The sequence below is a fragment of the Capricornis sumatraensis genome, chromosome 20 (assembly GCF_032405125.1).
Source record: "Capricornis sumatraensis isolate serow.1 chromosome 20, serow.2, whole genome shotgun sequence".
In the NCBI taxonomy this organism is placed as follows: Eukaryota; Metazoa; Chordata; class Mammalia; order Artiodactyla; family Bovidae; genus Capricornis; species Capricornis sumatraensis.
The window spans coordinates 13,159,160-13,279,104 of NC_091088.1; the positions used below are offsets into that span (position 1 = coordinate 13,159,160).

The window sequence follows — 119,945 nt, forward strand, 5'->3', positions numbered from 1 at the left end:
GTGTGCTAGTCAAACCAGCACAGTTTCATCATCTGTAAAATGGGCTGATACGGCCCATCAGAGGGCCATGATACTGTGTGTAAACACCTTTGAACCATGCCCAGCACATCGAGGACCTCAACAAACAGTAGCTATGAGTGTGATTGCTTCTAGTGAATTTTAAATTCAGAGCCACAGAGGTGCTGATTTTTTGCAGGGAAATGGGGCCTTGTGGAGCGAGTATGGAGGGAAGGGGATGGGCATTGAGTGGGTGAAGGGAATTGATTCCTGGGGCTGCCAGAACTCTTTACTAAGTCCCCTGTGCATGGCTTCCTTTGGGGAAAGCCTCTTATTTTGTTTACTGGTGATGGTAGCAAAATGTAACAATTCTCTGTCTCACCAAATGCCCAAATAAATAACGTTCCAAGCAGGACTAAGCAGGTCCAGAGAAGCAGGCTGAGGTGAGGGCAGGGGAACTTCCCTGCAGTTTGTAAGGTCACCTGGCTTTGAACCTCACCCACCCTGGCCTTCTCTCTGATGGAGGGGAAGAGAACTGACGCTTCATAACCTGTTGTGTGCAAGTGCTTTTGACATAGCTCTTCCAGTTTTCCCACAAGTCCCTATGAAGTTGTGGCATACACATTTCACAGTTGGGGAAACTGAGGCCCAGGGAGGTTTATTAATTTTCTCAAAGTTGCACAGCTGAAAACTGGAGATCTGAGCCCTGACTCTAATGCTGGTGACTTCAACCACCTTATCTTAAGCCCATTGAGCTTAGGCAGGATGGCGGCAAGACTGAGGAGTCCGCCAGGAGCCTCCCTCTGGCTCGTCTCCCCATCCCACTGGTGCGTGCTGGCCACAGTGACCACAGGCTCCAAGCCTGAGACCAGCCTCCTTATCTGGAAAGATTAATGTACTCAGAGGCCACATGGGGACTGAGAATCAGGACCTTCTAGGACAGCACCAAGAGAACTTTTAGCAATGAGGCACTCAATGGTCAATGCCTGCATATCCAATATGGTAGCCACCAGCCACAAGTGATGGGAGGGGACCACCATAACTATGGAACTCAATTTAACATTTTATTTTATTTTATTTTAAATAATGTGACTTTTAAAATTTAGTCACTAGTGGCTTCCATATTGGTTGGACAGAGCAGGAGAAACAGAATCCTCAGCTTCTGAGCATTTTTGCCAACACTGTGCTTCTCAGAGCACCCTTCCACGGGAATTTCAGGTTTAAGATCCACTAGCCCTCAACTGCTGGAGAAGGCAATGGCACCCCACTCCAGTACTCTTGCCTGGAAAATGCCGTGGATGGAAGAGCCTGGTGGGCTGCAGTCCATGGGGTCACGAATAGTCCGACACGACTGAGAGACTTCACTTTCACTTTTCACTTTCATGCACTGGAGAAGGAAACGGCAGCCCACTCCAGTGTTCTTGCCTGGAGAATCCCAGGGACGGGGGAGCCTGGTGGGCTGCCGTCTATGGGTTCACTCAGAGTCGGATACGAACAGCAGCCCTCCACTGCTCTGGGCACATGGGTGAGAAACCTCTCGGATGAGCTGAGCTCATGAAGGGTCATCTCATTCATGCTTCCAATCCACAGACACGTGCTGAGATCCTACCGCTCGTACGGGCACCATCCCCATCTGAGAGCAGCTCCAGAGCTGACAGACACAGTCAGGAATAACGATGCTGACTGTCATCATAGAGATGCTGATGAGGATCGCGACGACGGCAGTGGTGATGGTGATGAGGGTGGTGCCATGTTGATGGCAGTGAGCAGTGTGATGGTGATGAGGGTGGAGAGGATACTGATGGTGATAGCGGTGATGGAGAATGATAGTGATGGTGAGTGACGACGGAGATGATGGACGATGATGCTAACGATGACAAAGGCAGTACATACGAGGTAAGAGTATGGGCTCGGAGTCTCTCTGGATTCAAACCCACGTTCATCCATTTACTAGCTATGAGACCACGGGCAGGTCATTCGGACTCTTTCACCCTCAGATCTTTTGAAAACTGAGGTTAATAAAGTATGTCTTCCTAAGATGGTTGAGAGCATTAAATAAAAAATATAATGTGCCCAGAATAGCCTAACACATAGGGAGGACCAACTGAATTAACATTTTATTATTATTACAATTATTCATTATCACTGATTCAGGGCACACTATTTCCCAAGTGGTTTGACACAGTCTCAGTTGGGCCTCACACTGACTCTGCTCTTCTTCCCATTTGACAGGTAAGATAACTGAGGCTCAGATAAGTTTAAAGGATTTGAGGATTCTTAGAGCAAGTGGCAGGGCTGTGATTTGAGCCCCGGTCTACATGTCTTTGGGCTTCCCAGATGGTGCAGTGGTAAAGAATCCACCCGCAATGCAGGAGATGGGAGTTCAATCCCTAGACTGGGACGATCCCCGGAGGAGGAAATGGCAACCCACTCCAGTGTTCTTGTCTGGAGAATCCCATGGACAGAGGAGCCTGGCGGGCTGCAGTCCATTGGGTCGCAAAGAGTCAGACACGACAGCATGCACACACACACACACATGCACTACACTATGTCTTCAAAATGTTTTAACTGCCCAGGATGCTATTAAATACAAATTAGATGATAGGGGTTCTCAACATGGTGCTTGTGGAAAGAAAGAAAGTGAAGTGAGACTTGGGTCAGTCCCATCACTCCTCAGATCCTCAGGTGCCTCAGCCATGAAACACTCCACAGATGTTAAAGGATCACATGGGTGAATAAATAAGACAGTCCACATAAAAACAGCTGCATGGAGCTTTCACACCTAGAACACTCATTATCAGCTCACGTTTTCAACCAGCATTAAATCCCCGGGCATAAGCCTGGCACACAGTCTACAAATGCCCCAGGCCCAACCTTGTCTTTGCGCCCCCACCCTTATAATGACACAGCACGAACCTCCAAATGGTTTTATCTGAATGGGACAAAGGAAAGTGTCATTTCCCCACAAGGCTTTTGACTGCCTCGCAAGGCACAGGGAGGAGGGAGGCAGCACCGGGACACATCCACTGGAGCCTCTGCCGCAGACCCTCCCCAGGGCTGGGGGCGACCCGCCACCCCGGATCCTCATCCCAGTGAACTGAAGCACAGAGGCTCCATGAGAAACCCTGGAATCACTGACAATCGGCCAGGGAAGAGAGAGGGTATTTATAAACCTGGCGCCTGTGCCTGAGCCCTCAGGAACCTGAGAGGGCGGCAGCTTCCCCACCCCAATGGGGAACCCAAAGAGGAAAAACACCAACACTCTCTGAGCTTGGGCACCAGTCAAAAGCCACAAAGGGCGCATCCAAGTCCCCTTCTAAATTTAGAACATTCAGCCAAACCAGTTCTCCGGCTTACCCCGCACCTCTCATCCGGGCTGGACCAAGGCGTTCTTCTGAGAGCCAGCCACACGGATGGGAGCCTGGATCCCAACCCGCTTTGTCTCCATGCTCATCCCCATGAGCACAGCCAGCCAGGACCCCGGGGGCCTCTCATACCTGAGACAGCAGTGCCAGAGGAAGGGATCTGAAGTCGGAGGTGGGAGTTCCTGTGTTTGCGCTGGCTGCTGACGCCAACCAGTTGGAGATCTTAGACAAGCATCTCCAGCCTCCTACTGTCTACTCTGACAGTCTCATACTCATCTGGACCACGAGCAAACCTAACCCGGCAGCATAGCATGGGCATCCCACCCCTGCGGCTGAACCAAGATGGAAACTGGAGCCTAAAAGTCCCTGTTCTGAGTCTCTCTCTCCTTCTCTTTGACTGAGTTCAACACATTTATCTCAATATTACCCATGAGTTCCAGGCTCCATTTTTAGTCCAGGGATCAAAAACAGGCATGATGGTAATTATAATCAAAATATATTTCTCCATCTTTAAAGTCCTCCTGCTATTCTAGAACCATCATCTCCATTGATAATCATCATCATAAAAATAACAGAAGCAACTAGCAGCTGTACGTAGCACTTACTACATACAGACATTGGTAATTCATATAATTTAATTAAGTTATTAATAGTACATTGTTGTTCAGTCACTAAGTTGTATCTGACTCTTTGTGACACCATGGACTGCAGCACGTCAGCCTTCCCTGTCCTTCACCATCTTCCTGACTTTGCTCAAACTCATGTCCATGGAGTCAGTGATGCTGTCCAACCATCTCATCCTCTGTCATCCCCTTTTTCTCCTGCCCTCACTCTTTCCAAGCATCAGGGTCTTTTCCAATGAGTTAGCTCTTCGCATCAGGTGGCCATAGTATCGGAGCTTCAGCTTCAGCATCAGTCCTTCCAATGAATATTCAGGGTTGATTTCCTTTAGGATGGACTGGTTTGATCTCCTTGCTGTCCAGGAACTCTCAAGAGCCTTCTCCAGCACCACAGTCCAAAAGCGTCAATTATTCGGTGCTCAGCCTTCTCTATGGCCCAGCTCTGGGGTCTTCCCAGGTGGCCCAGTGGTAAAGAACCCACCTGCCAATGAGGAAGACTCAAGAGTTGCAGATTCGATCCTTGAGTCGGGAAGATTCCCCTGGAGCAGGAAGTGGCAACTCACTCCAGTATTCTTGCCTGGAAAATTCCATGGACAAAAGGAGTCTGGCAGGCTACAGATCATGGGGTCACGAAGAGTTGGACACGACTGAGCCCACATGCATGCGTGTATATGTGTGCGTGTATATATGTATGTGTGTGTGTGTGTGTTAGTCGCTCAGGCATGTCTGACTCTTGTAACTCCATGGACTGGAGCCCACCAGGTTCCTCTGTCTATATGTATATATCTCAGAACCGAGGTTTATTTGACATAACAATTAAAATTATGAAACAGCAATAACAACACCAATGCTTTTCTTATTCTCTCACTTAATTCTCATGTTTACCCTATGACATGTCACATTACCTCAGCTCCCTGCTTGAGTACACAGGGGGTGCCATGCATAAACCCAAGGACATGCCTCTCTTGGATACCCCATGTAACCTGTCTGTCCTATGGCCCTCCCAGCCAGCTCCGGCTCCATTTCTCTACGGGAGGGTCACTGTTGTCCCCAAAGTCCCACTGCCCAGCATGAGACCCTCCAGCATGACCTCATTCTGTGCTCCAACAGCCACGCCAACTGTGAGAGTGCCCATCCCCATTTGTGCTCCATCCTGTTTCCCTGGTTACAGAGCACCACAGCCGTGGGCTCTCGACGCCTTCCCAAGTTTGGATAGATAACAGGCTTCTGATTTTATGCTCAGGCTTTATGGCAGGTCCTCACATGCCCCTGTTCCTGGTCAGAAGCCAGGAACATTTCTTCCCTCAGAACGTTTCTTTCCAGAAGCCTTGGGCAAATAACCCCACGAGGCCACCCCATCATCGCTTAGACTTGCTGGACTTTGCTGCCTCCCGAGTGAACACGAGAGTTGGTGCTGTCCGGCCGGGACTGAGCTGCTGAACAGCCCTGCCTTTCAGTTGTCTTCTCAGTCCTGGGCTGGCTCCATCCCGACTCGTCCGCAGTCTCCCTCCGCTGTTGTGAGAAACCCTGTGCATTGCAGAGATAGCTGCTTGGCAGCACGAGTGCTTCTCAGTTCGTGGTGAGCGCTCAGTGATTTGGGCCCAGCCTCCTTCCTGTCTCCTTGCACTCATCTCATCAGGAAAGTAAAGGGTTCATGGGAGGTCAGACCCATCACTTCACCCCTTCAAGTCCACGTCCCGACCCCATGGGCTAATCGTAAGAAAGATGAGGTTCTGAGCTGTCAACCGGAAATTCCAAAGCAAGATGTGCTCACTGAACTCCATGCATGTTTGGAATGAAGAAGCACCCCCAAATGTGGAAGGACCACCATCAACTCTGAGGACAGCCCAGCCCACGTGGTAGTGCCAAGATGGCAGCTGGCTTATAAAACGTCCTTGAAGAAATAGCCCCGGCCCCATGGCTCCCAGCCTGTGAGTCAGCAGCCTCCACTGCCGCTCGCTGCTCACCACGGAACTGCGTGTGTCTGCAAAGTTGATGACATCTGGAGTTTCGGTCTCAATCAGGCTGCTTTTGGCAAATACCTTTCCTGCCATGGAGCTGATTCTGGGTATTTTTCAAATTTGTTCCTAGGGACTTCCATGAAAAAACCCCTAAACTGCATCCCACGAAAGCCACAGCCTGAGATTCCTCGACTGCTCATTTGTCACACGGTTCAATGTATGTCCACACCAAGAAAGGCTGACCAGACTGTAAAGGCGCGGCAACAAGCTGCACCCAGACAGACTTGCCTACATCTCCTGGCTTCAGGCCCAGCTCTGCCATGTCCCAGGTGTGAAGCTGACAAAGGGCTTCCAGGGGTTCCTCTAACTTTGTCTAAAAAAAAATGGAGGAAGTGAGATAAGTAAAGCACTTAGAAGTTAACTGCACATGTTTTAAATGGAAGAACATTTTTAAAATAATTTGATTGATTTACTATTGATGTTGGCTGTGCTCGGTGGGCTTTATGAGGGCTCTTCAGCTGCAGCGAGCTGGGGCCACTCTGGAGTTGCAGGGCCAGGGCTTCTCATCATGGTGGCTTCTGCTGTTGCAGAGCACAAGCTCTGGGGGACACGGGCTTCAGTATTCGCAGCTCCTGGGCTCAGCACTTGTGGCTCCTGAGCTCCGGAGCTTAGGCTCCACAGCTGTGCTGCACAGGTTTAGCTGCTCTGCGGCATGTGGGATCTTTCTGGATCAGGGATCGAACCTGTGTCTCCTGCATTGGCAGGTGGATTCTTTACCACTGAACCATCAAGGAAGTCCAGAAGAACATTTTTAAAAAGGCTAACTACAGTCAGTATCCTATAAAAAAAAAACTACCAGCAATTCCTCAATATTATTCACACATACACAGGCACACAGGTTTTTTTGTTCAAATCAAGATCTGATATAATCTACATATGATGTTTGGCACATATGTCTCTCCTAGGTTCCCTTCTCCCATTGATATTTTCTCCTTTGAAAGTCATCTGGTAAAGGAATCAAATGCTGAAATAGTTTTTTTCCTGCATTCTAGATTTGACTAATTGCATTGATAGAGTCTGCTTAACATATTCTCTCGCATATAGTTCCTGGACATTGCAAGGCCAGTTTAGAGACAGGTGGTATTATGTCTTTCCTTGAGGAGAAAAATAATGTCCAGTTGACTCCCTTTTGGTGAAATTACTAGGAATGGCAGTCATTAATTACCTAAATGTAATAACTCATGAGAGGCTGCAGCCCAATCTCTTTTAAGAAAAAGAGAGGTGCCTAAGACCAAGAAGAATGAGGGCCATCAGCAGAGAGTAAAGGTCACAAAGCTTAAAACAATACCACTCCACATTCCAAACCCAGAAGTTGCCATTACTAGCTGGGACTAATTGTGACTTGGAAAAGTGACTTAATGACTTTGGGCTCATTTCCTTCATCTGTAAAAAAAGAAGATCATAATATTACCCAACCAACTGGTTTGTTGTAAGGGTTAAACAGCAGATATGAACGGCAGTGCATGAGAAGTTGAGGAAACACATGCCCTGAGCTCAGACTAAACTACAAAGTGACAATAATGAAAACAGTATGGTACTGGCCAAAAATAGAAACAGAAATCAGTGGAAGAAGACAGGGAGCCCAGCATTAAGCCCACGCACTTACGGTCAATTAATCCATAACATGGGAGGCAAGAGTATACAATAGAGAAAAGACAGTCTCTTCAATAAGCAGTGCTGGGAAAACTAGGGAACTACGTGGAAAATAATAAAATTATATTCTATACTACCATATACAAAAATAATTTGAAAATGGATTAAACACTTAAATGTAAGACTATATATTATAAAACGCCTAGGAGAAAACATAGACAAAACACTCTTTGACATAAATCACAGCAATGTTTTCGGATCCATCTCCTAAACTAAATAAAAGCAAAGAGAAACAAAAGGGGCTCATACAACTTCCAAGGTTTTGCACAGCAAAGGAAACCACTGACAAAATGAAAAGACTGAATGGGAGAAAATACTTATTTGCAAATGATATGACTGATAAGGGGTTAAAAGCCAACATAAGTAAGCAACTCATACAAACATCAGAAAAACGAACAACTCTACTTAAGAATGGGCAGAAGAACTGAACCGACACTTCTTCAAAATGGAAATGCATATGATCAACAGGCACATGAAAAGATGTCAACGTCAGTAATTATTAGGGAAATGCTGATCAAAACCACAGTGAGATGTCACCTCATACCTGGCAGAATGTCTACTATCAAAAAGAACACAAATAGCACATGTTTGCAAGGATGTGGAGAAGACAGAACCCTTATACACTGTTGGTGGAAATGTAAATTTGTGCAGCCAGTGGGAAACTGTATGGAGTTTCCTCAAGAACCTAAAACTGGAGCAGCTATATGACTCAGCAATGCCACTCCTGGGTATACATCCAGAACAACCCCAAACTCCTCACTTGAAAAGATACATGCACCCCAATGTTCAGAGCAGCATTATTTACTACAGTCAAGATGGGGCAGCCTACCCATCCATCGACAGACGAGTGCATAAAGATGTGGTACACATATACACAATGGAATGCTACTCACAAACAAGAATGAATTGTTGCCATCTGCAGCAACATGGACGGACTTGGGGGAATTATGTTAAGAGAAGGGAGTCAGACAGAGAAAGACAAACACTGTGTGATGTCACTAATGTGTGGCACCTAAAAAAATATGGCAAACTAGTGCATAGAACAAGGAAGAAGCAGACTCTCAGATACAGAGAATAAACTAGTGGTCATCAGTGGAGGGAGAGGGTAAAAAGGAGGGGGGTACAAACTGCTGGGTGTAAGGATCTATTGTACAACATGGGGAAAATATTTTGTAAATGGAAAGTAACCTTAAAAATTGTATTTAAAAAAAATTTTAAGGCAATGTATGGTACCTGGTGTATGGAAAGTAATCAATAATTATCCCCCTCCCTTGATAATCTAATCTACAAGCTGATAGGGAAAACCATTCTGAGTGAGACCCAAGGAAAATGGCAGACTGAAGAGAGAAACAGAAACCACCCTCACCTCTTCCGAGGTACAGGAACCACCCCATGCTGTGACCTCCAGAAGAAATAATCTGGGTTTATGACTCAGAGGTTAAAGCGTCGCCTGGAATGTGGGAGACCTGGGTTCAATCCCTGGGTCGGGAAGATCCCCTGGAGAAAGAAATGGCAACCCACTCCAGTACTCTTGCCTGGAGAATCCCATGGAGGGAGGAGCCTGGTAAGCTACAGTCCATGGGATTGCAAAGAGTCGGACACGACTGAGCGACTTCACTTCCACTTTCATTTCCATGACTCAACTAGAGCTAGGTTCGAAGTATGATTCTGCCATTTCCTGACCATGTGATTCTTAGAGCCTCAAGTTGATTCAGCAGTAAAAGAAAAAAATCAGCTGTCAAGTCACAAAGAAGCCATGGAGGAAACTTAAGTGAAATTAGCCCATTTGAAAAAGCTACATACTGCGCAACTCCAACTATGTGACATTCAGAAAAGGCCAAACTATTGCTGTGTTCAGTTCAGTCCAGTTCAGTCGCTCAGTCGTGTCCGACTCTTTGCGACCCCATGAATCGCAGCATGTCAGGCCTCCCTGGCCATCACCAACTCCCAAAGTTCACTCAGACTCACGTCCATCGAGTCAGTGATGCCATCCAGCCATCTATCTCATCCTCTGTCGTCCCCTTCTCCTCCTGCCCCCAATCCCTCCCAGCATCAGAGTCTTTTCCAGTGAGTCAACTCTTCCCAGGAGGTGGCCAAAGTACTGGAGTTTCAGCTTTAGCATCATTCCTTCCAAAGAAATCCCAGGGCTGATCTCCTTCAGAATGGACTGGTTGGATCTCCTTGGAGTCCAAGGGACTCTCGAGAGTCTTCTCCAACACCACAGTTCAAAAGCATCAATTCTTTGGCGCTCAGCTTTCTTCACAGTCCAATTCTCACATCCATACATGACCACTGGAAAAACCATAGCCTTGACTAGATGGACCTTAGTCGGCAAAGTAATGTCTCTGCTTTTGAATATACTGTCTAGGTTGGTCATAACTTTTCTTCCAAGGAGTAAGCGTCTTTTAATTTCATGGCTGCAGTCACCATCTGCAGTGATTTTGGAGCCCAAAAAAATAAAGTCTGACACTGTTTCCATTGTTTCCCCATCTATTTCCCATGAAGTGATGGGACCGGATGCCATGATCTTTGTTTTCTGAATGTTGAGCTTTAAGCCAACTTTTTCACTCTCCACTTTCACTTTCATCTAGAGGCTTTTTAGCTCCTCTTCACTTTCTGCCATAAGGGTGGTGTCATCTGCATATCTGAGGTTATTGATATTTCTCCCGGCAATCTTGATTCCAGCTTGCTGTGTAATGTATCACAAACTTAGCCACTTACAACACAAATGTATCATCTCAGTTTCCATGGGTCTGGGAGTTGGGGCACAGTGTAGCTGAATTCTTTGCTCAAGGTCTCATGAGGCAAAATTAAGGTGTCAATGGGTTTGGGTCCTGTCTGAGGCCCAGGTCCCCTTCCAGTCTCGCTCAGGGTGTTGGTAGAATTCAGTGCCTTGTGTTTGTGGACTGAGGTCCCTGTTTCCTTGCTACAAGCTGCTGACTGGTGGCTGATCTCAGCTCCTAGAACCCTCCTGCCATTCCCTACCATGTGACTCTCTCCCTTTGGCCTCTCAAGTCTGAACCTCTGAATACTCCATCTCTGACCTCTAGTCTCCTGATGGTTCAACTGGTTAGAGCAGCCCCACCTCACTCAAGAACAGGGCTTATATCGGGTGGCAATCTTGAAGCCATCTCAGTATTCTGCCTACCACAGGCCCGAATCATTAACCAGCTTTCTTAAACTAAACAGTTACGGTCTCCATCTGTGGAAACACCACAAACAACCAAAGATAAGAAAATTATTTTTACACACCCAGAATCAAAGCAGAAATACCTTTGTTTAATAAAAAAGAGCTGTGAAAAAATAAACATTGTTCATTTTTTAAAATACAAAATAGATATTTCCCCCTTCTTCTTGTAAGTCAGGAAATTATCCACTTGGAAGTGTTAGTTTCATTCATTCATATTCAATTGAGTACCCACTGTTTGTAGGCAATATAGAAAGTAAAGGGATATAGAAGGTATATATTTCTGCCCTCAACCTGAACTTAGAATCCCATTCACTCATATGTTCATGATTTTATTTTCACTCAACAAACAGAATCTTGGCTTTCTCTCTGTGCAAGGCACAAAAGCGCCAAAGATTCAAAATTGGTTTTTGCCCTCAAGGAAACTCACAGTATAAAAGCAACATCTTGAGTTGCGGTATCATTTAATATTATTTTCAACTGCTTTAACGGCAGGATCAGTTCTGACAGCTTGAGTACAGTGTATAGAAATCAGATTGTTGGTAGCATGGTGCAGTCAAAAGAAGAGAAGCCTTGGAATCTAAACCCAAATGATCAAGTTGACATCATCAGTGAGGGAACAAAGGCCCCCGAAGCGATGCACTCAGACAGACATGACGTGGCTTCTGTGATCCTCCCCCCAAAATGCATAACCTGAATTTAATAATGGGGGAAGAGGAGACAAGCCCCAAACTGCAAAACGTAACTAGCTTCTTATATACTCTTTCAACTGTCAAGGTCAAGAAAATCTCAGAAAGGTGAAGGAACTGCTCCAGGTTAAAGAGGAATCAGGAGAACTATATGTGATGCATCACCTTGGATTGGATTCAGGACCAGAAGAAGGACAATCATGGGACAATCATGGGACAATCAGTAAAGTCTAAATAATTAGATCATAATATTGTTGTTAATGTTAATTTCCTATTTTTAAAACCATGCCATGTTTATACAAGACGTTATCATTTGGGGGATCTGGGTGAAGGGTATGTGTAATTGGAGGGTGTACAATTTTTGCCACTTTCTTGTAAGTCAAATTGTTTTAGAATGAAAGGACAGAAAGACAGTCTGGAATTCCCACTCACTGCTCACTACTGTGTGTCCTTGGGCAAGTTATTTCACCTCTCTTTGCCCCAGTTTTTCTCTCCTATTAGACTGAGGCAGGCAAAGAAGTTGGGTACAAAATGAGTACACATTTTTCAGTTGTATGTCTGCATATGGATTTCCCTGGTGGCTCAGATGGTAAAGCGTCTGTCTACAATATTTCTTAATTCTTAAAACAAACAAACAAAACCTAGAAGAGGTGCTGAAGGCGAAAGGAGCTGAGTCATCACACATGACATTACACCATGATGGAGGGAGAATGTGAACTCAGCTCCATTTGACGCCAAACGCCAGGCTCTCCCCGCTTCCTCTTGGCCATTGCTCTGATGATAATACTACAACCAATGCAAGACACGGGGAGGAGAAGGGGGAGGAAGAGACTCCGCAATCAAACAGGAAATGTGGCCAAGAGGAGATACAATCTTAAAGACACAACCACAAGACTTCTTAAAGAAAAAAAAATTGTCAACCACAGATCTCCTCTGCCAGGAACTGGCCCACAACGTCTGAGTTTTCTCTTCTTTTGTCAGTAACTGCTTGTTACCATCCAAATGGCTGTGAAAGCAGCCTGTGGGCCCCTGTTTGGAAGTGAAAGTGTAAACAAGTGTGTCTGCGCGAGACAAGGAGGCGTCTTGGGACACCGAGTGTGGCCTGAAGCTAGAACCCATCGGGCCCCCTGGCACCGCGAGACAGCTCATTTGCCATCTGTCATGGCAGAGCCCAGGGCTCCATGTTTGACAATAGATGGAAAATCCCAAGGATACGCGTCCCCCACCCCTGCCCCCCAGGCGAGTCCACAAGTGTTCTCTTAGCGTGTGTGTGTGTTCTGCACGTGGGGGCTAAGCCTGTGGACCCCAACTGTCCTACAGCCACAAACCATCGTTAAGGCCCTTAATCCAGGTGGTTAAGTTACACCCCACAAGTCACCATCTGGCTGGGGGTCCCACATGGGTGGGGTCTCCTGGCACCTCCTGAATGACACCAGCTTGAATGTCAGTCCCTGATGACTGACTTGTGGAGGCCCTTGCTGCCTCCCAGTCTGCCTCATCCGCTCCTCCCCTGGGCTCCAGACAGGTTTCCACTGCTTTAAAGACGGGGAAGGGGAGGAGGTAGGTGTCAGGCAATCACCATGCATAGGACACCTACTACGTGCCAGCTCTACTGCGGGCACGTTCTGCCTTCAGCTTGCCTGAGCATCACAATGCCCTGTAGTGAGAGCTATTGTGCCCATTGCACAGATTAGGAAATGAAGATTGCCATTCAATGAAGTCAGATCAGAGACTGAAATGCAAGATTTTCTGCCCGTGTAACAATCATATACATCATGCTCTCTCCATTGACATCGTTGCCGTTGATCTCTCCAGTCACTTCTCAGCAAGATCTCGCCACATTTCTCACAAACTGACAGCCTTGGAGGAGGAATTTTCACTGATTTACATACACATATTGGTGCTTCCTGTCTGCCTGGTGCCTGGACAGTCTCCTCCTGATCCCTGGACAAAACGGCAGTTGCCCTATAAAGTGTCCCCCACCCCCACTCTCTGCCCTGAACCTCCCAGTCGCTCCAGATCGGTGCCCCCATGAAGCCTGTCGGCTCCTGGACGTTGATTTCTCAACTTGCCTCGGTGCTCAAAGGGCTCTTGCCCTCACCCCCAGCTTAGGAAGGCTCCTGGACCATCCTCGGGCCCAGGCCTCTGCATCCGCATTTCCAGGAAGGGGTTTGGAGGATGGAGAAGTACAGACCTCACTGGAAACCTCAGAAGCCAAGAGCTTCTGACGGGGCCGCCTTAAGGAATCCCCAAGGAAAAGGGCATCAGGCCTCGCACACGTTCCCATCGAATCCTCCCAGTAACCTTAAGAGAGGCAGCAGCATGAGCTCCACATGCAGGAGGGCTCGGGGGCCAGCGAGGAAAAGGCTGTGCCACGGCGTCACGGCCAGGGGCCTTCTCTGGGGAAGCGGCCATCCAGCCACCAGCAGAGACTAGCTCTCACCTGGGAGAGCAGAGGGGCGTTACCTTTCCTACCCAACTTCTGCCTGAGCCCAGACCTGCGTTTGCCCCCATCTAACAGACGTACCCGAGTTCCCGACTGATGTAACCCAGTCTCTCGCCCCGGCCTTCACCAGCATAAGTGCTGATAAGGCTACTCTTGATTCAGTAGCAATGCTTTGCCAACAATGGTCCTTAAGATGAGAGTGTGTTTGTATATGTATGTAGGTAAGGACCTGCTTAATCTCACACTTTGAATAAATCATATATATATATATATAAACTCATGCATATATGTAAAGTTCATTTCATCACACAAGAGTGGCTATGCACATAGACAAGACATGGAAACAAAATATCCATCAACAGATGAATGGATATAGAAGAAAGAATATTACTCCGCCAAAAAAGGACAAAATAAGGCCCTATGCAGCAACATGGATGCAACTACAGCTTATCATCCTAAATGAAGTAAGTCAGAAAGAGAAAGACAAACACCATATGAGGCCACTTATAGGTGGAATCTAAGACACGACAAAAAGGAACTTACCTACGAAACAGAAACAGACTCATGGACATGGAGAACAGACTGGTGATTCCGGGAGGAGAGGCGATGGGGGAGGGACGGACTGGGAATCTGGGACTAGCGGATGCAGACCGGTATACATGGAACGCGTAAACAATAGAGTCCTACTGTAGAGCGCTGCTGCCGCTGCTGCTGAGTCGCTTCAGTCGTGTCCAACTCTGTGCGACCCCATAGATGGCAGCCCACCAGGCTCCGCTGTCCCTGGGATTCTCCAGGCAAGAACACTGGAGTGGGGTGCGATCGCCTTCCCCAATGCATGAAAGTGGAAAGCGAAAGTGAAGTCGCTCAGTCGTGTCCTACTCTCAGCCCACCAGGCTCCTCCATCCATGGGATTTTCCAGGCAAGAGCACTGGAGTGGGGTGCCATTGCCTTCTCCACGCAACTGAGCACAGGGAACTACATTCACTGTCCTGTGATAATGGAAAAGAATATTACAAAAGGCTGTCTATGTGCAACGGAGTCACTTTGCTGTACAGCATTAATTAACACTGTAATTCAACTACATTTCAATTGTAAAAAGTGACTATGTGCCAACAGCTGTTCCAAACATTTTGCACATAGATAAAACCTCATTTACATATGTATGTATGTGTGTGTGTATGCTAGCCACTCAGTCGTGTCTGACTCTTTGCGACTCCACGGACTGTAGCCCTCCAGGCTGCTCTGTCCCTGGGATCCTCCAGGCAAGAACACTGGAGTGGGTCGCCATCTGGATCTTCCCAACCAGGGACGGACACGACTGAAGCGACTTAGCAGCAGCAGCAACCAGGGATCAAACACAGGTCTCCCACATTGCAGGCGGATTCTTTACTATCTGAGCCCACATGTAATGATAATTATATATAATCTCTAAAATTTACATATGATACGTATATATAAATCTCATAATTTTGCATTTATAAGAAAATCTCACTTAACCATTAAATACGGACTATGTTAGCAACTGTTCTAGAGACTCTATATAATTATGCAAATCTCATTTAATCATTAAAAAAGACTTCATGCCAACTCTTATAAATATACCTAATCTAATTTTATATATTAGTGTCCTTTGTATATTTAAATAAATCTCACATATATAAACTCTCACATATTCATACATTCACATATATACGTATGTTTTTATAAATCTCATTTAATCATTTAAAAACTCCCTAGAAGGCGAGCACAGTTGTATTCCCCAAAGGCTAAGCAAGTTCAAACACCCTGTGCATGTGATACCAGGACTTAGCTGAGCTCCAAGCACCCCAACTCAGATCTGCCCGCCCTAAACCCCAGAGCTGTCCCTGCCTCACTTAGGGGCAACCCCAAATCCCAGGACCAAACTTGACTTGTTCTGTCTAAGTCTGCCTTCAAAATACACTCAGGATTTCATTCCTTCCTGTTACCTCAAGTGCCCCATCCCCACTTCAAGCTTTCATCAAGGGCAGACAACTACCAGAGTCTCCTTTGGGTCCCCTTGCCCTCAGCTCCCTTTTGCCCAAAACCACAGCAAATCTGCTAAAAGCACAAGTCAGTCCTGGCTCCTCCTTCCTAAGCCCTCCCACTTCCCTTAGAGTGGAAACTTGAATCCTCAGTCCAACCCACGAGGCTGTACAGCATGTGTCTCCCATACGAAGACCTGCCAGCACATTGAAACCACCACTCGCAAGAGCCTGAATCGTTTTGGGATGTAATGTATGAATCTAACGTCTACTAAGGAGGATTTGTAAGAATTTCTTTGGTGAGAACTATGCTACCTACCACCCCTTCTCACACACACACACACACACACACACATATACACACCCCGGAGTGAGCGAGAAGGCCTTTCATCTGAAGTCAAAGGAAATGAGGCTTTATCAATTTATATGTATCCCCTAAAACTTAGGTAACACAGTAGATTGGCGTCTGACTCGTGCCTGAGAAATTCAGTGAACGAGAGGCCAACTAGCTGACTAGTTAGCCCACCAGGGAGGCAGTTGCTGCTGTTTGGCATTCAGCCTGCAGTCCTTGACCTGTATGAACAGAGGTTGCATGAATGCTCCCCTGAGCCAGATGGGGTCAAGGCATGTGGGATCATCTTATCCTTCAGGGATAAACAGACCTGCACTGAAGAAGCTGGCAGTGGACCCCCGACTCCTAGGGACTCAGGAGGGAGTGATGTGCTGACGACACAGAGTTTACCGGCAACACTAAGAGACTGGCCAGCATCAGCTGAAGAAATCACCAAAAACCCAGATGGGTTCCCTGAGAGTCAGCATAAACATTTATGGGGCCCAGAGAAGGAAGCCCCCATGTGACAACAGCACCACTTGGTCCTTATAAAATCTTTCGAGCGCTCCCTAATCCAACCAGGAAAGGAAATGAGAGTCAGTAAGAATGAGTGAAGTCTTGACACTGAATGAAATTGGAAGCATTGATGCTTAAATGGAACATAACCATCTTTGACAACTGAACTGACATTGTGTTTGTGACATTGTATTATTTACTGAAAGACTGAAGGCAGGAGGAGATGACAGAGGAGGAGATGGTTGGATGGCATCACTGACTCGATGGACACTGAGTTTGAGCAAGCTTTGGGAGTTGGTGATGGACAGGGAAGCCTGCTGTGCTGCAGTCCATGGGGTTGCACGGAGTCAGACACAACTGAGTGACTGAACTGACAGCCTGTGTTTTCATCTAGGAGATGATTATCCAGTTAACCCACCTTAAAGAAACAGTGAGAGACAAAATTTGGGGATTACACCCCATCACTGTTCATTCAACATACTGGCGGTCCATTTAATTGTTGATGTGTCTGACCACGTGAGACCCTCAGCTCGGTTCTTCTCACTGCTGGGTGAGGTCTTCTTTTAGTATCACATCACATCAAAGGTAGCCTCGGAGAGACAGTCAAAAGAAGAAGGGTTAGTCTTACAGACGCCTCGCCCTGAAACATCTGAAAGGCTTCGTCCAGTCTTCTGGAAGGACCAGACACAGTCAGGAGCAAAGGAGTTTCCAGGTTTGACCTTGACTGCTCAGGATGGAGTCAGGACTTCAGAGAAAGGGCAGAGACGTACACAAGACAACGCTGATGCCACCAAGAACAAGAGAGAGGGAAGGGGACCGTCAGTGGGATGACCCTGGGCTCCCGGCCAGGCTGGCTGGCCCACGCCGCTGGATGCAGATTCGACGGAAAACTAACACCACCGCACCATCCTCTAGGTTCTGAGGGTGTTGGAGGTTATGTAAGCTCTTCTTTCCAGTACCACATTGTGCACAGTCTGGGAATTAAGGCAGGATGACATGTCTTTCTCACACTCCCGGGCCCCAAGATTCTGCATGACAGGGACGGTCTGAGTAATCTTTGCCTGTCGGCACTGGTGTGGCCTCAAGGCAGAGCTGGGGGCTCAACACCGCCGCTGGATGGACGGACAGGTAGTCCCTTCCACAGAGTTCCCTGCTGCCTCGAGCCCCTGACAGACTTCTTCTTCCTCTTTCCTGGGGCCTCCATGTCGTCTCCAGAGCCAGGCGTCCTCAGCAGCGTGCTCCTCCTGAGAGCCACTATGTGACGACCAAGGCAAAGAAACAGACTTCGTGTAATTCCATAGTGACAAACATGCTCGTGAGTCACATGTGCAGCTGGGACTGTGTAAAACCAAGCTCTGCAGAGGTTCATCTCCAGTGAGGAGGGATTGCTATCCAAAGAAACATGCTGGGTGGGCCAGGGAAGGTGTGGATGCTCCTACCAATTTCTGACAAATCCTACCTGCACCCCTCCTCATTTCCAGGTCCTCTGTTACCAACCCCCTGCCCCCCCACCCCCAGCGATCCACCAGCCTGAATTACTGAAGCTGGAGGTAAATGTGGGTGGGAGGTACTTTTGCTCCCTAGGAACCCAGCCACAACCTAGAAGCTTCAGGTGTTGCAACCCCCTGGAGACCTCAGAAACGTCTCTGTTTGGAAACCACAGAACTCGTCTGTGAACTTCACCTGCCAGGCTGCCAAAGGGAGGACACGAGTGAACGCAGACCAAGTTTCAACCTTTTTATTCAAAGCAGCTTCTCACGATGTATAAATACTGCATATTAGCACACATGAAAAATACAACTTCTAAGGCACCCAGAAATGTGTTCATACACGTTACAGGACCGTTCACAAAGAGAGTGTACAATTTGCTCTAGACAGTCAGCATTTGATAAATCAGAAGATTATTATCCCTCAGTACTGCACCCAGTCTCAGATAATATTTACAGCATGGTGAGAAAGGGGCGGTGTACCTGCTTTATAAGTCTATGAAGTACTCATACTTACAGATATTCAGAACTAGTTAAAGACTTTCCCATGATCACCTGGCGAAAGAAAACGAGTAGCCTAATTTGCAAAGGTCTCCTTGGATTTCGGTGTGTGTGCTAGATCCAGGATCAAATCTGAACACTCCCAGGGTGGGCCGGAGACATTTTTTGGTAGCCTGCTTCATTATCAGAGGTTTGGTAATAAGCCTTACCACTAGAATCCCACTGCTTCAGTGTCAGATCATTTCTCAGCCGGCTGACGGACGAATGGGTTCATTGTGGATGAGCATGGAGCATCTACCTAGTATGAGAAGTGAAGAGATTTCTTCTAGGGCTAAACAGGAAGCGGAATGGGTTGATGGAGAACAAAAAGGAGGTGGAAATTTGGCAACTGTAGGATCTGGCTGCTCAGTGTAGACACATCTGAAGAACACGCGCTGGAGGCATCTACACAGATGGACAAATCCTACACTGGTCAGGGACCCTGCAGAAGGCCAGACCTCCACTCTCTACGGTACTGACATGGACAAAGGCTGGGACCACACAGCAGAAACACCCGCCTGGGACAGTGCGTTTCAATCTGAGAAACTCGTCTTTCAGAGCCTTCGCAAGGGGACAACAAATCCCTCTGTAGGGCCAGCCAGGGGGAGCATGAGGCTGGTGGACGGGAGCAGCTTCTCTGCGCCATGAAGCATGCACACCTCTGCCTAAATGTGCCCACAATCTATGCAACTCGTGCTTTGCTGGAATAATGGAATTCTTTGGTCCTTGGTTTTATGAAAGGCAATATTTTCACAATCCTGTCAACATGGGCATCAGCAAATGACTTCAGGCTGGGACTAATGGCACAGGGACACATTAAATACTATATGGAAAATTCCACACCCTCCAAACTGCTCAGTCACCTTAATGAGCTCCAGAGCGAGGCCAGGTGTTGGGCCAATGAGGGAGGGTCAACCCACAGAGAGGTCAGAGCAGAGGCTAAAAACTAGATGTCAGCTTTTCTGATTGACACACACACACTGCAAATATCTGAAGCCAGTCTCCATCCTAGTGGGAGACAGGTTGGCTTTATGAACACGTATTTTGAGATGAACCGAATAACTTGACTTTAGCCATTCTATGGCCCTGGTCTCAATATCATCTTTGAAACCTTGATAAGGAGAACCAGGAGGTAACTACAGAAGCAGGGCCAATGAGAAAGAATCATCTTTTTAAGTTTAATTTTCAGAGTTTACTTGGTTTTATCAGACCCTGGTGGATGCCTGTCCAGTGAGCTCCACGACTTACGCACCATTCAAACAGCCCAGAGTGGGCTGAGACCGGCTCAGCTGACGCGTATGTTGCACACCTAGGTTGCCTCTGCCCTGCTACACTCAGGTTCAGTATGGCTTAACACACCTATTTCACTGACAAGACATTCAGCTCATGTGGGAATGCAGATGATGTAACTGAAATTGACTTCAGATTGTCTACACAGTAAGACTCACATGTAAACTTTGTTAACATCTCTCAAGGAGTGCTGACCGCAGCCAGACTGGACGTTCCCAGGTCACCTGCAAGGAACCTGGGGTCAACCACCAAGGTCCGCAGCAGGAAATGCCATTGGTTCAAAACAAACGATGGACCAGTGGCCCTCCCTGTGGCCGTGTCTACACCACATGAACAGCACACAGAGGGCTCCAGAACGCCTGTCTGGGGCCCCTTCCTATGGCCAAAGACAATCACCACGGTGTCTAACTGGTCCCTGCTGCTGCTGGCTCAACTGCACTCTCCACATTAGCCATGCTGTACAGACTGCACAGAGTCCATCCACATGGCTTACGCTGCTTAAAAAAAACAACCCGTATTACCTTTTTTTTTTTTTTTTTTTTGCAACAAGCTTAAGGCTCTGTTCACAAACTCCATCAACTGCCACACAGTGAGAATTTATGGGGAGATCCTCAACTACATACATAGTTGCAAAAGTTGGAAATTTTTACTGATCCTAATGGTAAGGCTTATTCACAAATTCAGTACATTTTTTCAAACTCAATTACTTTGAAAAAAAGAAAATTAACCGGCTCTCTAACAATTTAGGAGCACTCGATTCTAACGGGAAAAAAAAAAAATAGAAAACCATTGGCACCAAACCAGAATGCTATTTCTTGAAAGAACAAGTGATATTAATGGAAAAGATTGCCTAAAACGCAGATCCTAACTTACCACAGAAATATAAAAGTTTATATTCTGAAAATATATATACTGTATTAAAGTCTGTAAGCATTTCAACCAAAATTTGCAGAAATAACTAAGCAACACTTATCTACAACAAAAATATACATGCAAGACAACCCCCAAATGGTTTCCCTTAAATATCTACAAAAGCAAAGTGTAGATTTTTAAAGATCATACAAAACCATTTACAGAGAATAAAATAAAATACTTAAGAAATCTCATTTAGAGTCTTAAATACTGTGTATATTAGTGAGGATGTCTAAACTAATATATACAACAGATCTCAGTATCTGAATACAGAAACACAGAAGAGAAGCAATTCTGCATTTTAAATATTCACTTAGGAAGATCTGAAGGTGTTTCTATATTTTTCTTTGTTAAAAAAATTTCCACAGAAACTGGCTTGAAAAATTATATGAATGTGACTAAATTTCAAATTAAAAAAGTGTACAAAATTTTTTAAACCAACAGTTAATCATGGGAAATGCAATTCAGCATCCAGTGAAGGCTATTTTTCAACATGGATATCTGGAAATAGAGTTGCATTGGTCAAAGTCTAGTGTGATTATCATTTTTCCATCCTTATACTAAACTCCACATGGGAAAAACATATTTTCATGCTTCAGAGAGAACACTTCCCAGTTTACTTTATACCAAACAAGAGTAATATTTTAAATCAATTCTCTACTAGCTTCTTAGAGTTATCCAATTTCATTTCCTAGAGGGTCATTTTCTATGGTTTTCACCCAGACATTATTTCAAAGCAGGAAGGGATATATGGGTATATCCGCCTTAGGCTGAGCCATTCCAAATGGTGAGGAGCTCTGACCATTTTTGCAAAGCTCTCCAAAAAGCCCTCCTGAACCACGCTGTTAACTCAGATGCTTCCACTGCAAGGCCCTGGATGCCAATCACCAGGGGCTGGAGGAGAGGACAGTCCTTACTCATGCCTCACAGGATGGCACAGGGTGTACTGTCCAGAAGACTTCTTGACTAAAGAAGCACCCTCATCTTCCGCAAAGGCAACCCCAGGACGGGGCTGCCAAGACCAAGTACAATTCCTCTAAGACCTGCCCAGGCTCTGGGTCATGACCGACTGCGTGGGGAGGGGGTGAGGCAGAGTAGAGAGAGGGGAGAAGGATCGTATGGATGGAGAGAATGTTCTGGGGTAGAAGACAGGAAAGGAAAACCTGGGCCCCATCTCAAGAAGGCTATGGAGGACAAACCGTGACAGACACAGGTTTGGCGAAATTCAACCCATGTCGGCCGCAAGTCGACATCCCATGTCGGTTGGCCGTAAGTTACCTGGATCTCATCTCTGCATTATCAAAGCGACTATTCAGAAAGTGAAAAACTCAGTGGTTTGGTCTACCCTGTAGCCAACAGATTAAACTGGCTTTTGCCCAATTTGTGGAACATCCTTCTTGAACTGACTGTACGGAAACAGCCGAAACACAGACTGTCGGGTAAAACATCTCCTCTTATATGTGGAACCTGCCCAGGCATTCCACCTGAGTGATGGTTTCACGTTCCTACCTTATCATCAGAGATCCTGGAGGTATTTAGAAGCTTGGATTTGATGATCCAAAGCTATGTTTTAGTCCAAAGCTAAAACACTTCTGGTTTTTTCTGGCAGGGGACAAAGATGGGCACTGAGCCCAAGAAATTTCCAAACATTGTCTTCCATCTCCATCCAACAGGAATCCTAACTCTGCTTCTAGAGACGATGAAGTGGTTGTCCCTAGAAGGTAAACAGAAAGCACGGTGCTCTTTCTTTAGACAACTTAGTGATGGGAGAGAGATTACCTGCCAAGAACGAGGCTGTCCAGGGGCTTTGGCAGAGCACACGTTAGCTTTCTCAAAGGAGGAGATAAACCCAAATAGAGATGTGACCACAGGCATCTGGGCAAAGGGAGGTGCTTCCCTATAGTAACAGTTCCTACAGGATCCCACGTGGACCATGGTGGTGGGCAGGGGGTGGGGCTGGTGTACACAGGACTTCAACCCATCTTCCTGTGGATGGATTTAGCCAAGGCAGCTGTCTCCCCGCCGAAGGAAGAAGCAAGTGAGACGTGTGCTCTTCCCTGACTCTCTTGAGGTCACAGGAAAAGGAGTGGGGCTTTCTTCAGAGGGAGCCAAGAGAACCCAGGTTCAAGTGCAGAGACTCCATCCGTCCTCTGAAACACAAAGCTCAGCACCATGAGTCCTCTCCACCTGCCCGGCCCAGGGTGTCCACCTGCCTCCAGAGGAGGGAAGAGGACCGGAGAGGGAGAGGGAACTACAGCAATGACCCTCCCTCAGCCGCCCTCCCCTCGCTCAGCTGTGCCCAGCTCTCACCGCTCCCCTCCACGCTCTCCAAGGAAGGGCCGGGAGGGGCTGGGGACTGACAGAGGGCAGAGGGGAGGGGCAAGCGGTGGTCCTTGAGAACACTCGGGGGCTGGGGTGGAAATGGAAAGATCCTGCCACTCTGAGAACCAAACTTCCTCTGGTGTGAACCCCACGCAGAAGAACATGGCCCTGTAACCTCTCTGCTTGAACCCTGATGCTGACCTTCTCCTCTGCAACCAAAACCAAGGCCCCAAACCAAAACCTCTCCTCCCCCATGGCCGATCTGGGGACTTCGGGCTGCCAGCCCGAACACAAATGCTGGGGCCCCTCTGCGGCCCACGGGCAGAGGCCTAATCCCTGGTCACTGCTCCCTCATGGAAGGAAAGAGCCTGAAAACAGGACTTCTGGAGGCAGAAAGGCTTAGCCCTGCTGCTGACAGCCCCACAGAGCGGGGACTCTCCCCCACCTCTCTGGGAGGCCCCAACCAGATACCACTGCCCATGAGAAAGGGGCTCTGAAAGTCAAGCCCCCAAGGAAGAAGTGTCCCTCAGTAGTATGCAACCCCCAGGGGGCCCAGCCCCACCTGTTCCCGACATCCAGGGATTAGGGACTGGCTGTGTCTCAGGACCATTCAAGCGGGAGGCCCCTTTATCTCCTTAAGGGCAGCGGGGCAAAGAGAAGACCCTTCCATGACTTCTCCTAGAACAAGCATTCAGTGACCACAGAGCTGTTTCATATGCAGAGAGTCTGGTGCAGAGCCGTTCCTTCTAACCCTAGCAATCCCATTTCTACCTCTCTGAATTTTACATCTCCATGGTTCATTGCTAGAATGCACCGAACAGCTCGAACCCTGTATGGGATTCGGTCTAGGGCAGTATGAAAATAGTATCTGCGTGAACAACAGATACCGTAACGTATAAACAAAAATAAATAAATTAAATAAGTCTGATTAAAGGGGAAAAAACCCACTTTCCTAGTAGTTTGTGTGTTTTGCAAAACTAGCTTTACATATAATATACATAAATTATCAGAATTTCCACTTACATTGTTTTAAAAAATATATATTTAACAAAACGCTCCTAAGTGTACAATATCTGGGTTTTGTAAATCACTCGGTTGGGTTGTTAAGACCAAGCCCTAAAAGTCACACAGACATGCATCAGAGAGGAGACTGAGGCCGGCTCCACACAAGCGTTCTGCTCATTGCTCTGGAAAATCCCCTAAGACTGGTCGTCCCCGGTCACTGGATCTGCCCTCAGCCACAGAGAGCCACGGCAGCTGAGTCTCCACGTCAGAGGCACTGTGTCAGACACAGCCTGAGTCAGAGGGACTGGTGGGGTGAGGGGACTGGTCTTCCTTCCTGGACAAGGATGGTGCATCTCAGCAAGTGGGGCAGGACAAGGGCGCCTGGCAAAGGCCTGGGAAGAGATAGCCCTCGATGGCCCCCCAGCCAGTTGGGGTTTGAGGTGTGGACACGGGGCAGGAGGCCAAGCACACTGCGTTTCCCATCATTACACAAAACCAAACCAATGAGGAGCAACCAAAGGACACAAGGAAATGGACACAACCCTAGGGACAGAGAGACACCTGGACAGACTCCTCGGCCGAGCATACACTGGGCTCCGATCTCTGAAACACAGGGGCGGAGCTGGAAGTCAGGGGCCCTGCAGTGCTGGGCCCTCAGACTTCGTAAATTTTGTCCTGCAGGTAGCTGAAGAGGGAATCCAGGCCTTTGGAGGAGCTCCAGAGTTGCTTGAGCATGATGCATTCTTTCTCATTCACGTCTTCAAGCACCGACCTCAGGAAGCTCCGCACGAGGCATTTTGACTCCTCCAGCACCTGCAGGGAAATGCACGAGCCTCATCAGCCAGGCGCCAGGGACTCTGCTCCCAAGGGACGTACTTGGCCTGGGTAACCTTCTGATGTCCACAGCCAGAGGAGGCGCCTCCTGTGGTCCCGGGCTTCCCAGGCCGCTGCCCCTTGGCAACACCAGGAACAGGTTGCACATGTGCCCAGATGTCAAGCCCTCAGTCCCTGGGATGGATGAGTGGGACCTGTGTTAACCCCGACTGCAAGGACTTGGTCTTTTACCCACGGGTGACAGATACTCAGTATCACTTTCTATGGATGTCAGGAAAAAACTTGGGGAGATACTGCTTTAACCTCCGTGTGCTACCTAACTCAAGAATGGCTGGGATCACAAAGTAAGATAAGGAAATGAACTAAAGGGTTGCCAGAGTACCCACAGGACCCACCTCGACAGCAACGTCCCTTGTTCAGGCTTAGCAGTAAGAGCAGTGGTAATAAAAGTAGCGATCCTTGCAATAGCAAGTAATAACAATGGCAATAAATGGCAGTGACGAGCAATAATAGTGACAACAGTAATACTGTAGTATCATAGTTGTGATAACCGTAATGTTAGTGGTGGTAATAACGGTAACAGTAGTAACAGAACTATAGTATTACAGTAGCAATTATAGTATCGCCAGGGACAGTAATACGATAGTATTATATTGCAGCAGTATTAATGATTTGAATATTAGTAATACAGTAGCCAGCGTGGTAAAAATAGCAATAATAATCATGATCGTGAGTAAGAACCGTCGCAGCAATCACAGGACAGCAAAGCCACTACGACCACCATTAGCTGTCGGCTCTGTGACAGGCACTCTCCATGCAGTCGTTCATTTCCACCTCAAGTTCACTCCACAGACAGGCAGTATGTTTATCTCCACATGACAGATGAAGGACCCGAGCTCAGGGAAGTGGACGTGCCCATGGCTGCCTGGTGGACATGCCCTGCAAACCCCTGGCTGATTCTGTAGGCCCCCACGGCTGCCTCAGTCTGGCAGAGGCACAGCTGGCAGCAAAGAGTCCGAGCATCCTTCTACTCGCCTCCCCATTCTCTGCGGATGGGGGGACTTCAGTTCTCAGTCTCACCAAGTGCTTTCAAACAAAAAACAGCAAGACAAGAGCTCCCTTGCTCAAGCAGGCTGGAAGTGGGCAGTGACCCTATCCTTCAGCTTGGGCTGGAGGCTCACGGGTGGTAAGGAGGGGCTGGCTGATGAAGGACACCTCTTCCCTCCCCCAAATTTCTCCAAAGACCACCATCTCCGGGGGCATGGGGGAGATTCCTGTCTCAGGCGAATCACCCCGAAGCTCCTGAACTCCTGTCTATGGACAGGAGAGTCTTCCTTGCAGGAATTCTTCAAAAGCCGGTTTTGTCTGAGCACCCCCAGAGGTCAGACTTCTCAGGGGAGCTTTGGGGTCTTTGTCCTTCTGCCTTTTCAGCCTCATGGCCCCCCAAAATGCTGTGCGCCAGCTCACACCACCAGGAGCCACTGCCTGAACCCCCCGTGCCCTCACTCACACCGCTTACCCCACTGAGAGCATCTACCCACCCCTGCAGGCAGCGGCCCCTATGGCACCAACCACCCCTGTCTGCCTGGGCCATGCAGTTTCCTGGGACTTGAGATCTCCGGGGCTAAAACCACAGGAGAGAGTTCTGGGCAAAGAGTTGGCCGCCAGAGTCATCAGGAAGATTGAAAGAGAATCCACATAAAGAGCTGAGCAAAGGGCTTGGCCCATGACAAACGACCACCAAGATGGCAGGGCTGTCCCCACCCTGCCACCATCCCTGGGACCACAGGCTTCCTGGGCACTGAGGGTGTCTGTAAAGGCTGGCGGGGGCAATCAGGAGGTAAGTGACTGTGGGTGGGGACTCAGGGTAGACGGGGAGAAGGGGGAGGTGACCGCTCGGCCCCCACAGTCCAGCCCAGCTCCCCGTGACGCTAGAGCACAGAGAGCGTCCGGACCTTCTGCTCTCAGAGCGCCTCTTCTCCTGCCCTGCCCTTTTCCCCCCATCCCCGGGGTATTCCCACGCAGCGCTCAGAGCGACTTTCATGAGATAAAATCGACAGTTAAAACCCAGTGCCTCCACGGAGGTGTTATTCACTTATCCAGTTTTCAAGGAGTCTTCAGAGTTGAACTGTAGACTTTAAATGTGCCGCGTGCTGGGCGGGCAGGAGAAATGAGGTTCCAGGGCGGCAGGAACTGTTGTTTCTCATCTCTCAGCTGGCTCGTACCCTGCCCTTATTCGCTCTTGCTTCCCCTTCTTTGAAAACCGTAGATGATTTGTGTGTCTGTGCAAGTTTGGGAGCTTTAAGGCACCACTTCTGCCCCAGGCTATAAATCTCTTCTGAGGTTTTCGCACTGCACCTGACGTGGGAACACCTAACGGTGCTGACCGTCTCCCTCTGGATTTAAGCTCTCAGCACCGAGACTCGGCCTCTGTGAAATCACACAGGGCCTCCCATGTACTCCCTGTGTGACCTCTGGCAAGTCGGACACTCCCTTCCGGTCTCGCTGCCCCCACCTGCGAGAATAGCGCAGAGACGCAGAACTCACCACCGCGCTGCAGGAGGCCATCTCCTTGACCCGCAGCATGACCTCCTGGCTGAACGTGGTCGGCCAGAAGACCTGGGACACCAGGCCTCTGCTGCATGCCTCCTGGGCGGTGAGCTTCCGCCCACAGAAGAGCATCTCGTTGGCCTGAAAAAGCAAAGGCAGGAGAAAGCTGAGAGCCGGTATGCCTGTGAGCCTGTTAACAAGTCAGCATGCTGTGGGTGATGGTCCCAGCTCTCAGAGGCGGCATCCTTAACTGGGGACCAAAGATGCCGCGGGACCTATTTGCCAACGCTTGTGTCTGTATGCATCTTTCTGAGCAGAGGGCCCCCAGCTTCCGTTAAATTCCCAAAAGAAGTCATGTACCTATAGGAGCTTCGTCTGCCCAATACCCCTCCCCGTGTCTGGTGGCAGACCCCCCAGGAGGGACTTGGGACAGTTCAGAGTTGACACCCGGTCCTTGATGGCTGATATGGGAATAAACAGAAAAGCCACCCCAGGCATTAAAGCTCTCTGTGAGGTCCCCAAGCTGGAGAGGATGGGGAAGAATCTTCCTCCTTCTCTGGTGGCTTAAGCCACTCAGCCCAGGGCCACCCACTGCTGTGTCTGTCCCTGCTCCGTGGAGACGAGGAGCTGCAAAGACAGGACGGACGGAGAACAAGAGTCCTGCTGGCTCTGGGATGCCGGGGCCTGGCACCCCCAACAGGGGCTCTGCTGCTGGGCCTGCCAGTTACGGGGACCGGTAAACTCTCTGTCCCCCACACCATCCTTTAAGCCACCTCAGGGGTCTCCCTCACCGACTGCCCAAAAGGTCCTGAGTAACAACATGATCCCGACACAGAATGCATCCTTTCCAGGGGCCCAGGGCTGGCTGCAGGCGCTGCCCAGCAGCCAAGGGCAGAAACCCCTCCTGCCTTCCGCAGGGTCCTCTGCACTCTGCTCCCCGAAGAATTTCTCTCAGCTGTTATTCGTGTTCTGGGAGGAGCTACGCGGATAAGGTCCTAGGCAAAGGCGGGGCACAGTGCAACCACCACTGACACCCACGAGTGGCTCTCCCACTGACAATCAGGGCAAGACGGCCGTAGCCCCTCCCTCCTTCAGGACGAGTCCCTGCCTCCTTCCCACAGCGGACCATGCAAGCCCCTCCCTTACTGCTGTCGACCAGCCTCCCCTCCAGTCCCCTTCCTGGCATGCTTAGCTGCTCTTAGGCAGATGTTAAAATGCCAAGCTCTCCCAGCCTCTGGATCTGTGCACCCGCTTCCCCTCTGGGGGGGTCATGATGACCCAAAGGACAATCTTTCATGCCTGAGGAGTGAAATTTGTCAGGTCGGTAACAGGCTAATGGATGCATCTGGTTGGAGATTTGAAGACGAACACACGCTGTATGTATTTAGAGACAAGAGACACCATCTCAGGAAGGAGAAATGCGAGGAAGAAACCCAGTGGAAGAAGCCACACGGGACACAGTCAGTTGGCAAAAACAGGTCTCAATCGGGAACACTCTTGGAATTTCAGAAATGACTGAAATGAAAGAGACAAGGCTCTGCAATGTTAATATGTTTGTGACCATCAAGGCCGGGAGGAATGGGGCAGAGCACAGAGGCTGAGATCACAGGGGAAAGTGCCTGCCTCATCTGCCTGCCACTGCTGAGGCTGTGAGCCGCAAGAAAGTGGCCCCAGTTCCTGAGTCCAAACCACCTTGCAATCCACCTGCTGGGCAGGCTGTGTGGACACCGGCGGGCAGCAACCCCAGGGAGGCAGAAGCTGAGACGGCCTGCAGCCTGCACAGGGGGGAGCAGCCCTGGGCCTCTACCCACGTGAAGGGCTGCGCCCTAAACACCAGGACAGAGGAGGGGTGCTCTGGCACCCCAAATGTGCCGCAGAGACGAGGAGGCTTACCAGGGCGACGCCCAGGATCTGGGGGAAGGTGTAGGAGGAGCAGCCGGCGGGCGTGAGGCGGATGGTGGCGTACGGGGTCTGGAACCAGGCCTTCTCGCTGGCCCACACGATGTCACAGAGGGGCAGGATGGAGGCGCCCAGGCCCAGAGCAGGCCCGTTGATCGCCACGACGATGGGCTTCTTGAACTGAATAAAGGCCTTCACAAAGTCCCTGGGGAAAAGAGAGGACCCTCTTTAGCAGGTGAATGGATTCGCCAAGACCCACAGACAAGCTTGATTCTGTCGAGGTGGGAATAAGCCTTCCCAGGTGCTGGGAAGCACCCACGGGTCATTGGGGGACCTCCCAGATGGCGAGCCCTGGAGCCACAGGCACAGGCATGGCACAGTGCTTGGCATCAGATTTTCAGAGGAAAACTCACGGGGTGACCACGGTTTGCCCAGAAGATCCCAGGTCGAGCCCATGGTCCCAGCACTGCACCTAGCTACCCTGCCCTTCCACCTCCAAGACGGGAACGAAGAGCTAATGTCCTTAAGGAAGATACCCCTAGTGTTAGCGCTCAGAACGGAGCTAAGAGAGTCTTATAAGGAGGGGTATTTGAACTCAAGGAGAGAAGGAATGTTCTAAGGGCAGGGGTGGGGTGGAGTGGGTGCCTTTGGCGGCATGAACCTCTTGTTCCTGGAGGTACCCCGAGTCCGGCCTGATGATCACCCTGAGTGAGCTTTAGACCATGGGCACAGGTGGGGACTGATGACCTCTAAAGAGCTCCTTCAGTATCAGGACTATCTGATTCTGAATTACCTACAGGCATACCAGACTCACTGAATGTGGTTCTAGAATGCTGATGAAGGTCTGTATGTTTGAGTGGCTTTGGCCAAAATTGGGGAAAGATGCTGGGCTCCCCTGGGGGCATGAGGCATCGGTCTCCGTGGCTATGGATCAGGCAATGTCGCCTCCCTGTCCTGCACCGAGCAAGCTTACAACATGCATCTTGAATATTAAACACCTGTAGGGGCACCTACAACGACCTCCAGTCCTCTTCACCTTTCCCCTAGCTGCTTTATAAGGTCCATAAAACATTAATGTTCATCTGGACATGGAGGAAAAACCCAGGATGTCTAGTAAAGCCTGCATCCCTCATTATTTTCAGGTAGAAGATTGGAAACTAACAGGAACTTGCAAGAATAAAATCCAGACTCCAAACCGTGACCTTGGTCTGCCTCCGCTTCCCTCTCCAGACTCATCTCCTGTCTCTCTCACCTCTGCTCACTGTGCAGGGGCGGCCTGGGCCTTCTGAGAGTTCTTGGAAAACTCCGTGATCGGGATTTGCAATTATCCCAATTATCTGCTGCTTGCTTGAACTCTCCTCCTCTCCCAGTTCCTTAAGGAAACTCACAGGTCTGCCTCATGCCCTGCTTGGTCTCCAAGCACATCGGGATGAACACTTAGTAAATCGTCCCCCAGAAAGAGAGCAAGGCCGGTAGATGTGTGGTAGGGAGGCACCGGCTGGTCATCAGACCTGCTTTCCCTTCCCTCTTCTTCCTGGGGTTACTGTTGGAACATGGTCTCCCTGGCAGCTGGCTATGCCCAAGTAACCAGGTGCCGGCCGACATGAGCAGAAACCAGATACACACTCTGGGCCTGGTACAAGAAAATCTCCCCCCACATAGCCCTCCCAGCTTGACAGGCTCAGCAATCTTGGAACACATTTGTTGAATCACAAAATGGCAGGTGTTTGGGTTCCTGACTCAGCCCTTGGGGGACAGCCATGGGTTGATCAGTAATATCTACTCTGAGTTCACACACGCAAGAAGTAAATTTCTTTCACAGCTGAGCCATTATGTGTGTTGGCAGTTCATTTGTTACAGCAGCGAATACTTAACTTATACAAACATCAAGCTGATTTCTCTCTTCTCAATTGATACTATTTCCTTAAATTCATCTCAAAAAACCTGGGTATCACAGTGATATGCCAGGATTAGACTGAACTGTGAGAAGATAGCTTAACACTCCTGACGTGGGGGTTATCTTGGGACCTACATGTTGTCACAAAACATGCACCCAGGCTTGAGCCGTTGGATTTCCTGACTTCTGTGCGACTCTGTGAGTAGACTCTTTGGGATGCACCTCAGCCACTGTTGCCCAGCGCAGCTGACCCCAGAAGGACACTGCTGCACAGAGGGAGATGTGGCCCTATGGCCTTCTGAGTCCTGGGTTTCCAGTGGCCTGTTTCCTAGCTTGACTTCCTAACTTCATGGCCCCAGCCACTGGTTTTAACAGGAACTTTTTGCCAAATGCAATTTGGAATCTGCAGGGGAGAGTGGGGCTTCTTTGCAGGGTCCTTGGAACCACAGGGTTTGGGTTTGGGATTTTCAACAGATGTCCGATTCCTAAACTCCCTGGTACAACTCCAGGATCTTGGATCTCACAGTTGGGAAGGACGTTAAGAGAGAGGCAGGGAACCAGATCTTCCACTTGGCATAGAATCACCTCCTGAGGATGCATCACAGCCTCTGCTGCACACTCTCAGTAAAGGGGGCCCACCCCTATCGGGACGCCCCCCCTGCTGCGGCCCCTCTGATACTCCTATTCCCTCTGCTTCACCATCCACATGACAGTCCTCCCAGAAAGTCACGTGGGCACTCATGACTCTCCAGGAGCTTCCTCTTCCAGACCCCAGAAACTTTCATGCTGTTTTTTCCAACCTGAGCTCTGTGCACAGGCACCAAGGACCCCCGAGGAGGGAAGAGGGGCCCAAGCACGCTCAGCTCTGACCCTCTGACCCTTCGACCCATCCTCCCATTTCAGTCCAGCGTGCTAAGTGCTGTTGCTTCGGTTGTGTCCGACTCTTTGCAAACCCACGGACTACAGTCAACCAGGCTCCTCTGTCCATGGGACTTTCCAGGCAAGAGTTCTGAAATGGGTTGCCATTCCCTTCTCCGTTCAATCCAGCAGACTTGCAAATTCATTTCCTTGATATAAAACACGGTGAGCAGACCACACTCCCCTTCCTTTTCCTCTCACCTCGAGCAGGAGATCTCTATCGCGAGGGCCCGCTGGACGTGGAAGCCAGACAGCAAGCAGGATATTGCATTACAGACGCTACCGCTCAGATATCTGATCCTGGCCTGGGTGGCAGGGCAGTGCTGGGGAGATGGCTGGTGCGTCCCCCCATGTCAGAGTCCCTCAGGCTCACACCAGCCTCCACTCAACCTGAGCCCACGCCGGGAGCTGTAGGCTGGGCTGACGTGGCAGGAGGATCAGGAACTTTGGGGGCTGGAGGACTTGGCCTCCAGCTTCAACACTGCCCCTAACGAGTGGGGAGACCTGGGACAAGTCGCCTAGTCTCTGGAGCCTCATTTGGCTTCTCATAAAACGGGAAAGCCAGAGACTTCAATGTAAGTGTCCAGCCAGCACCAGCTCAGAGCCTGGCACACGCATCTCTGTCATCACAGTCAGCACATCAGCCGGGGAGGGCGGACACAGCTTTCACGCTGTTCCCAGTGGTCCGTGAGCTTCTCTCCTGGCCCACAGAAAGACTCGGAGCAAACTCCTGCATCGGGGGTGTCCAGAGTCCACCCGGAGCACTTGGCAACTGTGACCCTGCTGCCCGTTCCCTATAATGGGAGCCGTGGGGTGCAGCCCCCCACTGCCAAACTTCAGAGCCAAGTCGGCCAAGACAGGGCATGTGGGCACCAGGCACACACACAGTGACAGGCACCCTGGGCCCCCCACCAGAAGCCCGCTCCATCGTCAGATCCAGGCTTTTAGCTAGACCTCATGGCTGGAAGTAACGGGAAGAACAGTGAAAATCATTCTTTACACCAGTCCTAAGTACTCATTATGGGCCAGGAATGGACCGAGTACTGCACACAGGTAATCTGACTCCTTCTCGTCCCAGCATCCAGCCAGCAGGCCATGGTCTGCCCTGTGAGGGGTTCAGGTGAGGCCGGCCTCTCTGCGGGGATGGAGCACACAGCTTTGTTTGGGTCCTGGATAGAGGCTTCTGCGGAGTGAGTCATCCGAGCTCTTCCCACATCTGCTAGTTCATTCAGTGAACATCTGCAGAGGGCGGGCAGCTTCTCAGGCCAGGTGCAGGCGTGTTTTCTTCAGGAAACTATCAGGATGGGGAGGGACCGTGGCTGGGGTGCCACGGCCGGGTGTCTGGCCCGGATCCTGGGCTCAGCCCAGCCGACACTGTGCGTAAGAACTGCAAGGGACGCCAGCAGCTTACGAGGTTCTGTGGCCAAAATACGTATCGGTCTTGGTAGATTCTGAATGAAGTTCTTTTACAAGAGACCTCTCAGACTGTAAATTTCTTAACATGCCTGGAAAAGCCACAGAAGAGGGGACAGACCTCATCAGCAGGGTCCCTCATTCACGATGCTTCTCTGGAAAGCTGCAGAAAGTTTTCCAGGAAATGCTTGTCTAGAACACTGGTTCTAGAATTTCTGGTGCATGTGTGTTAAGTCGCTTTCAGTCATGGCTGACTCTTTGTGACCCTATGGATTTATAGGCCACCAGGATCCTCTGTCCATGGGATTCTCCAGGCAAGAATAATGGAGTGTGTTGCCATGCCCTCGTCCAGGGGACATTCCCGATTGCTGGTGCACTCAGTCAATGTGGAGAAGCCTCTTGGTTGGCACGCGGCAGGGGTTCCTGATCTTGCTTTCATATTAGAATCACCAAAGAAATTTTGAAACCCAAGACATGCTGCCCCAGCACTCCCCTCACTCATTAAGCCCAAAGCTCCTAGAGATGCTGCTGAGCCGCTGGGTTTTGGAAAAGCTCCCTGGGCTGAGAACCAGTGGTCCAGGGGACGTGTGGTCCCCAGACAAGTCATGGTTTGGTGGTGCGGCCTGGTCCCTGGAGAAGAAGCACTTAGTCCACATAAGGTGTAGCCGTGGGCGTGTGCCCTTCCCAGGGTGGAGGCACACCCTGAAGGGCAGCCTTGCTGCCCACTGAAGACAGCCTTGCTGGAAGTCACACTCACTTGCTTCTGACAAATCTGTAAAGAATGAGGTTGTAACCACACGTTGCTTTCCCAAAGGAGATACTGATCTATGGGAGTGGATGTCCTCCCCAGGATCCCAGCTTTTGCCCCAAAGACAACGCAAGAGGGGGAAATGCTCCCCACCCAAGGGTCTGCATATACAGAGCTGCCCACGTCCCTCCTCCTCCTCATGGCTGGGCCGTGTCAGCTCCATGAGGCTGGGACGCCCCGAAAAGCAAAGATTTCACCACCAGGCAGACGGTGGGATTAGTGTGTATAATTCTTGGGCATTACCAGAGGCTGGCTTTAACGTGAGGAAATAATATCTCTTTTTGATAAAAAATAAATAAATAAAGTGGGATATAACCTAGAGTGTAAAAGCATCTCTAATTTTGGCAGGAAAATATCGGACGTCCAATTAAACTCTGAATTTCAGACAAACATAAAACAATTTTCCAATAGTCATGTACAGATATGAGAATTGGACCATAAAGAAGGCTGAGCACCAAAGAACTGATGCTTTTGAATTGTGGTGCTGGAGAAGACTCTTGAGACACCCTTTGTACTGCTAGGAGATCGAGCCAGTCAATCCTAAAGGAGATCAATTCTGAATATTCATTGGAAGGACTGATGTTGAAGCTGAAGCTCCAATACTCTGGCCACCTGATGTGAAGAGCTGACTCAGTGGAAAAGACCTTGATGCTGGGAAAGATTGAAGACAAAAGGAGAAGAGGGTGGCAGAGAATGAGATAGTTGGAAGGCATCACTGACTCAGTGGACATGAGCTTGAGCAAACTCCAGGAGATAGAGGAGGACAGAGGAGGCTGGCGTGGTGTAGTCCATGGGGTCGCAAAGAACTGGACACGACTGAGCGACTGAACAATTTTTTAGTATAAGTGTATCCCAAGTGCTGCATAGGATGGGATATACTCATGCTTTTAAAAATGTTTCCTCGTTTGAAATTCAAATTTAACTAAGCAGCCTGTATTTTCACATGCTAAACCTAGGCACGCCCCCCGGCGTGTGCAGACTCACCTGATGGCCTCTGCGATCCGGGTGCTCTCCTTCCTCCGGTCGCTGGACAACCTGCCAATCAGGTAGGAGTAATCCAGGCCGCTGCAGAACACGCTGCCCACAGCGCTGAGGAGAAGCAGTTTGCTGTCGTCCGTGGCTGCGTTGCAGAGCGCGCGCCGCACTTCCTTCATGATCTGCGGGCAGAGATGGATTTGTGGGAATGGCGAGTGGTCCCTCTAAAAGCAGGGCGCCTCCAGGCCTGTGCAGAGCCCTGGGCGTAGAGGAGAGTGAATCTGCTCTGCCCGTGCAGGGAGCCTCCCCTGCAGACACGCCACACCCAGACCAAAGAAAGAAACCCAAACCCAACTCCCTGTCCCGTCTCCGAAGCAGCACAGAGCACCAAGGAGGTGCCAGTGGGGTCAGCGGCTGCAGGCTTGGAAGCCGGGTGTGGAGCTGTCTAAGCCTGCTAAATCTCAGCACGTCCTCCGCCCGCATTGCTTATTTGGCCCTTTCCAAGGTGTGGGAGAATATTCTTGTGCACAGCCCAGGCAAGGTATGTCAGCTGTTGCCAGAAGTCCCAGTTTAACTATGCTCCTGCTCATCCTTTTTTTTCTTTTTCCATAGCAGCAGTCATTTATTTGAGTATATACATATATTGGGCTTCCCTCTGGCTCAACTGGTAAAGAATCTGCCTGCAATGTGGGAGACCTAGGTTTGATCCCTGGGTTGGGAAGATCCCCTGGAGAAGGTAAAGGTTACCCACTCCAGTATTCTGGCCTGGAATATATAGTCTGTGGGGTAGCAAAGAGTCAGACACGACTGAGCGACTTTCAAATTCAAATTTCAAAAAAATACGTATCAGTGCTGCTGGGGATACAAAGTGCTAATACCATAGCATATACCCAAAACTCACACGCATTTATGTAAACATTGCTACCTAGGATCAGGTTGCATCTTTTGGTCCCAAGATGCAATCCTGTCCATCACAGTTCTCTTTTCCAGTTTAATATGTATTGAATTGAGCAGTTCCATATATCCAGTAACAACAACGCTATCTTGTTTATCCTTAATTCCGCTAAGATGCTCACATGGCTCAGAGGTCAAGTGGGAACTGGGCTTTGGCACCAGACCGACCTGTAACATTTTCCAGGTGCCAAGGAAAATAACCATTAAACACAAGTTCTATATCCAGCTAAACCATCATTCAGAGGCAAGGGTAAAGATCAGGCATTTTCAATCAGGGAAGGATGGGGAGAAAGGATGGTTAGGGAGTTTGGGATGGACATGTACACACCGCTGTATTTAAAATGGATAACGAACAAGGACCTACTACTGTATACTGCGGGGGACTCTGCTCAATGTTATGTAGGAGCCTGGATGGGAGAGGGGTCTGGGGGAGAATGCATACGTGTATATGTATGGCTGAGTCCCTTCACTGTTCACCTGAAACTATCACAACATTGTTAATTAGCTAAGCTCCAATATAAACTAAAAAGGTTAAAAAAAAATAAAAGATTAAGAATTTTCAGTAAAAGAATGCTTACTACCCTTAGGCCCTCGCTGGAAGAACTGAAAAGGGATGCACTTCAAGAAAAAGAAAACCGTATTCACAAAGAAAAACTGACTTGCAAGGAAAAGCAGCCAGCACAGAAAGGAGAAAATGTGTCAGTAAATCAGTGTAAGAATTGACTATAAAATCATCATCAAACGGATAGAGGCTGACTGAAGGCTGGAGTCTGCACAAGGTAGAACTATAGCTTTAGGCAATAATACTGGGTGGGAAGGCCAGAGCTGGGGCATGCCACGGCTCTGGAAATGGTGCAGAGGTCACTGTCACATTTAGGCTGATGCTTTTGAGCTGTGGTGTTGGAGAAGACTCTTGAGAGTCCCTTGGACTGCAAGGAGATGCAACCAGTCCACCCTAAAGGAGATCAGTCCTGGGTGGTCACTGGAAGGACTGATGCTGAAGCTGAAACTTCAATACTTTGTCCACCTCATGCAAAGAGTTGACACATTTGAAAAGACCCTGATGCTGGGAGGGATTGGGGGCAGGAGGAGAAGGGGATGACAGAGGATGAGATGGCTGGATGGCATCACCAACTTGATGGACATGAGTTTGAGTGAACTCCTGGAGTTGGTGATAGACAGGGAGGCCTGGTGTGCTGCGAAGAGTCGCAAAGAGTCGGACACGACTGAGCAACTGAACTGCACTGAACTGATGTGTACATAACGGGCTTCCCTGATAGCTCAGATGGTAAACAATCTGCCTGCAATATAAGAGACCCGGGTTCAATCCCTGGGTTGGGAAGATCTCCTGGAGAAGGGAATGGCTACCCACTCTAGGGTTCTTGCCTGGAGAATTCCATGGATAAAGGAGCCTGGCGGGGTCACAAAGAGTCAGATATCACTGAGCAACTAACACGTTAACTTTTTCCCTTTCATGTGGACACAACTTAAGGAAAACGTCTCAAAAGCACATGAGTTACAAAGAATGGCTGGGGGAGGGTGTAAAGTAAAAGCTCACCCAATCCAACAGAAGTTAGGGAGGCAGGAAAAGTAAGTGCAGAAAGTGCATGAAAAGAGAAAACAAGGCATGTGCTTGCCTGAGTGGAGCTGAGAGTCCAATAGGGGAGCCGGTAAAGGAACAGGCTTTTGAACGATTGTTATTAAATATTCAAAAGGCAGAATCGTAGGGTACAGTGGAGACACTTTACGAGACCACGGTTTTTTAGATTGTACTTTGAGTGACCATGCCCTTTTATTAAGCACAGAGGTGCCAGGATTGCATCCATGAATTTCCACATAATATTTGACCTGAAACGAAACTTCAGTGAGGGAGGGTGTGGTATCTCAATCTTGCAGATGAAGCAAGGAAGACTCAGAAAAAGAAAGTCAAGGTCACCAGCAAGAGGCAGAACCAGGATACAAACCTCACCTCCCTTCTCTGCCCACTACCGCACACTGGAGGGTGACTTAAACAAATGGGTGAGTCTTTGTGGAGAAAAAAACCCACATGCTGAGACATCAGTCTGAATCAGAACTGTTGGGGCTTGAGCTTCATGAGAAGGACGGGAGAAGTGCTTTCCATTCTAGCAGGGATAAGCCACAGACATTCATTTAAAACATCAGAAAAGCTAACAGGTCACTATCATGTGGGTCCTTTAATCCATCTGCCTCCAGAAATAGTCAGGCTCTCACCTATACATGAGCTCTGCTTCTCCGAGAGGCAAAGGAAAGAAAACCCTGCGCCGGGGACGTGAGTTGTAATTCTTCACATGACTCCCCACCTGAGGGCCTGCACGCTTGTCAACGAGTGGCAACAAAACCGAGCAGAATGGCCACCCCCTTTGTGAGTTAGATGGAAAGCAGGTTCGTGTTTTGTTCATGCGATGAAAGAACAAGCCAGTTTTAATTTTTAAAGTGTACATATCTTGGGGACTTCCCTGGTGGTCTACTGGTTAAGACTCTGCACTTTCAATGCAGGGGGTGCGGGTTTGATCCCAGGGAAACTAAGCTCCCACCTGCCTTGAGGTGTGGCCAAAAAAAAAATGAAAATGTATGTATCTAGTTAGTGTACTTTTCCTTGGCCTTTCTCGTGTTGATAATCCAACTTGGATGGAAGGCTGATGTTCCTGCTTCTTGAAGGACCCCCTACCGGTCATATACTGTAACTGAAGTGTGGTTCTAAAATTCCTACACACTCCTGTGTCTTCTAAAACAGAGCACACTGCGCCTGTCACTGCCCCTCCGTGTCACGTGCTAGCCTGTGATGGAGCAGTCCCCTCAGAGGCTCCCGGGCGCACCTCTGCTAACAAACAGAGCCGGAGCACTGTGCATGTGGAAATCCTGGGTCCCTTCTTGATGCCACTGCCCTGCTCTGCACTTGGTGGCCACCGCCTGCTCCTGTGTGAATGTCTGCTGGAAAAAACACACCTCTCCTCTGCTGCTTCTATCTTCTGAGCTGCCAAGGGCTGGAACCAGATAACCAAATCCATTAAAAGTGGGTATTAAAAGGGAGCAGACCAGGGTCCCTCTCTCTCCTTCATCTCTACTTGCTGAATCCAGTCACCCAGGGCCCATATCCACTGAGATCACCCTCATGAAGGCCTTCTCAAATATTCCCCCACGAAATGCCACCTCCTTCTTCTCCTGACACCCCAAGAGCTTCTATCCCCTCCTATGACACTTCTACCAACTCCCTGGCAGAACGTGTGGGTCCTTACTTTATCCTGCCCTCTCCCTAACTTAAATCCCTGGGACAGGCAGCCTCTAAGGTAGCTGGTATTCACACCTGCGTGCAGTCCCTAGTGACTCACTTCTAAGAAAATATGGTAAAGTCATGGGATGTTCCTTTCAAGAGGTGATTAAGACACAGGATGACTAAACTTGTCTCAGCTTTTCCTGGCCACAATCCAAGGCTTTCAGCATCTTAGTTCCCCAACCAGGGATCGAACCTGTGCCCTGGTAGTGAAAGCACCAAGTCCCTAAGCCAGGAAGTCCCCTCAGTCGTCCTCTTTCGCTCTCTCTCTCTTCCTTGGAGCTCTCAGTCTGGGGGAAGCAAGCTGCCACACTGTAAGCAGCCCTATGGAGACGCTATGCCATAGTCCACGGTGGGAAGCCAATGGCAAGAAACGGATGCCTTTGGCCGCCAGGGACCTAGGACCTGCCAACAGTCACTAGAAGGAGTGTGGAAGTGCAGCTTCCCCAACCGAGTCTCAGGTAAGACTGGAGGAGCCACTGATGTGTCTGAAGTATGTCAGGGTGTGTGTGTGTGAGGAGTGGCCTGATCATATTTGCTTTTCCAGCAGATCACTCTGCTTCTGACGAACAGCTAACAGGGCAGGACGTAAGTGTGTGTGTGTGTGTGTGAGGAGCGGCCTGATCATATTTGCTTTTCCAGCAGATCACTCTGCTTCTGACGAACAGCTAACGGGGCAGGAAACATAAATGTGGGCAGACTTGTTGGTGGGCTACGGCTGATACAATCGTGCAGACCAAACAGCTAGCAGTGTGGCCTCTCAGAGTTATGATGGAAATAGAAAGAAACATGACTGGCTTGAGGATGGTGTGGACACGGCAGATGCACCCCAGAGGGTGTGAAGATGCCTCCAGCGGGCCTGGGGGCCCCCGTGGAAGGTGATGGTCTGTGGACTGAGGCTGGGGGCTACAAACAAAACCCCAGAAACACAGTGAGGGCCTGAAGTCCTCTCCTAAGGAGAAAGTGGATGAGTTTTTAATCCCTAAGACTTTGGACCATCTATTTTGCTGACTCTTTCCTGCAGGGGCATTTCCATTATTTCCCTGGCTCTTTGCTAGATTCCAGACAAGGAGAAATATGGCAACACGTGTGCTAGCCTCAGAATCCGGTTAATACGCCCAGTAATGTATGAATTTCTGCCCATGGGGCCAATCCCGCCAACGTCACATACACAACTAGAAAAAGAATTCAGCTGTGATCCTGAAAGCGGCCTCCTTCCAGCCTCTCCCTGAACGAGCAGGGCTGGGTCTGCTGGCGGCCACTGTGACACCTCTGTTTCATCTTAACAACAAGAGGAACATTCACTGAATACTTCCTAGGTGTCAGGGACTCTGAGAGCCTCTTTTGCAGACATTATCTCTAACCCCACAGGGAATACGCTGTATGATTCCTATAAATGAGAACACTCAGAGAGGCAAAGTAATCCCAAGGTAGCAGAAAAGGAAAAGTGTTGGAGGCGGGATCTGATCCCAGTTCGGCCGGGAGGGGCAGGGCTCCGCTGCTAACTCTGTGCATGCTAAGTTGCTCAGCTGTGTCTGACTCACTGTGACCCCAGGGGCCGTAGCTCACCAGGCTCCTCTAACCATGGGATTCTCCAGGCAAGAATGCTGGAGGGGGTTGCCATGCCCTCCTCAGGGCACCTTCCCAACCCAGGCATCGAACACACGGATCTTCCGTTTCCTACGCTGGCAGGTGGGTTCCTCACCACTAGCGCCGCCTGGGGAGCTGTATGCCTTCACTAACATCACATCACATACTGTCACAGCTACTCTTCCCAGTTAGCCAATTTATCCACGGTGTCAATCCACTCTGGTTGCTGGGAGAGCTGAAAACACCAGATCAATAATTGTTTTTCCGTCTTCCTCCTGTTCTGTTACTGACAGACACCAATTAGGAGTAAACCTTGCTAATCAACCAAACCTGAGTCTCAGGAGGTGAGAACCCGGGCGCCTGAAATTAGTCAGATGCCACACGCTTCTGTGATGACAAGGCAAGAGTTAATACACAAAGCTGCTGCAAAGAGAGAGGATGAACTGGCAGGCTCCACATCTATTCGGTTTATCAAAGGAAAATACCGTGCCTTTTTCAAGCACGCTTTTTAAAAGTAGTGAAGTAGAAAAAATCTGAGACGAATTGGTCTCTTGGGAATGTTTTGTGAGGAGCTTAAAATAACAAGGTTTCCAGGTGTATCAACATGTGAATGGTGGCCTTTGGGATAAACCACAGGCCCTGGGCTCTGAGATCCATGCAGAGGTCTACACAGCAGAGAACCTAGAGGTGGTTCCGCTGAAGGTGGAGGAGGGAGTGACCCCAATACCTGCGCTTAGAAGAGGGGCGATGAGTCACCAGCAGCCCCCTACCGCCACAGCCCTGGCCACCCTCTTCCCTCACAGGCTGACAAACATTCCTGCCTGTTACCCACACAGTCCCCGAAAGGAACCACAGTCTATGTAAATCATAGTGACAAGGGATAAAAGGTAATAGAGAAAAAAAGATAAATTGGACTTCAAAGAATTTTGAATTGAATATCAAAGAGTCCTATCTAGAAAAGAAAAAGACACCCCACAGAATGGCAGTATCTTCAAATGACAGCTCTGACAAGGATCCGGGATCCAGAGCATTTAGGGAATGCTGGTGATTATAATAAGCTCAAGGACGCAGCACTGCCCGTCCCACCCACCTCCGGGCCCCCCAAGTTGCACTGGACACACCAGCAGTGCCAGACCATCTGCACCGCCCCCGCTGGGTGGGTCACCAGTGACACAGCCGCCCCCTGACTGTGTCCCCCACCCCAAACCCATCCCAGGGTTCACCCTCCAGGTCTGCACTGCTGCTGTGGACCGGGAGTGCAGTACCACGGGAACGGGAATGGGGGGTCTGCACTGAACTGTCTGCACTGGCCAGGCGCTGGGCTGAGCGCCCTGCCCTCTGAAGCTGCGGGACCCCAGCCCTATTCCACTCTCTAGGCCCACGCTGTCTCATCTGGAAGACGTGAATTGTAATAACCCTACACCAGAAGGTGGGATGAAATGGGGTAAGAAGGATGTAGTGTGCAGAGCCCTGCGAGCTGCTCGTCTTGGTCACTTACCACTCTATGCCCTGCCCGGGTTGGTCCAGCAGGAGAAGACTGCTTGGATGCGAGTCTTCTCACACTGGCACTATCAACAATCTCTTCGCTGCCATCTGCTAAGCACCCCCTCTTTTGAATGGTGTTGTCTATGTGAATGCATTATGTATTCACTGCTTCACTGTTCTGCTCATCTAGACATAAGTAGAATTAGCATTTTAAAAAGTATAGAGATGGAATCCCCTGGCGGTCCAGGGGTGAGGGCTTGGTACTCTCCCTGATGGGCCCTCAGGCTCAATCCCTGCTTGGGAAACTAGGATCCCGCAAGCCACCATGAGCCACAGTTGAAAAGAAAAAAGAAAGTCAGAGAGAAAAAAGATAAACTGGACGTCAAAAACTTTTGAATTGAATGTCAAAGAATGCTATCTAGAAAGGAAAAAGACAGCTCAGAATGGCAGTATTTTCAAATCATAGCTCTGACAAGGATGTGATATTCAGAACACACAGAGAATGCATAAAACTCAACTATAAAAAATTCCCAATTTTAAAATTAGGCAAAGGATTTGGACAGACATCTCTCTGAAAGACAGACAAATGGCCAACAGGCACCAGAGGGGACACCCAGCATCATCCATCATTAGGAAAATGCAAACCAGAACCACAATGAGATAGCGCCTCACAGCCACTAAAACGGCTGTAATAAAAAAAGACAGACAATAACAAGTGCTGGCGAGAAAACAAAAAAATGGGGACCATCATACACCACAGTTGGGGATGTAAAATGGAGCAACCACCGGGGAAAATAGTTTGGTACTTCCTCATAAGGTCAGATATGCAGTTACCATTGTTACTGTTGCTCAGCCGCTCAGCTGTCTGACTCTTTGCAACCCCATGGCCTGCAGCACACCAGGCTCCCCTGTCCTTCACTGTCTCCCAGAATTTCCTCAAACTCATGTCCATTGAGTCAGTGATGCCATCCCACCATCTTACCCTCTGCCATCCCTTTCTCCTCCTGCCTTCAATCTTTCCCAGTAAGAGGGTCTGTTCCAATGAGTTGGCTCTTTATGACCCAGCAATTCCATAATCAGGAATATAACCAAGAAAACCTTATGTTCACACAAAAACACATACACAAACGTTCATAGCAATATCATGCAAGATAGTCAAAAGTGGAAAGTGAAAGTGTTAGTCGGTCAGTCGTGCCCAACTCTTTGCGACCCTGTGGGGTGTAGCCCACCAGGCTCCTCTTTCCATGGGATCCTCCAGCCAAGAATACTGGAGTGGGTTGCCATTTCCTGCTCCAGAGGATCTTCCCGACCCAGGGATTGAACCCAGGTCTCCTCCATTGCAGGCGGATTCTTTACCATGTGAGCCACCAGGGAAGTCTGCACCCAAAGAGGAGCCAACCCAAACGTCCCTCAGTGGAGAGCTAATAGACAAAGTGTGGCCTACCCACACACGGAGGAGGGGCGAGGCCCTGATCGTGCTGCCACGTGGACAGACCCCTCAAATTCTGTGCTGAGCAAAATAAGCCAGCCACGGAAGGCCATGCATTGCACAGTTCTGCATCTATGAAATGCCCAGAAGAGGCAAATCCGTAGAGACAGGAAGGCCGTTCGTGGTTGCCAGGGACGTGGTGAGGGAGAATGGGGGTGACTGCTAACGGGCACAGGGTTTCCTTTGGGGGTGATGGAAATGTCCCAGGATTAACGCTGATGGTCGCACAGCTTTGTGAATACACTAAATACCACCGAACTGTACATTTTAAAAGGATAAAGTTTATGGTATGTGAATTATATCTCAATCAATAAAACTGTAAGTGAGCTGACTGAGTATGATTCCATCTCTATTAGACATGCTGACTACCATTCAGTTTTGCTGGAGAAGCCCAAGATGTCATGTTTGGTTTCTGGGGTCAATACTCACTAATTCTCTGACCACGATCAGCTTATTGAATCTGTTTCCCGGGGTCTTCATTTTCAAAATGGGATACTGTAGTCACGGATCATAAAGATCAGACAGATGACGGATGTAGTGAGATCAGCAAATTGGGTCCCCAGGCCAAGTCTGCCTGGGTGTGGGTGGTCTCCACCGACTCCAGAGGGCTCAGAGAGCCAGCACCCACCCGCTGTCCCGTCCCTCTCACCTCGGGGGTCAGCGCGTTGTTGTCCGAGGTCTGGCTGGACAGCAGGATGTGCGTGAAGCCCTCTTCCTTCCGCACGACAATGTCCCGAAACCGACAGTTGCTTTCGTTCTGGCGGACGCTGTACCTGAGCCTTTTGTCGAAGACGTAGTCCTTCTCAGCTTCCAGCTTTCTCTTCACCGGGCTGTGCAGGTTGAGGCCCCCGTTGGTCAGAGCAGAGCCTTCCAAAATCAGAACACAGAGTGAGAAGCTGACTGCAGAACAGCCACACAGGAGCGCGGCGGGAGAACACTCAGATTGTGCGGGAGAACACTCAGATTGTCGTGGGAAGGGTCGGGTGTGGCTGCAACCTCTGGGCAGCCTCTGTTCTGGGTGGTGAAAGGCTACATCTCCAAACATGGAAGAGCACAGACAGGACTCTTTGTGAAGGACCCCGCACGATCCTTGATTCCCTCTCCCACACATCCACCCGTGAGCGCCCAGGTTCTGCTTGGATGCCTTCAGCAATGACGGATCCAGGAACGGTCCCTAAATAAACCACAAACCAAAAATACTGCAGCTTTACTCATAATCAAAAATTGGAAGCAACCAATATGCCCTTGGGCTTTCCTGTGGCTCAGCTGGTAAAGAATCTGTCCGCAATGCAGGAGACCTTTTGATCCCTGGGTTGGGAAGATCCCCTGGAGAAGGAAAAGGCTACCCACTCCAGTATTCTGGCCTGGAGAATTCCATGGACTATATATGGGGTCACAAAAAGTCGGACACAACTGAGCGACTTTCACTTTCAACTCTGGTTAATTCACACAGTAGAATATTATTTTGCATAAAAAGAAGTCCACTATCAAGCCACAAGAATACATGAATGACTCTTCAATGTATATCACCAAGTGAAAGAAGCCCGTCTGAAAAAGCAACACATACCGCATGGTTCCAATCATATGACATCTCAGGAAAGGCGAAAGTGTAGGAAAAGTAAAAAGATCATTGGTGGCCAGGGGTTCAGGTGGAGTAAGAGGTGGGCAGAACTGGTGAAATGTAGGGGACTTTTCTAGGGCTGTGAAACTACCCTGCAAGATATTACGATGGAGAATATGAGACACTGAACATTTGCCAAAACCTGAGGAACTTTACAGCGTAGATGCCTTTGTCGCTGTCGTTCGGTCGTTAAGTCATGTCTGACTCTTTGCAACCCCATGAACTGCAGCATGCCAGGCTTCCCTGTCCTTCACTATCTCCCGGAGTTTGCTCAGATTCGTGTCCACCCAAGGATGGAACGCAGAATGTGATAAAAGGAATCTAACTGTATGACAAGCATATGAAACCATCTCCCTGAAGGAAGACGGGGAAAGGTCCTGACTGAAGTAATTTTAGGAATGAGTGGAGTCTGTAAAACTGAAAATAACCTGCATGGAAGCACTGGAGTCCAGGTGATAAAGTTGACTCCTACAGAGGTAAACTGTTGTTTAGTCACTAGGTCACGTCTGACTCTTTGCCACCCCATGGCCTGTAGCCCACAGCCTCCTCTGTCCACAGAACTTCCCAGGCAAGAATACTGGACTGGGTTGTCACTGCCTTCTCCAGGGGATCTTCCTGACCCAGGGATCGAACCCGCAACCTTCTGCACCGCAGGCAGATTCTTTACCACTAACCCACCTGGGCGTCCCTGGTGGCTCAGATGGTAAAGAATCTGCCTGCAATGGAGGAGACCTGGGTTTGACCCCTGAGTTGGGAAGATCCCCTGAGAAGGGAATGGCAATCCACTCCAGTATTCTAGCCTGAAGAATCCCATGGAAAGAGGAGCCTGGTGGACTACAGTCCATGGGGTGGCAAAAAGTTGGACACAACTGAGCCACTTTCACTTTCACCTTGGAAGTAAGTGGAGGTAAGTAGGAGTTAAGAATTCTGACATCATACACGAATGCTGGAGTTGAACAATTATGTAAATATATAGCAAGTGGGAGCGGAAGGTTCTCTGTTTGAGTGGGAGCTTATAGAGAAATAAAGGGAGGGAGCTAGAAGGATCCACGTGTTGATGGATGAACACTGAAGACATCAGTATGAGCTTAACACAGGTACAGATGGTTACATATAGAAATATTTCTAGATAAGCGCGTCTATGCAGGTTCATATACACAGTGCATTTCCTCGCTCTGTCGGCTGAGAAGGCCCAGAGTCTGGCATCCCAATAGCAGTGGGCACCCCAAGAGACCAGGTCTTGTTTTCTGATAACCATTCTCAACAGAAGGAACAGGGGCTCTCTGGAGAAATAGGTGATTCCAGGCCTGGGGCAGGAAACAGGCGAGATAAGCTTGTAGAGACTGAAAGGGAAGGAGTAGTGAAACCAAAGCCAAAACAAATAACAACCTTCACAATGACAACACATGTCAAAGGACACAGGCGGCGGCTGAAAGAGCGCTCAGTGGCCAAAGACGCGAGGATTTGAGCAACTAAAGTATTAAAAGTACATTCTGTGTTATAATTGAAAGTAAAAAATAAATATCCATGAGTCTAGACTGATATAATCAAATGACTGGACAATGGGGAGACAGGAGACACGAATCTGAGCAAACTCCAGGAGATAGTGAAGGACAGGGAAGCCTGCCGTGCTGCAGTCCATGAGGTCGCAAAGAGTCGGACATGACTTAGTGACTCAACAACAAGAGACAAAGCTTCCGTGGACAAGAATCCCAAACAGTTCATATAGACGCTCTGTTCTCAAAGAGGTAGAACATAGCTTCTTTAAGGGTGTGCTTCATACCTTCCAAACGGTGTAGAAAGTAGGGGAGGGGGCTTAGTGGGGGAAGAGAAACAGTGGAGAAACCTGACTGGGGCAGATGGAGAAGCCAAAGCCCCGTGATCAAGACCACCACCGACAGGGATAAGTCATGGCCTGGTGTGCTCTCCTGATACAATGTGAGGGAGAAGGCGCTGTACCTCTGGGGTCTTCCTCTCAGAAACCTACAACCCAAGTCTAATCATGAGAAACACACAGACAAATCCCAGTTGAGGGGCATTCTACAAAATACCTAATCACTGTACAGCAAGAATGTCAAGGTCATCAAAACACAGGAAAATCAGAGAAACTGTCCCAGGGCAGAGGATCCTAAGGAGACATGACAACGAAATTGGTGTGGGATCCTGGATAAGATCGTAGGCTAGATGGTAGGATAAGGTATGGACTTTAGTGATAATACTGTATGGATTAGCAGTTCATTGATTGCAACACATGGACCCTGCTAGTTTAAGATGTCATAAAAACAGGAGAGGCTGACTACAGGGTACACACAGGAACTCTCTGTATTTTCTTTCCAAATCCTGGAAATCTAAAACTATTTAGAAAATAAAGTTAACTTTTAAAAAAAGAAAACTACACCCCAATTGATTCTGACATGCAAGAGGGTTTGAGTCCCTAGACCAGTGGTTCTTACACTTGAGCAGACACCTAGAGCACCTGGAGAAGGTTCGACCAGCCAGGTGGGTGCACCCCAAGCTGTTGCCCCTGCCCCAGGGACCGGACTGTGAGAACCAGGCTCAGGACAACTGTCAAGGTGACTCAGATTCTTAATGAGCATGGGGGTGGGGGTGGGCCTTGGAATCGCAAGAAGCAAGCCAAAGGCAGAGACCAGAAATGCTGCCCTGGAGCCCTCTCCTACCCCACCAAGATAAGCGCCCAGCCCCAAAAGGGCACAGAAACACCAGCCTCTGTGTCATCAGACAGCCTCTGAGAAGCCTCCTCATTTTGTCCCTTTCCATTAGCCAAAGCGACAGGGCTTTGTCAAACACCACAATGCAGGTAAACGATTCAATGAACTCCGGAAAGCAAGCGTGAGCATTTAATTAAAAGGCTCAGGGAAAGGGAGCTATTTCTTCAGGGTCAAGCTCAAAACCTCCAGCTCCTGAGAAAGCCTTCCTAATTGGAGCCAGCAGATGCGTGCTGGGGACCTCCTGGCAGAGGTTAGCTCATCACGGGAGCTGCTCTCAGTGGCGGCCACCCGGCTCACCCGTGAGAAGTCAAAAGCTCAGGGCTCCAGAACAGCAGTGTTTTCCCTGGGGCTGGGAGAGGTCTGACTTCACCTCTCCTGGCCTGCAACCAAGTCAAGGTGCTGGTTTACTTTTACATCAAGGAGGACCTGAGGGTTACCTTTTCTGAGCAGCTCTGTAAGCTGCCTGTAAATTGCTCAACAGTCCTACAAAACTGCCCTTCTTGGTCCATTTTACAGATAGGAAAAGTGAGGCACTTGCGGGGAGCCAAAAAGGTTTTAAATGGCAGAGCCAGGATTAAAGGCAACTGCCCCTCCTCTTCATTCATTCAAAATCTAATGAGTTATCACCTCCTCTGGGTCAGCCATCACACTAGATGTTGGAGGTCCAACAAAAATCAGAGAAATAAGGCCCATGCCCTCCTGGAGCTTGCGTCATGCCCTCTCAGAGGGTGGGAGACAGAAAGAAAACAAATAAACTAATCACTAAAATAATGATAAATGGGAAAAGATAGGGTGACGTGATAAAGAATACTAGGGATTCTCGGTGAAGGAGCCCATGGTCCTTCTGTTAAAGCGTAAGAGGAAGCGGCCCCTAAGGGACCATCTGACCAAGTAATCCATATGCCTATTATTTACCAGGACACAGGGCTCACGTCATGAATGCTAACTTGGAGGACACACCATCTCTGGGCCAAGGAAGGCAAGAAGCCTCTGTGAGGGCCTGGATTCACTCACATACAGTAGCGTTAAGTCACCTTGAGCCCCACTCCGCTCTCCCACAGAGCTGCTCTCAAAGCTGCTACCCTTCTGGGGCACCATGCCTCCAGAGAGACAGGGGAGGCTGGTGGGGAAGGCACCATGGGGAACAGAATACACCGGAAGCAGGGAAGTTCGGGGCTTTACGGCCAGACAGCATGCGAATCCCAGCACTATGTCAGCTCATCGGGAGAAGCTGGAAGCCCACGAGCTCTCCAGCAGCATCTCCTTTGTTACAAGCTGGGGTCCGTGGTATGAGTTTTTGAGGGTTGTTCCATGTTAATTTAATTAAGGAACCGACATGGGATTAGCAAGGGCGTGGCTCGTTCTAGGTACTTTCAGAAATGTTAGCTGAAGGACACCAGGTCACTCCAAAGCTGAGGAATCAGTTGGTAAGTCTGTGTAGCCCCAGCTCTCCTGCTCCAAGCCCAGGACACGGGTCCAGGGGAGATGGGGTGTTCCAGGCGGAGAAGAACTGACCTCCTGATGAGGCAGAAGGCCAGAGTGAAACCCAGGGACGGACCAGCCTTCAAAGCCCACACCCCTCCTCTCAGGCTGGGGGCTCCCTACTCTCTCTGCACCCCCACTTTCCACACATGGAATGGAAGATGCCATCCCTGCCTCCCAGGATGATCAGGCTGGTTTCTTTCCTTCCACTCCCTTCAAGCCTTCTCATGTCCCTTCCTTCCAAGTACAAAGGAGTATTTCCCATTAAGAAGGCCCCACAGAATCTCACTCTCACACAGCCCCTCTGCTCCAGACATGCAGAAGTGAAGGACACAACGCCGGGCTCACAGACAAGATACGCATCTCTGTGTGACACAGGCAGAGCAGCACACAAAGCTCGCCGTGGGGGTGGGCGCCGGGAGCGGCGGGCAGGAAGGGGGCGTGGGGGCAGCAGGACACACGTCTCCCACGTGAGGTGGGAGGGCGGGGCCGGGGGTGGAAACCAGGGGACGGCGCGATGTCCTCCACCAAGACAGGACAGCGACAACAAAGCCACATGCTGCCCACAGCCAAGGCTTTACTGGGACCTCTGGGCCGGCTAGAGGGAGAGAGAGGAAGCAAAGAAAGACAAAAGCAACTTCCCTCTTGAAATGAGCCTGTCCACCAAAATTCCAAAACAGGAAGATATCTAATGCTTAGGATTCTAGCTGATAAAATCAACGCTGGTGACGTGGATGGCTCCAAATCAAATCAAATAAATATTATGAGACAGTATGACACAGACTTTAAAATAGGAACGCTTAGGATGCTCCAAGCAATAGATGTGAGGGAAACAGTCATTTAAAATAAATAAATTCTCAGACAAAAGCAGACAGAAAGGAAAAGAGCACAGGGGTAAGGTAAAGAACTAATTAAAAAGCAAATGACAAAAAGGAAAAAAAAATTGCATGCCATGGATAAAAGATCCCCAGACAAAAAGACCAAAATTCCTCCAGGGGGAGAAAAACAGACTGAAGATATGGACAGATAATCCACAAATATCACATAAAAACAGCTCTTATGTGTAAGAAGAGAATTCAACTTCATTTAAAAGAATAATATAACCTAAAATTCAGAACGAAAGAAATGAACATTGAAACTACACTGAGAAACCATTTCTTACCAATTCACTTGGCAAAAGTTTAGAATCTTGACAATATACTCTTCTAGAGAATATGTGTGGAGAAGGCAATGGCACTCCACTCCAGTACTCTTGCCTGGAAAATCCCATGGGCAGAAGAGCCTGGTGGGCTGCAGTCCATGGGGTCGCTAAGAGTCGGACACGATTGAGCGACTTCCCTTTCACTTTTCACTTTCACGCATTGGAGAAGGAAATGGCAACCCACTCCAGTGTTCTTGCCTGGAGAATCACAGGGACGGGGGAGCCTGCTGGGCTCCAGGCTTCAGTCTATGGGGCTGCACAGAGTCAGACACGACTGAAGCGACTTAGCAGCAGCAGCAGAGAAGATGTGGGAAGCCAGGCATTCCTTATTGGTGGGTGGAATGCAAACGGTAGAACTGCTTTGGAAGAGAATTTGGCAATCTGTGAGAAAACTGTTCATGCACTTACTCTCAACACAGCAATCCCACTTCTGGAAATATAACATAAAATATACACCTGTAAACATACATATACATGTATGTATAAGATGATTCCTTATAGCATTATTCACGCTTGCAAAACACCACAACTATCTAAACATCCAAGCACAGACTGGGGAGATTGAACTCTGGTGCATCCACACAATGGGATACTAACGCAACTGTAAAAAGAATGAAAACTATTTCTAGGAACTAATGAGTGATTTCCAAAGTGAAGACAGGCAAGGTATGAAAGTATTTTACCTCTAGTGTAAGAAAGAAGGGGAAATAGATAAACTTGCTTATTTTGCAAGAAGAGACAGAGAAAGAAAGAAGAGAAGAAAATTAGAAAATGATTAAACTGGTTGCCCACAATGGCTGGCAAAGAGAACAGAGCAGAAGGGATGGAGAAGGAGTATATTCAAATACCTGAATCACTTTGCCGCACACCTAAAACTAATACAACATTGTAAATTAACTATACTTCAATAAAAACAAACAAAACCCACAGAAAATAGTACTGGGTAAAGAGGCACGATGCATGCAATCTACACTTAAATGGTTCAGAAAAAGAAAAATAATTTGTATATAATCCGTATAATCATTTGTACATAAGTTCTAAGTGTGTATATATGTGTGAGTCTATGTAGTTACGTATACATGTACATACACACAGATATATACACAAAGAGAGAGCAAGCATGGTAAAATGCTCAGTTCAGTTCAGTTGCTCAGTCGTGTCCGACCCTTTGTGACCCCATGAACTGCAGCACGCCAGGACTCCCTGTCCATCACCAACTCCCAGAGTTCACCCAAACCCATGTCCATTGAAAACTAAAAGTTATATATGCTAAATATATATATGTGTGTGAGTGTATGTGTGTGCATATATATATATACACACACACATATATATACATTCTGAAAATAAGAATCAAATTAAAATTCCATACAAGGAATACCTCTAGGGAAGAAATATTTAAAGAAAAAATGGTTGAATGTTTTTAAGAACTTAAGAAAAAAGACAAATTCTTAGTTTGAAAGAGCACTCTGAATATGAAATAGGATAGCTCAGTTCAGTTCACTTCAGTCGCTCAGTTGTGTCCAGCTCTTTGCGATCCCATGAATCACAGCATGCCAGGCCTCCCTGTCCATCACCAACTCCCGGAGTTCACTCAGACTTGCGTCCATCGAGTCAGTGATGCCATCCAGCCATCTCATCCTCGGTCGTCCCCTTCTTCTCCTGCCCCCAATCCCTCCCAGCATCAAAGTCTTTTCCAAACAGACAAATAATAATGAAACTGCAGAATGTCTCAAAGAAAAAATCTTAAAATATAGCATGGAGAGAAAAAAACACATTCTCAAAAAGGAATATCCGATTGATAGCAAAAGCAGTAACAGAGGCCTGAAAAAAAAGAAGTTCCATCAAAATGCTGACAGAGACTAACTCTCAGCCAAGAATTTTATACCCAGCTAAAACCACATTTAAAGGACCAGTTAAATGGGCATTTTTAGATATCCCAAAACTAAAAGAGTTTATCACAGACTCTAAAATAATTATAAATAGAAACGTCAGCAAATCAAAAAGTTAATTTGTAGGAAGACAAGAGACATGAGAAACACAGCTGCTGGGTTTTAATTGAGTAAATGTAATTCCTGGCTGCAAAAATAACGAAAGCAATTTTTGCTGTTTAACAACACCGAGTGAGTGAACAAAACAAAACCATGAGGCTCCTTGAGAAGTCAAAACCAAGTAAGGTCCGCCTTGCTGCACCAATAGGAAGACAGCGCATCTGTTAGAAAAGATGTGTAGTTGAATATGCATGCTAAAATTTAAGAGCACAAGTATAGCCTATGGCTAGCATCCAAGTCAGCCCAGAGAAGAAATACATAAAATGTATCAGCTCAATTCGAAAGTACAAAAAGGACCCTGGATGGGGATGAGAGTTGGAGCAGAGAGACAGAGTTACAAAGTGAAAACGCAAAATAAATTAGAAGACAAGACACAAATGATGTTAACAGTCACATTAATTTGTCAGCAGGTTAGGCTTATATATTGGAAGACAGAGATGATCTGACTGGAGAAAAGAATCCAAAATCCAGATGTGAGGAAGACTCCCTAAGGACAGGCTCTTAAAGACAGAAAAAAAGCATCTTAACTCAGCTAGCGGGAGAAGGAAACCTATCCTGTCAACTGAGAAATAGTGGAGATACTCAAAAAGTGTCAAGAAATGGGGCATAGTTGTCACTGTGTGGCAGAAAGAGGTGTGTCAGGAAATGCATTGCCGTTTGTAAGATACACAAAGCCAAACGGAAAGCTGGTGTGTGAAAGGCAAGGGAGCAGCAGCCCTGGGACAAGTGAGGGCTAAGTTTTCAGGGAGGACAGAGGATAAAGGTCTAGGGGAAGCCACAGAGGACTGAATGGATGAGAGACAAACGGCAGGACACGACTGTGTGCAGCATCCGCCACTCTGGGCAGGGCTCGGCATCCATGTCCACGTTCTCCACCAGGAACATGGCAAACCCCAGCCCTAGAGAGCACCAAGCTCCCACCAGAGAGCAAGAAGGGAAGGAGCTCAGACAGGACACCAGAGGATGCCATCCCCAGGTGAGGGGTGCGTCTTCTGTGCTGGCCTCACACTTAGCTCTTACTTAGGGTCTAGGGCAGCTCTAGAGAGTCCCCTGACAGCAAGAAGATCAACCCTGAGTATTCACTGGAAGGACTGATGCTGGAGCTGAAGCTCCAATACTGGCCCACCTGATGCAAAGAGTCGACTCACTGGAAAAGACCCTGATGCTGGGAAAGACTGAAGGTAGGAAGAGAAGGGGATGACAGAGGACAAGATGGTTGACTGGCATCCAACTCAATGGACATGAGTTTGAGCAAACTCCGAGAGACAGAAAAGGACAGGGAAGTCACATCCCTCCCTGTAGTCCATGGGATCACAGAGTCAGACACGACTTGGTGACTGAACAGCAACAATAAGGGCGGTCCTTTGATTATCATGGGCAACTGGGCTCAGAGCCACCTACATCTGCCCGGAACAGTCTGAGAAGGTTCCTTCCACCATCAGTCCAGCATCAGCCTCAAAGTCCTTTCTCTCAATTGCCCACTGTTAACACAATCAAGTGAAGAGGAACTAAAAAGCCTCTTGATGAAAGTGAAAGTGGAGAGTGAAAAAGTTGGCCTAAAGCTCAACATTCAGAAAACGAAGATCATGGCATCCGGTCCCATCACTTCATGGGAAATAGATGGAGAAACAGTGGAAACAGTGTCAGACTTTACTTTCTTGGGCTCCAAAATCACTGCAGGTGGTGATTACAGCCATGAAATTAAAAGACACTTACTCCTTGGAAGAAAAAAGAGAGTTCCAGAAAAACATCTATTTCTACTTTATTGACTATGCCAAAGCCTTTGACTGTGTGGATCACAATAAACTGTGGAAAATTCTGAAAGAGACAGGAATACCAGACCACCTGACCTGCCTCTTGAGAGATCTGTATGCAGGCCAGGAAGCAACAGTTAGAACTGGACATGGAAAAACAGACTGGTTCCAAATAGGAAAAGGAGTACGTCAAGGCAGTATATTGTCACCCTGCTTATTTAACTTCTATGCAGAGTACATCATGAGAAACGCTGGACTGGAAGAAACACAAGCTGGAATCAAGATTGCCGGGAGAAATATCAATAACCTCAGATATGCAGATGACACCACCCTGATGGCAGACGTGAAGAGGAACTCAAAAGCCTCTTGATGAAAGTGAAAGTGGAGAGTGAAAAAGTTGGCTTAAAGCTCAACGTTTGGAAAACGAAGATCATGGCATCCAGTCCCATCACTCCATGGGAAATAGATGGAGAAACAGTGGAAACAGTATCAGACTTTACTTTTTTGGGCTCCCAAATCACTGCAGATGGTGACTGCAGCCATGAAATTAAAAGACGCTTACTCCTTGGAAGAAAAGTTATGACCAACCTAGACAGTATATTCAAAAGCAGAGACATTACTTTGCCGACTAAGGTCCGCCTAGTCAAGGCTATGGTTTTTCCTGTGGTCATGTATGGATGTGAGAGTTGGACTGTGAAGAAGGCTGAGCGCCGAAGAATTGATGCTTTTGAACTGTGGTGTTGGAGAAGACTCTTGAGAGTTCCTTGGACTGCAAGGAGACCCAACCAGTCCATTCTGAAGGAGATCAGCCGTGGGATTTCTTTGGAAGGAGTGATGCTAAAGCTGAAGCTCCAGTACTTTGGCCACCTCATGCGAAGAGTTGACTCATTGGAAAAGACTTTGATGCTGGGAGGGATTGGGGGCAGGAGGAGAAGGGGATGACAGAGGATGAGATGGCTGGATGGCATCACTGACTCGATGGATGTGAGTCTGAATGAACTCCGGGAGTTGGTGATGGACAGGGAGGCCTGGCATGCTGCGATTCATGGGGTCACAAAGAGTCGGACATGACTGAACTGAACTGAACACAATCATCCTATTTTGTTGAATGCTTATTATGTGATCCACAGAGCTTATGTTGCTTGATCCTGTAAGGCATCATTTCATCCACATTTCACAGGGGAGAAAAGAAAATCCCAAGGTCATGCCCCTGGGAAGGGCCAGAATACAGTTGAAACTCGGAACATCCTGACATCAAACATGATGCTTGACTCAAGCAACAAGACTCGGAAGCCTAAAAATGGTCCTGGGCCCTCCTGCTAGAGGCTGGCTCTGAGGGACCTTCTGCATGTGTTTCCCCCTGAGAGACCACTGAACAACATCAGAAGGAAAATCTGGGTGCTGCACCTGGCTCCAGTGTCCTGTGGAGCTGTTTCCAAGCTGAGCTCATCTCGCTGCGTCCTCATTGTCTCTACACCCACCTGATGCCTCCACCTGCCAGCAGGCTCTCCAGGGACAAGCCAGAGAGCCACTCACTTGCTCTGTGTCCGCAGGATGAAGCACGGTGCCTGGAAGGCAGCCGTGGTCATCAAGCAAACGGAGGAGTGAAAAACAAACCATGGAAACTAACCAGAGCAGCCTCCTTGCACCACATGCCAACCTCGTATTCAATGCTCTCAGTTTTGAGACACGTTCCACGTTCATTTCTTGACACGTTGGTCATACTTCCGAACCTTGGTATGAGTCTCATGCATGGAAAAAAACAATGGTTTCCTGAAACCAGGCTGCTGTCACACCTCAATGACTAACTTGTACTTACATCACACTTGGCCCTTCTGCTTCACGACAGCCGGGCGAGACCTCACCTCTCTGAGATGCCCGAGGAAAAGAATACGGTGTGAGTGCTATGAAGTTTCCTCCCCTTGCGAAGAAAATAGTAGCACCTTCTTGGGGTGCAAGCCATCAGGACACAGCAGGAAGGTGTCTCCAGACCAGAGACACTGTTTCCCAGAATGCCCTTTCCCCTGTGCCCTCCTGGTAAAGGTCTCATCCTTCTCAACGTGGCTCTTCTGGGATCTGCTCTCTAATTCTTCCAGAGCAGTTCATCCCTCGTCTAGAGGCTGCTGGCACATCCTTTTCCTTTCTTTTTTTTTTCTAACATTCTTTACTGCCCCTCCCTTCATTCAATCAGCATGCAAGTAAGGAATGTCCAGGACAAACCTGGCTCCTGGGATACACTGATGGGCAGAAACAGAGATGGAGCCTGCGCTTAAGAACTTAAAGTCTGGGGACTTCCCTGGTGGCCTAGTGGATAAGACTCTGCACTCCCAGTGTGGGGGGCCTGGGTTCGATCACTGGTCAGGGAACTAGATCCCACATGGCACAACTAAGAGTCTTCATGCTGCAACTACAGATCCCTCATGACGAGGCATAGCCAGATAAATAAATACATGTTAAATACGAACTCACAGTCCGACTCAATGCTGTCCAGAAGAACCCCCTGCGATGCTGGAAATGCTTGCTATCTGCACAGTCACACGCTGCCGCTGCTGCTAAGTTGCTTTAGTCGTGTCTGATTCTGGGTGACCCCAGAGACGGTAGCCCACCAGGTTCTGCCATCTCTGCGATTCTCCAGGCAGGAACATTGGAGTGGGTTGCCATTTCCTTCTCCAATACGTGAAAGTGAAAAGTGAAAGTGAAGTCACTCAGTTGTGTCCGACTCTTCGCAACCCCATGGACTGCAGCCTACCAGGCTCCTCCATCCATGGGATTCTCCAGGCAAGAATACTGGAGTGGGGTGCCATTGCCTTCTCTGGCACAGCCACATAGGGCTACTGAAACTTAAAAAAAAGAAAAACTGTCTAATTTTAATGAACTGAAATCTAACGTTAGCCACCTGAGGCTGGTAGTGCCATGTTGGACAGCGTAGGTAATCACGCTGCAGGAGAATCACCTTGTATGCCTTGTAAACCCTGACAGAGCACAGGCGCATCCGGCCCCCTCTTCACCCATACACAGATTCTCAAAGGCAAGGGCTGTGTCAGCCGTTCCTGTGTCTTTAGGCCACAGTGGTAAAGAATCCGCCTGCTGGTGAAGGAGATGCAAGAGGTGAGGGTTCGATCCCTGAGTCGGGAAGATCCCCTGGAGGAGGAGATGGCAACCTGCTCCAGTATGCTTGCCTGGAAAATCGCATGGACAGAGGAGCCTGGCGGGGCTACAGTCCATGGGGTCATAAAGAGTCAGACATGACTGAGCTTTAAAACCAGTGCAGCCGGCAGGCAGAAGTGGCTCAGTCATGCTGAACCAATGAATGAGTGCATAAATGAGTGCGTGCCACACACAGCGGAGGGCCTAGGGAAGTTTCTGTCTCCTGACCCAAACCGAGAGAGTGAGAGGCTGGAGAGCAGGACGAGAACACGGTGAGGGACCTGCCCCGGCCTCCCACACCACCACCCCCATGCAGGCGCGAGTGTGAGGCTTTTCCCCTGGCTCCTTTTCTCCCAGCATCCCGCTCACAATCACCATCTCCCGGGAAGCAGACTCCACTCACAGAGGCGAGGGAGGCGTGCAAGCAGCCGGAGGGCGCTGCACCCCAGAGCACCGTGGCCTGCAAGCTGTGGGGCGGGCTGGGCGAAGGGGAGGCTTGAAATAGGCAAGAGAGAAGACTCATCAGTTCCGCAGTTGAGGGAAACCGTCCTGTGTTGACGGCGGGGTGAGGGCTTTCCAGCTGCAGTTCTTAGAAGAGAAAGTGATCGTTCTTACACTTGAGAACCGTTTCCTGGTCTGTGGTTGACGCACCAAAGATCCCCAAAGTGTGGCCGGTCTGAGGGTGCGCTGGGAGGGGAAGTACAGGATGCAGAGCTGACACGCCCGGTCCTCTCCTGTCTCCGCCGGGGAGGAAGGGCTGCTGCCCACAGACTCCGCAGTGAGGGCAGCAGCTTCTTTCGGCAGAAGCGGGGCTGGGGGTCAGGTGTTTGGAGCTGGGCGGGGTATGGGAGTTGGCGGTGGTGCTGAAGTTGAAAACACCCTCCAATCACCCCATCCTCTCATATCGAAGAGTTCAAAGAGCCCAACATGCAGTCAATACTTGTACAGCGTTTCGCAGCTGGTCCTCGTCCAGCCCCTAACCGTCACTATGGACAGAATCCCTGATCTCAGGGCTGAATTCAACAGCAAAGCTCAAGTTTATAGGTACGTTCAAAAACAAGAATCTTCCTTTAGGCAGTATGCTAAGTGACACAAGTCAAAGATAGATACTGTATGATATTGTTTACCCTGTGAAAACAAAAAACATAAAATAAAACAGCAAAATAGAACAGACAACAACAACAAAAAACCCAGCAGACACACAGACAGAAAGAGCAACTTAACGGTTACCAGTGCAGAGGGCAGAGGCAGTATGGGGTGGGGGTGAGAGAGGTATAAAAATTATTGCATATAAGACAGGCTCTAGGGTGTATGGTACAACACGGGGAAAACAGCCAATATTCTGTAATAATTGTAAATGGACTGTAACATTTAAAATTGCATTAACAAATAAATAACCAAATTTAAAAAAAAATCTTCTTTAGCCTCGTTAGCCATCATCTGGCATGATATAATCATGCCTGATAAAATAAATACACTAGGAATTTCAAGAAAGCTTAAGGCTCCCAAGTTACTTCAAACCATTGAGAGTGATGGGCATATATCTTACGATATCTGTTGTCAGTTCTAAATGTTTTTAACAGCAGAGCATGAATTCAAAATGCAGAATAACCTGATGAAAACGAAATTGTTTCTAGAGGTGAAATCACATCTCTTGTGTTAAACACCCCATGGCCATGGTGATGCTCAAATATTTGACCAGAATCCTGGCACCCAGAGAAGGATACCCCATTCGGCTATACCCAACAGCTGAATTTGGTACCGAATTCAGCCCTACGGTCTCCAAAGCAGAAAATTACTCCACTGGAAAGCCACTTTCTCATCTGTTCTTGTCACCCCTCCGCTCACAGACTCTACCTTCTGGCCTCACTCCAGTTTCCAACCTCAGTTCCCACACCCGCCCCTCAAACACCCCAACCTCCAGGACGATGTCAAGTTTCCTGCTTCCGGGCCATCTTCAGCTGTCCCCCTGCCCCCAAATGCCACTTCCGTCCACCTTCACACCTGGAGTCACCTGAAATGCTTCCCTCCCAGGCAGCTGACTTCCTCCCAGAACAGCCACTCCCTTGGGGCCCCCATGGAGGCCTGTCTAGGCCCTTCCTGAGCGCTTGGCACACTCGGCTTTGTGGCTGGCCACTTGGGAGCATCTGATTCCTTAATTAATGAGTTCTTTGGAAGTCCAGGCTTGTCATCTCTAATCCCCAGCTCCCAGCACACAGTGGGCATAAAATAAACGTCTCTTTAACTGGGTTGTAGAAAAAATGATGGTATCGGAAGGCTAAGGGGATGGGTTTTCGACAAAGAAGTATTATCTGTGCTTACAGACAACCCCACCCCTCAGGAAGCTGAAGAGCCGAAGTTAAGAACATGGGTCTGGAACAAGAAAAACTAAAATATAAAATTTTACAGTTTTTAAAATAAACAGTAACACAAAATAACAAAAAGTATTTTTTAAAGAAAACAACAAAAAATTAACTTTAAAAATTAAAAATAAAAAAAAGAACATGGGTCTGGAGCCTGACCCACTGGATCTGAATCTCGGGGCAGCCACCTTCTGACGGATCAGTTGCTTCTCGACACACCTCAATTTCCTTATCTGTAAAGGATTCTTTACAAGCTGGGCCACCAGGGAAGCCCAATCTGTAAAAGGAGGAGAGAAACAGACCACCCCCCACCCCAGATTAAATTAGTCGCCACATATCATGCTGCTTAGAACTGGGCATGGTGCACGGCATGGGCTCAACAAATAAATATTAGGTATTTTTGGCATGGTATGGAAACTGACCCTGAAGCTGGGAAAGACTGAAGGCAAAAGGAGAACAGGGCGAGAAGGTTAGATAGCATCACCGACTCAATAGGCATGAACTTGAGCAAACTCTGGGAGACAGTGGAGGACAGGAAAGCCTGTCGTGCTACAGTCCAAGGGGTGGCAAAGAGTCGGACACGCTTTAGCGACTGAACAACAACGGAAACCATCAATTTGTCTTTTCCACATCAGGTTGCTTTCTTCCCTTAACTGTGAGCATCTTGCTCATCAATATACATGGAGAACAAGGCACGGAGTGACCCGCTCCTCGGTACACATGAGGGCTCTCAGCAATCACTAAATGTTGGATGAAGAAAGCATAGGTGAAGTTGACCGATGATGTCGGAGGTCACTGTTACCTATTTCCTAGAAATCTTCTCAATAAAATGCAGTTCCTACTTGTCCAGAACATTCTCCCTTCTCCCTTTTGCCTGACTACACTCTACAGGTCCTTCAGGTCTCAGATTCGATGCCCTACCACCTGGAAGACCTTCGTCTCGTCTCCTAACCCCGGCGGGCTCCTCACTCACTCGGAACACCCCCACATCCTATGAGCTGGCATGCTGAGCTGCTTCCTCAGGCTTTCCCACGAGAACGCGAGCTGGGTGAAGAGAGCAGCCATCTCACATACAGCCGTGGCCTTGGCACCCGATCCCACACCTGGCACACGCGGCTGCTCCTGCGGTCAGATGTTTCTGTCTCGCCACCAAGTGATGCTAGGAGCTACTGGTGGGAAGCCAGGGCAGTAGTAAGACGCCTTGCTTAGACTCCGGGGGCTCAGCACGGACCCACTTTCCTCCCACGTGCAGAAGCAGGCAGAGGGCGGGGAAACCACAGAGCGCTAGTGTGCTAGAGAAGGAAGGGCTTGGGATCACTGTCACCATGAGACAGGCAGGAGGGCTGACGCTGACTACCGACTACCAACTCTGAGGACACAAGCAGCGGGCCAGTCATCCCCCTCTCAGAAGTAGGGCCTCTTGAGTTTGCCTGCCAGCTGACATGAACGGAAGAGCCATGAAGATCCTAGCATCAGTGGGCGAGCAGCAGGGCACGTGGCGGCAGGGAGGAAAGCGGGCCTCCGAGCACAGGAAGAAACCCCATCAGAGGCCGTGCCGACTGGGAAAGGGCAGAAGAGAAATCAACACCCACGGCGCTGAGCGTGCGGCCACGGCGCTGAGCGTGCACCCACGGCGCTGAGCGTGCGGCCCCATCACCTAACCCTCTGCAGAGGGTTCTGTCATCGCCCGTGGACAGAGGGGAAGACCGCCAAGGCTCCAAAGCTCCGAGCACCGGCCTAGAGTCACTGGCTCAACGAGAGGCAGTTTGCGCTTGAACTCATGGACCCTGTGCCTCCAAAGCCCCTGCTCACTCTTTCTGGTCTCTTCCTCACCACTGCTGCCTCCAGAATTCACGGCAAGTTTAAAGGAGAAATCCCAAAGTCCTTTCTGGAAACAGGACTTCGATTAAGAAGTCTGCTTGCGTTTTCTCTGCCACAGCAAAGGACTTACAGTAAACACAGAACGTGTGACCCAAATACTGCGCTCTGCCATGAAAGACCATGCCGAGCCCTTGACGGAGGACGGGCAGGGTCTGAGCCCTGGGGCTTCAGTAAGAGCTGGGCGTCTATGTGAATAGTAAGGGTGGAGAAAGAAGTGCAGCCAGTAGGGCTGTTGGCGGGTGCTGATGTGAACAACTGTCAGGCAAGATGCTGAAAGGGAACCCTTCAGCTGATGAAGAGAGCCCACATCAGCGGTCCTCTGGGCCACGCTGCAGGAGCGTGATGTTGAGAAACGGGAGACAGCCCAGGATGGGAAGTGCCACTGAGACGAGGGATGGGGGAGCCTGACAGAGGATTCTACAGGGGCTCGGCCCACGGCTCCAAGCAGAAGAGGCTCTCTGCTTCTCTCTGCTCCGTTTGTCCACTCGCTCCCTCATTCGGCAGGCCTTTCTGAAGCACCTCCTAGGTGCTGAGCAGTGCTAGGTGTTGGATCTACAAGTGGGAGCAAAGCCAGAGCCCATCGGTGCTCTCTGGAGCCGACAACCCAGGGAGGGAGGCAGAGGCTATCTGAGAATTCGGGCTGTGACCGTGACAAGCCGAGGTCCGTGCGGTCCATGAGGAAACGCGGGTCTAGGTGTGCAAGCAGATGGGAAGCTCACCTACCCAGGGAGTCAGGGGGAGCTTCTGCATGAGGGCTGCTGTTGAGCAGAGCCACGAAGCATGAGCAGGTGGGTTAAACGCCCACCTGAGGGCTGGCGGGGAGGGTGCCAAGGCATACATGGCACACAGAGACCGCATGGGGAAGGAGGCAAGGCGGGCCTGACCGGGGAGGCTTTGCAGGCCTGCGGAGTGTGGGCTGCACAAAGGGATGCCTCAGTTCCTTCCAGAAAGTCTCCCAGACGCCCTCCCACTGCAGGCTCCAAGCAGCCCTGGAGCTTCAGCCTCCCCTGCAGGGTTGTCCAGAATTTTCTCTGTGATGTGGTGTGGTATACCCACACGCTGATCCTGGGCTTTATGCTTCTGGGGGTGCTGTCATCTTCTCCCACCAGCCCTGCCTTTGTCCTTGCTCATTCCACCTCATTCTATCAGACTCAGCTTGCGTGTCACCTCCTCCAAGAAGCCCTCTCCTAACTCCTTTCCCAGGCTGGCTTTGGCACCCCTGCTTGTAACTCCCTCAATATCTTTTGTGTCTCTCTCCATCATGCTATGAGGGACTGCCACTTGACAGTTCCTGGTATACAGCAGTCACTCAGTGAGTACAGCTGACTTAACAAATATAACAAGGGATTAGAGTATACAATATATAAATGCTCTAAAACAATAAAAGCTTCCCAGGTGGCTCAGTGGGTAAAGAATCCATCTGCAGTGCAAGAGACTTGGGTGCAATCCCTGGGTTGGGAAGATCCCCTGGAGGAGGGCATGGCAACCCACTCCAGTGTTCTGGCCTGAAGAATCCCACGGACAGAGGAGCCCGGAGGACTGCAGCCCATGGGGTTGCAAAGAGTCAGACACGACTGATGCGATTTAGCACGCACACACGCAGGAGAAATGGGCAGAGGACTGAAATAACATAGCTAATATTTATCAAATGTCTACCATGTGCCACCTAATATTCTAAAGGCTTTCTATGAATGAATTCCCTTATTCTTTACACAACCTCATGAGGCATGATTACATCTACATTTTATGAATGAAGCCTCTGGCCCAGAGAAGCTGAGAGATTTGCCTGCAGCCACGTGGCCGAATGCCTGGTCCACCCACCCTACTGAGCATCATCCCCTGCTCTGCTTGGCATGACGAGGCTCAGGCCCCTCCCAGGGGAGGAAGCACAAGTGTTGGGAACGTGAGAAGATGCTCACTCTCATTTGTAGACTAAAATCAGAACCGCAGAGCTTGGAAAAGCGTGACGAAGACTGGCAACGGCCAGAGCTGGCGAGGGTGTGTGTCTCGGGAAGCCGCCTGGATGCCCATCAGAGAGGCCAGCTAAGTCCCTGCAAGCCATGAAAGCCTGGGCAGCCAGAAAGGGGAGGCGCATCCACTCCCCTGACACAGATGGAGTTTCAGATTTAAAACACAGTGTTCTCACCACCTCCAGTCTCTACCCAGATGCCACCTTCTCAGTAAGGCCCCGGTTTCTTACATGTGCACACACCCACAGAGGTGGGACTATCCTCGTTCATCATGCCTTCAACAGATCTTTGAGCAAACAGAACGTCTTTACACGTGCAACATATAATGCGTAATAAATATAAATAAATATATAGACAAGTTGCATAAGCTGAGAGAGTAGTCCAGAATGACCCATAGGGAAATGTGAACATCAGTCATCTCTAAATAGAATTCAGGGGGAAAAAAGGAGGGAACTTGAATGTTTAAAAAGCTTACACTTTCCATAGTGTTTCAATTTTTTGAACTAAGTTACTTTTTAACTTTAAGAAGGAAGGGAGGGAAGGAGGGAGGGAGGAAAGAAGTCTCGGGGCGGGAAAGGGAGGGGACATTTTGGGGACGGCAGTTAGACAGGCCTCCATTCCAGGCCTCCATTCAGGGTGAAAACCACCCTGAAACAGCAGTGAAGGAATCAATTTTCTGAAAGGTATAAATACCCACAAGAAAAAGAGCAAGAAGGGACAAGAGTGGATACTGCTTTCTACCACGTGGACGGGAAACCGGACGAGGCAGGGCCAAGGTCATGCCCTAAAGTTTCCGCAAAGTACCTGAGAGGGGGTGGCCGAGATGGGGGCCACCCCCCCCCCACAAAGCCTTTACAGCTCAGGACTTGCAGGTGCCGAGGACCATGGAGAGTGGCCCTGCCCAGCCGTGGACACCAGAGGGTAGGGGGAGCCCAGAACCAAGTCAGAACTCCAGGAGGCCACCTGAGACTGGGCATCTGGGCTAAGTGCACTGGGGAGGATGCTGGGCTGGGCATCCAGAAGTGGACGCGTGACCCCAGTGGAGGGTGGTCTGCTGACATATAAGCCAGGAGGAGATTTTGCTATTTCGGTCTTTTCTGACAGTTCATCCATAATACAGGATCAGAAAGTCATCAGGAAACCCTAAATCAGAAAAGTAGGATCAGTCCTTCCATTCATGATTGCCGCCGCAAAGCAACTGGTCCTGTAACTATAACTAGGGTTGGGTCCCCAAGTATCCTGGCATCTCCTGCCCTGGCCCTGCCAGCCTTCAGAAGTCTCCCTGAGTCTTCCCCTCAACACAAGCCCACCTCCTCCCCAGCCTGCCACCCCTCTGTTCCTTCTCCCCAGGTTCAAAGACAAGAGCAGACAAGCCCAAAGACTCAATGAGCATGTGCAGAAAAGACTCAGCCTCAGTGATGAGTTAAGAAATGCAAATCAGAGAGACACTGAAGTTCCTCTTTCTGGTTCCCACAAATAATGCTGACAGTTCAGTTCAGTCGCTCAGTCGTGTCCGACTCTTTGCGACCCCACGAATTGCAGCACGCCAGGACTCCCTGTCCATCACCAACTCCATGAGTTCACTCAGACTCACGTCCATTGAGTCGGTGATGCCATCCAGCCATCTCATCCTCGGTCGTCCCCTTCTCCTCCTGCCCTCAATCCCTCCCAGCATCAGAGTCTTTTCCAATGAGTCAACTCTTCGCATCAGGTGGCCAAAGTACTGGAGTTTCAGCTTTAGCATCATTCCTTCCAAAGAACACCCAGGACCGATCTCCTTTAGAATGGACTGGTTGGATCATGGCAAAAGTAAAACTACCTCGTTGGTTACTTTGTTCGCTGGGGAGAAGGGCAAAATCACCAGTACAACCCTAGAACAAGTGCCTCTGGGAATTTATTCTAAGAAAACAATTCAGAAATAAAGCAAGAGAAAACCAAAGAAGTTTTCAGTTCAGTTGCTCAGTCATGTCTGACTCTTTGCGATTCCATGGAAGTTTAGACCCAATCTGTGTCTAACGACAGAAGTCTAGGTCAAATGTACATTTTCTTATATATATAAAATGGCATGACTACAATTATAAACATGAAGACCTGCCCAGTATGGAAATAGGTATATGCTATGTTGAGTAGAAAAATCAAGATGCAAATGCTGTCATATAAAATGCTTTCCATACACACAGACACAAACATAGACACACAGGGGTGTGTACCTGAATGCACACACACACACACACACACGAGCAGAACAGGCTTTTTCCCACTGTGTGATTAGGGTCTGGGAAGAAAGTTAGATATCACACAGCAAGACAGTGTGACAGAGAGGTTTTTAAAAGCCCCGAATCTCAAAAGTAAAAAGCTGGGTCAGGGGACTTCCCTAGTAGTCCAGTGACCAAGATCACACACTCCAAGGCAGGGGTCCCCAGCTCAGTCCCCCGTCAGGGAACTAGATCCCACATGCTGCAGCCAAGAGTTCACAGGCCACAGTTAAAAGACTCCGTGCAACGCAGCTAAAATCCAAAGCAGCCAAATAAATAAATGTTTTTTTTAAAAAAGCAGAAAGCGGGGGTCAGAATTCTGACTCTGGCATGTTACCCTCTGGGGAGTCCTAACTTCTTAAAGGCTCAGTTTCCTCACCTGTAAACTAGAGATGAAAAAGACAAGCTACTCCACAGAGTTGTCAGGACTGGCTGAACTATTGCCTACAGTCCTTAGCGCCACACCCAACCCCAGCAAAGACGTCTTAAGTGTCTGTTACTGATGCCACTGCTGTTATCGTTATCACTAGTAAGGCTCCAGCCTTTGGAGGGCTTGGGTCAGCTCCTCTCCAGTAAACGCAGATGCGAGGTGTGCCACGTGCAGAGGCATCGTGGAATTTGGAAAGTGCCTCCTATCCTGTGGGAGCCTCAGCTGGCCTTCCATCTCTAAAATCAACAAGGAAACTTAAGCCGAGTTCAATGCCCGCCGGTTGTTCACAAGTCCACACCAAGCAGATGATTCCATTTGCACGTACTGTCTAACCCAGAGGACAAAAGTCATGCTTCCTTGTTACCAGCTGGCTTCCGCCCATGCAGGAATATAAACCCATGTGTCTCGACTGTCTTCCCTCCAGACTCTCCTACATGCGAGTGGTCTGCTGGATAAAGCACCCCCCCAAAGATGTCCCCATCCTCACACCCAGAACCCCGGGATACGTGACCTGATGTCGCAAAAGGAGCTTTGTCAGAGGAGACCACCCTAGATCACACAGGACAGACCCGATATCACCACAAGGGTCCTTATGAGAGAGAGGCGGGAGAGGCAGAGAAGGACACGTGACAGCAGAAGCAGGGGGATGGGGGGCCAGGAGCCAAGGAGAGCGGGCGACCTCTGGAAACCGAAGAAGACAAGAAAACGAGAGCCCTCTAGGAGCACAGCCCTGCCAGTTCACTGTAGACTTCGGACGTCCAGGACTCCAAGAGTGTAAATGTGCGTTGCTTTAAACCACTCAGCATGTTACAGTAGCCACAGGAAAATCAGACGGGCTGTTGCTCCACCAAGAGCACCCGCCTTTCATAGATGGGACCTGGGCTCTGGGAGTCACGCTGTGGCTGCACTGCAGCTCACCTGGACGTGCCTGAGAAGTGTGCTTTAGCCCCAGTTTCCTGGGGCAGCAAAGGGGCATGTCTCTGCGGACAGCACTCAGGGCTCCCAGGCATGCGGTCAGCACTAGCTGTTTTGAGTCATCATTTACATACTATAAAATTCACCCGTCCACAGTATACAATTTAGTGATTCCTAAATTCACTTGCTGAGTTGCACAACCATCACTACAATCAAATTTGAGAATATGTGGATTGCCCCCAAAAGAAGCCCTGTACCCATCAGCAGGCATTTCCCCTTCCTTTCATTCCCTCAACCTCTGGCAACCACTAATTTGCTTTCTGTCTCTATAGATTTGCCTGTTCTGGACCTACCAAATAGAGAGTCCTACCGTAAGCCGCCTTCTGTGACTGGCTTCTCTCACTCAGCATCGTATTCTCAAGAGTCATCTACGTTGTAGCCTGCGTCAGCGCTTCATTCCCTTTTATGACTAAATAACATTTCATTGTCTGAATATAAGAAGTTTTGTTTACCCTTTCATCAGCTGATGGACACTGTTAACTTTCATTTTCTGCCAATTCTTCTAGCCCTGAAATGAACTTTGATAATTAAGGGAATTCCCTAGAAGAGCTGCGAATCTGTATGTGTGTGTCTTTTACTATAAAGAATAGAGGTTTAAAAAAAAAAAAAGACATAAATGAACTTATTTATAAAACAGAAACAGACTTATAGAGTTCAAAGACAACCTTATTGTTACCAAAGGGGAAATGTGGAGGGAAGGAATAAATTAGGAGCCTGGGATTAACAAACACACGTTACTATATATAAAACAGGGGGTTCAGGATGGGGAACACGTGTACACCCATGGCAGATTCATGTTGATGTATGGCAAAACCAATACAATATTGTAAAGTAATTAGCCTCCAATTAAAATAAATAAATTTATATTAAAAAATAAAAGAAATAAGCCAGTCACAAAATAAATAAATAAATAAAACAGATAACCAACAAGGACTTACTGTATAGCTCAGAGAACTCTATTGCATATTCTGTAACAACCTATATGGGAAAAGAACCTGAAAAAGAATGAATATATGTATAACTGAATCATTTGCTGTATACCTGATACTAACACAACATGGCAAATCAACTATACTCCAATAAATTAAAAAAAAAAATCAAGCCTAGTGGAAAATCCTCGTGCAGGACTGACAATTCCATCCCCCTGGAATGCTGAGCCAGCATCTTTGGAACCACTGAAGATGTCTCATAGGAAGGCCCAGGGATGCTGGCCAGAACATTGCCCTAGGACCCTGGGGAAGCCTGCTGGTTTGAACCTAAATCCCTGTAATGCCTTTTGGTAAAAACGGGTCACAGACCTCTGAGGGCTTCAGCATTGCCAGACCTGGCACTAAGGCCCCACCCAGCCCCTGCCATTGGCACCCCATGTCTCCACCCCTCCACGCCTCAGTTTCCCCATCTATAAGCAAGGCTAATCATAGCTAAGCTTGTTATGTTGCTATGTTGTCCAGTTGCTAAGTCAGGGAGCCAGTGAGGGGATTAAATGGCAGGCATTCATCAAACACAAACGGTAATGCTTCTACTGCTGTGGAGCCCAGGCCTGCATCATCAGGGTGGTCTTTGTAGGGCCAGCTGGGGGGGTGGGTGGAGCTGGAGCCCTGGTCCCTGGGGGTCTACCCAGGGAAGGGGGAGACTAGCTTTTCACCAACGTCTGCAAGCCAAATTGTACCACGTGCAGACAAGGTACCCCTCACAGCCTGTGCCTGGCGGGGTGGCGGGGGACTTCCACTCCCCACCCCACCTCTTTAGTTCACCACTGATAAACAGGTCTTGGAAACAATTCCTAAGGACGCTTTTTTGAGGTGGTTGAGAGAGGAAAACAATATCTGAGCTGGCAGTGAAAGTGATTAGTCGATTTCCAAGTCTTGACAGTGGTCAAGATTCCATCGGTCTCCTCTGGATGCCAAAATCAAACCCGGGATTGGGGAGCCAACCAGGAGAGTTGATTTCCCCCTTGGATCTGCTGTGGGTCAAGCCGACAGTCAGATTTTCCACCACAGTCAGGCACTTTCCACTCAGAGGCAGTGGCCAAGTTGGACGGGTCTGCACACATTACCCATAAAAGGGTTTTAAGTTCATTCATTCGCACAAGTCGCTCACTTGCCACGCTTTGAAAGACAAAACGTAAGAATCCCTTAGGCTCTGGTGGCTGCTATACTCTGGAAAATGACCCACTTTTGTAAAAACAACAAGGCGGGTCAAAGTCTGCTGGCCTAGGAGTGGGTGTCTGAAGTGTGTTAAAGGAACAGCTGTGCCCAGGAAAACGGATACCTGCCTTCACAAGAGGCCCCGTGTGGACACCCTCTTCAGATTTCCTGTGATTCACCGAGATGGCTCGGGGCCACTGCCTCTGACACTCGGGACCTCTTCCGGAGACAAGCTGGGCACCTCCAGGAGTGGTGGTGATTCTAAAGGTCATGAACTGGGGTCAAGTTCAGAGCATGGAGTGAGGACTTTCTGGAACAGTCAGTTTTGAGGAAGTATCAGGGAACCGTAACAAGCCCAGGGTGGGGGGCATTATTCAGGACTTTTATCACTATATCCTTAAGTGAAACTGGCCTCTAATTTTCCTTGTTCCTCCCTTCCTTGTCTGGTTTGGAAATCCAGGTTATGCCGGCCTCATCAAAGGAGCTGGGGTGTCTCCTCTCTTTCTGTTTTCTCTGCAGCCATTCGGGTATGGGAGAGATGCTTCTGTTCTAGAATACTGGATAGGCTTGCCTGTAAAACCACCTGAGTCTGTGTGCCTTCGGACGTGGAACGACTGATTTAATACTGGAATTTAAAAGCCAAGCCTGGTAGGCTGCAGCCCATGGGGTCGCTAAGAGTTGGACACGACTGAGTGACTTCACTTTCACTTTTCACTTTCATGCATTGGAGAAGGAAATGGCAACCCACTCCAGTGTTCTTGCCTGGAGAATCCCAGGGACGGGAGAGCCTGGTGGGCTGCCGTCTATAGGGTCGCACAGAGTTGGACATGACTGATACTACTTAGCAGCGGCAGCAGCAGCCCTTATTCAGGTTTTCTGTTTGCTTAAGTTGTATCTTTTTTAAGAAATTGACCACTTGCTCCTGGGTTTGTAATTGAATGTTGTTGCTATTTAGTTGCTAAATTTGTCCAATTCTATGTGACACCATGCACTGTAGCCCATCAGGCTCCTCTGTCCACCGGCTTTCCCAGGCAAGAATACTAGAGTGGGTTGCCATTTCCTTCTCCAGGGGATCTTCTCGACTCAGCGATCAAACCCACGTCTCAGGCATTGGCCGGTGGACTCTTCACAGCTGAACTACCAGGGAAGCTCTTCAAACTGAATGGCACATAGTTAACCTCAGTTTCTTAGGCTTAGAAGGATTATATCCATCCATCAATAAACAACAAGGATGAGTCCAAATGGCTTCTGCCCTACCAACATTCCAGGGCCCCCCAGTCAGGGCGTATTTTTATCAGTGATCAGGAACTGCCTTGTACTGCCTGGGAGCCAGCTGAGCGGTGATCTAGGGACTAGCTCTGGAGTCGGCCTGCTTGGATTTCTCTCCTAGTGCCAACCTGAGCACTTGTAGCCTCAGTCTCCTCCCACGAAAAATGGGTAGATTAACCACAGCTGCCACTCAGGGCTGCTGTAAGGACCACAGAAAGGACTTCGTACACTCCGAGGCCTGACAGGGAAGTTCCCGCATGGTAAGACTTTCGACTCAACAACTTTGTTCCACAAACTTTCACCTTGTGAATTCTCACAAAGGCGAACTCAAGATCCACAGCAAAAGTGCTTCAGCTCCCCAGTACCACCAGCTGGCGTTCCTAATCGTCTCGGTGCTTACTCGTCCAGACCAGTGGTTCTGAAAGCAGGGTCCGTGAGCCAGCCACAGCATCTGTGAAGTTGCTAGAAATGCAGAGTCTCAGGCTCTCTGCCACAGCGGCTGAGTCAGTAGGGGTAGGCACCGTAATCGTGTTTTAACATGCCCTCCAGTGGATCCTGATGCCAGCTCCACACCTGAGGGCCCAGGGCTCTTGAAAGTCACCGGGCACCTCCCCTGTCCGTGCTTAGTTCTGAGGTGCTTTTAAAGCACAGTTACTCCACGAGGATCAATAAAAGGGAAAACGATAATCGTGGCGAGAGAGTGAGTAGGGAGAGATAAACAAACACGATAGAAGTGAAAGCTGAGATAATTTTACAAGATCAATGGAGAAGAGACGGCAAATGTTGTGCGTTTGTGTGGGATGACTCATTCAATGATGGGAACAGTTCTGAAAACACTGAATCAGGCGGCGTCTGAGACACAGCGCCTGTGCTCCAAAAGACAGTCATCAGGACGCGAGGACGGTGATGCCCAAAATTCAGAGAAACGTGAACACGGGTCCACAGGGTCAGCGTCGACAGCGAAAACTCATCGGCTGCACGGAAACTGGGGGAACACCAGGCACCTGTGTGTTGTGTTTGGGGCTCAGAGTTGGCTCTGAGTCAGGGATGTGTCCACAGGTTAAAGGCTCATCTGAATCTGTCAAGTATTAATGCTTTGGGCTTCCCTGGTGGCTTAGGTGGTAAAGAATCTGCCTGCAATGCAGGAGACTAGGGTTCAATCCCTGGGTCAGGAAGATCCCCTGGAGAAGGGGATTGCTACCCACTCCAGTATTCCTGCCTGGAAAAGCCTGGTAACGAGGAGGAACCTGGTAGGCTACAGTCCATGGGGTCTCAAAGAATCAGACACAATTGATGCTTTGGTGTATTTTGATGAAACTGTGCTAACCAATTCTGGACCAGACTACAGGGGGAGTTCACTAATCCAACAGCTCTTCCGTATGGATGAAACAGGTTTGTTTTAGAAAAAAAGAGACAGCGAAAAAGAGAGAGATGCCTGGTAGAGAGTGTATGAGCAAGAAGGAGAAGTTATTTAAGGTTTTAAACCTTTAAAGAACTAAATCACATTCCTACTTACAAGCTTAAAATTCAAGGAGTAATTCTGAATCTACCAACAAAGGACGTGGACTATGAACCATTCATCACTACAACCAAACGCTTCCATGAGAACTGCTGTATACACCATGGCTGTGAAAATTCAGCGTTTAAAAGACACAATCCACACTCCGCCCCCTGAGATTCATTGATGGGCGTAGAGACCATTTTTAACAAGCTCCCAAAGGGACACTGAGGCAGATGGTATCTGGACCACAGAGCCATTTGTCATTACGGGAAAAGAATCAGAAGCAAAAGCCATCCTGGGCCCCTGCATGCACTTCCAAACATTGCTGGAGAAACTGCTGTCTGAAACCAAAGCACCACCCGCTAGAGCCCCAATTTAGCACTTGTTCCCACAGCTCAGATCGGGGAAGTCAGCAGTAAATGAGTAACGTGTTACATAAGTTGCTTTTCTGTATGCAGAACCTTAATTCACCAAAGAGAAGTTGAAATCATATAAAAAGCAACAGCCCTCCCCCAAAACAAATGCTGGGAAAGCGTGGCCAGGATCTCCCCATCTTCTGCCAGGCAAATATGAGGGCCCTCTGTGCTGAAAACCCTGTTGCCTCCTCTTTGTGCCCCTGGGGTTCTGGGTCAGTGGTGGATGTGGTCAGAGAAGGCGGGGCTGGGGAAAAGAGGGAAGAAGAACATTCAGGGTCCGTGCGGGCATGGACACTGGCTGTACCAAGGCTTCCCTCCGGCTGAAAACATAAGTGGAATCGTGTGTTGATTGACTATACCTCTGACCCCCGGCTGGAAAGTTCTGGAACCACACAACTTCCTGTCTCGGGTCTTCTTCAAGAACTCCAAACCTCGCATTTTCTCTCTCTCTCTCTCTCTGGCGAGGATTCTGTCTTTTCCTCTTCCCAGTTACTCCAAGACCTGGATATGATGCTATCTCTAGCGAGAGTGTTAAAGGCTGACCAGGGCTTGGGCATTTATCACCCCACTGACCACAGAAGATGTCAACCCAGGTGCAGAAAGGCGCACCGTCTCTAACAAGCACGCTATTCCTACCAGCGTGTCAGCCTCGGGAGTCTTCTCAACAACGACCTAGAGACACCCAGTTTCAACTCACTGGAGAGCAGCCTCTAAGTTTCAAAAGGCACAGCCCTAACCTATGCTTTTATGCCTTACCTCCAAGCACCTAGCATAGTGACCAACTCTTGCGAAGAACAGAAAAAACGTAAATTGACAGCTGATGCAAAACATAACTGCCACCCCATTTTACCACAGAGCAGGTCCCCAAAATGCAGGAGAGCCACCAGGAGGTGCTTGTTAAAAACCCACCTTCTGGGCTCCACCCCAGACTTAGGAAATCAGACTCTATGGGACCTGCCTTTTTAGAAAGTGCCAGGGAATCTTACACATGACTTTGAGGACCACTGCCCTAGCCTTAAGAGAACCTGAAGGACACCAATATTATAGGATGCGATTAAGCCAAAGGACCTTTTGGGGACACTCAAAACCAAACAAGAGAAAGGCACTTCCTCCTCTCTACGCAGGCGTGGGCCCGAGTGGAGTACAGAATGTTCAACACTGGGAATAAATAAGGCCAAGAAGAAATCAGAAACAAGAAAGGTCCAGGGAGGCACTCAGTATCAACAAGGCCTCCACCAGGGCTGGCAGGCTTGTCCTCATCTGTCTCCCCCGGTGGCGGGGAACCGTGCCCCATCCTGAATCAGGTGGTATCAACCAGACCCGAGGACGGAGTGCACACAGCTGGTAGCCACGCCGCCCCTGGAAAGGGGCACTGAAGGAGAAGCAAGCCTTTATCACAACCTCCACAGGCCTGGCGTCCCTCCACCCTGTGGTCTGGCGGCTGGAGTCAGCATATGGCCCTCCCTGACACTGGCCCCCCACCCCGCTCTTAGGGCGGCCCCCTCCTGAGCAGAGCAGGTGGGCGGGGTGCTGCTACCAGCCAGGGCACCCGCAGTCACCGCCAAGCCCCTGGGCCTCCAGCTGAGGAGCCGCCAAGGCTCCCCTGCCCCAGACGGGGAATCCCTCCACTGCTGGCGACTGTCACGGGAACGTCAAACACCGGTGTTTGTGCCAGGCCTCATTCACACGAGCCCACTCCTCCCCGAGAGATGGATTTTTTAAAACAAACAGTTTTTCCATATGCTAGCAGGCAGAGTCATGTCAGCATCAGGGATCCCCAGACGGAAACGTGAGTCAATCTGGGGCAGAGACTGCTAAATCAATCCCGTTTGGGTGAAATTCCTCTCTCTGGAGAAACAGGGACCTCAAAAGCGGATTGCTTGGATTCCCCCCAGGGGATGCTCTTCCCAGCCACACACACCCTGAGCGCCCTGAACTCTGACATCACTATCCCCGTAACGTGCCTTGTCACCCCATCCTTCCGGAAACTCTCCCAGCCCGCCCCACCTGCCTCTTGACACCCTCTGCCCACACGCACTCCAGTTCCACCCGGGGCATCGGAAGGCCCTACTGTGTTGGGCACAGGCTGTCCACACCAGTTGCAGAATTTCCTGACGTCCCAAGGCCTGGAGTCCTGGTGGCTAAAGAGAAAAATTCACCGCGTGGACACACAGGTATCTGAGAAATGAAGCAAGGCAGGTAACAGGTGCAGACTGCCCACCTGGAAGACGTGGCCGCTGAGGACTCAGTCAGGAAACCATCTGACTACGGAGGGAAAGTCAGACTCGAGAGCTTGAAAACCCTGGGTCACTGTCTCCTCTTTCCCCTGTTGTGCCTGTGAGGGCTTGGTCAGAGGGAGGGGGGATTCCAGCATCTTTGCTGGGTGACTTGCAAGAGAGGGCAAGAAGGCACCAAGCCAAAGGAGCCTGGGGGGCAGGTGTTCAGGCAGCCTCTGGGACCTAATACAGACCGGGGGGCTGATCATGTGTGTTAGCGAGAGATGGGGGCAGGGAGCTCCAACTGAAGGGCCAGTTTGGGGAATTCCAAGTCCAAACTGGGTCTGAGAAGGAGGAGCAGCCCCCGGCCCAGACTCCACCTCTCTGGGCTATGGTGCTGGGTTCACAACGAGATTGAAAGCAAGGGCTCTGGGAGGCGCGTGAGCCCCAGAGAGACACTGGCCCCCGGGGACACGAATCTCAGGTCCTGGGGGTTAGGGACTCTGAGCTGCCCTCAGGGCAGGGCCTCCAGAGCGGTTACCATGGCCTCGGGTGTCCCCAAGGGCAGCTGGGGACGGTGGACCTGGGACTGGCCTTGGCTGGAGCGTCAGTGGCTTGGCCTCCCCCACCTACATAGGCGTCCGGGACCGGTGTGGGCAAGGGATTGAGCCCGCAGGGCCCCAGGTGAGAGAGCCAGGGCACGGGCCCTGTGTTTCCCCAGGCTGCCCGCAAAGCCCCAATCGAGAGGAAGAGCAGCCACGTACCCAGCCCATTCTCCGCCAGCGCCGCAGGGCTCCCGTCGCAGTCGCCCAGGTCCTGCTCGCCCACGTCGTTCAGATCCAGGTCGGGCTGGTGGGACCCATCTCCAAAGGGCCTCTCGTCCTTCTCGGAGCCGGCGTCCCCATTCTCCATGCCGTTCTGCGCCTTCTTCAGCGGCATGATTTGCAGGCCACTGGGGGTAGTCCTGTAAGACACCGTCTTGGCGGCCCGGTCCCCGCCTGCGGGGGGCTTGGCCGAATAGCCTTTCTTGGGCTTGGACAGGGAAGGGTTGACCCGCTTCCGTTTGTGGGAAGTCCCTTTGCTCTTGCTGGCGTCCGAGGGCCTGTGGGGGAGCTTCTCGACAGAGGGTCCTCGGCCGTCCCGCAGGAGCTTGGAGGCGCCGGGCTGCTTCCCCGACTTGAGCCTCTTGTCCTTAGCCAGGTGCAGCCCGTTGAACTCATCGATGAACTCCTCACAGTGCAGCAGGTGGTGCTCGGGCTCCCAAGTGTCCTCCGTGCTCCCGTAGCCTTTCCACCGGATCAGGTACTCCCATTTTCCCTTCTTGTTCTTCCTCTTGTCTACAATCCTTTCGACCTGGGATGCGGGAGGAGAGTCAGGAAAGAGAGAGAGAAGGAAAAAATAAAAATCAAATCATTGCCAGGTCACAAGAACAACACAAGGACAGAGGTGTCTGTCCTGGCTACAGGGGCCAGGAGGCTGACCCTCCCAGGAGCCTTCGAGGCTGGTTTATTTCAGGAGATCGCTGAAGGGAACCAAAGGCACACACGTGGTTGTTTCCCATGACAACTGCATGATGTCACGCCTGGCTGCTTGCCTCTACCTGTTGGTCCAAGGCTTACTCTTTTTCTTTTTTAAAGATTGGGTGTGGACCATTTTTAAAATCTTCATTGAATTTGTTACAATATTGCTTCTGTTTTATGTTTTCATTCTTTTTGGCCCTGAGACATGTGAGATCTCAACTCCCAGGCAGGGATCGAACCGGCACCCCCTGAATTGGAAGGCAAAGTCTTGACCACTGGACCACCCAGGCAGTCCCCAAGGCTTACCCTAGCTCAAAATCACATTGTGAGTGTTCGCGGAAGGTCTTTATTCTTTCTGTGGCACAAAAGTGTAATCAGACTTTTAAAGACCAATTTGGTGTGGGTTTTCCACCCACTCTGCTAACGTGTCCTTACTTATCATAATACTAATGATTAGTAATGTTTTCTGGGCATGTGTGAGGAGGCAGATGCTACTAACTGCTGGGCACGGATGCTTTCACTTCATTTTCTCCGGACAATAACCCAATGCTGCGTTCCTCCTATCCCCACTTTACAGAGAGGAAAAGAGGCTGAGAGATTAAGTCAGTCAACTAAGTTCCAAACTGGTAAGAGCAGAACTGGGATATGAACCACTCTCAGCCCAGATTTACTTTCTCACTCACTGCAGCTACTGCTGCTAAGTCACTTCAGTTGTGTCCGACTCTGCGACCCCATAGACAGCAGCCCACCAGGCTCCCCTGTCCCTGGGATTCTCCAGGCAAGAACACTGGAGTGGGTTGCCATTTCCTTCTCCAATGCATGAAAGTGAAAAGTGAAAGTGAAGTTGCTCAGTCATGTCTGACCCTCAGTGACCCCATGGACTGCAGCCTTCCAGGCTCCTCAGTCCATGGATTTTCCAGGCAAGAGTACTGGAGTGGGGTGCCATTGCCTTCTTACTCACTAGGCCATACCAAATCTCTCAACTATAAAAATCTTCCATATTGACCAAAACTGCTTGGAATCAGTGACGCCCAATGTCCCCCTAGTTGGCTCCCCTAGCTGCAACATTACAGATACAACTGCCAAGCAAGGTGACGGTATATACCTTGCATAACCCCCCAGAATGTACATTATTACTATCCATTTGATAAATGAGGAATTAAGTATGAGACAACAGACCTACAATGCAGGGCTAGGGATAGTGGAGGTAAGATCCGAACGGAGATCTGGTTTTCAAGTCATGTGCTACTGTCTGCGTACCGTCAAAGGTAAGGGAATCTCTGTCTTCAAGTATTATCATGGGAAAGCACACTTAGAAAATGCCAGTCCCAAGGCTAATAACTGGTGAACGAGGTGAAGGGTATACAAGGGTTTATTTATTACTCTCTCAACTTTACTATAGGTTTGAAATTTTTTAACTAAAAAAAAAAGAAAGAAAATTTCCATTGCTCTACCAAAAAAAGAGCTAAATTTCAAAGGAAAAGTAAACTATTACATTCAAATGTTTATTACATTTCAGTGTCAACGTAATTTTCTAGGATGGAACTTTGACCCAATGAAAGTAATAAGTAAAGGATATGCTCTTGAAACTCATAGAAAAAAAAAAAAAAACCAACAATATGAGAGGGGGAAAAGTGGTTACACTTAGAGCTGGTAACTGTTAAAGATGGGTAATAGGTAAACATGGGTTCATTTTCAACTGTTTATGTTTGTATATTAGAATTTTTATGTTTAAATTTTTCCATAATAAGAAGTGAAAATTTCTGAAAAGTGAACTTGTCTCCCAATATCTGGGTATAACAGAAGCTATGCAAAATAATTAAATGACTTTCATTGCTTTGCACTTAATAAATATCTTAATAGCTAGACCATATTGCCTTTTTATAATACTGCTTCTTCATAGACAATTTAAATTGTTTCCTTAATTGATTCATCTCAAATCAAATTGGCCTATTTCTATTAAAATTTGTTTCCTTCTAAAATGCGCTCTGAACATCTGTTTTGGATTGATTATATAATTTTTAGAAGTATCACACAAACTCTATAATAGCTTGAAAACGTAAAATCATGCCAAACTAATCAAACTTTCAATCTCTGAGTCAAGGAATGGGGTAGCTGGGTATTCATTTGTGATAATGTTGCAGAAAGTTGGGAGTGTTTGTGGAGGAGCCTGCAGCTTTGCACATTTGTAGGATTTTGAAGCGGAGAAAGCAATGGCACCCCACTCCAGTACTCTTGCCTGGAAAATCCCATGGATGGAGGAGCCTGGTAGGGTGCAGTCCATGGGGTCGCTAAGAGTAGGACACTACTGAAGCGACTTAGCAGCAGCAGCAGCAGGACTTTGAAGGGGAAACCCTCTGCAAGTTTACAGAGGGAGGAAAGCACACAAGCAGAATGCCACTGCTGAAAAGAGCAGCATTTTGGAGAACGCCAGCCTAGGAGTGTCAGGAGGAAGCCCAGATATGTCTAAGGGCTATGAGTTAAGGCCACAAATGTGTGGGCATGGAGGTCTCCAGCTTCAGAAAGCATGTGCTTGACCTCCAGGATGGAGAAACTTCTTCCCCAGGATGAAGCAGAAAAACCATGCTAGACAAACAGCCAATACAATCGTTGGTAGGTAGGTGGATGGATGGATGGATGGATGGTTGAATGGATGAATGAACAGATGGGTGGATAATGGGATGGATGGATGGATGGATGGAAAAATGGATGCTTGAATGAATGAATGAACAGATGGGTGGATAGTGGGATGGATGAATAGATGGATGGATGGAGAGATAAACATGGGAGGATAGTGAGATGGGCAGGTGATGGAAAGATATATAAATGGACAAATGACTAGATGGATGGGGGATGGGTGAAAAAGGCAGGCAGAGAGGTGAGTTTAGGAATAAATGGGTGGATGAATGGATGGCTCACACTCATCAGATGAGCTTAGTATAGTATTTAAGAATAGAGGCTATGGAGCAAGACTTAAATCTTCTAAGGAGTTGTGTGTTCTTGATCAAGTTACTACATCTCTTTGGGCCTCAGATGACCTGCCTAGCCAGAGGGAAATAACAGCACCTACCACTTAGGGCAACCATAGAGAATATACAGATAAGGTGTTTAGCATTCCAGGGTGAAGGTCACTTCACCTTGCATATCCTCCAGTGAATGCAAACCTGGGTAGTAGCTAAAGACAATGTGTCCCCACCCAGCAGAATAGACGTCCTGAGGGTAGTCAGCTCCTCCCTAGGGGAGTCCACCTGCTGAGGTAAGTCCTTCTGAGTGGGGGAGATGCCATGCAGGGGAGAGCAGCTCAAGAAGCCTTTAGTCAGCAAGGGTGGGTGGGTAACTTGACAGTCATTTCTACTTAAGTTAACCCAATACCAACAATGAGCGGTATTAGCAGGATCATTACTAGCCTGATATGCAGGAAAAAAACTATTGGCTCTTCCACTTTGTATATACGTGACCCTGGGCAAGTTGCCTAACCTCTCTGTGCCTCCCTGTCCCCCTCCGTTAAACAGAAATAGTAATGATAATAATAACAGCTTCCCGCAAGGTTGTTGGGAGAATTAAAAGCAATGAGGTGTGATGAGAAAGTAAAGTGTCCTGAACATCAGTCACAAAGCACTGCAAGATGAGTGGAACTGCTCTGAGAAGTACAAAACTTCAGGTGACAAGAGTGCTTTTAAATACATTTTTTTCTTCCACAGTTTACACACTTTGTAAAAAAAAACAAAAACAAAAAAAAAGTTTTTTTTTTCCAGGTTTAGAGAAGCAACTGCTTTTTCTGAAAGACCAAAATGCCCACGAGGCGCTCAGAGGAAATTTAGCCCCGAGACACCCCCTGAGACTTTGAATGCACCATCTCCTGGGACCTAATCTCCTTCTTTACATCCCCATACAGGTTTTCTGACCCTCTTTTCCTCTTCTTCTCAGGAAAGCCTCACATAGAACCAGAAAGCTAATCTGTTCTGAGGATAACAAAAGCCCACATTATTTAGGACTTGAGTGTTAAATGACAGCAACATTCTCTCTGGAAAATCTCTTTCCCTGAAGCTCCCCCAGCCTCCTCCACTGTCCCTGACTCCTTGCACCTGTTGAAAACAGAGAGCTGGGCCCCCAGGTGCTGGCAGCTCTGCTTCTGAATCCCCACCCTACCTGCACAGCCCTCCTCCAGTAGCTGAAATTCACCTTCTGAATGGACACAGCTGTCAATTCCCTTAACCTGAAGTTACCTACCAATGCATGTTAAAGTCACTCAGTCGTGTCCAACTCTGTGACCCCCATGGACTATACAGTCCATGGAATTCTCCAGGCCAGAATACTGGAGTGGGTAGCCTTTCCCGTCTCAGGGGATCTTCCCAATCCAGGCATCGAACCCAGGTCTCCCACATTGCAGGCAGATTCTTTACCAGCTGAGCCACAGGGGAAGCCCTACCTACAAATTCATGAACACTATTAAAAAAGCACGTACCCACACACCTGCCACCCTCTCTTTTCAAAGGTAAACAATCTGAGGCCCTGAACAATTCCTTGGAGTTCAACCAAATCATTAATGAACATTTCCCCTCTGTGATCCCTGCTGATACAGATGGTATTCTACTGCAGGTGGGGGCAGGGAAATTTTGAGGCAGCTATTACCAGCGCTGCAATGACAACTGGACGGCTGCATCATTAGGAACAGGATGATGCCAGTCACCTTCAGTGGTACATGCTAAGTAAGCATGCCGGGAACTGTACTAAGAACTTATAAGGAGTCAGACTTCACCTTCCCACCCGAGCTTTCCCCTGAGGAGCATTCTCACCACTGACAGCTGAGGAAGTTGAGGCTCAGAGCAGGGAGATAATTTTCCCTCCATCCACGGTCAGCAGGCAGTCAGCCAAGAACGGAACCACAGTTCGTCTGACTCCTCGGCAGGAGTTCTTGGCCACTGGCTACACCTCACTGGTGGGAAGCCACTGGAACCAAGCAAGCAAGTTGCCAAGCACATGGGCCAGCAAAGCAAAGCGACGGGCACTGAGGAAGAAGGCGGCTTCATGAAGTCGCTCACCCAACACTCTAATGAGTCCACACACAAGGCACCGCAGGCCCTGGCGAACCCGCAGACTGCCAGGACGGTGCCCTCAGGCTGCGGGAAGCAGAGCGCTTCAGCGAGGCGGCACAGAGTCGGGGGAATAACCATGAAAAGTGCTCTGACGGTGGAGAGAAAGGGGCTGTGACAAGAATGGCTACTTCAAATCAGATGGGCAGGGAGGCTCCTCTGAGAAGGAACGGGACCTTCAGAGACGGAGAAAATCTGGACCCTGAGAGGCCTCTCCGGGCAGCAGGACAGTTGCTGCTCACGAGCAGGTGGGCCAGATCACAGCAGCGCCACCTTACACTCGCTCAGCATCGACCAAGCGCCAGCCACCGTTGCACGCGATCGCTGCATAGCAGATTAACACTGTATATATTAACTCATTTCACCTTCAAAATAGCCAAATGACGTAGGTAACTTTATCCTCTTTCTTATAGAAGGCAAAACTGAGGCACCCAGAGGTTAAAGACTTTGACCAAGACCCCACCTCTGTCAAGCAGTGGACAGCTAAGACTTGGTCAGGAATGTCTGAGCTCCAGACCCCGTGCTTTCAGTGATGACACCATATCCACTCCCCACTCTTACTCAGCGAGCCCAGCCTGACTGAGGCTGATGGTGTATCTGCAGCTGCTGATGCTCCCCCAACTCCTGCCAGGTCCCAGAAAACTTACAGCAGCTTTACATGGCTTAAAAGTGGCCTTCTAAAGAGAACTCTAATTTGAAAAGATACAAGCACCACATATTCATGGCTGCACTGTTTACAACAGCCAAGACATGGAAACAAATGTCCATCAACAGATTAATGGATAAAGTAGATGGAGACACTCACACACACACACAACGGAATATTACTCATCCATAAAACAGAAAGAATGTCATTTGCAGCAACATGGATGGACGTCGAGATTATCACCCTAAGACAGGAAAGTCATACCAGGACAAATATCATATGATATCAATTATATGTGGAATCTAAAATTAATAATACAAATTTGTTTATTTACAAAACAAAAACAGACTCACAGACATAAAAAACAAAGTTATGGTTACCTAAGGGGAAAGGTTGGAGAAGGCAACGGCACCCCACTCCAGTACTCTTGCCTAGAAAATCCCATGGACGGAGGAGCCTAGTAGGCTGCAGTCCATGGGGTCGCTAACAGTCGGACATGACTGAGCGATTTCACTTTCACTTTTCACTTTCATGCATTGGAGAAGGAAATGGCACCCCACTCCAGTGTTCTTGCCTGGAGAATCCCAGGGACGGGGGAGCCTGGTGGGCTGCCGTCTCTGGGGTCGCACAGGGTCGGACACGACTGAAGCGACTTAGCAGCAGCAGCAGCAAGCGGAAAGGTGGGGAGGAGGGATAAATTCAGAGTTTGGAATTAGCAGATACACACTACTATAAATAAAACAGATAAACAACCAGGTCCTACTATATAACACAAAAAGACTATATTTAATATCTCATAATAACCCACAATGGAAAAGAATCTGAAAAAGAATAAATACATATAAGTGAATCACCTTGCTGCACACCGGGAACTCACACAACATTGTAAATCAAGTGTACTTCAATAAATAGTGGCCTCCTGAGTTTGTCTCTCCTGGGCTCCCCAGCACGCCATGTGGAACTCCCTCCCTTCCTGCTCCCATGCTCCATCAGCTCAAAGGGAAACAGAACAATTATCAGTCATCTTCCCTCTCCCAGCTTCCCACCAAACCAAAAGAGTTCGTAAAATGACAACTGCTCAGAAGTACAGGTTCAGATTGTCCAGACTCCTGAAAGAATGCCCCTCATACCAGATGGGGTTGGATTGAGAAACTATGGGTTACTAGTACATCTGAACCTCTGAATGCAAAGAGCCAGGCCAAAAAGGAATAAAGGAAGGTGATGTCCACTTGGGCTCTCTGCCCACACCTGCACCAGAGCAGCCATCCCTGGACATTTCCAGAATCCTGGACCTCAGACCCAACAACCATGAGGGCCTCTCTATCTGCACCCTTTCAGTGTCCTGGGACAACTGATTTGGAGGTAGAATGGCACAGGCTCCCATCGTCTGACATGGGGGATGAAGTCCTTGGGCTTCCCTGGTGGATCAGTGGTAAAGAATCTGCCTGCAATGCAGGAGACTAGGGTTCGATCCCTGGGTCGGGAGGATCCCCTGGAGGAGGGCATGGCAGCCCACTCCAGTGTTCTTGCCTGGAGAATCCCATGGACAGAGGAGCCTGGGGGGCTACAGTCCACGGGGTCACAGAGAGTCAGTCATGACGGACGTGACTGAGCAGGCAAGCACACGTGAAGTCCTCGGGAAGAATTAAGATGGAGTAAGTTCTGCAGACAACTAGGTATGGACTGCGTCCGGGTTAGAAGACTATGGTTGCTTCAGATTATCTCATCAGAGAATAAGGCACTACCAACAGGCGGCATGTCCTGTTGGACTACACGTGAACTACACTAAGGAAATAGAGGCAGAAATTCGGCTCAGAGCCATACGATTCAAGCTGGCTTCTGGGTGAGGGTCAGAATGGGGGGCTCAACAGCATCTAAGTGAGGAGAGGACCAAGACCAATGCCCACACCCACTCTGTTGGAAAACACTAAACCAGAGACTCCTCTTTGATCGAGAGCACACAGACAAAAGCTGGTAATGTATTTACAAAAACTTCTAAAACATACCAGAACATGATCATAACTAAAAATTCTCAGGAACACTGCACTAGAAGTACTACCGTATATTTCTGGATACCATTTGTGTTGTGATTTCAAAGACTATTGAAAATACGACCTCTTTTTTAAAAAGAGTGAGGAAAAAGGAAAAAAGATAAATGATGATGATGAAATCAATAGGTTGAGAAGGGAATTGAAATAAAGGAAGACTCATTTACATAAGAAAACATGTAAGGAAGCTAAAGGAAAAAATGCCAGCAAAGAAATAAAATTCCCACTGGAACCAGGAAAGGACAGAGGCAACAAGCAGAAAATCAGATCAGTGATGTAGACAACATACTTGCAACAGGCTCCAAGAACGCAGAAGAAAAGGACACAGAGGCTTTTAAAGAAATGAGAGTAGACATATAGGAGGGTTATACAGAGATCCAAGAACTGTAAGCCTGGCAAAGAGGAAAAAATCAAAGACAAGAACACTAACAAGGAATAACAAGAGAGGTCTCTGTATCTTGAGTCTGCACGTCAAAAAAAGATCTCTTTGGGGGGAAGCAAAGGTTGAGAATACATCAACTTAATCTCTATTTTTGCAAACTTTCTTGGTTTCAAAAAATTAAACTCCCCACCTCACACCCCAGCCTTCCTCCATCCAAAATGGTACACAAGTTGAAAGCATAAATAATGTGAACTTCAGAAGTCTAAAGCCAGTCAAGTGGACCTTCAGCTGAGAAGGGAGGAGGAAGACATTTTGTTCGTTAGGGCACAAAATAAACAATAAACCGTGTTTTAAAAACAGAGTCTGGAGGATCTCGTAATGCCAGAAAATAAGATAGGGTTTAATCAATCAATAAACCCCAGCTGATGAGGAAATGCCAAAGAAGCCATCTGAAACTGAAAGAGTGCCCAGTGGCTGGAACAATTTGAAAAAAGCAAATAGGGATAATACTACATTTATAACCTAAAAGAATGAAACAAATACCCATGAGGTCACCTGATATAAATAAATGAATTAATTATCAGAATTGGTCACAGGCCAAATCTGGTCCAGGGTCTGTTTTTAAGAATTAAGATTCATTAGAACACACCACACCCACTCATTTATGTATTAACTATGGCTGCTTCATGCTATAAGAATACTTAGTCGTATAACAGAAACTGTGTGGCCCACAAAGACTAAAATAATTGCTATCTGGTCCACTGAACAAAATGTTTGCTGATTCTGAAATAAACAAGTGGAGGATAAGGGACAAACATTCCTCATAGAACAATTTGAAATAATAAATATAAAAGAATAGGGGAAATAGAAAATCATCACTAGAGCACCACAGTAATAATTGCTACAAACAAGACGCACAGATGGATGCTAGTATTAGTGGGTAACATTTTAAAGAGAAACAGAATATCTGCATAGCCTGAAAATATCTCCCCCAACTACCATAGCAGTTTTAACAGCCCTCCAATTAAACCCCCCCAAAGAAAGTACGCAAAGAAAAAAGAGTAACCATACAGTGCAGAAACCTGGCCCACATCAGTGATCAAGGGTACATCACCTGTGATAAATCGTGTTGATGTCACATATAGTCTGATCTGATTCACTGAGAAGAGCACTTATTCTCTGTGAAATAATCGCCTAAAACCCATAACCTATTGATTAAACATCAGACAAATCCGACCTGAGGGAACTCTACAACATACTTGACCAGTATCCTAGAAAAGTGTCAAGGTTACAAAATATAAAAAGACCAAAATATGGCCTTAGATCGGAGGTGACTGAGGAAGAGTGCTAACTAAGTGCAACGTGGTATCCTGGACTGGATCCTAAAACAGAAAAAGACACTCATGGAAAACACGGCTGTGCTGCGCTCAGTTGCTCAGTTGTCTCCGACTCTGCGACCTCATGGACTGTAGCCCTCTTGGCTCTTCTGTCCGTGGGGATTCTCCAGGAAACAATACTGGAGTGGGTAACCATTCCCTCCTCCGGGGATCTTCTCAACCCAGGAATTGAACCCAGGTCTCCCGCTTTGCAGGTAGATTCTTTACCATCTGAGCCACCAGGGAAGCCCAAGAATACTGGAGTGGGTAACCTATCCCTAAACTAGTGAAATCCTAAGACGGTCTGAAGGTTAGTTTACAGGGTAACACCAATGCTCATTTCTTAGTTGTTATAAACGCACATGGTGTAAGATGTAAATAATTATGAAAACTGGTTAAGGGGTATATGGAAACTCTGTAGCATGGATTTGTGAAAATCTATAATTATTTCACGCCCGTTTTTAAGTACAATTGCAGGTTACACTAAAACTTAAAAAAGCATCCAAATAATGGTAACAGCAATCATAAAACCTAACAATTTCAAGTACTCCTTATATACGCTTATTCACTTACTGGTAAAAGCTAAAAGAAATAACAAAAATATATCAGGCAAGATCAAATTTTGTAAAGAATACCGAAGTAAAATGTGAGGAGCAAAGACGCATTAAATAGGAAGGAAGATTTTTTTTAATTCAAAAACACTAAATACAAAATAGTCATGAATTTTTCTGTGTCAATAGCAGATTAAAAACTAACTTTTGAAAATTCAGCAGAAAACTGGTAGAAATCACCTGAACTGAAACACTTAAACTCAGTACTTTCAGGCTACAATAGATCGAGCCGATGAAAACCAGGGACGTAAAGAATCTGATGCATACATATGATGGTTGATCAAGTAAATATTGCATGTATTTGAATGAACACAAACTTTTAACTGCGTAACTTGTAAACAAAATAAACTTGACAGAATTTCAAGAAAATCATCCATAGAACACATCAAAATCAATTAAATACTAAAATATCAGAGGGAAAAATCCTCTCAGTTCATCAGTTCAGTTCAGTCGCTCAGTCGTGTCCGACTCTTTGTGACTCCATGAATCTCGGCACGCCAGCCCTCCCTGTCCATCACCAACTCCCGGAGTTCACTCAGATTCACTAATGAACATCAAAAAAGAAGGTACTTTATGAAGTATGATCTCTAAATACACAAAATGCTAATATACTAGATAACACATTTTAAAAATTAGTCCCAACCACTTATAAATGAAATAATGGCCCTAAGTAACCACCAAATAAAAAGCTAAGAAAATAACTACAGTAACAAATTTTTAAAAAATAAAAAAAAATGAGGACACACATAATTAACAGTTGGGCAGGAGAAGGAAAGACGAAAGGAGTTAGACATCTTCCCTGAGTAATCAGTGAGAGAAACACACTCTCCTGGGAAGAAAGAGAACGGAATACATATCAAAGTAGAAATTGATAAACCAGAAAATGCAAAAAAGCTGCACTCATTGACATTCAGAAACTGATTCTTGAAATAAAGAGCAAAAAATGGAAGAGTAGGCAGCCCTGGGGGCTTGTTTCTCCACAGAAACACTGAAAAATCAAGCAAACATCAGAGTCAATCTTTTTAGAATTCTGGAAAACAAGGTTTGTAACAACCAAACTGAATGCTGAATCAAGAAAAACCCAACTCAAAAATAGTAGGAAAGGTTTTTTTTTGTCATTTTTTTTACTTACCCTTGCCCCACCCATTCCCCAGCTCAGCAGCAGTCTTGAATAAAGCAGCCCACATTCCCAATATAGAACCATGGTCCTTGGTCCTGGAAGAAGCAGATCAAACCTTTTCTTCAAAGAATTGTGTTTGTTCTAACCTGTTTAGGGGCTACATGAAGAACTGACATAAGCACTTGTTTTTATTTTGCTTGAAACTTATTCAGGTTGGTAAAACATTTATGCAGACTAATTCTTTCACAACAATGTAAGATTGCAAAATCAGCTGCCAACTGAGGCAAAAGAGTACAGTTGAGAAAAACAACAAAGTACAAAATCCTGGGAAGAAAAGATGGAGAGTTTTCTTGGGAAGTTAAGGCACTCAAAAAACCCTGACTGTACCAAGAAATTTAGAAAGCCACACACCTTCCCAAGGCAGGATGCATGCTCAGAAAAGACCAAGGATGGCCCTAAAACTTTCAGCTGTGGCTAATCTCCAGGGTTCATGCATGCAGGAAGTGAAGACTAAGGCAGAGCTGTGAATGGCCTGGCTGAGTACTGAAAGAATGTCCCAGTGCAGAGCCAATCTGAGGCTCCCCGTCTTCCTTCTTCCCTCCCTCCCTCCCTCCTTCAATCCCTCTCTTCTTTTATTTCTATTCTTTATTAACTTCTCCTGGCATGCAAGGAGATCTGTCACAACTAGCTTAACACATGCTAAAGGCACAGAGATTTTATAGCTCACCCGTGATGAAGAATACAGACTTTATAAAAACTGTTTAGAAAGGCCTCTAAACAAATGGCAATAGTCCACAATGAGCAACAAAACAAATCCTTAGAAGTGAGGAAAGCCTAATTTCCAGAGTTACCACATTATAATATTCAAACTGTCTATTCTTCCACAAAAATTGTGAAACATTCAAAGAAACAAGAAATATGACCATTCACAAAATAAATTAACAGAAATTTTCCCTAAGGAAGGAAAGATATTGGACTCACTAGACAAAGGCTTTGCATCAACAGTCTTAAGTAGGCTCAAAGAGGTAGAGAAACCTATGGACAGAGAGTTAAACTAAGCTAGGACAGCAATGGCTTAACAAATAGAAAAATAAAAAAGACACAAAAATTATAAAAAAAGGACCTAAGAAATCTGGGAGACAAAAAGCACAACATAAATGAAAAATTCATTAGAGAGTTTCAGTAGAGAACGTGCACAAGCAGAAGAAATAGTTGGCAAATTTGAAGATAATTCAATTTTAACTGTCCAGTCTGAGAAGCACAAATGAAAAAAATTAAGGAAAATAAACAGAGCCCAACAAACCTGTGGAACATAACTACGAGTAATAACATACATACATACTGGGAGTTCCATGAGGAAATTCCAGCTCACTGCTTTACAACAAGAAGAACAACAAAGATCCAGACAAACTCATGTTCATACCTTGCCTAGAACTCACCACAGAATAGACATTGAGGGAAAACAACTTAGCCCCAAATCTCAGATGTTTGTAGAAGGAGACTGAATTTGATACACCTCAAGTGATGCCACTAGTCACCAGCTCTAATGGAAAAGATGAACAATGCAAAATTAGAGAGAAAAACTCAGTGGAGAGAAGGAAATTACAAGAAATAATCAAGCAAAAGTGCTAGAAATCAACAAAAAAAATAAGAGATCAGATAGACTGATCAGTAGATTTAACATAGTTGAGGGAGGAAATCAGAAAACTTGAAGGTAGGTCAATAGAAATTAACCAAATTGGAACACAAAGAAAAAAAGCAGGGGGAAAAAACAGGGCATCCTAAGGGCTATAGAATGATATAAAATAGGTTGACACACATGTCAGTGGAATCTCAGAGGAAAAGAAAGGGTAAGTAGGCAGAAGAAATATTTGAAAAATGAACAGCCAAAGTTTTTCAAACTTGTCGAGAGTGTCAAACCACTAATCCAACAGTTCAGAAAACACTGAACAACATAAATACTATCCTCTCCATACCCAAAAGAAAACAATATAATACAAGGCAATATACCAACTTGTATCATATTGAAACTACAAAAAAATGCAATCAGAAAATCTTGCAATCAGTACAAAAGAGACATATTTCATACCAAGGAACAAAAATAAGCATTACAGTGCAAAAAGTAAAGTGTTAGTTGCTCAGTTCGGAGAAGGTGATAGCACCCCACTCCAGTACTCTTGCCTGGAAAATCCCATGGACAGAGGAGCCTGGTAGGCTGCAGTCCATGGGGTCTCGAAGAGTCAGACACAACTGAGCGACTTCACTTTCACTTTTCACTTTCATGCATTGGAGAAGGAAATGGCAACCCACTCCAGTGTTCTTGCCTGGAGAATCCCAGGGATGGGGAAGCCTGGTGGCTGCCATCTATGGGGTCACACAGAGTCGGACACGACTGAAGCGACTTAACAGCAGTTGCTCAGTTATGTCCGACTCTTTGTGACCCCATGGACTGTAGCCCACCAGGCTCCTTTGTCCAGAATATTGGAGTAGGTTGCATTTCCTTCTCCAGGAAATCTTCCCGACTCAGGATCAAACCTGGGTCTCTTGCATTGCAGGCAAATTCTTTACCATCTGAGCCATTTCAGACTTCTTATCAAAAACCATGCATGATAGCACAGTAAAATAACATCTTAAAGGTGATGGGAAAAAAAGATGGTCAATCAAGAACTTGATACCCAGCCAAAGTATCTTTCAAAGATGAAAGAGGAAGAATTTATCAGAAAAAAACTAGGTCTCCAGCAGACCTATTCTACAAAAAATGTTAAAGGAATGTCTCAGATAGAAGGAATATAATAACTAGACAGAAACTTGGATATATACAAAGAAATACAGAGCCCTGGAAATAGGATACATGAAAGTAAATTCCTTACCTTGAATTGCTCTAGAGTTAAATGACTATCTCAAGTAAAGAGAGCAGCAATGCATTGTGTGTTCATGGCATGTGTACAAGTAATATGTATGACAACAATGGGACAAAGGTAGAAGGAAAATGAGAATATCTTATTGTAAGGTTGCTAAACTGCAGTGAAGCAGTGTAAGTTATGTAAAAGTAAACTGAATAAAGACATGGAATGGAAGCTTTAGTGCAATTAGTTTTATAAATAAACAAGAGTTATAAATAATTGCCAAAGAACTGATGGTTGAACTGTGGTGTGAGAGAAGACTCCTGAGAGTCCCTTGGACTGCAAGGAGATCCAACCAGTCCATCCTAAAGGAAATCAGTCCTGAATATTCATTGGAAGGACTGATGCTGAAGCTGAAGCTCCAATACTTTGGCCACCTGATGCGAAGAACTGACTCATTGGAAAAAACCCTGATGCTGAGAAAGATTGAAGTCAGGAGAAGAAGCAGACGACAGGGGATGAGATGGTTAAAATGGCATCACCAACTCAATGGACATGAGTTTGAATAAACTCCAGGAGTTGGTGATGGACAGGGAGGCCTGGTGTGCTGCAGTCCATGGGGTCACAAAGAGTTGGACACAACTGAGTGACTGAACTGAACTGATAAATAATTGCAGAGATAAAAAGAATAATGAGAAATGCTAAAACTTTTCTGAAAATTTTAACCCAAAATAAGGCAGAAAAGTGAAACAATGGATTAGGTGAACATAAAATAACAATATTTTAATACAATTATATAAGTAATTACATTAATGCAAAGGGCATAAACATCAAATTAAAGGACAATATTGGATTTGATCTTAAAAATGAGACTCCACTATATGTTGTTTCTAAGTAATCTATTCCCAGTCTAAAAACATAGGTTAAAAGTTAAATGATAAGAATATATATTATGAAAAAATTAACAAGGCTTGAGAGTTATATTAATATCAAACAAGTAGAGTTCCAAACAAAGAATATTACTAGAAACAAACAGGAACATCACATAAGAGTCAATTCTCCAAGAATATACAGCAATACAAAAGAATTATACACGTAACAACAGTTACAAATATGCAAAGCAAAAACAGAAAACTAGAAGAATTAGACAAATTCACAATTATAGTTGGAGACTTCAATATTACTCTCAGTAATTAAAAGAATAAGAAAAGATGAAATCAAAATGGATACCAAATTCCTTAAAAACACTATGAATCACTTTGACTTAATTGACATTTATTTTTAAAAAAACACACAAAATATACATTCCTTTCAAGGGCACATGGAACGTTTACCATACTTTAAGCCATAAAGAAAACCTGAAAAAGTTCAAAAGAATGGAAATCATGCAAACTATGTCCTCATAACAAAATTAAACCACAAATTAACTAAAATATATCTGGAAAATCTCACCCCTAATATTTGGAAATTAAAGCACCCACTTCTAAATTATTTCATGGGTCAAATAAGTCTCCTTGAGAAGTTATAAAATATTGCAAATTAAATAAACATGAAATTAATACAATATATCAAAATTTGTGGGAAGCAGGTAAAATAGTGTTCAAAAGGCAATTTATACCATTACAAGCTGTCATAAGAAGAAAATAAAGATCTAAAATAAATAACCTAAGCTTACACCTTAAGAAACTAGAAAGAACAAATTAAACTCAAAGCTAACATAAGGAAAAATAATAATAAAGGTAGGAATAGAAATAAAGGAAATTAAAAACAGTAACAATACAGACAGTATTAATAAAATCAAAAGCTGATTCTTTTAGAGAATGAAAAAATTGATAAACTTCTAGCCAGACATAACAGCAAAGAACATGAAAACTCAAGTAACCTATAATAGGAATGAAAGAGTGGACATACAGAGACCCTCAGATAAACATTTAGGACTGCCCTCAGGGCTCAGATGGTAAAGAATCTGCCGACAATCCAGGAGGTCCCAGGTCCGATCCCTAGGTCAGGAAGATACCCTGGAGGAGGGAATGGCTGGCTACCACACCACTCCAGCATCCTTGCATGGAGAAGTCCACGGACAGAGGAGCCTGGTGGGTACATGGGGTTGCAAAGAGTTGGACACGACTGAGCAACTCACTTTCACTACTTTCACGATGATCCATGGTTGCCAAGGGTTGGGGAGGGAAAAATGAACAGGTGGCACACAGAGAACTTTCAGGGCAGTGAAACTACTACGTGTGATGATGGATATGTGTCATTATACATGTCTTCAAGCTCAAAGAATGTACAGAACCAGAGTGTGAACAATGCGACAGTGATATGTCAATGTCGGTCCATCAATTAAAATAAAAGACAAAAGACAGAATGACAAAACAGTGACACTTATGACAAAAGTGTTCATGTCCAAATCCTTTTGAAGAACTTTGAAACCAACAACAAAAAAATTTAAAACAATAAAAATGGGTAAAGAATCAGAATAAAACATTCAAAGAAATAAAAATGGATATAACATGCAAAAACATGATCAGTCTCATCGCTAATCAGGGAAAGTGGCAATGGAACAATGAAGAAAACGGACAGAAATAAGGTTGATAATATTCATTAGCAAGAGTGTGGGGAAATGAACACCCACGTATGCCTTTTATCAGAGTGTAACACTCTTTGTTGTTAGTTTCTAAGTCGTGTTCGACTCTTTTGCGACCCCAGGGACTGTAGCCCACCTGGCTCCTCTGTCCATGGGACTTCCCAAGCAATTTCCTTCTCCAGGGGATCTTCCCAACCCAGTAATTGAACCTGCATCTCCTGAATTGGCAGGTGGATTCTTTACCACTGAGCCACCAGGGAAGTTTTTGTAATACCCTTAAGAGTAATTTAATAGATACCTATGCAAAGTTTAAATGCACAGATATCTTAAAATTTATTACCTGCACGCACACAGAGTATTTATATTTAGGGTCGTATCCACTAGCTCAGGCCAATGAGCAGAACTGTGAGTCCCCTCTGAACAAAAACATTATTTCCCACTTTGTCTACTCCATGCTAGTAACCATGGAAGTATCAAATGTTTTTGGTACAGCTAGGATAGTTAAGACTCCATCATCAGCCTGGGCCCCCATGAGACTGGGTGGAGCCTATTCCCCCCCTACCAACCCGCCCTGCACTTGAAGCATGAATGAGAAATAACCCTTTATTGCATCAAACCACTGGGAATAAAAACTGCACAAACCCTTGACCCAGCAGTTTGGCTTCTGGGTACCCATCCTGACTATACAACAATGATCAAATAAATTAAAATAGAGCTGTAAGCTTTGATTTAATAGTATGATTCCATTCATGTTAAAATATGCATATGCAAATGAAGCAGGGCTAGACTATTTCACTGTTAATTGTCTCTGACTATTGCCTAATCCTTAACACGCTTGGCTCTCAGGCTGGGAGTGGGATCAGGGAAGAGGCAGTAAGGGGTTCTTTCCCTTTTATTCAATAGTTTTCTGCACTGCTTAACTTTTTTTGACGCACGCTATTTATATAGTATCTATGCCACTGTTAAATCAATAAAAATATTTTTAAATTAATGCATTTCCTATACAATCTAAATCACCAGTTAGAAGATATAATGGGAAAACAGCCCATTCCAAAAAGCAACCAGAAAGATTAAATAGCAGAGGTTAACTTTTACAAGAAATATTGAGAAGCCGTAAGAGGAAAAACCACAAAATTCTGCTGAGATATTTTAAAGGGCTCAAATGAATGGAGCTGTATGTACAATGTTTCTGGATGGAAAGTCTTAATATATTAAAGATGTCAGATCATGACAAACTGATCGATAAAAATAATGCAGTTACAATCTAAATCCCAATAGGCCCATTTACAGAACTGTTTAAAGGATTCTCAAGTATCTCTGGGAGAATTAAACAAAAATAGTCAAGAGATTTTGAAAAAGAAGAAGAATGAGGAGGTTCTTTCCACAATTATAAAATAAAACCCAATATAAAGTCACAATCACTGTGAGCCAAGTATTCGGGCAAGAAAAAAAAAAAATCAAGTGAATAAGGGAGTAAGCCCAGAAACAATCCTTAGTATATTAGGAAATAGAATCTGAAGGGGGAAAAAAGTTGCATCAAAAATTAATGCCCAAAGAGGAACTTTCCCCGGTGGTCCAGTGGCTAAGACTCCCCACTCGCAATGCAAGAAGCTCAGGGTGGACCCCTGGCCAGGAACTAGATCCCACATGCCACGACTAAGAGTGCGCGCGCCACACCAAGACGGAAGACTCTGCATGCTGCAACGAAGACCCGCTGCAGCCAGACAGACGAATGAATAAAATGAGTGCCGGAAAGAAGAATTCTTGGATAAGTGGGACAATTAAACAGAAATGAGGTGAGAACAGATCCTCACTTCACAACAGAGGAATCAGAGTTTGGTGTTTCTTTAAAAACTAATTCCAGGTGGTTCCAAGAGCCAGAAAGCTGAAAAACACACACACATACCACATACCTAGAATAAAACGGAGGTGGATAGCCATCTTAGTTTTAGCTGAAAGACATTGTATATTTTAAAAGAATAATTTTTTACTCTGAAACAAAAACTGTTTATAAAACTAGAAAAAAAATCAAAAGGTACACAATGAAATGGAAAAAACTCAAGAGACATGCAAGAAACATGTCAGATGAAAGCTTAAATAATTACCACATGAAAATCTCAGGAACATCATTAAGAAAGGTACATAAATAAGCAAAGGGCATGAAGAAACTATTCACAGATAGTACATACAAATGGCTACTAAATATGTAAAAACACTTTAATGAATGAGCAAATAATGTAAACAAAAACAAGAGTGAGATTCTGGTTTTTAATCCATCAAATTAAAGCTTTTTTCTGAAAATCAATAATGCTTAATGCTGACAAGGGGATGGACTGTTGTGAAGTGTTACAACTTTCAGAAGAGATTTTTACAATATGTATTAAGAGCCTTAAAGCACCCACACTCTTTGACACAGCCATGCCTCTTCAAGGACTCCAAAAACCTGGCAAAGCATCACACGTGGAAGTATACATGAAGTATGTATACACAGAAGCAGACTAAAATCTAAATCTCTAACAAACAGGTTAAAATGAAACATGGACTCTCTAAAACAAACAAGCAAACAAACAAAAACTTCATCTACAAATAGGTTTCAATGATGCGGGAAAGTGATGAACTATTAAATGGAAAACAAAGATTTTTCATAGCTTCAGGGAATCCTAGATTGTTCCAGTTATGGCCCTTAATAAATAACATCTTTCTGTTTCCACCCCACTTTGCAATGGGATTTCACCCCTCTTCTTATCAAAGGGTGGAGTGTATTTTCCAGCCCTGGAATCCAGAATAGGCTTGTAACTTGCTTTAACCATCAGAATGTGATAGAAACGATGTCATTCAACTCCAAACTCTAAATAAGCCTTAAGAGACACTGGAGCATCTAATTTCACCTCCTTGGTCCACTGCCCTGAGACCACCAGGTCCAGCCCACAGAGAGTAAAAAGACCAGAAGTGCCCAGCCAGCTGCCAGCACCACGTGCCAGAAAGGTGGGTGAAGCCACCTTGGACCTTGCATCTCAGCTGCGTGAATGAGCCTAAGATACCAAGAGACCCACCCAACCCACCCACCAAATCATGAGAAACAATCAGCTGTCATTTTCAGCTACTAAATCTGTGGCTGATGTACCATGATATAAAATTGTATTAGAGAATTAGCTCAACCATGTAGCATAGGACACACGGAAACTTAGACAAGAAGACAAGAAGGAAATAGTAATGGGAAGAGAAAACCTTAACATGTAGAATACATACCCTTGGGCAGAAAGAAGAAAGGCTGTTAAGGCTATGTCCAGGGAGCAGGATTTGAGTTTATACCCTTTATATTTATGAATTTCCTTTCATTCACAGGAAACCATATGTACACAGAACTGTGTCTTAAAAATTCATTTATTTCCCCAGACTAGATTGTGAACTCCTTGATGCTAAGTAAAGACTGTGTTTTTCAACTGTGAACCCCAAGGCTTGTCACAGAGCAGGTGAACAACAAATGTTTGAAACATGAAAACATGGAGCACCAAGGCTTCCCTGATTCAGGACTGGGGCGCAGTTCCAAATTGTCTTGCTCCTGAGTTGGCAACTGGACGGAGAAGGCAATGGCACCCCACTCCAGTACTCTTCCCAGGAAGGTCCCATGGATGGAGGAGCCAGGTAGGCTGCAGTCCACGGGATCGCTAGGAGCCGGACACGACTTCACTTTTACTTTTCACTTTCATGCATGGGAGAAGGAAATGGCAACCCACTCCAGTATTCTTGCCTGGAGAATCCCAGGGACGGGAAAGCCAGGTGGGCTGCCGTCTATGGGGTCGCACAGAGTCGGACACGACTGAAGTGACTTAGCAGTAGCAGCTGGATTGCTCTTAATGTCCACTGGACCAGATCTGGTGCCCAGGGGTCAATGACCACCTGATCAAGTTGCCAGATGGCAGGTCTCCTGGTCACCCTGCCCTGGCTCAGGCCAAAGGGCCCTCTTGTGGGGTCCTCTAAGCACTGTTCTGGTTACCCTGTTTTATCACATCATTTACAGAATAACCATATAATAATTACCATTATTATTATTTCAGTGAAACACTCCAGGCAGCCACAGCTACTCTCTCAGAGATAATACTAAAGATGTAACTCGTTCACTCAACAAACATTTTATTGAGTGCTTATCACATGCCTTCCCTTATAGCTCAAGAATCTGCTGCAATGCAAGAAACCCCAGTTCGATTCCTGGGTTGGGAAGATTCACTGGAGAAGGGATAGGCTACCATCTTCAGTATTCCTGGGTTTCCCTTGTGGCTCAACTTGTAAAGAATCCACCTGCAATGCAGGAGACCTGGCTTCGATCCCTGGGTTGGGAAGATCCCCTGGAGAAGGCAAAGGCTACCCGCTCCAGTATTCTGGCCTGGAGAATTCCATGCACTGTACAGTCCATTGGGTCACAAAGAGTTGGACAGGACTGAGTGACCTTTGCTATCCCATGCCAGGCACTGTGGTAGACACCAGAGGTTCAGCAGTGAGTAAAGTCAAATGTGGTCCTTTCTCTTGAGCCTGCAGTCTAGTGGGAGACAGCTACTAGTCGACACACAGGTAAGTGCACTAAATGTTTGGAAAGAAGTCACTGCTGATCCTAGCTTCCAGAAAACAATGAGCTGTCACTGAATTATCAACCTGGGGGCATGGGACAGCCCCATAGGAAACCTTCCCCATTCCACAAGTAATTAGCACGGTGACAAGAAAGCTTTGGGTCACAGAAAATATGGAGAAGAATGAGGCTGAGGTCTACAGTGTAGGCAGGGACCACCTGGAAAAAGGACGAGGAGGAATCAAGGGCTGAGGCTGCAGGGAGGAAAACACGCTCAGTCGTGTCCAACTCTTTGCAGCCCCATGGACTGTAGGCCACCAAGCGCCTCTGTCCATGGAATTCTCCAGGCAAGAATACTGGAGTGGGTAGCCACTCCCTTCTCAGGGGACCTTCCCGACCCAGAGACGGAACCCAGGTCTCCCACATTGCAGGTAGATTCTTTACCATCTGAATCACTAGGGAAGCCCCCTTAGTTCCCTGACCAGGGATCAAACCCACAACCCCTGCATTAAGAGGTGGATTCTTAACCACTGGACCGCCAGGGAAGTCCCCCTGGTTCTATGATTTTAAATCCTCTATCAGAGAAGTAGTCTCATAGAGGCCAGAACACAGTTTCCCCAGGTTAGCTTCACCAAACTACAGATAATTTAGTGGTGTCAATCTAATGCCTAAACCGACACTGAAGTCATAATCTTCCTTGTTTTTATCAGCTTTTGTGTTTGTACAAAATAACCCATTTGCAACAGAACGGCCATACCTAGCCCTCCAGAGAGATAGCCCTGTTCAGCTAGGGGATGCAGCTCCTCTGAACCCTGGCACAGGTCAAGGGCTGGTACTTCAAGGGGGCTGTCATGCACGGCACAGTTGTTTCACTGCCCTTCCCTGGGGAAATTCCAGTGACAGACCACTGATGTCTCTTTCGCCACAAGTGTTTTCTATTCCAGTACAGTGTCAGGGTGCTGAGAGTGTCGAGGTCACCTTGCAATTATCCAGAAAGCAAGGCCAGTGGTTTCTCTTCTGCAGAAGGGCTCCTAAGACCAAATTCCTCATTGGTGGGGCAAAGATGGAGCCTTTCCCTCACCATGTTCCTTAGGAAGGTTGTAGGGGATATTAGGTCATTGGAAAAACCAACATGGGATGGAAGGATGGGGGGAAACGCTCCTTCACCCAATAGGAAATGGAAAAGACACATTTCTTATCTTGGTACAGCCTCATCACTCCCTTATGAGGACACCAACACCATCCCATTTTGAGGATGAGGCTCAGAGAAGATCTGCATCAAGAAGAAAACTCAACCTGTCCCTTGAGAATGCAAAGGGCATCACTGTACCCAGGAGGCAATCAATAAATATTAGCTGGTAGTCAGATCTCTTAAAAACGAACAGAAAATAAGAGGCATGGTCCTTTTTTCTAAACTTAGAAATGGAAAATACAAGACACTCATTTTGTAGTTCAAATTGTTCCCAGCTCCAAAGTATGAAGGCAGAGTAGAGAAGAATCTAATAACGATGGAATCTGTATTATAAAGTAAAATTGATGCAATCCTTATTTATTATAAAGCAAAATGAGGCAATTACCTATCTACATTCCTATTTTTTAAATACAAAGATAAAAACTCTCTTCAGGAAACACAGAGCCTGTTTGCAAATTGAACAGACGCAGAAGACACCAGCCCAACAACAGGAAATACAAATAGAAAAAAGCACAGTGAGTTCTGCTTATAACTTGTTTTGGAAACACAAATTTGTTCCAATGTGACTAATTTGAAGGTACAATTTGAACAGAATGCAAATTTTGTGTTCGCGTGTGCACAATCTTTACCCATTAGAAACACACTAGACGAATGCAGAATCCCACATAAAATATGTAAACATGTGTGCATACACACACACACACACACACACACACACACACACACACACACACCCCTCATGCATCTACCAGCAGCCTCAGCTCACCATGTGTGTTATGAGCCACAGCGATCCTCAAGCTTCCTCCACTCAGATGACCTCCTTCCAAATTCACAACCCCTCTTCAGCTGCTGCTGCTGCTGCTGCTGCTGCTAAGTTGCTTCAGTCGTGTCCGACTCTGTGCGACCCCACGGACGGCAGCCCACCAGGCTCCGCCGTCCCTGGGATTCTCCAGGCAAGAATGCTGGAGTGGGTTGCCATTTCCTTCTCCAATGCGTGAAAGTAAAAAGTGAAAGGGAAGTCGCTCAGTCGTGTCTGACTTTTTGCGACCCCATGGACTGCAGCCTACCAGGCTCCTCTGCCCATGGGACTTTCCAGGCAAGAACACTGGAATGGGGTGCCATTGCCTTCTCCCTCTCAAACCCACTTCTGCAGGCCAACTTCCAATCACAGGCACTGTTGAAGGTATGAGTCTCTTAGGGCCCTCCAGGTGGCACAGTGGTAAAGAACCTGCCTGCCACTGAAGAGCTGCAGGGTACATGGGTTGGATCCCTGAGGCGGGAAGATGCCCTGGAGGAGGGCACAGCAGCCCACTACAGTGTTCTTGCCTTGAGAATCCCATGGACAGAGGAGCCTGGCGGGCTGCAGTCCACGGGGCCGCACAGAGTCGGACGTGACTAAGTGACTAAGCACGCGTGCACCGTGTGTTTCTTAACCATTTCACATGTGCAGAACTGGGCTGCCTTCTCTTTTGGACTGTGTCACTGACAAAGTTTTCAAGTCTTGTGCCCCCTTCTATAAACCCTGTGAGTTTTTTATCGTGGGATTCTGGATAGCACAGTGATTTTTAGGGACACCAAAGTCACACTCTAACAGAACTTGCTGTGCATGGAAAAATGTTCTTCCATGGTTGATTTAATTTTTAAAGGAGATACACAGCATTATTATTAATAAACTGGCCCAGCCCTTCTTGTGGTCATCTGGCAATATATACTGTTATGCCCATGTCTTTTGACCAGGTAATCCCACTCGAGGAAACGTTAAGCACGTTCAACAGGAATTACAGGCATAATTTAATGTCTGTATGAGACAAAAGCATGCATTTAAGATGTTCACTGTGAAAGCAGCGTGTGTGTATGTGTGTGCTACGTCTGTGTGTGCACACGTGTGTGAATGCAAAGCCCTGGAACATTAGAATTACAGACAGTATGTAACCAAATATTAATAGAAAATGACTTTAATATATTGTTTGTTAAATGAAAAAGGAAAATGAATGTATGTAAACTGATTAACAGGATCAAAACAAAGGCTGGGAAAACAATAATATTTGTTTACACAAGCATACACACAGGCAACACAGAGCTGTGTTTTACATTTTTAAAAAGCTAAGTCACCAAGAAGGGTTTTCAATAGGCTAATTTTCAGTTTTGCTAAAAAAATCAGAAATAGTTCTTCACTGCATATCACATACACAGCACCCTATTTATTTCAAGACGTGAAGGAAGTAATTTGAAATTTTAGTTTTGTGAACACATATTTTTGTACGAGCACCAGTCTGAATCCTGAACTACAGCTGGTTATCTTCAGTCTGTCACTAAAACTAATTTGCAGCCTGCTGCTTGATGTAAATACGGAAACAATGGCCCCTTCGCAACATGCAAACACTCAGGGCAAAGCATACCAACAGGAAGGAAAGGTTTTGTTGAAAGGCTGGCCAGTTGTACAAGGCTTTCAGGCCGACTGTGTTAATGGGAGAAGAAGAGGTGGGAGGGTTTGATCAAGCAGGGCCATTACCAAGAAGACAACTTTCTGGACACAGCAGATGGCACAACGGGAAGGGAGGGTTTCTCACGTTTAGCACAGAAGGAGCCACTCAGTGGGTTCCGCAAACTATAAAGTCCGTATCTTGAACCATTCATGTCAGAATCTCTGACTCAGTAAAATTCTCATGCTGGGAACCAGACACTGACGACGTGGAGGGAGGTGGGTCAACACGCCTGTGTGCATACCTGGGAGGGGCAGAGATGGGAATACTTTGCGTGTTTAACAGAAAGTTCAGTTTTTATTAACATTTCACGAGATGGCTCTCCCATACCAAAAAGCTCGCTCCTCCTCTGACTACCTGGGATGCAGAGTAGAAGACAGCGCTCGAGCTTTGGATCCTAAGAGCTCTGGGGTTTAATTCCATCTGCTCGTTGTGTGACCCTCAGCAAACTGCTTGACTTCTCTGAGCCTCGCTTTCCTCTTCAGAAATGTAGTGATAACAGTTTCTCTCTCAGATGTTTGTTCTGAGGATTGAACGTTTTATAAAGCAACACCCCCTGGCTCTGAGAGGGCTTCCCAGGTGGATTGGTGGTAAAGAATCCGCCTGACAAGGCAGGAGATTCGTGTTTGATCCCTTTGGTCAGGAAGAAGGAAACGGCAGATGGAGAAGGAAATGGCAACCCACTCCAGTGCTCTTGCCTGGAGAATCCCATGGACAGAGGAGCCTGGCGGGCTAGAGTCCACGGGGTCACAAGAGCTGGACATGACTGAGCAGATGAGCACACATCAGCACGCTGGCCCTAAGAGGAGCTTAGCCAATAGTCACTAAGCCTGAAACCTGACATTTCAGGAGACATTCAGACTGCCTCTACTCTTCAGCTTGACCCCATGCCTGATGTCCCCAGAAAGAACAAAATGCCCTGACCATATTCAATATGGCACCGAGAGACGGACACCACAACAGGATCTTGAATTATCATTCATCCAACCAAAGCCGGATTGGATCAACCAGCTTCACTCACTCGATCACCCAAGCCAAGCGTGTGGGGAATGATGAGGCTATAAGGTTAAGGGGAGACTGAGTGCAAAGAATTATTCTTCACACTTTAAAAAAAAAAAGAAAGAAAGAAAATATCCAAACCACTGTGATTCAACTGCATGCAAGTACATTTGCATCTGTTTTAAAATAATGCCCCCAAAGTTCTTCCAAAATAACCACTTGGCCACCTGGCGACTGTGCACAAAACCACCGGTGTGAGCGATCGCTGCCTGGTGTCCTCTGTCTGCCCTTGAAATTCTCTCTGATTCATTCATCAGCATCACAGCGATGCAGGTTGCCGGCTCCTCCACGTGTCAGCTAGCCCCTCATGTGTCCCAATGCCTCACCATGGCGGCAAGAAACTGAATACTCGTGGACACGAATGCGGGCAAAACAATCCCATCCCAAGCAGGAGCGGCCCAGGGACAGCCGTGTCTCCTCCCCACCGCACGGGAGAAGATGGGCGGCCAGGAGGAGCGGGGGAGGAGGACTCCTGAAGCCTGAGCAGGTGCTTGGAGTGAAAATGCATAACACCCTCCTTGAAAGGTGCGTATGGTAAGGCAGCCCTGAGCCGCTGAGCCCAGCTCTGGGAGCAAAGGGAAACGGGCAGTGAAAAGAAAATGCAGTTGCTACCAGACACATCTGTTGCCCTTCATCTGATTTATGCGGGATACACAGCTGGCTCTGTCAGTTTGCTAGCCACCGGGTGCCACAAGCTCAGCGACTTCCAGCCCAGGGGCACTAGCCAGTGCCCCTCGGTAGAAAATGTCGACTTTCTGCCAATACCCAACCGAGGGACGAGCCCGGGAGGCCACTGGATGCTGGAAGCCGAGGGCACTGAGGTCCAGTGGATGTGCCAGCCTTAATAAAGGGCTCAGCTACAGGCTAGAACCTCTCCACTGCCCCCAGCAGCCCTACTCACTACTGCAAGACTACCTCTTCCAGGCAGCACGTTCCTTGCAGGTTCCAGTGATCTACTAAAGTCTGTCTTCTTCTCTTCTCCTCCTGCAGCTCGTAATGCCCTATGCAATTCACAGCACACAGTAGATGCTTAATAAGTGCTGGGAGGATGGGAGATGGTGCAAGGGTGGGCAGAAATGTGGATGGAAATATGGGTGGATGGAGAGCTGCCTGGCCGAGCTCAGGTCACTTCAGTTGTGTTCACCTCTTTGCAACACCATGAACTGTGGCCCGCCAGACTTCTCTGTCCATGGGCTTTTTCAGGCAAGAATACTGGAGTGGGTTGCCCTGGCCTCCTCCAGAGGATCTTCCTGACTCAAGGACTGAACCCGAGTCTCCTGCGTCTCCTGCGTGGCAGGTAGATTCTTTTACTGCTGAGCCACCGGGGACAGGCTAGGGTTTTAAGAGAAGCCAGGAGGGGCTGTGAGTATACCACACTGGGGGGAAATTCTGAAATTGTTCAGGTGACTCAATCAGATTGTCACTTGGAAACATCCAGGAGATGGGCAGCATTTTTAATTAAATCAAATGGCCGTTCAGATGCACTGTGGCAGTCGCCATGGGTCACCATTTAAGATGTGCCATTTGAACCATATTGAGGTTTAACCCAGAGCTCAAAAGATCCCTCTAAACCTCGGATTAGCTTCAGTCAGTCAGTGGAGGATGACCACGACCTTGACATTTGCTCCACCACCCCGCCTCTGTCAGTAAAATTTATGGAAGTGACCCTTCTATGCCTAGACCATAAGAGCACCATTCATCTCCACCGTGCTCTCCTGGGACACACATCCTTGGAACTCAGCAGCCACGTTGTGAGGAAGCCCGAGAGAGGCCATGTGGAGCGACCACACGTCAGTGTTCCAGGTGACAACACAGCTCAGGTCCCAGCCAACCAGACATGCAAGTAAGGATGCTTCCAGATGATTCCAGCCCCTGGCCATCGAGTCACCCACACCCTCAGACCTTCCCAGTGGACGCCCCAGACACTGTGGAGAGGAGACAAGCTGTTCCCAGTTTCCCTGTTTGAATTTCTGACTGCAGAATCCATGAGCATTTTTTTAATGCTTTACACCATGAATTTATGGGGTGGGTTCTTTTACAGCCATATTAATTGGAACACTGGAACTGAAATACTATCCCCAAACCCAGACCACTTAGCTCAAGCCTTGACACTGAACCTCAATCCTGTGAGCCCCTGAACTGCAGGGGGGCCCTTTCCTCCTGTTGTCTTAGATACTTTTAGGGGTCTCACTGCATATCATCAATAAACTAAATAAGTCAAGAGACTGCTGCCCATCTGGCTTGTCACCCACCATGTACACATCTGTTCTGTGGCTCATGCATCAGATCAGACTTCCTTGTACCTGCCATGGTTCTGGCTGCTTCAATAAAGCCTGTTACCCTATCTCTGACCCCAGCTCTCTCTGTTCATCCCACTGTTCTGCTTCATAAATCCCAGCATACCTCACACACACTCCAACCTGGGAACCCCAAGAAGAAATACCATCTCGCTTTCTACATTCAATCAACTAACCCTGAGGCTCACCCAGGGTTGCCCAGGGAAAGGTAAATTAGCCAAAAGTAGGTTACCACTGCCTTTGATCTAAGCTCCGACTTCGGAGACGAGATGAAAGGTGAGCACTTGTAACGCTCCTTCAGTGGACAGACAGAGTCCACAGAGCAGCATGGATATGGCATGTCAATCAATCCCACCAGGTAGGAGGTAGCCAGAAACTCAGAGCAGGCCTCAGGGCACTTGGGAGCAGAGACAAAACCCTGAGACAGAAACATCAGCAAACACAGAGTGGGTGGTTAAGCTCACGCAAATGAGTGACTCACCTGGAGGACCAACAGAGGTGAGGCCAGAGTGAGCGTATCTGAAGCACAACACACAGACCCAAGCGGGACCTTGGTTCACGCCATGTGACACGGTGGTTGCAAAGAGCAGGCAGCAGAGAGGAGGTGCTGTGTCTGACCCAGGCCCTGAGGAAGGAGGGACTCACACACACCGCACCCCTGCATCTTGGCACTGGCTTGAGAACACAGGAATCCTTGCGGGACCCCAAGTCACGACCTCTGCACCATCACCAGGGACCCATGACTTGGGAAGACCACAACCACCCTCAACATCCCAACTAAGCAGCTACGTCAGAGGATCAGCTATTCCAGCACTCAGAGCATCCACCATGGTCAGGGAAGCGACAAGTATTCAAGAGACCCGCTGGGGACAGGGAGTAGTGAAGTGCACAGACAAGGCCCCTGATCTGGAGGGTTAGCCAGGACACATAGAAGACAGACAGCAGGTAAGTATTTAAACTAAATGACTGATGATTGCAAGTGTGCAAAGAATAGGATGTGCAAGTATATTTGGCGGTGGGGGTGGGGTGCGCAGCATATTCCCGAAATTCCCCGGCATGCAAACCACGGCTCTTGGAACAGTGCTTCCATGTGATCTGTGGAGACAAACGAGGCCTGTGCTGCGCAGATCTACTCCTAATAAGCTTCTCACTGGAAAGGCCAGCGGTGCAGGGTGGGACCCATAGAGATGCACAAGGTACCTGGCTCTGCACAAACAGAAGCGTCTGCTGTTTGGCGCCTGCTGGGTGCTTTCCCCACCTCTGCCGCTAAACCACTCAGACAAACCCACAACAGGCGATTATCTCCACTTCACAGATGCAGCAACTGAGGCTCAGAGGGGTGAGATGAGTTGGTCACAAAGCTGACACAAGAATGCACCCCAAGTAAATCTCACTGCTTTACTGGCCACATGGAGAGTGAGCAGTGGGCTTTGCTTTGTCGTTGCATAAAATTAAGGGACCTAATTTAAAATAAAATGAATATATAGCACTCATTGTTAATATGACCTGCAAGGAAAACTCACAACTTGTTTAATGATAGATGATAAACTCGCATAATCGATACAACAGTGATAACCTGTGGCTACCACAACACTGAGCACCTCATACGCATGATTCCATTTAATCCTCACATCACCCCGTGGGAGAAACCATCATACCTGATTTACAGATGTGGAAACTGAGGCTTTCAGAGTTACAGTGCTTGCTTAAGGGTCAAGAGTTGAACTTGAGTCTATCCTCTCCAGGGCCTAATATCACCTGACCATCTTGACCAGCACTGACTTACTGCTCCCAGGTAAGCTGGCCAGGATGGTAGCCAGACTCGGGAGTAGGACTGTTCACTATGGGGAAAGGACGCAGCAGAAGGAGCTGGACATCCAGTCTGGCCAACGAGACCTGACACCCCAGGCTCCAGTGGCAGGTGTGTGTGTGCCGGAGGTGGTCACAGGATGGAAAATCCAGAACAGGGGACTGGCAGAGCCTCAGGAAAGCCTGCTCAGGTTAGAGGGTCCCAGCAGCCAGGCCTTGGTGGGAGACAGAAGCCTGGTCCCTAAGAAAGGGACTGACCAGAGGTAGGGAAGGCCTGGGACCTAGACAAACGGGGAAGGATGAAGGACTTAGGGCCAGGGGAGAAGGCAGCAGCCCAGCACACTGCTCTAGGGCCAGAGCTCTGGCCTTGACGCTGCAGTGCTCCCCGGGAGCTGGGCAGGAGTCCCTGGGGCTCCCAAGGGGCTGCCTGGAAGAGAACACTCATCCGTCCTTCTGATAAGTACTGATGGAGCACGTGATGTGTCTCTGGCCCAGGCCAGGCCCTAAAAATGGAGCCTTGAACAAGACAGACACAGCTCTTGCCTCCTGTGAACTTGAAGTCTAGGCAGTGTTTCTCAAACTAGAGTCTGGAGACCCTCTGGGGTCTTTGGTTTAAAAAAATGTAGATTCCTGGGCCATGCCCCAGAAGAAGGTTAGAAGCAGGAGCCTGTGTGGCCTTGAGTAAGCCATCTAACTTCTTAGAGCCTCAGGTTGCCCATTTGTAACTGGGGAATAAGCCTGGCTCACGGGTTGCTGTATTAAATGTACTCGGCATACAGTAGGGATTTAACACAAGCCAGGATCACCAGGACCATCACTGACATCTTCGGCATCACCATCTCGGAATACAGTCTACGAGACTTCCTTTGAACAAGACCATTAGTCACTGGCATGCACTGAATTTCAAGAATCTCTGCATTGTTTTTAGCTCTGCAGGGAGTTCCCACTTTTCCAACACGGGGACCAGCCAACAACCCAAAATTGAGACAAACAAGCATCTGCACTGGAGGAAAACAAGGTCACCTGGGGACCCCAGTTCTGAGACCCTGCGTGCTGCTGTCTCCCCTAGGAGCCCAGACACAGCGACAGGAAGCCAGGGAGGCCATCACCGCCAGCTTCACGCTGCGCAGTCACGGGGACAGGAAGCACCTTGCTCTCAGCTTGCGTCTGTCTGCGCAGAGACGATGACTTGGCCCAGGGGAACCCGAGGAGTCTCCGAGTCTGCCCTGGCCACCTCTTTCTGGCCCCGGCCTGCCTCCCCTGGCATCACTGCGGTGAAGCCCGTGAATTCAGGAGGCGTTTTAAGAGCATTATGGATATTCCCTGTGCTGGGTCATCTCCCAACAATGTCCCTGCTTCCCACACCCTGATATTCTAAAGGTATTACAGAGCAAAACAACACACAGGCAGAAACAGGCAGGTCACGAATGAGGGTGTAAAGAAAGGAGAATTCAGGTTTTCCCCAAGGGCTCTGAAACTATCCAATATTCCCACCAACTGAGGAGATATTCGCCCTGGACTATCTCCCCCAACCTCCACTTCCACCTGCCACTTCCCCTCCCTGTGGACATACTGGATTCCATGTTGGACCCTGTAAACCATGGACAGTCACCTGAACTCTTAATGCTAGAGACCAAAGGAAGCAAGGAGACAGAAACAAGGAACAAGGCTTGCCCGTGCAGAGGTGATGCCATTCCCACCACGTTTATGAAAGACCCCCACTGAGTGCCCAATGACCAGGCAGTGCAAATTTACCCATGCACAACACCCCCGGTGAGCCTTGTCATTTTCATCTGATCCCAACAACAGGAAGCACCCTGGCAATGAGTGTGCACTCTTCTGACTAAGCAAGGAGCGCGATGCTCTGCTGGCGGTCTTGAAACTCTGAGGGACTTTGCTTGGTGGGGACTCGACTCTTTACCCAAGCCTTCAACCTGGCTTCTGAGACAGTTGTTGCTGCGGGGAACACACTTCTGGCGTTTCTACCTGAGACTCAGGATGCATTTTCCTCCGGGACCAATGTATTATACAAATGTGGGAGGCCGACACGCTGCTCTGATGAGTAGAGTAACCCTGCAGCTTTAGCTGGAGGCAGACTTCGGTGGGCTGGCCTGGGCATCCAACTTGTGATATGGTTTCTGGTTTAAAATTAAATCCCAAGGGCCCAACCACTACAGAAATTGAGTGTGTGTGGTTGCTTAAAGGCTTTCTTTAGAGTCACCAGTGGGGTAACTGATCTTAAATAAAAGAATAGACTAAAATAGCCAGAGAGAACCCACATCACATCATTACGGGGAAGTGGCTACAGAGATGATGCTTCAGCCTGAAGAGACTCTAAACACGGTGAGCACACTTCCGCAGAGACCCCCAGGAAATGTCACCTCCTCCCAGGCGGTCTGGGGCTTCCTCTAAAGCCCACGCAGTGTCTCCCACGCGTGGCCAAGACAAGGAGGGACAGTACATGAACACGAGAAGAAGCCCCCAGGATAAGAGCTCCCGGATGACCAATCGCTGCTGTTCTCCGGCTGTCCCACGTGCCTGCCAGGCCCCTGAGAAACACTGCACTTGTGATAACATATCAACTCCTTGCTGTTCCCATTTGACAGGTGAGCAAACTGAGGCTCAGGAAAATCAAGGCATCTGCCCAAAGTCATAGAGCTAACACTTGCTGGAGCCTGGATTTGAACCCAAAATTATCTGAGCTCCTTCCCAAGACCCTGAGCAAGTCTGAGTGGAGAAAAGCTGCCCTGCAGGAGAGTCCTTCTGTCAGGGCTGCCGGGCTAGGTGGTGGTGAGGACTGGCCACACTGCTCCTACAGCAGTGAGCTCTTCCTTGTCCATGAGGCTCACACTCAGCCTGTGCATCTGTGGCCCCCTTCTGCTAGGCAGGTTTATCATCTAACATACAACCCACTTGGAGGAGGGCACGGCAACCCACTCCAGTATTCTCGCCTGGAGAATCTCATGGACAGAGGAGGCTGGCGGGCTACGGTCCATGAGGTCACAGAGAGTCAGACATGACTGAGCAACTAAGCACATACAACCCACTATATTTCATTGAGTCTAAAACACACACAATTTTCCATGCTATCGTTTCTGCAACCAGGATTAAAATCAAGGGTGCCGTGACCCCATCCTGCCACAAGGCGAGGACCTCTGACCAGCCAGGGTCAGCAGGAGCACTGAATATCCATTCTCTGGCCCTGTGCATCATGGTACCCGTTTCAGGCACCTGCTTAAACTTACTGTCTGCCTCAGCGCATTTAGGTGTGTGGCATGGGTCCAGGAATTCCTAGAGAGCGGAAAAGTGGCCTGGAGAGCCATCTCAGGCCATCTCCTCTTAAGAGCTGTTTCTCTCTACACAAAGGCTGCATTCCCTGCGCATGGCCAGACAGCAGGGAACTCTGCCCAGAAGGGTTGTATTAATTAATCCCTGGCCTGGTGTCAAGTCCAGCTTTGGCCTCACAGCCCCAAGAAACTAAGCCGAACATCCAGTTTACAGTCTGCATTCTGTGTGTGGCTGACTCTGAGGCTGGGAGATGAGACCTTAACTTCAACTGCTTCTGCAACCCAGACTCCCCACATGCAAACCCTGAGTGTAAGAATGCACTGTGGTCCCAGCAGAACTTCCTCAGAAGGGCCACCACACTCCAGCTGCTCTGATCCCCCTGGAGGACCACGTGGGACAAGTATCATCCCCCACACTGACTTTATCTCAACAAATCCTCCTTCCTCACAAATCCCATAAGTCATTCACCTCCCTTCCTCGGGACAGGGGTCAGCAAGCCACAGCCTGCCAATCTGGCCCACTATTTGTTTTTATAAATAAAGTTTTATTGATAACACCACCACACCCATTTTTTACATATTGTCTTCCTGCGGCTACTTGCCAGTCTTGAGAGCTGACCTGAGTAATGGACAGAGATAAAATGGCCCCAAAAGGCAAAAATACTTTTCCTCTCGCCCTTTTTCCAACTCCTACCAAAACAAAAAGAAGAAAAGCAGGAGGAAACTTAAAGAAATTATTAATGCGCTCCTGTCATTAGACTCTTTTCTTGATTGTTATTTTCTATTATTATTAGGGTTATTTCTCTCAAAGAACGAATCTGTTTTAAAACTATGGTGAATTAAAAAAAAAAAAACAAACCTTGGTGATATCCCACTTCATACTGGATGAAGATCCAGATTTATTAATATGGCCCACAGAGCCCCAGAACACCCTCTCTCTGCCTATTTCAAACACACACATACACACCATGAAATACTGCAGTGTGCCTTAGCTATAGTAAAGATGTTTTATGAAGCTTTTGTTCACATGTATATACATACACACGTCTATGAATTCACTCTCAGATCTCACTTCTCTGCATCACCAGGTCACAAAACCTGCTCACCCAGACCTGCTCTGCAGACACCTTCTCCTGCTTTCAGTCCTCACCCTCGCCGTGCATTCTGCACATGGTGGTCGGCTCTCAAAGGCCCCATTCTGAAACCCTCAGGTGGTTTCCCACTGCCTTAGGAATAACATCCAGGCTTCTCACCACAGCCCATAGACAAGCAGGGTCTGTGGCCAGCCTGCCCCTCTCCTGTACCCACCTCCAGTCTCACTGCCTCCTATGGGGTCCTTGGCCAGCTTCAGCTCTTTCTTCATCGCAGCGTCTCTTTGTGGGTATTATCCCCTTGGATACTGGGGTTGAATTAGGCTTAATTAAGTAAATGTTTTACCTTGAATATTCGTAATTCCCATACACTCACCTTTAACACACATGCATGTGCGTGTGCGTGCACATACACACATACACACACACACATGCCTTGCTTCACCTAGTTTAATAAGACTTCCTCAGAACATCTTCCCTGATATCCCAGACAAAATCAGGGATGTGTACTCTTAACATTCTTTTCCATCCTTTGCAACACATCACAATGTCACTGGTGCTTCGTAGGATTCATGGTGACTGTCCCCTTATACTCCAAGATGGCAAGGCCCATGTACCAGGGTCTATGCATGTCCCACCCACTACTGTGTTCCCAGCACAACCTCTGGCCCACAGCAGGCACTCAGGAGACATTTGCTGAATGGCTGAGTCAACAAATCTTCTACAGTCTGCAGATCTCAACCCACAAACTTCTAATTCTCATGAATTTGAAATCTCTAGGAATTACACTCAGTCACCAGAGCCTAAACTAGATCTGAAGTTCCAGCAGTCCACAAGATATTCTGGCAGTGGGTGTGCTGGCCTGACCTGAGAAACCTGAACTCGGGCTGAACTGCAAAATGCTTGGCACGTTTTGTTCCCAAAAGCCTGCCAGCCCCAGTGTGAGTGGCATGCTTTTGTGACAAGCGTGTGCACGGCTATTTAAGAAAAGTGAGATCTGAGTTCTAGATGAGTGAACCTTCATTTGTTCAAATTCTCACTTGTCCTGAACATTCTTGGTGTCACTCTACCCACAGGCTCCTAAGCTCTTTTATCTTCTAAGGTGGGATGACACTTAGTTACTCACTGGCTCTTAAAAGGCCAACTGTGAAATGTTCTTTAGCATATACTCAAGCTTCTTCCATTATGTATCTGTGAGTCACAAAGAAGCAGTGGTATCTATTTCAAGTTCAAAATTATGTGCTAATCCAAAAAAAAAAAAAAGTCAAGTTCAGACGAATTAAGATTGGCCATGAGTTCCAATTATTGAAGCTGATTGATGGGTCCTTGGAAGTTTAGGATATTGTTCTCTGTATTATCGTGTGTGTTTGAAATTTTCCACATGAACACTGAAAAATTATTTGATGAGCATTTAGTGACTCAAGTAAATATTCATCCATATATTTGCTCCCAATAATAAACACGTGGTTTTAAAACTGACAATGGAATGAAGGCATTTGTAAAACAGACTGATTTTAGCACAACAAACAATAATTATATTATGACCCTATCTCCAATTTAATTATAACCCTTTACTGAAATAACAACAAATTATGAATGAATTTCCAATTAGTATGTGTAAAAATAAGTGAAATTCTATTTAAAGCAAGTTTTAAATAACTAAAAACATGACCACAAGTACAGAACTTGACATTCATTATGTATTTACTCAATAAAAGACCAGCTGAGGCATCTTTCTCAAAGAGTAACTATTTTTAGATTAGACACAAAAAGGATTAAGAATGACTAGGGTTCAGATCTTGGTTCCAATATCATCTTCAATAAAAAGTACAAGGACTCCTTGAAGAAACAGCTGATACTAGGGTTAGGACAGGGAATACACAAAATAAGCCTGGAGCATCTTGTGCTGCCAGAAAGTAAGGTAGTGATGAAAAAAAAAAATGGAGATATGTCAAAGCCATATCACAAGCCAACCTGAAAGAGCTTCCAGTGGCTGAAACTGGAACAACTGGAGTAAATAATGGCACCCCTCTCCAGTACTCTTGAAAATCCCATGGACGGAGGAGCCTGGTGGGCTGCAGTCGATGGGGTCGCTAAGAGTCAGACACGACTGAGCAACTTCACTTTCACTTTTCACTTTCATGCATGGAGAAGGAAATGGCAACCCACTCCAGTGTTCTTGCCTGGAGAATCCCAGGGATGGGGGAGCCTGGTGGGCTGCCGTCTATGGGGTCGCACAGAGTCGGACACGACTGAAGCGACTTAGCAGCAGCAGCAGCAGCAGTAATGGATTATATCCCAAATTACAAAATAAATATTCACAAGTCCAATTATGTAAATTAGTACTTAAGTAATTAAACAAATTAGGGAGAAGAGACAAATCTACCACACAGAAGAGCTCCAAATAATTCATGTGGATATGCTCCCCTCAAGAAAGTGACACTTAACTCCCCACCCTCAGGTGCGGGCTGAGCTGAGTGATTCAATTCCAAAGAACAGAGGATAACAAGAGGAAGGGGCACCTTTACAGTGGAAAAACCAGACACAACCTCAGTCCCACAATCAAGGCCAGCATCAGCAGTGGTAGGTCATGTTGATGGCATGCATGTTTGATAGGATGACAAAAAAACAGTACTTTCTCTCTAGGATCTTCCTGGTAAAAACCCATAACCCAAACTAATCATGAGAAAAACATCAAACAAACCCAAACTGAAGGACATTCAACAAAATACCTACCTGGTATTCCTCAAACCAATCAAGGGCATTAGAAATGAGAAGAACCTGAGAAACTCTCACAGATCAGAGGAGGCCAAGAAGACATGACAATTAAATGCGATGTGTTATCCTAGATAGGATCCTGTGTTATACAAATGAACCGCAGAGAATGAGTTCAGCCTGGTCATTACATACATAATGACCAAATACAAACAACAGGTGGCTGGGAGTGGAAGGAGAGAATCAGTATCTGGGTTTGCTACAATATATGATCTAAAATGCCTAGTTTTCAACAACAAGAAAGAATTACGAGGGTTGTGAAGAAATGTGAAAGTGTGATGAATAACAGGGTGGAAAAGCAAACACCAGAAACTGTCTTTGAAGGGGCCCAGATTTGGACATAGCAGACAAAGACTTTCAAACAACTGCTACAATGGTATTCAAAGAAGTAAAGGAAACCATGTTTATTTTAAGGGACGTTTGATGACTATAACACATCAAACAAAATATCAATTAAGAGATGAAAATCATTTCTTAAAAAGAACCAAACTGAATTCTTGAAGTTGAAAAGTAAAATAACCAAATGAAGATGTCATTAACAGGGCTCAAAAACAGATTTGTGTTAGTAGAAGAAAGAGTCCATAAACTTCAAGATAAATTAGTAGAGATCATGCCAACTGAAAACAGAAAGAAAAAAAAGAACAGAACTTTAGAGAAATATGAAATACCATTAAAAACAGATATATGCATAATGGAAGTAGAAGCAGAGGATGAGAAAATATTATTAAAATAAATAGTAGCTGAAAATATCTCAAATTTGATGAGGAACACTAGTCTACAAATCCAAGAAGCTAAAAAAAATTCCAAGTAGAATAAGAACAAAGATATCACACCTGATACATTATAGTCAAATACTGTAAGCTGAAGACAAGGAGAAAGTCTTTAAGGCAGTAAGAAAAAATGACTCCTCACATACAAAGGAATTATAAAAAGATTAACAGCAAACTTCTCATCAGAAACAATGGAGACCAGAGGGCAGTGGGGTAACATACTCAAAGTGCTAAAAGAAAAAACTATCAACCAAGAATCCGATATCTAGAAGAGATAACTTTAAAAAATCAAACGCAGAGTAAGGACATTCCAAGACAAACAGAAACTGAAAATATATGTTGTAAAGATAAACAACTGAAATAAGAAAACATATATAAGATATATAGCTAACACTCCAATAAAAGAGATTTTAATTTTTAATTATACAATTAATACAAATGAAGGTGGAAGAAAGGAACAATGCACAAACACAACAAACAGAAAACAAGCATTAAGGTGATAGAAGTAACCCTGCTCATACCAGTAACAACATTTCATATAAATGATCTAAATACCCCAAGCAAAAGAGATGATCAAATCGGATTTTAAAAAAACAAGAACTAACTACATGCTGACTACATGGAACATTTTAGTTTTAATAGAGACATACCAGGGAAAAATCATCCCATAATGATAAAAAGGGTCACTTCTTCAAAAGCACGTACACTTAGCATTCAAACTTCAAAACACAGAAAATAAAAAACAGATAGAAGTGGAAGGACACATATCCACAATTACTGTTAAAAGCTTAAACAGACTTCTCTTAAAAGTTAATGGAACAAGTACACAGTAAATCACTACATGTAGAAAATCAGAATTTAGAAAAATCTGAACACTACTATCAATCAATCTGACCTAGCTGGCACTCCATCATTACCTGTGACTCCTGACTAGTGCACTCAGCCCTATAACACCATAATAAACATTCTTTCCAAATGCATACAGAACACTTGCCAATATGGCCCACAGACTGGGCCATAAAACAAGTCTCAAGTTAATAACACTAACGTCACACAAAGAATGATCTCTAACCAAAGTGGAATTAAATTATAAATTAATAACAGAAGGATCTCTGGAAAAATCTCTAAATATTTTTAAATTAAGAAATATACTTCAATACATAGGTCAAGGAAGAAATCCAAAGGAAATTAGCATTTTAAACTAAATAAAAATTAAAACAAAATATATCAAATTTGTGGTATGATGCTAAGAACTCTATTGGTAAAGACATAAGGTCTCAAGTTAACCTCATGTTCTTTCTCTAAAAATTAAAACAGAGAACAAATTAAACCAAAAGAAGCAAAATAAAAGAAAGAAGAAGTGAAATTAATGAAAGAAAACAGAAAAATAAGAGAAAAATCAATGAAACAAAAAGATGGTTCAATGAGAAAAAAAAAATTGATAAACCTCTATCCAGACTGATCAGGAGAAAAAAAAAAGAGGAGATACAAATTCACAACATCCATAACAAGGGAGGTGACATACTACAGATTCTGCAAAGACAAAACTCTTACATTTCTCATAACCCAAATAGCTCTATGTCTACTAAATAAATTGATTTTGTAGCCTAAGATCTTTTCAGAACAGAAAGTCCAGTTTTACCAATCATTTACTCCTACTAGCAACAGTACTTCAGTACAAACTCTCCAGAAACTGAAGCGGACAGAATAATTCCCATCTTGTTCTATCAAGGCAACCCTATCCTGCCACCAAAACTACACAAAGATAGTACAACAAAGAAAAACTAAAATCAGCCTCCACTATGCACATAAACACAAAAGTTCAACAATTTTAGTAATATCATTCCATCAATTATATATCATGACCAATGAAATTTTATCCTCAGGATATAAGCTGATTTAGCATTCAAATGCTAAATAAATAAACATAAATTTATTTATGCTAAATAAATCAACATAATTCGCCATATTTCCAAATAAAACAAACAAAAAACACACAAACAATTCAATGATCCAGAAAAGACATTTGAAAAAGTCTAATATCGACTCTTGAATGTTAAATTTCAGCATATTAAGGACAGAAGATTTCTTCAACTTGATGAAGTGCACCTAAAAACAAACAAAAACAAAAAAAGCCTACATTTAGCTAGCATTACACCTAATAGTGAAGGAATAAATGCTTGCCCCCTTACATCATGAACGAGCAAGACAAAGATGTCTTCTCTCACTACTTCCACTTAACATTTTTTGGAAGTTCTATTCAGAAAAAAAAAAAAATGTCATCCAGGTGGGAAACAAAGAAGCAAAACTGGTTTTATTCCCAGAAGACACGATTATCTAGGAGATAACTGAATTGAGTCATCCAAGAAAGCTACTAGAATGAGTGAATTTATCAAAGCTGCATGATATAAGATAAATATACAAACATCAATCATATTTCTATATGCTAGCAATGAACAATCAGAAATTTAATCTTTTTGAAAAATACCATTCACAACAGCATGAAAATATATGAAATACTTAGGAATCAATCTGATAAAAGATTGTTAGACTTATACACTAGAAACTGCATTACAGAGAAAAATTTAAGAGGACTCTCTTTTAGTCTTCTTAAGAGTCCAGAAATAGACCCACACACATATATCAACAACTGACTTTTAACAAAGCAGCATAAGCAACTGAGTAGAGAAATATATATATATATATATATATATATATATATATACACATATATATGTAGTCTTTTCAACATATAGCACTGAAACAATTGGAGAGCCGTATGATGGCTCACAGCTTCCCTGGTAGCTCAGCTGGTAAAGAATTCGCCTGCAATGTAGGAGACCCCGGTTCAATCCCTAGGTCAGGAATATCCCCTGCAGAAGGGACAGGCTACCCACTTCAGTCTTCTTGGTCTTCCCTGGTGGCTGAGAAGGTGAAGAATCCGGGTTAGATCCCTGGGTTGGGAAGATCCCCTGGAGGAGGACATGGCAACCCACTCTGGTATTCTTGCCTAGAGAATCCTCAGGGACTGGCGGGCTACAGTCCATGGGGTCACAAAGAGTCAGCCACAACCGAGTGACTAAGCACCTCATGGCACATGGTGGCTCAATCAGAAAAGAATCCACCTGCAACAGAGGAGACCCAGCTTCTGTCCCTGAGTCAGGAAGATCCCCTGGAGAAGGAAATGGCAACCTGCTCCAGTATGGACAGAGGAGCCTGGCAAGCTACAGTCCATTGGGTCCCAAGAGTCGGACATGAGTTAGCAACAAAACCACCATCAGTCCAAAAAAGAACTTCAAATCACACTTCACACTACATACAGAAATTAACTCAAAATAGATCACAGACCTAAATGTAAAACCTAGAACTATAAAACTTACAGGAGAAAATCTCTGTGACCTTAGATTAGACAAAGATTTTGGTGTTCTTAAATAGAACACCAAAAGCACAGTACATAAAAGGGAAAAAAAGGAAAACACTGGACTTTATCAAAGTTAAATCTTCTGTTCTTTGAAAGAAACCATAAGAGATTGCAACGACAAGTTATGGACTGAGAAAAAATATTTTGAAATGTATATCTGATAAAGGATTTATGTCCAGAATAAAGAACTCATAAATATCAATAATAACAAAACAGTCCAATTTTTTTAATGGGTAAAACACTTGAGTCATCAAAAAAGAAAAGTATGTAGATGGCAAATAAGCACATAAGACTCAACATCATTAGTCATTAAGAAAATGCAAATTATAACTATAATGAAATACCACTCAGTTCAGTTCAGTCGCTCCGTCGTGTCCAACTCTTTGTGACCCCATGAACCGCAGCACGCCAGGTCTCCCTGTCCATCACCAACTCACAGAGTTCACTCAGACTCATGTCCATCAAGTCGGTGATGCCATCCAGCCATCTCATCCTCTGTCATCCCCTTCTCCTCCTGCTCCCAAGCTCTCCCAGCATCAAGGTCTTTTCCAATGAGTCAACTCTTCGCATGAGGTGGCCAAAGTATTGGAGCTTCAGCTTCAGCATCAGTCCTTCCAAAGAACACCCAGGACTTTTCTCCTTTAGAATGGACTGGTTGGATTTCCTTGCAGTCCAAGGGACTCTCAAGAGTCTTCTCCAACACAGCAGTTCAAAAGCATCAATTCTTCAGCGCTCAGCCTTCTTCACAGTCCAACTCTCACATCCATACATGACCACAGGAAAAACCATAGCCTTGACTAGACGGACCTTAGTCGGCAAAGTAATGTCTCTGCTTTTGAATATGCTATCTAGGTTGGTCATAACTTTCCTTCCAAGGAGTAAGCCTCTTTTAATTTCATGGCTGCAGTCACCATCTGCAGTGATTTTGGAGCCCAAAAAAATAAAGTCTGACACTGTTTCCACTGTTTCCCCATCTATTTCCCATGAAATGATGGACCAGATGCCATGATTTTAGTTTTCTGAATGTTGAGCTTTAAGCCAACTTTATCACTCTCCTCTCTCACTTTCATCAAGA

The 119,945-nt window shown here is 47.1% G+C and overlaps 1 protein-coding gene across 1 annotated transcript; it reads right to left on the minus strand.

Moving 5' to 3' along the window:
* Positions 1 to 25,038: 25,038 nt before the first annotated feature.
* Positions 25,039 to 112,176, minus strand: CDYL2 (chromodomain Y like 2). Its single transcript, XM_068992232.1, has 8 exons — positions 112,122 to 112,176; positions 111,964 to 111,977; positions 76,661 to 77,249; positions 45,138 to 45,355; positions 35,688 to 35,860; positions 29,662 to 29,872; positions 27,766 to 27,909; positions 25,039 to 25,197 (listed from the first exon to the last, which is right to left on the minus strand). Exons 1-8 carry the CDS (start codon positions 112,174 to 112,176, stop codon positions 25,039 to 25,041), a joined length of 1,563 nt encoding a protein of 520 aa, XP_068848333.1.
* Between the last annotated feature and the right edge of the window lie 7,769 nt (positions 112,177 to 119,945).

What these genes read in the sequence shown, in the direction of transcription:
- CDYL2 (XM_068992232.1), bottom strand. Translation starts at nt 112,176, where the DNA reads ATGAAGAAAGAGCTGAAGCTGGCCAAGGACCCCATAGGAGGCAGTGAG. An exon ending in GCTGGCGGAGAATGGGCTGG is followed by an intron (nt 45,356 to 76,660) that starts GTACGTGGCTGC and finishes TGATTTTGGAAG; the next exon opens with GCTCTGCTCTGACCAACGGG. An exon ending in TGGCCTCCTGCAGCGCGGTG is followed by an intron (nt 25,198 to 27,765) that starts GTGAGTTCTGCG and finishes ATTTCCCTGCAG; the next exon opens with GTGCTGGAGGAGTCAAAATG.